This window comes from Triturus cristatus, chromosome 6, assembly GCF_964204655.1.
Source record: "Triturus cristatus chromosome 6, aTriCri1.1, whole genome shotgun sequence".
NCBI lineage: Eukaryota > Metazoa > Chordata > Amphibia > Caudata > Salamandridae > Triturus > Triturus cristatus.
In genome coordinates, this window is record NC_140589.1 from 1028865667 (window position 1) to 1029009845 (window position 144179).

Genomic DNA, 144179 nt, shown 5'->3' on the forward strand with positions numbered 1-144179 from the left:
CCTAAAATACTGTTGAACAATGGTCTTAAGTAGGGTTGCCTGTTAGCTTCCTTATAATTTCCCCCAAATATCAATGGGCCCGATTCCCAGAACTAACTTAAGACAAAATCCTAAATGTACTACTTTTGGTATTCACAGAAGGCATTTAGTAGTAGTAAAGTTAGGATTTTGTCTTAAGTCTGTCTTAAGTCTGTCTTAAGTCTGTCCTAAGTTTGTCTTAAGTAAGCCTTAAGTCTGTCTTAAGTCTGTCCTACTACTTTTGGTATTCACAGAAGGCATTAAGTAGTAGTAAAGTTAGGATTTTGTCTTCAGTTTGACTTAAGACAGACTTAAGACAGACTTAAGACAGTCTCAAGACAAACTTAGGACAGACTTAAGACAGACTTAAGACAGATTTAAGACAAACTTAGGACAGACTTAAGAAGACAAAATCCAAACTTTACTACTACTAAATGCCTTCTGTGAATACTAAAAGTAGTAAGTTTAGGATTTTGTCTTAAGTTAGTTCTGTGAATCGGGCCCTATGATTTGCCAATGGCATTGTCTGAATTCAGAGGGGATGCCATGTAGTTAGGTCACCACAATATGGCTTTATTGCTTTATGCGGATGATATCGTGATCTTGGACCTAGCTCCTAAAAGGCTACAGAAATGTTTGGATTCTCTGCAAAGGTTCGCTGATAGTCATTGTTTAAAGATTAATATCAATAAGAGTAATGTGATGATCTTTAACGGAAAGGGCTATAGAAACCAAGAAATTTGAATTGGTTCTTGGGAAGATAGGAGTTGGAATGTGTTAATACATATCCTTATTTGGACAAAATATTCTCTGCCAACCTTTCTGTAAAAGAACACATTTCGCATTTATCAGGTAAAGGGATGGCACATGCCATTGCACTCTTATCACGGCATAGGGCTGTAGGCCACAGACACTTTACCTATTTACTGTCTGTGCATAATGTAAATATCCCCTCAACTTTACTTCTAGTCATACATATGAAATATTGGAATTCTTTTACATAAAATGAAGGGTAACATCTTTAGTAAAAGTTTCAAAGTAAATACTCTTGCTCTGGTTGAAGCCTCACACCTAGAAATGAGACTCCCGAATATTTATGTTAAGGGGCTGGCCGGAGCACTTCGATAGAGCCATAGGCTTTTGCTCAGCAAAAAGTATTCACTAGGAAGCCTACTCTGTTTAGAACTATTTGGCCAATGCTGGTCTGCTAATACCATGTATAAGAATTTTAACAAAGCACCCCAACACTTTAGTCTGAGCAGAGCTGGACTGCTTTGCACTTAAGCATTCCTTTAAGTATAGTACCAGGATTCCCTCAAGGGAACTCATGCAGGCAAAAAAGTAAGATGTTGGTAATAGTTTCCACATGTTCTGTGGCTTACCCTCAACCATATTTAAAGTGGAATTTCGAACATGGTATTCACCGTTTTTTTACTGTTTCAAATGAATATTTTAAGAAATAAAAATAATTACAGGAGCATGGTTGAGCGTGGCTCTGGAGTATAGATTCTGTCATCTCTATAGGGACTCTATACAAACCTTGGAGCATGTTGTTTTTGCGTGCCCCATATTACATATTAATCGCCTTCGCCAGTTGAAACATGGAGTTTGAGCAACAAAAGAAGCCCTGCAACTTTTATTTAACATAGGAAATGAAATTATGTGTTTTAAAATGTTTACATTTTTAATATGTTTTTTAGATATGTATTGATTATGTTAATTGTTTTCTATGTAAAGGGGATCTCACTGTAGATCTGTATCATAAATTGAATTGGTGAGGCTGTTCTTGGAAGTCCTAATAAATGTTAAAATGCAGGATTATTGTCCTTGATTAACTAAAACATTTGCCAGCCACTGGGCGTTTGCCTTTGCTTAGCTCGTAAACAATGCATGATACTTTTACCTGTCATTGTAAGGATAAATGTGTAAAGATGTTGGGGCAGATTTATGAGGCCCTTGCGCCTCATTTACGCCGCCGTTGCGTCACTTTTGTGACGCAGCAGCGGCGCAAATCCTGCCCCATGCTGCGGGGTATTTACAACATGACGCATCTGGGAGATGCGTCACGTTGTAAAGCCCTGCGCCAGCAGTAGGCGTACCTGTGCAGGGGGGGGCGTTCCGTCGCAGGAACGCCTCCTAAAAGTGGCTGAGTGAAATCTACATGATTTCACTCAGTCACTTTTGAGCCCATGCTGCATCAAAACCCTGCGCCTGCTTGAAGGAGGCGTAAGGATTGACGCAGCATTGTGAAGATAGGTCCCCCCAAAGCATTGCTGGAGCTGCGTCGCGCTTGCGACGCAACTCCAGCAATGCGCCACTTTTATGGCACAGATGCGTCACGCATCTGTGCCATTTTTGCCCCATGGTGCGCCGCATTGTAAATGCGGCGCATCCATGGTGGCGGAGCTGTGGCGCACAATTACTGGTGCATCCCTGCAGATATGCAGGGATGCGCCAGTTATTATAAATCTGCCCCGTTGAGTTTTCTCTCCCACTTCCTTCAAGTCTTGCCATTGAACTGTCGTCTATAAACCTGCAAACTGCAGAGCACTGTCGGAAGTGATTATAAACCACTTCAAGCACCCTTTATTGGCATGTCTCTTGGAATTTGAAAGATAGTATTTATTTTTCTAATCTGCATTTAATAGAGGTAAGTAAGCACGTCAGCATATCTTGCCAAAGTCTGATAAAAATATCGAAACATTTGAGTGAAACTAAACCACATATGTTTAAAATAACATCTTTTCAAACAGCATACTGTTTGTGCCCATTATTACGGAATTTGATTTAGGATAGCTATCAAAAAGAGATAAATTGAACTGTATCCTTGTAAGAACAAAAAATTCGCAAACATGTTTGAAAACTGTAAAAAACAACTACCGAATGCTTGCCAAAAACATTCTATTTTTTCACCTTTTTACCCTTTTGTACCCTTTATCCATTACATTTTCATTTTAAGATTGCTTTGGAAAGTTACCAAAAATGCTGAGAATTACAGCCAGGTGCCGGGTATGAAAGGTTTAATATTGAGAATGGATTGTCTTCAAGTGCAAGGATTATAGCTGGAATATATTTTAGGCCTTAGACACCTCTTTAATTTTCAACCTTTTTAATTTACAGCACTACAATATTACAAGCTCGATCTCCTTAGAATAAACATTTTGAATGCTTCTTGGACCTGTACTCGATGGTGCCTGCGTGAAACTCACTGCCTAATTGGAGCTGGTTGTTGCTTGTGGGGCTTTTTGAGGGGCCCGGCCCTTATATTTCCTCACCAGACATTTCCCAAGTACAAGAGAAGGAAAACTCCCAAACAGGAAAGAATGACAGAGAAAGACGGAAAAAAGGTACCAATGGAGAAAACAGTTACCTGCAAGGGAGAAAATGGGCAGGCAGTGTCTGGCAGTGGATTAAAGAGGCCTGAGGGAGATTCATGACTATGCAATCTTAGTGTTTGACGCGCTCACTTTTAATAATGCTGGCCGTGGGCTTCTGAGCAGCACTTTGGGCACAGGCACTCATTAATATGCAAATTAAACACTGATGAAAGTGTATATATTTTTTCAAAATTAAAACAAAAATACATTGGTAAAGTATTGCTACAGTTTTCAAACTGAAATTACAGCAGCTTTGAAATGAAAAGCTATGATGTGGAGGATAAACCAAACAGAATCTCCTTATAGCATATATACATATATATATACTAATATTGAATTTATCAATATTGACATTTATAGCCCTTTATTATAAACTTCTTTTGCGAACAAATGACAGAGCGGCCCTATATAAATTCCTTTTGCATGAGTTTTTATCCACTATGTTTAGATGGATATATGAGTTTTCAGTTCGATATATAGAAATAGATAAACACTTGACATATTTTGTCTTATGCACTGAGCACTTTAGGTTGATTTTGTACACTAGCACCTTATATGTGGAAGTTTAAATGTGTTCAACAAAACTATATGCAGATATAGAAGAAGTAATAATGCAGCATTTTTCTAGAGCAGTTATGCAGTGAGAAAATTATAAATAGGAGGAGTGGGACAATCGTAAGAAAAATGAACCAAATAATTGATGTTTTCATAAATATATTTTGACTCTATTATCAATGGGTGACACTGGATTATAAGCACTTAGCAGATAGCAATTAGGAGTCCCCATGTTTTTTAGTTACAGTATTCGTCTTAATATGTGGAACGTAAGGTTTTGCACATATATAAATGGGTATATTTTTTTTATATATTTATAAACATGTGATATATTATGGTTCTCAATACATAAATTGAACATTGTAGTCTATCCTGATGCATATTTGGGCATAATCATTGACGTCTGAAAAGGCATATTATATGTCCTTTTGTTCAATGTGGTTCACGTCGTTTGAACTGTAACAAACATTTTTTTCACTCGAGAAGCGATAATCATCATGAAATGTTTTTCTCTGCAAAATGTTTGAATATTGAACAACATATAGTCCCTTATTTTCACACCAGTAACACTGGATGAAATAAGTTAAAGAAAAGTGTATGCCTAGTCTGTTTTCCATACAGACTGTTACCTTGAACCATGTGATCGGATGTAATATGGTTTTAAACTCAGCATTGATGACACTACCTCTTGTGATCAAGGTTACGGAGCCCGAACCACGTCAGGACAAGCTAGAGCGGTTTTTAAAATCAACAGAAGTTTGGCACTTAAGTGGAGTCCGTAATCTTTCTTTCCATCGGAGTATGGATGATTTGGGAACGTGGTTACTGGAGAAATATATATATATATATCTCTATATCTATATCTATCTATCTATCTATCTATCTATCTATCTATCTATCTATCTATCTATCTATCTATCTATCTATCTATCTATCTATCTATCTATCTATCTATCTATCTATCTATCTATCTATCTATCTATCTATCTATCTATCTATCTATCTATCTATCTATCTATCTATCTATCTATCTATCTATCTATCTATCTATCTATCTATCTATCTATATATTCACTTAAAAAAACCATAGGTTTCACACATGTTATAGCTGGCTGGACATTTCCCTCGTAAAAAAACAATGAAATTCCCCGTTATAGTTAGTGCAGGCAACTATAACTTACGCGACCGCAATCCTCTGCTGATGACGTCAGATATTACATCACTGATTACATATGTGTCTTTCTGAAAAATAAATATTTGTAATATATGTATAGCTAAAGATTAATGGAAGAAAACATGGGTAAATAGGTGTCTAAATACAGTGATGTAATATCTGACGTCATCAGCAGAGGATTGGGGTCGCGTAAGGTATAGTTGCTTGCACTAACTATAATGGGGGAATTTCATTGGTTTTTTACGAGGGAAATGTCCAGCTAACTATAACATGTGTGAAACCTATGGTTTTTTAAGTGAATTTGCAAGGTTTTTTAAATGCTAATTCCTAACTATAATGTGTGTGAAACCTATGGTTTTTTAAGTGAATTTGTACGGTTTTTTAAATGCTAAGTTATGTATTTATTAATATTTATTTTTTCAGGTTTTTCACTGTGCGCGCTTATAGATATATATGTACTTTTAACTGAAATTTTCTCTGGAACTACTGAACAGATTGACTCCAGATATTCAAAAGGCACATCCCTGACCTGAGGACTACCTCTCTGCCAAATTTCAAGTAATTCCGTTCAGCCGTTCGGGCTGTACCTTGGACTAATGGTCCCTATGGAAAAATGCATGGGGAAAACGCGTTTTGGGACCCCCTTTTTTGTCACCCCCGCTTGACTAATCACCCTGAGACTTTCAGGGTAGGAGCGGAGCGGAGCGCCCCACCTATTTTGAAAAATTTGCGAGGATTCGTCAACCGGCGCCAAAGTTATTCAAAATAGAATTTTCAGATTTCCTATGGAAACATGGTCCTAACTATAACTATCTACTGGCGACTGCCAGTAGATAATATATATATATATATATATATATATATATATATATATATATATATATATATATATATATATACATATAGTCACTGAACAAACCATAGGTTTCAGAGACGTTATAGTTAGAAATTAGCATTTAAAAAACCTTAGAAATTCACAGAAAAAACCATAGGTTTCATGGGTGTTATAGTTAGCTGGCCATTTCACTCGTTCAAAACCATAGAAATTCCTCTGTTATAGTTAGTTCTGCTAACTATAACTCGCGCGCCCGCAGTGCACTGCTGATGATGTCACATATTGCATCATTCATGACATGGTCAGTGACATCACTGATGACATCACTGATGACATCTCAAATGATATCACTGATGACATCACTGATGACATCATCCAGTGAATGTGGTTTAGTTTGAAATTTAAATATGTATTATATATATACCAATCTGTATTGAAGATTGAGTGGATATATAACTGTCTGGATGGAGGATTTAGTAGCTGTCTGACTGTCTGTTTAAGTGAGTAATTAAAAGTGTCTCACTTAATACATGGATTAGTAACTCAACTAAGTGAATGTGTGCATCACTGTCTCTGTTGTTGTATAACATGCTGCATCAGTTGGTCACTAACTACATGAGTCTGTATATTAGTTATTAATTAGTTGGGTGAGTATTTGTATGGGACACTGAGTTTGTGTGTGGTTGGATGGGGTGTGTGCAACTCTATGCATAGATGTGTAAATTGTTTATTGACTATGTGTATAGGTATAAGAGTCCATGTGGAAACAGTTATTTGGGTGACTGAGTGCATTTATTTGTGTGTTGGTGAGCGAATATATGTTTTAGTTGCACATCTTCAACAAATTAAAAAAATAAAAGGCATTGTATGTGAGATTTGGTGTATATAAATAAGTATGTGTAAGAGTCAGTGATTGTGAGAGTAACTATATGAATGAGTGTATAATTGTAATGGTGATTTTTTAACATATTAACTATGAGTTACTATGTGTTTGAATAAATGAGGTGTTGGATAATTGTGTAAGTGAGTAAATGTAAGTGTGATTAATTTTTTCATGAGTGAGTAGGATGACTGCATAACCGACTAAGATGACTGCTGATGTGTCAATGTCTATATATGTGTATAGTGCATTTGATAGTGTTCTATTTATTAGTGACTGCATGTATAAATTATTCTGTTGTTGAATGGGGAGTTGTGTGTGTAGACTTAGGAATCAGTGAGTGGGTATGTAGTAACTGGTATTGGTGTGTCAATGGTTTCAAATATGGTACTCTGTATTTTACAGTGAGTGATGAAAGGTTATAGTAGTGTAAGATGAGGTGTATCAGATTGTCACGTGGACGAGGTCATCAGTGATGTCATCAGTGATGTCTCTGACCATGTCATGAATGATGCAATATGTGGCATCATCAGCAGTGCATTGCGGGCGCGCGAGTTATAGTTAGCAGAACTAACTATAACGACGGCATTTCTATGGTTTTGTACGAGTGAAATGGCCAGCTAACTATAACACCCCTAATACCTATGGTCTTTTCTGTGAATTTCTAAGGTTTTTTAAATGCTAAGTTCTAACTATAACGTCTCTGAAACCTATGGTTTTTTCAGAGAATTTCAAAGCTTTTTTAAATGCTAATTTCTAACTATAACGTCTCTGAAACCTAAGGATTTTTTCAGTGAATTTCAAAGGTTTTTTAAATGCTCATTTTTAAGTGTGATAGTTATACCTATTTTTTTGTACTGATTTTCTACAGTTTTTTAACAGTTTATTTATAAATATTGTATTCATTAAATAACATTATACATTTTTCTGAAAATTGCAACAAAAAAAATTGAAAAAACATTCAAACTGAAATATTGATGAATTTTTGGGTTTTCATTTTTTATTTTATTATATTTATATTATTTTCTTTAAAAAAAAATCCTATTTTTTTTCGGAGTCGCGCACTCAAAGCGTACACATCACGGTGGGTGCGCGGATTCTAGCAACCATTTTAGAAAAGTTGTGAATGATCTGCGTACGGTGTGTGATGGCTGCCTTTTTTTCAGTTACATCATAGCCATTTAATATTACGTGATGTGCGCGATTGGTATACGACCAGTCCATGACTCTTGCTTCTGCGCATTCGCGACACATGCGCATTACGGTACGAGATGCTTGCGTGATGGCGGGTCCCATGTGATGTCATAAAGATGCTGGGGCACGCTAGGTGTGCAAAAGCCGCAAAAAAATGTTATGTTCCAAAATGATATGTATGTGTCTTTAATATACATATTAGGGCAAGAGATTATCTAGGATATTCATGAAAATAATATATTTGTACTTATAATAAACTTATATTATTTTCAAATATATTTTCGCGAAGTCGGGTGCGTGCATCGTGAGCGCAGAGACCCAGGTCAGCAGAGCTGCTCTAGAGCCAGAGACCCAGGTCAGCAGAGCTGCTCTAGAGGCCGAGAACCAGGTCAGCAGAGCTGCTGCAGAGCCAGAGAAACCAGGTCAGTAGAGCTGCTTTAGAGGGAGAGAACCAGGTCAACAGAACTGCTTTAGAGCCAGAGAACCAGGTCAGCAGAGCTGCTCTAGAGCCAGAGAACCAGGTCAGAAGAGTAGCTTTAGAACCATAGAACCAGGTCAGCAGAGCTGCTCTAGAGGCAGAGAACCAGGTCAGCAGAATTGCTTTAGTGCCAGAGAACCAGGTCAGCAGAGCTCTTAAGAGGGAGAGAACCAGGTCAGCAGATCTGCTTTAGAGCCAGAGACCCAGGTCAGCAGAGCTGCTCTAGAGGCCGAGAACCAGGTCAGCAGAGCTGCTGCAGAGCCAGAGAAACCAGGTCAGTAGAGCTGCTTTAGAGGGAGAGAACCAGGTCAACAGAACTGCTTTAGAGCCAGAGAACCAGGTCAGCAGAGCTGCTCTAGAGCCAGAGAACCAGGTCAGAAGAGTAGCTTTAGAACCATAGAACCAGGTCAGCAGAGCTGCTCTAGAGGCAGAGAACCAGGTCAGCAGAATTGCTTTAGTGCCAGAGAACCAGGTCAGCAGAGCTCTTAAGAGGGAGAGAACCAGGTAAGCAGATCTGCTTTAGAGCCAGAGAACCAGGTCAGAAGAACTGTTCTAGAGCCAGAGAACCAGGTCAACAGAGCTGCTTTAGAGCCCTAGAACCAGATCAGCAGAGCTGCTTTAGAGCCAGAGAACCAGGTCAGCAGAGCTGCTTTAGAGCCAGAGAACCAGGTCAGCAGAGCTGCTCTAGACTCAGAGAACCAGGTCAGCAGAGCTGCTTTAGAGCCATAGAACCAGGTCAGCAGAGCTGCTCTAGAGGCAGAGAACCAGGTCAGCAGAGTTGATTTAGAGGGAGAGAACCAGGTCAGCTGAGCTGCTTTAGAGCCAGAGAGCCAGGTCAGCAGAGTTGCTCTAGAGCCAGAGATCCAGGCCAGCAGAGCTGCTTTAGAGCCAGCGAACCAGGTCAGCAGAGCTGCTCTAGAGCCTAAGTACCAGGTCATCAGAGCTGCTGTAGAGCCAGAGAACCAGGTCAGCAGAGCTGCTGTAGAGCCAGAGAAACCAGGTCAGTAGAGCTGCTTTAGAGCGAGAGAACCAGGTCAGCAGAGCTGCTTTAGAGGTAGAGAACCAGGTCAGTAGAGCTGCTTTAGAGCCAAGGGACCAGGTCAGCAGAGCTGCTCTAGAGCCAGAGAACCAGGTCAGCAGAACTGTTTTAGAGCCATAGAACCGGGTCTGCAGAGCTGCTTTAGAGCCAGAGAACCAGGTCAGAAGAGCTGTTGTAGAGCCAGAGAACCAGGTCAGCAGAGCTGCTCTAGAGCCAGAGAACCAAGTCAGCAAAGCTTTTAACTGACACTCACTGACTGACTGACTGACACTGACTGACACTGACTGACTGACTGACTGACACTGACTGATTGACACTGACACTGACTGATTGACACTGACACTGACTGACTGACACTGACTGACTGACTGACACTGTCTGACTGACACTTACTGACACTGATTGACTGACACTGACTGACTGACAGTGACTGACTGACACTGACACTGACTGACTGACACTGACTGATTGACTCTGACACTGACTGACTGACACTGACGGACTGACACTGACTGACTGACTGGCACTGACTGACACTGACTGACTGACACTCACTCTCTTCTACTCTCGACTACTCACTCTCTACTACTCTCTACTATTCACTCTCTACTACACACTCTCTACTACTCTCTACTACTCTCTCTCTACAACTCACTCTCTACTACTCACTCTCTACTACTCTCTACTATTCTCTACTACTCTCTACTACTCACTCTCTACTACTCTCTACTACTCACTCTACTACTCTCTACTACTCTCTACCACTCACTCTCTACTACTCTACTTCTCACTCTCTACTACTCTCTACTACTCTCTCTCTACTACTCACTCTCTACTACTCACTCTCTACTACTCTACTACTCTCTACTCTCTACTCTATATTACTCATCCTCTACTCTCTACCTCTCTCTACCTCTCTCTCTACTACTCTCTACCTCTCTAGCTCCCTACCTCTACCTCTCTACCTCTCTACCTCTACACCTCTACCTCTACACCTCTAAACCTCTACCTCTCTCTTCCTCTCTCTACATGAACACATATGCACACATATATATGCATATATATATGCATATGCATTTATATATATGTATGTGTATATATATACATACATATATACACATATATATAATCTGCATATCTTTATAAATACAAATATAAATGCATGCATACATAAACATATACATATATGCATGTTATGTACATGAAAGTTTGAAAAACACTAATAAAAGCAAAGCTAAAAAGCCACCTAATTACAAACAGAATTGCTTTAACTTAAACGAGGGTGAGACCTATTGCATTTTCAATGCTTGTTCACTTTGGTTCCATCAAGAAGGCATTCACACATTTGCCATCAATTCTGAATGTTAGCACTCTAGTTGCACATTAGATAACTGTAGTAAAGCTACTGCTCACCAGGGAAGTCTGCTGCTGGTATTCAAAGTGCATGTTTCAGTATGCATGTCTGAATTTTTTAATGAAATAGAAGACGATTTGAGAAGTCAAAAAGAGCCCTAATTTTTCTTTCTGCAGCACTAATCATAATTTCTATGGCAAAATGAACCCCCTCATTTTGCTCCTTTGCAAATTAAATGTTTTAAGTGTTACCACTTTATTCCAATCAAGATGGCTTCAGGTGTGCCATACTTTTGTCATAAGTAAGACTGTTAGCGCTCTAGTTTTTCTTTAGAACACTCTGGGACATTCTGTCATTGGGCTATACTTGGGCTACATCTGGGTGATATTAGTGCTACATTTGGCTCTGGTGGCCATCTTGGGAGACTTATTTGTTATGAAGTTTCCTAATCTCCTCATTTACTACAGTCTCCTCAGTTGGAAATACTTTCAGTTTTTTACTTTGATTCCATCAAGAAAGCATTCAGATGTGTCACACATTTGCCATAAATTCAGAATGTTAGCACGCTAGTTGCTCATTAGATCACAGTAGTAAAGCTACTGCTCACTAGGGAAGTCTGCTGCTGGTATTAAAAGTGCATGTTTCAGTCTGCATGTCAGAATTTTTTAATGAAATAGAAGAGGATTTGAGAAGTCACTCAAAATGTGCCCTAATTTTTCTTTCTGCAGAACTGATCATACTTTCTATGGCAAAATGAACCCCCTCATTTTGTTACTTTTTAAATTAAATGTTTTAAGAGTTACCACTTTATTCCAATCAAGATGGCTTCAGGTGTGCAATACGTTTGTCATAAGTAGGACTGTTAGCGCTCCAGTTGTTCTTTCGAATACTCTGGGAAGCTGCAGTAGAACACAAAGGAATCAACTGACAGTCTCTGCCCTTGTTGGATGTACATGTTTTACTGAGAATTTCAGACTTCTTTCTCACATGACTAAGAAAGATAATGTGAATTTACAGAAAATATGCTCTCTGTTTAGCTTATAGATCACCTTCCAAACCTCTGTGGGATAAGCATGAGAAAATAGTTTTCTCTCAAACATGATTCATGATATCACAGCAGAAGGCTTTTTCACATGGTAAAATCACCTTGGAACACACCACAATTCCTAAAATGAGTATGGTACCATCAACAAATGATTTATAATGTAACTAAAGTCTTAAAACCTTCTATTAACTGCTATGCTTTTTAATGAGGTGCTATCATGTATATTGGTCCCAAGATGGCTGCCAACACTTCTTGGATGAAGTACTGACAGCCAATCTGATCTCACGATGAGATGTGTGGTTAGGCTCCGCCCAGATATATCTATCTTTTTAACTCTAATTTTCTCAGAAACTACTGAATGGATTTACACCATTTAAGCAAAAGGCACGAGACTGAACTGAGGATTACCTCTTTGTCAAATTTGGTGTAATTCCGTTCAGCAGTTCGGGCTGTAGCTGCGTCAACAGGTCCTATGGGAAAATGCACGGGGAAAACGTGTTTTGGGACCCCCATTTTTTCTCAGCCTCTGCTTGATGAATCACCGTGAAATTTTCAGGATAGGAGTGGACCGGAGCTGGCCAACAGTTTGGAAAATTTTGCGAAGATTCGTCAATCGGCGCCAACGTTATTTCAAATAGAATGTTGCGGATTCCCTATGGAAAATAGGTCCTAACTATAACTACCTACTGGCGACTGCCAGTAGGTTTTATATATATATATATATATATATATATATATATATATATATATATATATATATATATATATATATATATATATATATATATATTACCTACTGGCGGTCGCCAGTAGGTAGTTATAGTTAGGACCACGTTTCCATAGGAAATCCGCAACATTCTATTTTGAATAACTTTGGCGCCGGTCGACGAATCCTCGCGAATTTTTCAAAATAGGTGGGGCGCTACGCTCCGCTCCTACCCTGAAAGTCTCGGGGGGATTCGTCAAACGGGGGCTGAGATAAAAGGGGGGTCCCAAAACGCGTTTTTCCCATGCATTTTTCCATAGGACCTTTATACAGGGCTACAGCCCGAACGGCTGAACAGAATTACTAGAAATTTGGCAGAGAGTTAGTCCTCAGGTCAAGGAAGTGCCTTTTGTAGGTTTGGTGTAAATCTGTTCAGTAGATTCTGAGAAAATAGCCTTTAAATCAATATATATATCTGAGCCAGCTTACGGTGCGCTTACGGTACGCTTACCGTACGCGTACGGTGGCGTGCGCGAGCGCGATTCTGATTGGCTCTTAGATCTTAGTAAACATTTGAATCGGCCGAAACCAGGAAGCGGCGGCCGCCATTTTCTCTCTCGCACTGAGAGTGATGTTCAAAATAGAAAGCACAAAAACATGTAAAGGGGCTGTTTAGACAGCTCCCACACACATAGCCATGTTGAGGGAGTCCCCAAAGATCCCCCAAGGGCCAAAACGGAATTTTTATTTTTTCGCTAATTTCGCCGATTACGCTTACCGTACGCGTACGGTAAAAAATTCTAAAAAAAAAAAAAATTATCCACACTCTCCCCACCCCGTGTGTAATCGGTGCCCGAAGGGCACCAATTGTGCATGGCTTATCAGACCTAAGAAAAACTAAAATATTAAAAAAAAAAAATCTTTAAAAAAAAAATTATCCACACTCTCTCCACCCCGTGTGTAAATGGTGTCCGAAGGGCACCATTTGTGCATGGCTTATAACTCGTAAGAAAAATTAAAATATTACCTTTCAAAACGAAGTGCATCATATGTCCTCCATGTGCGCACGGTGCGCGAAGCGCATCGTGCGTACATGGCCCATCTAGCGTAACGTGGGCACGCGGTGCGCATAGCGCACCGCGTGCCCACCGTGCGTGCACGGCACTAACTGCGTAAAGTGGGCGCACGGAACGAACTGCGTTAAGTGGGCGCGCACGCCACGAATGGCGTAAAGTAACTTAGCATTTAAAAAACCGTACAAATTCACTGAAAAAACCATAGGTTTCACACACGTTATAGTTAGGAATTAGCATTTAAAAAACCTTGCAAATTCACTGAAAAAACCATAGGTTTCACACGTTATAGTTAGCGGAAATTTTACTGATAAAAAACCAATGAAATTCCCCGTTATAGTTAGTGCAGGCAACTATAACTCGCGCGACCGCAATCTTCTGCTGATGACATATGTGTGTTTATGAAAAAAAAATATTTGTAATATATGTATAGCTAAAAATGTATGGAAGAAGACATGGGCAAATAAGTGTCTAAATACAGTATTAGCATCAGCAGAGGATTGCGGTCGCGTGAGTTATAGTTGCCTGCACTAACTATAACGGGGAATTTCATTGGTTTTTTATCAGTAAAATTTCCGCTTACTATAACATGTGTGAAACCTATGGTTTTTTCAGTGAATATATATATATATATATATATATATATATATATATATATATATATATATATATATATATATATATATATATATATATATATATATACACATATAAATGTGTGTGTGTGTGTATATATATATATATATATATACGCTGATGTTTATATCAGTTTATATTCGTGTTAATAGACAAATGCCTTGTTTTTTTTTTTTGTTCAAAACTCTATTAAAATTGAACCAAGAAAAGATGGTTTTATGACCAGCCTTGTTTACCAAGTGTTGCAAATAGGCTGGGCCACCAGAATAAAAGTGGCCCCATCAGTGAATTAGAAAGCCAACAATGTGGCCATATTTACAAATTGGGGTAGTTTTGAACTTGTAAAGACACACTTTTAAAGGATTTTGGAAGGTATGGAAGTCTGCATCGAGCTGAGCTTTCTGCAGGCAATGTGTGTTTTAAAATCAGGACAATCAACAGTAAAAACTGATCCACAGACCATAAAAAGGCCCACAAATAGCAAACAAAAAACAGCCCAAAAACTGGCCTTTCAGAGCTGCCTTTCGGGCACTGCCTGATTGCCCTATAGGCCAGTCCAAACCTGATTGAAAAGCTAATAGATCTCAACTTTCCAATAAGAATGGCAAGTTATCAGCTGTGCCAATGCCTGTTTGTAACACGTTAGTCAAAAAATAAAAATAAACATTTCAAAATTCAAACATATATATTAGAGTATCTCAAAACTGTAAATTAAATATAATATGCTCAATCTCTATTAATGAATGGTTTATTCTTCGAATCATTTTCACTAAGAAAACTGAACAGAAGTTAAAAAAAAGAATAAAAGATAAGGACATAAAAAGAAATAGTTTTCAAGGCCTAATTTACTTTCAACAGGAACCAGAATTGAAACATACTTCAGCCATTTAGACTGTTGCAATTACAGAGGGGGTAGATTTATGGGCCTCCAGGTGAAGGGGCATCTCCTTTTCAGTCATGCTAATTACAACTTCTGCTTCAAACGCCCACTGAGTGCTTAGCCAGCCCCTCCTCAAGTACGATAAAAGCCTTTGTGTGCCAAGACCCGAGCTCCTGTGCAATATGTGTAATGCAGAGGATAAAAGAAATGCAACCCTCAGTCATAGCCTGGAAAATATATCTGTTGCTGTGGTTTTAGAGGCAAGCTGAGAAGGGTGATAAACACCACAAAGCTCAGGGGGCGAATTTTGAAGGGGAGAAACATCACATGAGAGATTAAGCAAGAAACACCTGCACTTACATGCAGTGCTGAATGAAAACAAGATTTTGCAATGCAATTGGTATCGCCATTTGGACCTTAAATGTATTTAGCTATGCAGAACATTAGCCTGGTTGCTGCAACATCAACTGTTCTTTAACATGGAGGCAAAGTAAGCACCAAACTGGGGGACACGCCAGGTATGGGAACACATGGAGAGAAATATTGCCTTTCAGCGGGAAATGGTATAGTCCAAAGCTCTGTTTTTAATATAAAATTAGGGCCTTTGTGGTCATATCACAGAAAATACAAGATTTGAAAAAAATATTATTGTTTGCGGGTGCTCATGGAAGACAATTTCTATAAACTGGAATCTAGAGAATTCTAAAGTGATTCTGGCATTTTACTGTCCTCTGCGTGTCGTTTTCTATCAAGACAGTTAAATAGAAGCCGTTGCCAGTAAAATTTAAAAAAGAAAGTCTATGTAGAAAGCAATTCTGGTATTTTACTGACCTCTGCTGGTCGTTTTCTATCAAGATAGTTAAATAGAGGGAGTTGAACAGAAAAAAAGTCCCTAAGCAGAAGCAGACAAGTCCTAGGGATGATCTCCAGAGCCCACAAAGTACATATACATTTAAGTATATAATAAGTATATACCAAAGTATATACGAGAGGTCTTGAATGCTCGACCTAAAAAAGAGCAGTGGTAGCATACAAGTCAGATAAACAAAAGGATGATAAAGAAGCTATGTTCCAGGACAGGGACACAAGAGAAACAAAAGCCTTCAAATAAAAAGCAAGTAAATGCGAGTGGCTACAATGCCTAGAAATGGTTACAAATCAGTGAACTCTAAGCCTACTGTAAGTTTTTTTTATGGTCCACAAAAGCCTTTAGCTTACAGACAATTAAAAGATTTTCTGTTAGGCAAGACCTGAAAAGCACAGCGCTTACATTATATGTAAAATAAGAGGGTTGAAAGTGAACATTTTGGAAACATTTAGAAACGGATTAAAAAAATAAATTGTCAGGTTTGCATCACTTTTTGATGCAGACCTGAAGCAAAATCCATTTTGGTATTTATAAAGCAATGCAAATGTCTATTTACATTGCTTTGTGAAAAAATGAAAAGTAATGCAATTCAGCACACTTTGCTGCCGTGCTGTACTTTGTATTTGGGAGGCATACCATAGGTTGCGCATTGGAGTTCCCATGCATCCGCCAATGGATTTTAATGCAAACCCATATATACAAACACTTATAGACATAGGTTTGCGCCAAATGATGCACTTGCCTGAAGCTAGAGTAACAAGGAGAAATATCATTATTTCTCAACATTAGTTTTTCTTTGCATGTGTAGTGCATTCTGGAGCACACATACTAAGAGGAAATAACCTAAAAAAATAGTTGTTTGTGCAGAAAGGTACCTCACCCTGCATATACAGTATCATAACCTTACTGCAGACACACTTGCGCTATAGCACAATTGTGCATGCATTGGTACTAGGCAGCTACAAATGCTCCAGCGGATGGTGTGAGCGGAACTGAGCCATTTCTTAAAAAATATGGCATAGTACTGTTCTCTCTTATCCGTGAACTGCAGCACCGCAACTTCACTTCCTGCTCTGCGTTACATGAACTCTTTGAAAATACAGCTTGTGGTGTTATACAAAATTTAACCCTGGAAAATTTCAGGTTGAAACCAATGTGCTGTAATTCTTTTAAAAGGTTAAAGTTGTTTAACCTTTTAAGTTTGCTTTACTGAGCAAGCAATTTCATATATTGAACATTTAAGTCACTCAGAGCATCATTGTTTGTTACAGTATGTTAACTTCAGTTTTGTAATGTTATATTATCACAAGTGAAGAGGATCACGCACTCCCAGTATTCCAAACTTATTTCACTCGTACTCAGTTTGTAGTGTGCAGAAAGGTTTCACTCTCAAAACTATGAGTGTTAGAAAACAATATTTAGAAGTAACGTTCCCGAATTGGGGTTCTTCCCCTTGTGCACTGCCTTGTGTCCCTATGAAGAGGGATTGCATATAGTTCGTAAATCACAAATGTTCGATCAAAGTTAAATCAATGTGTTTATTTTTAATGGTGGTATTGGGTACTCTTCATCAAAACCAATATCTGATCATAATTCTTTGTATCACAATTTTCAAAAAAAGAAGCATTTATTTCTCATCGCATCCTAATGCATTTCGGGCTGGTTTAGCTCTTTGTCAAGGGACAAGCAATCTGTAAAGACCTTTATAAATGAGGATCATAACGAATACCAGCCAATTGGCTGAGCTTAGAACAATATTTATGTATCAATCAATAATTTCCAGCATGTGCCACATCAGACCAATGTTTACAACCTTATTCCTGGCAGTACCAATTATGCATGTGCCACGTGTTGCCAAAGGTAAACCAGTTAAATCACAAGTAAAACACACCTGGAAAAACGTGAAGCCTCGGTTTTGATAAAAGTCTGATTCCCACAACCAGACTCTGTGAAACCGGTCCCAGGATGCTTGTTTCCGTTCCAGGGAGGACCTGGCCTGGCAGTTCAGTCTGGACTGTTCCCACGGGGCACAGGGTCAAGACTGATTTGCATATGGCTGGGTCCAAACTGGGGTGGCATAGTGGGCAAAAGAACGATGGATTTAACCCAGATCTTTTGACTGGGGGAGAATGTTTGCATTGTCAGCATTCCGTCCATCATTTGTTTGCTGTAACGCTTTTCGCCCTAAGTGGGATGGGTATGCCCAGACATGGGTCCCTTGCTCACTGAGCCACTGGATTCAAGCTTCCCTGGCTGAAGAAGGGTGACATACCCTGAAACGGGTCCCAGGATGCTTGTTTCCGGTCCAGGGAGGACCTGGCCTGGCAGTTCGGTCTGGACTGTTCCCATGGAGCACAGGGTCAAGACTGATTTGCATATGGCTGGGTCCAAACTGGGCTGGCGTAGTGGACAAAAGAACAATGGATTTAACCCAGATCTTTTGACTGGGGGAGAATGTTTGCATTGTCAGCATTCCGTCCATCATTTGTTTGCTGTAACACTTTTCACCCTAAGTGGGCTGGGTGTGCCCAGACGTGGGTCCCTTGCTCACTGTGCCACTAAATTCAAGCTAGCCTGGCTGAAGAAGGGTGACATACCCTGAAACCAGTGCCAGGATTCTTGTTTCCGGCCCAGGGAGGACCTGGCCTGGCAGTTCGGTCTGCATTGTTCCCATGGGGCACAGGGTCAAGACTGCTTTGCATATGGCTGGGTCCAAACTGGGGTGGCGTAGTCGGCAAAAGAACAATGGATTTAACCCAGATCTTTTAACTGGGGGAGAATGTTTGCATTATCAGCATTCCGTCCATGATTTGTTTGCTGTAACACCCATTGTATGTAGCCACTTAAATTTGGAGGTACAAAAGGAGGGGATTCCTCATGTACAGTGCACACCCACGTTAGAGATCCGTAGACACTTCATGCTGATGTTGGAAGTGGTGAGTGTCGTCAGATATTAATCTCTCTTTCTTATTGTTTACACGCTCGACGGAGGTTGACATCATCCCATCCCTCTGGCAAACAGTTGCTTTCCTAAGTCAATGACTCAAGTGGTGAACAGGTGTCACATTGTGATGACCGTTAGGTCACCACAGCGACCGCTGCCAGTAGCCTATTACTCGCTGCTCAGGCTCACAGCCAGCAAAAATGCGTAAAAGTACCCACTGTGTACCAGAGTCAGTTTGACACAACAATCCTGGACTTAGTTGTGTAACCAGGGTACCTCCTTGAATCTTCTTCAGTTTCTGAGTGTGGCCACACTCCTTCTTTCTGCTACATCGAGTGTCTGTGGAGGTGTACCTGGACATATCCCGTCCCAGTCGCCAGTGCCAAATGCAAGATAAATGGATTACACCATAAGCTGCACAGTGTGAAGACAAGCATCAGGTTTATTCCATACACCTCAGTCACAGCATACCTACTGCCAGTTCAGGAGCACGCAGGCTCCTTACTCTGTAGAACTTTGTGATCATTAGGTTCCACTGTTTCAATCTCTCTTCTACAATGTTCTGGTATCTTCTACAGTGCAAGTGACATAGGTGACAGATACCACAGTATAGTCCAATACTTGTACTTTGTTTTTGGCCTGTTAGCAACCAGGTCTCAATGCTTGCATTTTTTCTTAACAGGGACTCTTGCGCTTAAGCAGAGCATGGTGCTAGAAGCCCTTCACCACTGTGCATCCTGAAATTTGTAGCTTCTCTAAAAGTGCTGAATCATGTGATTGAGGCATTGCGCTTTCTTGAATGGCTACTGGAAAAGTTAGCTATAGAACCTCAGTGTAATCTATGCTTAATATGCAGTGCTGCGCAGAGCAAGACAACTTTCCTGTTCTTTTCAGAACTTGCTGTATTTGAGACTTGCTAATTCTTGCAAAGTCCATACATGGAACATGCTTCACTATATTTTTTACTGGAGGAGAGAGACTATTTTTGGCTTGTGCCACATTGTTTGTGAAATGTAAAACCAAACCAAAGCATCTGCTCTTTTTCCCAGCCTAATGTTGCTGCACACAGACAAATGTCTCACCCATAGTGCTTTATTCCCAGAGGTTACATGAGGTCTCAGTTACTACTATATGGATAGACAAATGGCTAACAAATACAGTGCTGTAATGGCTTCACGCTCAGGTTATGGGTGGCATTTTTGCTACTGCAGTGTGGACAAATGGATAAGCCAGGCAGAGCGAGAGTGATTGGTAATCATTTGTTATGTATGCAAAAGGCTACAGTGTCAGACGTACAATATACACAGAGATGACAAGCACAAGCTTATGAAAAATTGTGTGTTGCCTTTAGCCCAAGTGTTTCAATAATTATTTAGTGTACAATGAACCAAATATTGAGCTAATATTACTATTGTTATTTTTCCATGTTTTGCTCTGACAAATAATAGTACACACCAGTCATCTTGAAAAGATTCAGGCCCAGCCCAGAGCCGACTAAGGAAGCATCCTTACTATTTCTTTCTCTAATATAGTGAGCATAATTAAGCATTGTTTAAGCACGAGGAAATGAGTAAGAAACCCACCATGAGGGTGCCTGGTGCTTCCAAAGGAGTCTGCCACAGGAATGGCTTCACCCATGTTCTCATGATTTGGCTGGATTTCAGCCAGACCATAAATGTATGAAAACCTTTTAGGAGCATGCATGGCATTATCACTTTGACCTCCTTTCCTCCTAGCATTTCTGAAACTTCATGTGATGGTTCTCATTCCATAAATGAAACTTTGAGGCTGTCAGAGTATATAGAAATTGGACCTGAATGTGCATACTCTCTTTTTTTTATCAATACTGTTAAAAGCAAATCACCAATTACAAACATATGTTTATCCAGCAGGGAAGTTTTTTAAATGAGACATTTCTGGTTGAATCACATAAACCCACTACTGAAATGTGTGTAAAATGTGCTTTGCCCTTCATTGCTTCTGAGTAGACATCATTTGACTGAGGTGTTTGTGAAATTTCCTTGATTTGTTCCCCCATCAGTGCTTCTAACTGGACCCCATAGACCACTGACTCAGGAGTCTGCGAACTTTCTTTGGTTTACCCCCACCCTTCAGGATGGACCACATACACTTTCTATTAAGGTACCTGTGAAATTGTGTTATTTCGTCCCTCACTCATTGTGGGAGAACTCTATAAAATATCGACTTAGGTGTATGAACATTTTCTTGTTTAACACTCACTAATTCTCTGAGGACCACATATAGAGTCTGTACTGAGGTGTGTGTGCAATTTTCTTGGTTTTTCTCTCACCGATTCTCAGTGGAATAGATCATCTCTCTGATGAGGTACCTGTAAAATGTTCCTAATGTCTCCTTCCCGGCATCCAGGCAGATCATTTACTTCCTCTACTGGTATCTCTGTGTGGGTGAAACACTGTAGATTCTTGATTTCTCTGAGAGCCTATTAGCACATCACAGATTAATCCACAAAAATCTCTGTAACTCTGCCTCACACATATACATCGGGCATAACAGATGTCAATGTCAGTGAATCGAAATTTGTAGAGGCAACCAGCCACATGAAGTGTATTGATCATAATCCACTATATAGCAGTTCATGTTGCTTTTCAATCTGAGGATGCCATAAATGGCTAACATTTCTTTCATGAAGGTTATGATATATTTATTTCAAATTGGCACTGGCCTCCCACTGCATAGATATGACAATGAGTTGACAGGATATTGCAATTTGTATTGTTTAATAATTTTATGCATGGACTTCTTAATAGAAGTGGAGGTTTTCAATATTTTTGTGAACTCCAACCAATTCTTTTACATTAGATGAAAACCGTATTTAGATATTGTGGCTAGAGACAGGAGACCAGCACTGCAGCGATCTTCTCTGCCAGCTAACAGTACTCCACGGCTGTCACGCCGGGGTATTGCGCCAAGCTGATTTAGATCTTAGTGGTATTTCCATTGTCCCGCTACTGCCCCAAGTACTCCATTGAGCTGACAGCAGTCCACCCACTGGATTTAGATATTGTGGCTAGAGACAGGAGACCACCACGGCAGCGGTCTTCTCTACCAGCTTACAGCACCCCGCCGCAGTCAGCGCGGCGGGATTGCTCTGAGTCCATTTAGATGTTCCCGATGTGCTGGCCATATCCTGGTGATGGAGTCCTGATTAGGTGAGGCCAAGGTGGGATGGAGACAGCTAAGTATGACTTATTATATACATATATGCTGTGAATCTGTCAATATGTATATGTATGCAATGTGTACTTAATATTTTTTATATATCGCATTGCACACCAATATCACACACACAACATTGAAAGTACACCCACACCCACCACAAAAGTCAACCTCGGATCGCAGCGGCAACGGGGTGGCTGAGAATTGTGATCAAGTAGCAGCAGCACAGGATGGACCTGGACAATGGTGTTCAAGACAGAATCGGTGGTAGCACCCCAAAAGAAGGTGAGTTTTCACCTCTTTTTTTTTCTATTCTGGCACCTCTAAGTAGGAGGGACTCCCGCCACAGTTGCCACAGTGGAAAGACACATCGTAATCTGGACGGCGAGAATGTGGGCTGGAGTTCGCTGAGTTCGCTGACAGCTGATTCTGCCTATCCTGCTGTTGATGAAGTTGAGAATTTCTGGTGGAGTCAGTGGGACCGCGGCTGTCTTTTGTAAGCAAGGGTGGAGTCTGCGGAGTTGCGCTACAAGGAACTTTGTCAAGTCTCAAAATCGCCACTGTACTATGCAGAGCTGTGCAAGCGGTGGAGTGCATTAGAAAAATGCTGTTTGCTGGAATTATCAGTGCCAGGTGTTTGTCTACGCTGTGAAATTATTGTGAACAGCACCATGCACAACGCAAGTGGGCACTGCTTCCTTTCTGCTGCTCGAGTAGATTTTCTACTTGAGCGGCACTTTCTCAACCCAAACGGATGGTTTCTCAACTTGAGCGGTCGCGAGCATACGCATCCACCCGCATTGAGAAATCTGACTGACCATGTTGAGAACTCACATCGGGAGGTTGATTTCCGTCGCTCATGCTCACCAACTTGACATTGACGAGCGCAAATGAGGAATAATCTCGTCTTGAGATAAATTTTCCTTGCTTTGGCTCACCAATTTGATGTTGAGAAGCACGAGCAAGGATAAAAAACTCTGCTATGCGGATCAGAGGTTTCAACGATCTCCGCGTAAGACGGAATATGGAAAACTCCGCAAACTCCGGGAGCAGAGTTCACCACAGAGACTATGGGGTCTATTGCGATGGCAGGCGGACTTCCGCAACGGCTAAAGGGACCGCCCGCCATAGGTGCGACAGTCCCGCCATACGCATTAGGATGCCCCCGCCAAACTGGCGGGCGCATCCCGCATTCCTAACATTGAGGTGGGCGGTCTCTAGGAGAATCAGGTTTGTAATATAACACAATCAGCTGCACAGGTGTAGATAAAGCAAATGAAGGATGGCTGAAATCACAGGAGCACATTCTAGTTCAGTCTGCCAATGAGAACGATGATGAGAACCAGTGAGAATATCAGCAGAGAAGTTTCCGCTGTGGAACAACCCACAGAGTGCTGAGCGAGAGAGAGGAAATGATCAGACTGTGGGCTGTGAACTGCCATGATAGAGTGGTAGACTTTCTTTACTTTGGAGCAGAGCCATGTGCCACTTTTTTTTTTTAAACTGGCGGAGATTGGACATGATATTTTGCATACAATATTGACAATGTGCGGGAAAGACATAGTTATAAAAAGTGACATTTCCTTTGACCTCCCCCATCTTCCTTTAAAGGCACACACCTCATAGTGTTCAAAAACATGAGAGCCAAACAAAGCCAAAAAGAGGCATTATCTGCTAAGACACCATTTTCATAGTGCCAAATGTTTGCGCAATAGACTATGGGGCGCAGTATAGGCAATAGGTAGGACAGTCAATGCTTCATCAGACCTGGCTTGCTTACCTGCAGTGCTGACCTGAATTATTCGACTCTCACCCTCTTAATATGTGCTGATCACCTGAAAACCACACTACGTACAAGTTTAGCAACCTGCTCCTGTAGCCATGCTACCACGTCCCAATACAGTCATCCAATGCCTCCTGAGGGCTACCACTACTATAATCACATGCAGCACCACTGGACTACATGCCAAAACCAGCAAGAAAACTTATATTCACTGAGGTAGTGACTGGCAGAAACACTAAGCCCAGAGCAATGTCAGACACAATAGCAAAAGACTCTTGAAAATATATTGGCAGAACTCTCTGTACTTGAGTTGTCAATGATGGCCACAGAGTACAGCATTCGAGAGCTTCCCCTGACTGAGCCTCCTTGCCTGTTGAAATAGCAACATTTAACATGCATCTACTTGCAACAGAGGAACAACTAAGAAAAGTTGAACATAAGTCTATTGCTAACAACAGTAGACTGGGACAATACCATTGGCAAATGCAGACAAAGATAAAAGAACTGAAAGATAGGAACAGGAGAAATAATATATGATTCTCTGAAATACAGGAACAGATAAAAAATGGAAACATGTTGGTATTCCTCAAATACATTGTACTGAAACAAACAGGCCTGACATTCCATCTACAATTAGAATATCAATGAGAACATAGAGTCAGGGCTTGACAAACTGGTTCTCAGTCTACCCCAAGGCAAGTTATAGCCTGGTACCTCCATTGTCAACAGGGTAGATGGATAATACATGAAGCAAAATACAAGGAGATATTTATTAGGCCCGGGTGAAGTATGATTATGCTTGTGGAGTTGGTGGAAATCTGGATCCCCACCTGTGCATGTAATGCGGAAATGTGGAATTACAATCCCATTGGTGCATGCTAGGCAAGTGAAAACGCGCACCTGTGAGTGCAAACGAGATTTGCTGCCTGCTAGGGAGTGCGAGCGAGTTTATCCGGCCGCTTGTGAGTGCGAGCAGGATTTGCCGGCTGCTAGTGTGACATCCGGTCACCACATAGACTTCCTACACCATTTGTGTGAGGCCAGCAAGCGTGAGCAGCTGCTTCTTGAGCAGATTCTCTACACGAGAAACAGCTAAATCAACTTGAGAACACCTTTTCGAGTGAATGCTCTACTCAATCATTCATTAACGACTTTATTCGGCAAGTATAATCTGACATAAACGTACATACAATTACAAAACAATTTAAGCAATATAATTCATAAAACAATAAAATCCATTTAGATATCATCACATAACATATACAATGATTTGACCTGAACTGAATCTTGTACTATACATCTACTTAAGTAAATAACTTTTAAAATAAAAAGGGCAACACTAAAACAAACAAATTGGTCGCTTAGTGCAAGCAGAAATGTCAGTGCATCTTTATAGTTTCTTATATTCTGCAGAATAAAAAGGGGTTTTGAATAATAATATCGCAACTCTGTATAAAACTTAAGGAATAAAATAAAATGCTGTGTGCTGCTTACTCATTCGATCCCAGGGACAAGGGGTTTTGTCGGAGGTATAAAAATTAATCTTCGGAAATGCAGCCAGATGATGCACCATACCACATCTAAGTCTAGTTAGAACATACTGATGTTGGATATTTTTTAACTCACTTTAAATACTCCTGACACCTCTCCCTTTCCTCCAAGGACATATACATAGCAACTGTCATTTTCTTTGTCTCTACACGAAGTCTAGCTTCAAACATATGCAAAGTTAAACATAGATTTTAACATGGAAACTATGGGCCCGATTCACAGAACTAACTTAAGACAAAATCCTAAACTTACTACCATTTTTGTATTCACAGAAGGCACTTACTCATTTTGGTATTCACAGAAGACACTTACTCACTTCGGTATTCACAGAAGTTAGGAGTCCTAACTTTAAGACTCCTAAATGCCTTCTGTGAATACCGAAATTCTTAAAATTACGATTTTTCTCAGTTTAGGAGTCCTAAAGTTAGGACTCCTAATTTTAAGACTTTCGGTATTCACAGAAGGCATTTAGGAGTCCTAAAGTTAGGAGTTCTAACTATACTACTACTAAACTGAGAAAAATCCTAATTTTAAGGCCTTCGGTATTCACAGAAGGCATTTAGGAGTCCTAAAGTTAGGAGTCCTAACTTCTGTGAATACCGAAATGAGTAAGTGCCTTCTGTGAATACCAAAATGAGTAAGTGCCTTCTGTGGATACCAAAATGGTAGTAAGTTTAGGATTTTGTCTTAAGTTAGTTCTGTGAATCGGGCCCTATATAGGCAGCCATGGAATGCAAAAAGCATATACCACTTTCAAACAATCAAGTATAATCTTTTGGGTAAAGCTAGTTTCTTCTTTCATCCAGATGGAGAGACAAAGCAACAACAATGGGTAAGGACATAGCCTTACAGCTAGAGCGGTCAACCTCCAAACTGGGAAACCAGGTTCAAGCCTGGGCAGGGACGCTCAACATCAAGTGATTCTAGGCAAATCACTTAATATTCATGTGCATAAAAAAAATGAATGTGCCCATTTCTAACGAAACCGATGCTCATGTAAAGCGCTCTTATATCTTCAGGCTGAGTTTGTGCTATGTAAAACTCAAAAAAAACTAAAAAACTATGGTTTCGTCAAAAGGAAATCCTCCAGCCCCACCTCTTCATGCACAATCAGGGATGGGTCAAACAGAGCAGCCATTTTAAAAATATATTTTTTTCAACTTAAAGCGATTTCCTAGGAGTGTACCCGCAAAGTCCGTCCCCAAATGAGGCAGCAGGTATAACTTTAACCTTGTAAATCTCAATAAATTCTTTAACAGGGCGCTAACCCAGTTTGGATGAAAAATTGAAAATCCCCTCACAATTCCTGCTCATTTTAAGTTTATCATTTGCAATCTGTTTCGCCCATATGCCATTAGTTGTAAACTGAACCCCCAGAGAGCAAAAAGTGTTCACACTATTGATTAGGGAACCTCCGGTATAAAAGGCCCTACATTTATTAGGTTGTTTCCTGCATATCATTGTGAAAGTCTTTGATTTATTGATTAGCATATTTTTGGATGCCATGAACTCCCCAAAGGTTTCCATCAATTTCTTCAATCCATTGGGGGCCCTAGATATTATTATAGCATTATCTGCATATAGTAACAACAAGAAAGAGGGAAAGGAGGGTCCAAGGGACAAAGGTTTAGAGACCTGCGAGGAACATATCCCCTATTTGTAAATATTTATAACACATCAAATCCTCGGGTCTGTGATAATAGTGTGTGATCCTTGTAGCGATCTATGTTCTGACACCAATTCTCCCAAGGGGAGAGATACCTTTAAGGATGAATGCCTTAACTCACCATAGGTGACATGCTTCATCATATGTGGTTTTCCTCACTGTGAGGAAGGAGCTCAGGGATGTTTTTATGTAGAAGATGCTACACTCTCGGGGATCCTACAGTCCCTTGGTGAATTGGATTGAGTGAAAAATTGCAGCGCAAAACGAGGAAAAAGTTAATTAAAACTACCTAGTGGAAGCAAAACAATCAATCTTTATTCACTTCCTCACACTGGTAGAGTTAAAAAGCAGTGCAAACAGCAGTATGGAATTAGACTGCTGGATTGTGGGAGAATCGATTATCTGCATATAACAACACCAGAATAGTGCACCCAAAAAAGAGTGGTATATCTGATTGGTGAGCATTCACCACGTGGACCATATGGCGAATCAAGAAGCAAATAATCACCATGGGAGCACCTATTTTAGGCAGGGTTGACTAAAGGATAGAATGATTAACTAGGTAGAATGCACTGCTAGGATCTACAAAGCAGAGATACAAAGAACCCCTGCCAGTATAATTTGTACCCCCTTTGGTCTGGCTGGAATGATGTTGGTAGATGTTAATGGATCTACTCCTCTGTGGCCCCAAATGAAAAGGTATTACGATTGGGCTATGGTTGTTAAGTATAGATGGAATAATACAGGGGGTACCAAATTTATTACTAGCGGCCATAGACACCAACACAAGGTCAATTACACTGCAAGCAGTTCTACCAGTAAAAGAGGGGATTCGTACGACCTTCCAACCACTTTTGCTGTCTATCATAAGGAGATCATATTTAAAAATAGGTGAATTCAACGTATCGTCATAATCAGGTAAAGGGCAAGACTGAATATTAAAATCCCCTGCACAAATTGATGGAGAGGTTGTAGCCTAATGGTTAGAGCTGTTGACCTCCAATCTGGGGAACTGGGTTTGAGTCTCGGCAAGGGACACTCAAAATCCTGTGATTCTGGACAAATCACTTAATCTCCCCGTGCCCGTCTGTAATGCAACTGGTGCTCATGTAAAGAGCTCTGATACTTTTGGGTCAAGTTCACCCTATATAATACAAATGAAAAATGTTTTACCATGAAATGGACATATAAAAGCTTCCAGAGCAGCATCTAAGATATAAATCACAGTGGTACCGGTAGAATTGAATACATTGTTCTAAAAATTGACCAGTACCACATCAGGTCCCCTCTTATTAGTTAGCCACATCATCTGGGTATGCAGTCCAGCTGATGAGGATCATTTAACAATGACAGGGAGGTTATTAGAAATTAGGAGTTGTAAGCCACCTTTTGCCCTTCCCTTAGAGGATGGAATGGTACCCAATAAATGGGAAGAGTATACCTCGACATGAAATGGAGTCACAAACCAATTTTCTGTGAGGCATATAATATTCAGCCCAGTAGTAACAGTAGACCATTCAGTCTTACCCACCTTGTTCTGTAGTCCAAATATGTTCCATGTAGCAAATAGATAGCAATCCTCAGATCCATTATTAGTGCTAACCGTTTGACATTTGGCACAGGATGGAACATTAGAACTACAGGGCTCGACGTCAATGGCTCGACTAGGCCATAGATTATTTTCCCCAGTAATATCCTCCAAGTCATGTATACAGTTTGTATTAAGTTCTAACATCATTACCACAGGGTAGATTATGTTAGGCTCAACTCCAACTCTTATGTCATACCTATACCCCATACATTGTTCGAGTCAGTCATTGTCATGTAATGAAACCAATGCTTGGAACCTGTTTGATGTTGCTAGTGGGGGACACATCTGGTAAACCTCTCTGTCCACCTGGTGGCTATTTATTTTATCATTGGACCCTATTGCAACATGGCGTAAGTGGCAATAGAAGAAATTGAATAGGAGTAGTCCAATATTCCTAGAAAAGGAGGAAATAGGCATGGACATTGCTATGATTTCACCTGCAGGTCTAGATTTGTAAACTAATAATAATACAATCTTCTTTAAAGTTCTTCCTTAAAGACCTTACCCAAAATATTTGGTGAGATCTATTAGATGGAAGAAAATGATTATTCTTTAAGGATTCAGATGATTCATTCTGCCCTGGGTTCAACAGTGGCACATTAACCATTACTGCTAATGTGGGTTAGCAGGCTGCGGGTAGATTAATTGTGTGAATGTTCAACTCAAATGGACTGTTCTGGTTGTTTTTTAGTGTGAAAAGCATTTTTTATTTATTTATTATTTTCAACAAGAAGGAAGTGAGCTAGAGACTCCAACTTCTGCTTCCTGTCCAGAAGGTTCCTCACAGTGCTTTGTTCATCTTCTGGTCACTTTTCATTTGGATTTCAAGGTGAAGGGATCACTCTCTTTGTCTGCAATTCCTGCTGCGTACATATACTATTGGATTTCAAGGAATTTACTTTTGTGATCTCACAAGTAAGGTAAAAAGCGTTTGTGTAAGGGTGTTGTTTGTTTGATAGAGGAGATGCACCAGTATTTATTGTTAGGGAAAAAGATTGTACAGTTTAGTACATTTTCTTCATGTTTGTTAAATATGTGCTATTTATTTATTTTACCATGTGACCTAGTGTGTCCCAGGGCCATTGAAACATTACTAGTCATTGGGTATATGAAACAACTGTTTCTGTGTTATATGTTGTTTTAAAACCTCATTTAAGCCAGGGATGGCAGTGTATTAAATGAAAAATGTTGTATTTTTGTATTTTATGTTTTTTTTGTCTGCAAATGTATATTTTGGTCTGGTAATATGTGACGCCTTGTGTTGTACAATTGTATAACTCACTTAATTTTCATTGTTGCCATTGCTCAATTAATGGTAGTTTTCCTACATTGTTTACCATGGCCTGTTTGTCTGGCCAGTGTGTTTGCGTGTTTGCCATAGGCCACCATTTTGTCTCTGTTCTCCATTCCATGTGGCCGGAAGCTATTTTGTGTAGTTAGTGTCCACAGGCTGTATGTGTTTTTTGTTGTGTCCATGTCTCCTTCCTTGTTGTTGTTTGACCATGTGGTTAGTGGCCATTTTGTGTATCCAGCCAGTGTGGTTTTGCCATAGGCCAGCATGTGTTCTTTGTTGTGTTCATTCCTCCTTGCTTGTTTATTTATTTATTTATTTAACTTATATGGCGCAACAGCTACCCAACAAGGGTTTCCCGGCGCCTGGACCGAACTACTGAAGAGGAGAGAGCCTATTGATTGAAAAGCCAAGTCTTAAGAGCACAATGGAAATAGGAATAAGACGGCTCTCTGCGTAGGGCAAGAGGAATGAGGTTCCAGAGAGAGGGGCCCAGGACAGAAAAGGATCTACCTCCCATTCTTGAAAGCTTAAACCTGGGAACGTGGAACTTTTCAAGTGAGGCGGAGCGAAGGGGACCGGTTGGAACATATTGACAGACAAGGTTCTGCAAATAGTCAGGTGCTAGGCCCCATTTGATTTTGTGCATGAAAGAAAGAGCTTTAAACTCGACCCGCTTGTCAATACGGAGCCAATGTAGATCTCGTAGATGGGGGGTGATAGATAAGCATCGAGGAACTCCGCATAGGAGTCGAGCAGCGGAGTTTTGCACAAGTTGCAGCCGACGGGATACTGCCTTGTTAGCACCCAAAAACAAAACGTTACCGTAGTCCAAACGTGAAGTAATAAGAGCATGGACTATGGTTTTTTGGGTGTCTTTATGCAGCATCCAAATGATCTTACGAAGCCACTTCAAGAAGGTAAAACAGGTGCCTGAAACTTTGATAGCTTGATGGTGCATTTTCAAAGAATCATCAATGAGAAATCCCAGGTTTCGGACATGGTCAACAGGACGGGGAAGAGTACCCAACTCATTCGGCCAGTGACGAGAACCCCAAAGATCCCTCTGTTTTCCCAGAATAAGGACCTCCCTTTTATTTGCGTTTAGTTTGAGATAGTTGTTATTCATCCAAACTGCAATTTGACGTAGGCCCGACTGGAGAACAGAAACAGAAGATGAGGGATCAGATTTGGAGAGTGAGAAAATGATTTGAGAATCATCGGCGTAGGTGAACAGGGATAGTCCTGCATTAACAGCAATGTCCGCAAGAGGCCTAACATACAGATTAAAAAGTAAAGGACTCAGAATGGAGCCCTGAGGGACTCCAAAAGGGGAGGGAAAGATGTTAGAACTATCCGATGCAGAAAACACTTGGAAAGTGCGGTCAGTGAGAAAAGAAGATAGCCAGTCCAAAGCTGAACCGCAGATACCAAAGGATTCAAGAGTGTTAATAAGAATGGGGTGAGAGATGGTATCAAAAGCCGCGCTCAGGTCTAACAATATGAGCGTGACTGTCTCACCAGAATCCAAAAGGAGGCGTAGTCTTTCAGTCACACCTAGCAGTGTGGTTTCCGTCGAGAAACCGGCACGAAAACCAGACTGAGAAGGATGAAGAAGATTATTGGTATACACAAATTTAACAAGGTGGGTGTGAATATGTTTTTCTAAAAGCTTAGAGAAAATGGGAATAAGAGATATAGGGCGAAAGTTAGACAAGACTTTAGAGTCAGCAGCTGGCTTTTTCAGCAGGGGGACTACCATAGAGTGCTTCCAGATTTGAGGAACAATAGAAGATAAAAGGGAGGAGTTAAGAACTTCCATGATAACCTGGAGGTGGACAGGGTCAAGTTGTTACAAAATGGAGGCAGGAAGAGGGTCATTAGGAGAACCGGATTTAATGGAACCGAGGATGGAAATAAAAGTTTCCAATTTGAAAGAGGGCCAGCAAGACAGTTTAGGAAGGACACTAGAGTGTTCTTCATAAGAGGCGTCGGCCAGAGTGGAAGGGGACCCAGGACAGTTAAGTGGTGAGTTTGCTATTTCTAAATGGATGAGTTCTATTTTTTCTGAGAAGAATTTAGCAAGATCATCACAGGATTGTTTGTTAAGAGGCAAAGGTTTAGCTATAGTCTGAGCACCAGCCACATTTTTCACTAAGCTAAACAATGTCTTAGGGCGGTTAGTAGCAGTGTTGATGGTATCACAGGTATAGGCAGCACGCGAGGATTTGCATAGATCATGGTATATTTTTAAGGAGTTTTTGTATACTATTTTTAAATCTGGAGCATAGCTTCGCTGCCATTTTCTTTCTAATGCTTTGCATTTAGATTTTTCAACCCTAAGGCTGTCAGTAAACCAAGGTGCAGGAGGGTGATGGTAGGATGATTTTTTCTTAACAGGGGGAAGGCAAACATCAACAGCACGGGACAGCCAGTCTTGGAGGCTTTTGGCAGAGACAGGTGCCTGCATAGAAATGGAGGGTGGATTTTCCTTAAGCAAATTGTTCAAAGCGTTAGTATCAACTTTTTTCCAATCCCTAGTAAAGAACATGTACTGTGGGAAAACAGAGAAGGAACTATCAGGGGCCTGAATTTGAAATTTCAGTAAAAATTGGTCTGACCAAGAAATGGGTAACGCAGGTTCACACACTATGGATGTAACATTGGAAAAAATGGGATCCAAAAGATGACCAGCTTTATGAGTAGGACCAGAGTTACAAAGAATTAAATTCATAGCTAGGAGGTCGGAAATAAGATTGGAGCATGTAGCATTAGCAGCGTCTTCCAGATGGAGATTCAAGTCACCAAGTAGTGTGAAGTTAGAGGAAGACAGAAGGAGGGAAGAGATCAAACCAGGCAGCGAGGCCGACCACAAGGAGGAAGAACCAGGGGGTCGATAAAGCAAAAGCCCTGAAAAAGAAAAGTTAGGAGTAAGTCTAAGTTGAAATAATGCGGCTTCACAATTGGGAAGATTAACAGATTCTAAGTTGCATTGAAAAGAGTGTTTGTAGATAACAGCAATTCCCCCGCCCAACCCAGTGGTTCGATCCAGTCTGGCGATGGCATAGTTAGACAGGAGGGCAACAGCTATATCAGGCCCAGAACTGTTGTGGAGCCAGGTCTTGGTCAAAAAGAAGGCATCAGGTGAGTCTTCCAGAAGGAGGTCAAAGATGAAGCTTTTGTGCTGAGGAAGGGAGCGGCAGTTTAGGCTTAGAAAACAGAATTTAGGGACAGTGCTATCAGATAACAAGGCCATACCGTCATTGACCTTCAAGGAGTGGATCAGGGAGAAGGAGCAATGAGCCCCAGAGCAAGTAAAAGTACAAGCATCAGCAACAGTAAAAGAAGCACAGTCAGTAAAGCCCATCGGTCGTAATGCAAGGAGTTGAGACGAGGAATACACTAGACGTGGGACTGCTAACGATGACAGAGGGACAGGGGTTCTGGCCCCTGGCCCCGGACTGCCGCAGACGGGCGCAGACGGGCTTGCCTTTGGCGCCCCGCCGGCGTGCCCGCTGCGCGCGTCCGCTGCGCGCGTCCGCTGCGCGGGTCAACAGGCATTCCTAATAAGGCCTGGGAAGGATCACGTGCCAGGAAGGAGCGAAGAAACCCCGCCTCCCAGCAACGGACCAAACAGTAATCTACCGCTATCTCCCTCCACAACAAACGGGAAAACCCGTGGTGGAACGGGGAGTAGGCGGATGAAGAGACGATAAGCAAAGTGCAAACAGACTAATAAGCAATGTGCAAACAGGCAATGAGGCAGAGAAAACGAAACAAGCTAAAAACACAATCAGTACATTTCTTTTAAAAACGCTGCAGAGTACAATAAAATGAGGACTATGAATGAATAGGACACTAACTTTCCAGCGCGCGTCCGCTGCGTGGGTCAACAGGCATTCCTAATAAGGCCTGGGAAGAATCACGTGCCCGGAAGGAGCGAAGAAACCCCGCCTCCCAGCAACGGACCAAACAGTAATCTACCGCTATCTCCCTCCACAACAAACGGGAAAACCCGTGGTGGAACGTGGAGTAGGCGGATGAAGAGACGATAAGCAAAGTGCAAACAGACTAATAAGCAATGTGCAAACAGGCAATGAGGCAGAGAAAACGAAACAAGCTAAAAACAAAATCAGTACATTTCTTTTCAAAACGCTGCAGAGTACAATAAAATGAGGACTATGAATGAATAGGACACTAACTTTCCAGCGCGCGTTGTTGTTGTTCTTTGACCATGTGACTGGTGGCCATTTTGTTTAGCTAGTCAGCCAGTGTGCTTTTTTCATAGACCGGCATGTGTTCTTTGTTGTGTCGGTGCCTCCTTGCTTGTTGTTGTTTGACTGTGTGGCCTGTTGCTATTGTGTAGTTAAACAGACATTGTGCTTTTACAATAGGCCTTAATATGTTCTTTGTTGTGTCCATGCTTCCTTGAATCTTGTTGCTGTTTGGCCATGTGGCCTGTGGCCATTTTCTGTAGCTAGCCAGCCAGTGTGCTTTTGCCATAGGCCTGCCTGTGTTCTTTGTTGTGTCCATGTTTCCTAGCTTGTTGTAGTTTTTTTAACCATGTGGCCAAGGGCAATTTTGTGTATCCAACCAGTGCTCTTTTTCAAATAGGCCTGCATGTGTTTTTGTTGTATGCATGCCTGTTGTTGTTTACCATGTGGTGATTTTGTGTATCAAACCAATTTTTTTTGCCATAGGCCTGTATCTGTTTTTTGTTGTGTCCAGGTCTCCTTGCTTGTTGTTCTTGTTAGACCATGTGGCCGGACGGCCATTTTTTGTATACAGCCAGCCAGTCTGCTTTTGCCATAGGGCTGCATGTGTTCTTTCTTGTGTCCATGCCTCCTTGCTTTGACCATGTGACTGGTTGCCATCTAGTGTAATCTGCCAGTATGCGTTTGCCATTGGCCTGAATGTGTTCTTTGCTGTATCAATGCCTCATAGCTTTTTGTGTTTGACCATGCGCAGAGTGGCCATTTTCTGTACTCAGCCAGTGTGATTTTGCCATAGGCCTGCATGTGTTCTTCGCTTGTGACCATGCCTCCAAGATTCTTGTTGATGTTTGACAACGTGGCCAGTGACCATCTTGTGTTTACAGCCATGGTGATTTTACCATAAACCTGCATGTGTTCTTTGTTGTGTCAATGCCTCATTGCGTGTTGTTGATGTTTGACCATGTGGCCAGTGGCCATTTTGTGTAGCCAGTTAGTGTGCATTTGCCATAGGCCTGCATGTGTTCTTTGTTGTGTCCATGCATCCATGCTTGTTGTTGTTGTTTAACCATGTGGCCGGTGGCCATATTGTGCAGCTAGTCAGTGTGCTTTTGTCATAAGCCTGCATGTGTTGTTTATTGTGTCTATGTTTCCATGCTTGTTGTTGTTGTTTGACCATGTGGCCAGTGGCCATTTTGTTTAGCCAGCTAGTGTGCTTTTGACATAGGCCAGGATGTGTTCTTTGTTGTGTCAATACATCCTTGATTGTTATTGTTGTTCGACCATGTGGCCAGTGGACATTTCTTAAGCCTGTCGTACTTTGAAATTTGGGACCGCGTAGGAGGCATGGCCCTACCCCTGTCTATCCCGGTATTAGCGAACCGCGAATGGTCAATGTGGTATGTACAAGTGCTTTGTATAACGTTCTAGCTATGAATGCACTGAGTATACGTTATTATACATTGACTTCGTGGGTTCCATCTTAGAGCGGTGGCCATCTTATGGTTGCCCTCACATAGGCTACATATTATGAAGCAAATACGGGCCTTTAGAGCACATGTGCTTTCCTTTGACTTCTCTGTGACCTGGGTAGCTTGGCTCCGCTGCCCCAGGTCAGTCCGGTCTCACGAGCTCCCCGTCCCCTGGCCACCTGTGATTAGCATCAGGGCTTGACACACCATAAAGCCTTTTCATCCCACACGAGCCTCCAGCTAATCTCTTTCACATCTGACTGTTCCTGCTTCATGGCTTGTTTTCCAAACAGGAGATGCCCGTGTTTATTGGGGCCTGTTGATATCTGATGTGGGATCTGAGCCAGAGGTTCGTGAGGAGCTTCGTGTGGAAATTCTGGAGGAAGGCCGCCACTTCATCGACCCCTGCATGTCGACGTGGTCCGAAAGTCTTTTCTGCGAGGTTCTCCGCGTCCCAACGGCTACGAAGGACTGCTGCCCTGATTAATTGCCCTGTTTTGGACCCTTGACGATTTTGGTAGAGCGAAACAATCGAGAGAGTCTTCTGGTGACGCCATTGATCATCGCTATTCAGTTAAGTATAAGTGGAGCGTCTCCCAGTTTGAATTTGGTATCCTTCGCGATTATTTTGATTTGGAGTTTGCAAACGCCAAAGCCAGAGGAATCGTGTATTCACGAAACTATCGTAACCGATAATCCTTTGAAGTTTGGAACTAGACTAGTGAGCGAAGATGCCTGGTGCTAGTGTATTTGGTAATTGGTTTTGTTTGAGTTGTAGAAGGGATTTCCAGTTAGAGGATTCATGTTCGGTTCCTCCAATTGGAACTCCAACTTATGAGCTTTATGTAAAACATGGCGTGGGCCCCATTGCATATAATGAAGTATGGATCCGATACACCAGAAAGGACGGTGTTTTAAAATGGCCCCAAAATGGTAGTTTCGATACAGATATCTTAGATAATTTGGAAGTGAAATTGTTTAAAAAGAAAGCCCGGCCGGCGATGTTTGATTCTTTCCGCCTATGGCGAAAGGAAGCCAAACAGAAGGAAATTAAGCTAGCGAAAAGAAATAAGAGAGAAAGAGGTATGTCAGTGATGCAAGCAGCTGTGCAATTTAAAGATAATGAGGAGGAGCAAATGAATGAGCAATTGCACAGACAGCGCAAACTAGGGATTGATAAATGTTACCCTGTTTTGTCACCCCTTGTGCAAGATGAGACAAAAGAGAAAGAGAAAGATTCCCTAATGTCCCATTTGCTAAGCTCGCCACCCCCGTATGCGCAAAATGCCACAGCACCTCCACAGCTTGTAAATGTGTAGCCTCCAGTAAATATGCCGCAAGCCTTCCCGCAGCTGCCAGCTCCTCTTCAGCTGGCTCCTATCCCTGCAGTGCAGCCCTCTCAAGGGCCGCCAGTTTTGTTACCTGTTACCCCCGCGCTTCCTGCGACTTTGCCTAGCACGCCAGCGGCTTCCCCTGGTGCTCCTTCTTACACTACCCAGGTACCTGTATCTGAATACGTTTTTCTTCCCTCTGTCTATCCCCCCGTTTTCGCCTCCACTTCTCCTTCAGCACGACAACGACTAGCTAATGTAGTTACTAGTTTAATGTCGCCTCTCTTTGGGTCATCTAGTGCGGCTCCTGGCTTACAGCGTAAGCAATTGCGCAGTCAGCTGCCTGGTCCCGACGAGAAAGAGGTGTTAGATCATCTGGCGCGTAGGTGGATTGGTTTCCCTTCACTCTATGATGTGGAATCAGTTGTTAACGTTTTTCACCAATGGGATGCCCCAAAACAGAGGTATTTCTTTGATAAGATGTGTGAATTCCTCTGTGAGGAATTGGAGGATAATGGTGTAAACCCAAACCCACAGGAATTGTGTCGAGTGCGATTTGATTTTGAAACAGGTATAATTGTGGGTCCCAATGTAGATAAGGCAGTTGCGACTTTACTGTCCCTCAGAAATGGTGATTGTCAGCAATCATTGTTCGAACAGGAACTCCCTGTGGGGAAAAAGGTAAAAGCGCGCCAATATCCGATGCGTGAGGTTCCCCCAGTTTGGAGACCTGCTGATCCAAATGCTGTTCCACCTGTCTTAGCACATTTTCAGCGTGTTTGGGTGCATGTCCCTTGGAAACGATCTGAAGTAATAGCGCTAAAGCAGACATTGCCTGACCCCCGTAAAAACCCTACCGGATATTATAAGGAGTTATCGCAAACTGCAGAATCGTGTGTAATGAATCTGGCTGACATAGATATGTTGTTTGGGAATGTGGTTCCACAGCCTTTATGGGGATCCATCTGTAATACGGATCATGCGGCAGAACTAGGGGTACATGGGCAAATATCGTTGCTGCAGACGCTAGACAAGTTGGTGGCGTAAAGCCTGACCCTTTAGTAGCAGAACTCCCTGGTAGAATTATTACCTACATGAAAACGATAATGCCTGCGATGCGCGTAAATTGGGATAAACTATCCGCATGTAAGCAGAAGAAAGATGAGACAGTGTCCGATTTCTTTACCAGGTTTGAAGAAACGTTTATCGACCACAGTGGTCAAGACATGAGTACTGAAGGTGGCCAACGGTTATTTGTTGATAAATTTGTACAGAATCTACTTCCCGAGTTGTGTAAGAAATTAAAAGATTCCGAAAGTTCTTGGGCTGTTTCCTCTTCAGCGCAAATACTGGCTACTGCACAGTATTATGAGAATAGAGATAAAGATGAGAAGGATAGAACAGATAAGAAAACGAAAGAACTGAAAACAAAGGTCCTCTTGCAGCAGGCTTATCCACCACGTGGAGGACAGAATAACTATAGGCAAACCCAAGGTATCTATCAGCAACCCCAACAGTTTCAGAATAATCAACAAATGAATGGGTATTATCAACCACGTATCCCTGTAGGTCCCAACCAATGTTCATATTGCAAAGAGGAAGGTCATTTTAAATATAGTTGCCCTAAATTAATGCAGCGTAACAGTAATGCGTATGGCGCAAGAGGTAGAGGTGGTCAGCAAGCTCCTAGAGGCAGAGGGCGTGGAAATGTTCCCCAGAACGCGCGTCCTCTTCCGCCTCAAAATACCATAAACAGCTTTGATCAGCAAGCCAACGTGACTGGTAATACAGCTCAGTACTACAATAATGATTATTATGCAGAAGACGACAATGTAGAAGATAATGATTACTAGGACAGCCGTAGACAGAGAGAGGGAGTTGTTTCAGTGCCAGTGGATCAGAGCGGACCTTATGTTAAAGGAACTACAGCAAATGTAACGGAGCCTTTTCTGCTGGATACTGGTGCTGCAAAGAGTTCAATTATGCATTCAAAACTCCCTGGCGCGCCTTTGTCTGGCGAAATTAATGTTTCAGTAGGTTTTTCTGGCGCCCCAGTTAAGAACCCGATTTCTAGTCCTATGTCACTTTCCGTTGGACCTTGTGAGCTAAAAGCACCCCTCATCCTAACGACAGGTTGTGGTGAAAATTTGCTAGGATTAGATTTGCTAAAAAGATTGCATGCCACACTATATTGTTCTCCCTCAGGAGTACAACTTACATTAGGTAAGAAAGTGATTTCCCCAATGTATTTGTCTAAAAATGCAATGCCACCTGAATTGTCATCCCTTCCGGATGGCCTTTGGGCTACTGGTCCCAATGATGTGGGTCATCTGGAAATACTGCCATATGTGGTCACTGTAAAAGCCAATGTCAGATTGCCACGCATTCCCCAGTACAAGATCTCCAATGAAGGTCAGAAAGCATTGTTAGCAATTGTCAGTGATTTGATTAAAAAGGGTGTGATTGAAGAGACAAGAGGCAACGTTTGCAATAGTCCTGTTTTACCTGTCTTAAAACGAACGGACCCTTTACAGCCACCTGTTTACAGATTTGTGATTGATCTTAGAGAGGTTAATAAGATTGTTGTGCCACAGTTTCCAGTTGTCCCTGATATAACTGCCTTGTTAACCATGATTCCAGCCTCCGCTGCATGGTTCTCAGTGATCGATTTAAAGAATGCTTTCTTTAGCATCCCAATTGAAGAGGAAAGCAGAGACATTTTTGGCTTTAGTTTAGGAGGTTGAAGCTTTCGCTTTAAACGCGCTCCCCAGGGCTACTGTGAAAACCCATCAATATACAGTCAGGCTTTAAAAGCGAAGCTTGATGAACTGGTTTTACCCAGTGGCGCTATTCTTATTCAGTACGTTGACGATTTACTAATCGCCGCGGATACTGAAAAGATTTGCAAAAACGCTACCTTGTCATTGTTGTGTCATTTGTCTGCCTTCCATCACAAAGTGTCTCTCTCAAAGCTGCAATATTGTCGACAAGAAGTGACCTACTTAGGTTATCTCTTATCGAAGGAGGGAAGGAAACTGACCCCAGAAAGAATTCAAGCCATTGCACAGTTGAGTGTGCCAAGAACACAGAGAGAAGTACGTGCTTTCTTGGGCATTACTTCATACTGTAGGCATTGGATTCCCAATTTTTCCTTGTTGGCAAAACCTTTGTTAGCATTAACATGCAAAGACACACCGAATCCTATTCCATGGTCTGAAGAGTGTCAGAAAAGTTTTTGGGAATTGCGCAATGCATTGTGTTCAGCTCCTGTGTTGGGTACCCCTGACTACAGCAAGCCTTTTACATTGTATGTTCATGAGAAAGATGGTTGCGCATTATCAGTGTTAACACAGCCTTTTGGCGACAGACCGCGTCCATGCGCATATTTTTCGTCAACCTTGGACCCGGTAGCGAGGGCATTGCCAAGTTGTCTGAGAGCTACAGCCGCCGCAGCTATGTCTATTCGACAGTCTGCTGGCCTAGTAATGGATAATACATTGATTGTTATGGTTCCACATGCTGTGGACACATTGTTAAACAGGACCAAGACACAGCACTTAACTAGTGCGCGATTATCCGGATATGAGCTGACACTGTTAGCAAATCATATACACATAAAGAGATGCAACACGTTGAATCCAGCTACATTATTACCAATCCCAGCAGACTTAGATGAGATTGAGCAACATGATTGTCTGTTCAGAACAGAGGAAGAGACGAAAGGGAGAGTAGATCTTAAAGATACTCCCCTGACTGAGTGTGATGGTACCTTATGGGTGGATGGTTTGTGTTTCAAGCTTCCGAATGGTGATACGACTGCTGCATATGCTATCACTACTTTGCACACGATTGTGGAAACTGCACGTGTGCCACAAAATTCGGCTCAAGCAGCAGAATTGATTGCCCTTACAAGAGCATGCATGTTGTCTGAAGGAATGAAAGTGAACATATATACGGATAGCCAGTACGCCTTTGGCGTGGCTCATAGTTTTGGGCGATTGTGGAAAGAACGTGGGTTCCTGACTTCGCATGGAGCTAAGATTCAAAATGGCAAGTTGGTGAATGATCTCCTTGAGTCACTGACCCTACCGTTGCAAGTTGCGATTATGAAATGCAGTGCGCACAAGAAAATCACTGATGATGTTGGTCGTGGTAATGCGTTTGCTGATGAAGTCGCGAAAGAAACAGCAAAAGATGTGAAGACTCGAATGTATGTTGCAGGCCCTGCAAGATGGGTTGGTGATGTTGGAATGTGTGAAAACACGATAGAGAGTGTAAAGTTCCTTCAAGCTGAAGCCACAGAGAAAGAGTTGAGCAAGTGGAGAGAAAGTACGGGTAAGTTGGATGAGAATGGTTGTTGGGTCGATTTGTCAGAACATCGGTGATGGTTGTTACCTGATGCATATGTGCTTCCAGTGGTTACTATGGCACATGGGATGGCACATATTAGTATGAAAGGAATCTGTAAGTTGTTGGCTCCAGTATGGCAGAATGCTGGAATTCCCAAGTGTGCAGAGAATGTGGTCAAGAATTGTATGGTATGCTTGAAATACAACCCTGGTAGGGGAACCCCAACTCCAGCTGGTCATTTTGCGCCTCCATCATATCCATTTGAAGTTTGGCAGCTAGATTTTATCCACATGGAAAGGTGCAACAACCTGAAATATGTGTCGGTGGTTGTCTGCGCTTTATCAAAATGGATAGAGGCGTATCCCCTAAAAGACAACACTGCTCTATCCACAGCCAAAGCCCTCGTGAAGGAATTTTTCCCTAGGTTTGGAATGCCAAGAATGGTGTGGAGTGATAATGGGAGTGAATTTGTGGGTCAAGTGATGAAGAATGTGTGTGAGGGATTAGGGATCAAGCAGAAGTTCCACGCTGCAAATCACCCCCAATCAGCTGGATTAGTAGAGCGCTACAATGGCGCTCTAAAACTTAAGCTGGCCACAATCCAGGCGATCTCGGTCTTAAATGGCCTGACGCTCTGCCTCTAGCACTCCTGTCCACCAGAATGACTGTACACTCGCAAGTGGGACTTAGCCCATATGAAACAATTTTTGGCCGCCCGGCCAATGTATGGGGTGTGCCAAGACCGACGAAATTCAGCGAAATCGAACATCCAGTACTGCTTGATTACTTGTATGAATTGACGGCTAAATTGCGTGTTTTACACCAACAGGTGCATGATACTCTCCCCCAGGCCTCTGAGGCTCCAGGACACCCTATCGACCCTGGCACGTGGGTTCTGGTGAAGAATTTCCAGCGCAAAAGCAACGATGAGCCCCGTTGGATTGGCCCTCATCTCGTACTTCTGTCTACAAGATCAGCTGTTCGAGTAAAGGGGAAAAAGAACTGGATCCACGGCGCCCACGTCAAAAGGATCCCTTTGCCTCTGCCGTATGACCAGTGGGTCCAGGAGGGTATCGCAGACTCTGAAACAGACACTGTACCTCATTTTGTGCCTTTCAGTGATGCACGCGTGAGAGGCACAACTTCATCACAACAGAGTGAAGATATTTTACAAGAAGCTGTGCTACCGTCAATTCGATTGGACACTACAGAGCCTGAACTCTTGTTTCAAGATCAGACAGTACCTGGCCGTTTCCACTACAATCTAAGACCAAGGCCTATGGACAAATAAATATTCTTTTTCCTTACCTTTTTGTTTTTGCTACCATAGCTCTCCCATCTGAAGGACTTTCTTGATTTTTGTTTTTCGAACCACCATCCGGGTTCAGCCGCAGGGTCGCGGTGCCAAGACTTTGCCGTACAGGCCGAAGACGTTAGGTCAACGATTCGGGTTGGTCTAGGGCGTTCCCTGGACTGACAGGCATACTCCTTAGCAGAAGATACTCACCCGCCGCGAGCGGCACGATTAGAGGATGGAGTTTTTCAAGATGGAGAGACTCGCTGAGGAAATGAACTTTAAAGCAAGAATGTGTAAAATAATGAAGAGCAAACGTTTTGTATTATTATGTCTGTTTATATTATGTAGTATGATAGTGTTTACTGTAGGATTTGTATTCTTCTCCTCTCAAGAGCCTATTACACCCACTGTACAGCCTATACCTCCTCCTATTGTCTCCTCACACTCTTTTCACCCTCTGCCTGAACACGAACAAGCTAGACGATCAGAGTTTGTAAACAACTCGTTTATTCAGCTCCTGCACCAGCACCAACTAGTCATGAATACAACCAATTGTTGGGTGTGTGGTTTAATGCCACATACCATTAATAAGGGTATTCCTTATCTAGTGCTGCCGTTTAGCTATAATGGATCGTCATGGGCATTCCAGACCATGTTTCTCTTTGCACTAGATGCCTACTCCCCGCGACAACCGCGTTCCATCAGACCTAGCACCAATAATAAAGCTTTAATGAAAGGAGTTGCCGATATGAGCAGAGATATCGACGCATACTCATCTATACCCAAGGAGGAATTGAGAGCTTATGTAGGGTGGAACGCGACGGGGTATAGTATTAGTCTGGGTGAAAGACAGCGAAAAATTTCATCCCCAATTTGGGTCGTACCCCACATAGGTCGGTTCTGTTTACAAGGTAATGGTCAGAATCCTAGAGCTCAACTGGGGAGAAGTGACTGTACTGAAACGTACACCTTTCCGTCACAGTTTTCCCCTGCGTTTTTGGCTGCCAAGGGTACATATTTTATCTGCAATGACCGAGCATATACATGGTTGCCCCCTGATTTCTCGGGCACATGTTATATTGCAAATCTGCTACCGCCAACATTTACTGCCGCCTCTGACTATCACAAGACCAGAGTTGTGAGAGGCGTGATTAGTAAGGAGGATACTGCCGGTCAGGAAGCGGGAGATTTCTTTTTGGGTTTCCTGCCGTTTTGGGGACCTATGGTTAATAGTAGGAACCTGAGACAACTGACTCGTGTGGTTGAATCCACTGTTAATGTTACGGCTGGTGCCCTTGGTAATTTGACAGCTGAGCTCCAAGCGGATCGCCTCATGACTTTGCAGAACCGCATGGTTCTAGACGTCATACTTGCAGACCGCGGTGGGGTATGTAAGGTTATCCAATCTAGTTGTTGCATTTTCATACCAGATAACGCTCCAACAGTTTATCAAGCCATCTCCAAACTACATAAAATATCTGAATCCATACACGTGGATAAAGGAGATTGGTCACTGGTGGGGTGGTTCTGGGAACTGATATCTGCCTGGGGTTGGAAGATTCTGATGGTCATTGGAATGGTCTTAGCCATCCTTTTCCTGTTCTGTCTGTGCATCCAGTGTGCTCCTGCGATATGTGGCCTTGTGCTACATTATGTGTAAGGAAACCTGTATCGAGGGACGAGCTAAGTAATAGGATGATGCTACAGCAACATCTCCATGACTTCGTGAATATTGACCTAGACTCGGATTGATGTGAGTATAGTTATTGCCTATGTAAGGGCAAAAGGAGGGTCTGTCGTACTTTGAAATTTGGGACCGCGTAGGAGGCAGGGCCCTACCCCTGCCTACTCGGGTATTAGCGAACCGCGAATGGTCAAAGCGGTATGTACAAGTGCTTTGTATAACGTTCTAGCTATGAATGCACTGAGTATACGTTATTATACATTGACTTCGTGGGTTCCATCTTAGAGCGGTGGCCATCTTATGGTTGCCCTCACATAGGTTACATATTATGAAGCAAATACGGGCCTTTAGAGCACATGTGCCTTCCTTTGACTTCTCTGTGACCTGGGCAGCTTGGCTCCGCTGCCCCAGGTCAGTCCGGTCTCACGAGCTCCCCGTCCCCTGGACACCTGTGATTAGCATCAGGGCTTGACACACCATAAAGCCTTTTCATCCCACACGAGCCTCCAGCTAATCTCTTTCACATCTGACTGTTCCTGCTTTATGGCTTGTTTTCCAAACAGGAGATGCCCGTGTTTATTGGGGCCTGTTGATATCTGATGTGGGATCTGAGCCTCGCTGGGTAAATAATTGTGGGCTGGTTTAACTGGAATGTGGGATGGTCATCATGACCTTTTTGTTTGTAATGTATACCTGTAAATGACCATACCGTAAAACAAGGAATGTGTGCCTGAAGCATGATATTTTGTATTTAAGGAGAAGCTCGTTTCTGTAATTTTAAGCAGTCTCCTGAGAACATACACGCTGTTGTACTTCTAGGATACCTGTAATTGGTCTGCAGCCAATAAACTGATCTTTGACTTCACCCAGAAGACTCTGTGTTTCTGTAGGTCTGAAACAGGAATAACCCGAAGTCATAGGGTGTGTTCCCCTGCACCGCTGGGCTTAAAATTCCCAGTACTTCAAGCCATCCAGTCAGTGTGCCTTTGCCCCAGGTCTGCATGTGTTCTTTGTTGTGTTCATGCCTCCTTTCTTCTTCTTGTTGTTTGCCCATGTGGCCAGTGGCCATTTTGTGTAACCAGTCAGTGTGCTTTGCCAGAGGCCTGCATGTGTTCTCTGCTGTGCCCATGGCTCATTGCTTCTTCTTCTTGTTTGACCATGTGGCCAGTGGCCATTTTGTGCAACCAGCTAGTATTCTTTTGCCAAAGGCCTGCATGTGTTCTTTGTTGTGTCCATGCCTCCTTGTGTGTTGTTGTTTTTTGACCATGTGGCTGGTGGCCATTTTGTGGAGTCAGCCAGTATGGTTTTACATAGCCCAGCATTTGTTCTTTGTCGTATCCATGCCTACTTGATTGTTGTTGTTTGACCGTGTGGCCATTTTGTGTAACCAACCAGTGTGCTTTTGCCATAGACCTGCATGTGCTCTTTGTTGTATCCATTCCTTCTTGCTTGTTGTTTGACCGTGTGCCAGGTATCCATTTTGTGTATCTAGTCAGTATGCTTTTATCATACGCCTGCATGTTTTCTTTTTGTGTCAATGTCACCCTGCTTGTTGTTGCTGTTTGACCATGTGGCATTTGGCCATTTTGTAGAACCAGCCAATGTGCTTTTGCCAGAGGCCTGCATGTGTTCTTTGTTGTGTTCATGCTACCTTCTTTGTTTTTGTCATTTGACCATGTGGCCGGTGGCCATTTTTTGTAGTCAGCCAGTGTGCTTTTGCCATAGTCTGCATGTATTCTTTATTGTCTCCTTATCCCCCTGCTTCTTGTTGTTTAACCATGTGGCCGGTGGCCATTTTGTCTATCCAGTCTGAGTACTTTTGCCATAGGCCTACATGTGTTCTTTGTTGTGCCCATGCCTCCTTGCTTGTTGTTTGACTATGTGGCCGGTGGCAATTTTGTACATCCAGCCAATGAGCTTTTGCCAAAGGCCTGTCTGTGTTCTTTGTTGTGTCCATGCCTCCTAGCTTGTTGTTTTTTGACCATGTGAACTCTGGGGATTTTGTGTATCCAGCTAGTGTGCATTTGCCATAGACCTGAAAGTGTTCTTTGTTGTGTCCTTGCCTCCTTGTTGTTGTTGTTCTTTAACTATGTGGCCGGGGACCATTTTGTGTATGCAGCCAGTGTGCATTTGCTATAGACCTGCAAGTGTTCTTTCTTGTGTCCATACCTCCTTGCTTCTTGTTATTATTTGACCATGTGGCTGGTGACCATGTTGTGTACCCATCTACTGTGCTTTTAATATAGGCCTGCATGTGTTCTTTTTTGTGCCCATTCCTCCTTGCTTCTTGTTGTTTTTGTCCAAGCAGCTGGTGGTCATTTTGTGTATCCAGCAAGTGTACTTTTGCCATAGGCCTACATGTGTTCGTTGTTGTGCTGATGGCTCCTTGCTTCTTGGTTGACCATTTGGCTGGTGATCATTTTGTGTATCCAGCCTGTGTGCTTTTGCCATAGGCCTGTCTGTGTTCTTTGCTGTGCCAATGCCTCCTAGCTTCTTTTTTTTTTACCATGTGGCCAGTGGCCATTTTGTGTAGGCATCCGATGAGCTTTCACCATAGGCCTGCATGTTTTCTATGTTGTGTCCATGCCTCCTTGCTTGCTGTTGTTGTTTGACCATGTGGCCAGTGATCATTTTGTGTAACCAGACAGTATGGTTTTGCCATGGATTTGCATGCATTCTTTGTTGTGTCCATGCCTCCTTCATTTTTATTGTTGTTTGACCATGTGGCCTGTATCCATTTTGTGTAGCCTGCCATTGTGCTTTTGCCATAGGCCTGCATGTGTTTTTTCTTGTCAATGTGTCCTTGAATGTAGGAGTGTATTAAATAAATCCTTTTTCCCAGTTGTCAAATCCATTTTCTAGGGACATTGAATAGAGCTATGCCTTTCTGTTTTTAGTTGTTTTTCATACTTTTTTCCTGATATCAGTTTAATGTGCTTGAGGAACATTGTAATATGTATGTGCAGTGCTTATGCATTTGATTTTTTCTGTTTACCCATTCACATTCTTGCCTGCCAAAGGATTTCTCATAATCCCTAGTGAAACATCAATATTTATATTATACTATTTTTCCTGGCCTTCCCCCCCCCTCCCGCCTGCCATGTGTCTCTTAGAAAATAGGTGAGCACCAGCATGCACCTTTGTAAGGATTAGTCCATTTTTCCCTGCACCCGCCTGCCTGCCACAGGTGTCTCACCTTAGGGGCACATAAATCTATTGTTTTATTCTGGATGTTGTTATCCTGATTTAAATATTATGTTATGGTTTGGATTGGAATTGTCAATGAATACACTATTGTTTTGAATTATTTGGGAAATTATATTGCATATATGAATTATTCAAGCTGCAAAAATGTCACATTTCACAGAAGGTTTTCCCTGTTTGTTTTGTTTTAGGTGTACAAGAGACAGAACACACAGTACTGCCGGATACAAGGCCAGCACAAAGTGACACCACACCACATAACCTCAGTCCTCCTGTACCTCTTTCAACTTGTGCAGCTTATTGACAACTGAAAGAGCTTGTAGATGGCTCAGAAGAAATGTATTCCTGCCAAGGAAGGGGCCAGTGAACAAAAGAAGTAGGTTGCCATCCCTGGAGTGCTGCCCTCCACCTTTTTTTGGATACATGGTATGCCTGATGCACTACCCTCTGGGAGCAACCTGGGAGTTGCACTCCCGCATCAACTTCACCACGCCAACCTAAGCCCAAGACAATGTCTCCCAGCGAGGCAGCCACTGCAATCATGGCAACAAGCAGGGAGTAAGAAATAGATTTGTCTCAGTCACAAAGTACCCAACAGTTGCAGATACATGAGCAAAGTGGAGAACGGGAGCTGCAGCCACCAACAGTTCTTCCTGAAGTAGTAGGAGAACAGGAGGCAGAGTTTCCCTCTGGTAGAGCTTCCTGCTGAGAAAGATGTAGCTCGTGGTGGACCATTGGCTTCCTGATCTCCAGAAAGAAAAAGAAAGGGTGCTGCACCATCTTCTCCAAGTCTCCCTTCTGATCATCTGGACATGGACTGGACCCTGCCAGAGACTGAGCACCACTCCGAGAGACAAGGGAAAAGGAATGTTCTTGAAAGCCAAACAGTTATGGTAAGGCACAGTGATGTGGACATGCCAGTGATTGTCAGCATGGCAGCTGGCTCAGAGGACACCAATATTATACCTCCTATTCAACTTGCTCAGAGGGATATGGCACTGGTTCCACCACCACCAGCCTCTATATGTGTAAGGCCTCCACTGAGTCCTGCATACACCAGTACCTCTGTCGAAGTGTGCACTGCAGAGAGACAATCAACACACCCACCTACTTCCAGTTCTTCTTCATGCTTTGAAAGTGCCACACTAAAAAAGGTCTCCTCTTCTGTTTGAAATTTCTTTACAATTAGCAAGCAGGAGAATACAATTGCAATATACTCCATTTGCCGTGTTAGTGTTCGCCGTGGTATGCCTGGCTCACACTATGGTACTAGAGGCCAAATGACCCATATGAAGAAACATCACACAATCCAGATGGAGGAGCACCTTAAAAAAATTGCTGGTGGTGGTGGTGATGAGAGGGAAAGCAGCTCCAAACACGGTGATAGGGGATGATGAGGAAGAGGTGGATAACAGCTTTACACAGTACACAAAACTACTGACCACTTTCATTCCTTTCTTTAGAAGGAGATGTTTCATTCTACAAGATGTGGAGTATTGAGCAAGTGGGAGATCTGGAAGAACGGCTGGATGTTAGAGTACATGGCAGACATTCTGGTGTGCATCCTTCAACTTCCAGACCACTGCAGGAAACACCATCAACAACAACACCGGCTATATCAACACCAGTAACAGAAGAATCAGACCCAACCTGTGCAATGGCTTGGTTTCAAGTGGCAGAGTTTAAGTCGAGTGCAGAGGCAAAGGCACCAGAAGTGAAGGAAGTGGCAGTACCAATGACCATTCAGACAATAATCTAAAACTATCTGAATGACCCAAAATAGAATTACATGGATCAAAACGCTTAAGTCTATTGGTATGGGACAATGAGCCAATGGACAGAGCTCAGCAAGCTCGCAACAAAGTGTCTGTCTAATCCAGTAGCCAATGTGTCTTCTGAGTGTGTGTTCAGTGCAGCTGGCATAGCTGTCACAATCAGAAGGAACAGTCTATCACCTCAAAACTTGGAGAGATTGACCATGATTAAAACGGCCCGATTGAAGTTGGGCCAGTGTGCAATGAATATGCCTCCCCATTTCCTTCAGGACATTGAAGAAAATGTCTGCCTCCTTCCCATGCCTATCCTTTTTTCTTTCCAAAGCAGGGCTGCCCCTGTAAAGATTACTAATTTACAAGACTGTCAATGAGTTGCTTCCATGGGAAAAGACGAGATACAGTGCTACAACTGTGTACCACCGTGCTTGGACGGGAACAGGTACCTATTACACCAATGTGTAATATGTTATTGAATGAGTGTGAGTGATGGTAATTTATGTGGTGGCAGATAGTGAGGGTGTTCAACTAATTTGTAAACTTGATTTTATTTTTTTGCTATGTTGAGGGCTGATGAGTGATTTTGCCTGAAGGTGATTGGCACTTTCATACTTAGCTATATTTAATTGCAAGGTCCACTTCTTGCTGTACCTTTATTCTGGTTCTTCAGAGACCAGACCAGTTAGTTTAGTTAACAAATGCAAATCTACATAAAGTGCTAAAATGCTTTTGCTTTTCTTGTTCACCAACAGTGCACAACAGGCATATCTCTATCAATCTCACTTGGGTTGGGAGTCAGACTGATTCCTTACTTGGAGTCAGGACTCAGGATGGAACTATCCCAGTAGCCAGAAGAAGGAAGTTATCTACTTCAAAGGGAAACCAACGTGGACTGTAAACCCTGTGGACTGTAGAGAGGTCTTTTGATTTGGCAAAAGCTGAGTAGCGGCTGGCGTAAATGTCAAATTCCTCTATTAAGTGGTTCTTGTTGGGAGGGGCTGAAACTGGAGAAAGACATGATGTCACTTCATCACATGATTGACACACTCAGCTAAATGTTCTGACTGTTGTGAGATCGATAAGTCAGGTACATGCAATTCTCAGTTAATCTCACATGAATCCTCATGAATTATTGAAGAATTCTAAGCTCTTGGTCCACTCCTCAGAAAGCTTAACATCTCTGTCCTTCTCCTTGACTCTACAATATCATTACTGTTTTACAATCAACAGGCCTTCTCTTCTCCTACAACAAAGCCAAAAGCTCCATAACACTCCTGCTTACCTTACAAGTCTGGTTCCGCGAGGCACCCAAGATGGACATTGTGAGAACAATGAAAATGCCCCTCCCAATTTGGCATTTATGTACAGTATCAAGATTCTGTGAACAATCATCATTTTCAGAACTCTGTGTGGTCATGCCTCTATAAATTTGTGTTTTTCAAACCTAGATGACCGAACATTTAGATAAATAAGAACTTATTGAACTGTCATTCCTTCATTTCCTTCCACAAAAGGTATGATGATGAGATGTCCTTCTCATCTGCCTGATGAATATTGTTGCTGTGTAGTGTTTTTCTTTGTCACAACTTTCCTCACCTACCCATTCCCAAACATTCATCAAACCCCTAACCCTCTTCCCCCAGGTTGGGTGATATATTGAGGTGTAACTTATGAATATACACCGTAAATGGATCACACACTTGGTGAGGTGGATGTGGTGAAAGCAACACCACGTTTACTGCGGGATCTTCTCTTACCTGAGCAATAGCCCACACCAGCCTCACTTACCCAGCCATGCATAAAAGGGATACATAATTTACATATATAAAATAATTAGTCAACATCATCATTCAGGTCTTAAGTTGCATAAAAGCTTAACCTTCTCCTGGGTTCACTCAAAGATTGTGTAAGTTTTATTTTAATTGTTTTAATAAATTAATTAAATACAAGTTCCCCTGTGCTCAGAAGACATTACTACGGCTAGTTTTTGTTATAATATCAGGTCTTTGTGTCATGTTGGTAGTCTGGTCTCAGCCTTTGATAATTTATGATATAAATAACCCATTAACTCCGTTTTCTTTTATTCTAGTTGCCTATGATAGATAATCGATCTGATTAATCCTACAGTTGGGTTTCACCTAGGTGCGATTTTTTCCCTGTTAGCGTGCTAGCCTGCTACTACTACCACCACCATTAAGAAGGCACCTTGAGAAACCCTTCAATAAGTTTATGGAACAGTATATATTGTTTGTATATATTGTATAGTGGCACTTAAATCTTTGCCTTTTCTTTGACTTTTTCTCAATCACTTCATCCAATCACTTTCTTTTTTCATTCACTAATTGAGCAACCTCATTGTAGATAAAATGAATGCATTAATCATCTAAGTCATGATATAAACAAAAACAAACCTTTTTGCAATTTACAGTGTGGTTGTCTACATTCAATGTAGGCATGGTTCACTTCCCCTGAATTATTTTTCAAAGTCATGGTTGAGCAAGGCAGCTCAGAACAAGGCTTGTCCCTGCTGCTCTGCTCCCACTGTATCAATTGGTCATGTCTTCTTTGGCTGTAAAGGATATTCTGACCCTAGAAGAATGTGGCTAACCCCTATTTGTAATCAGTTGGGAACCAGAGAACACGGTGTAGCCTTACGCATTTTAAAATGTTATGCAAGACCCCCATTTGCCTGTGCACTTGCAACATTTCTGGGCCAAATGTGAAGATTAAGAATGAGGGCCCAAAGTTAATTTCACATTTCACCCAATAGGCCCAATAGTATAAACCTTACTGGGCTTACTTAGCAGGGAACCAAAATGTGTATATGCGAGGAGTAGACAACGAGTGGACCCTATTGCCCTGGATGTTAGGTTCCCAGACAGTGATGATATTTTTATATAATTAACTAAATGCGAAGTTTTAAACTTGTATAGTTTTATCTGGTTCATATTTTTATGTAATAAGTTTTACAAATCAATCAAAAACTACATTTTAAAGGAAAATAATGTATTTTTTTCAACATGTAAATTCGCAAAAAATGTATACATGCACTTTGCACTTTTATGGTCTGATGATCAAAATAAAGTTTATTGATTGGCTATAAAATAGTCAGTTGTTACTGATCACCATGTTCTAACCCTTTGCTGAGTCACACACTGTAGTTGACAAATGACGAAAGGGAAACATTTAAACAGGTATAAATCCATTGTGGAAGCCATGAAATACATATACATAAATTACTTGGTCAGAAAAATGTGGCACATGCCAAGAATGGATTTTTCATTTTTTGGTAGGCTGGGACAGAACGGAAATAATGGGAAAAAATAATAGAGAGAAGTATAAACGTAAGATCTCTGCACTGGCTCTCAGTGAAAAATAGGGTTAATTTTAAGGCCTTTGTGTTGGCCTTTAAGGCGCCCCATAATAGAGGGGCTCAGTACATTAGAAATAAAATTATACCCTACACTCCAGCCGGGACTTTGAGGTCATCGACTCAACATTTGTTGTCGGTGCCTAAGTTCTTTCGGACTAGGAAGGGAGGACGCTGTTCCAGGTGGTAGCTGGAAAACTATGGAATAGTCTGCCTCTCTCTCTCTCTCAGACAAGAAGAAGACCTCCTTAGTTTTAGGCACCAAATTAAGACCTGGCTGTTCCATCAGTAAATGGGGACTTTGTAGGATGAGGTCGTACACTGTTTTCTGTCAAGGGTAACTTCTCAGCTACGGGACATTCCATGGAGTAGCCGTGCGCTTTATAAATACCCCATAACATTAAGATTAACACTAACTTGAAGTGATTGAGTGGGCACTGGGAAACAAACCTTGTTTTCGTTTGTAATGTATTGAAAACTTTGTAATGCAACATTAAATTAAGCAGATGGACATTGCACAGCCAACACTGCAGTGTCAAATTGCACCATGCTGGAGTTAGGTCACATGTGCCAAAATGCCATGGGCAGGGGGGTGGTGATGATGGATAGGATATCTGACTAGCTTAACAAATACTGTATAGTTAATTTGTCAATAAGCAATCAGTGTGACTTACCACCACTTGTCCCTGCCACCACTAGGATTCCTTCCCCTCCAACCTCCTCCTGGACCTCCTCAGTTGCACTGGCACTGCCGGTACTGGTGGTGCTTTGCGCAGCTAGAAAATAAATTAACATTTTTATATACCAGATTTATCAGTGAAGTAATTATTATTATTTTTAGCAAAATACAACAGCAATACCTCACTACAGTTTGGTTAGCAGTATCTTCTACCTAAAGTATCATTTTGGGGGGTTTGCTGGTTGACATGTCAGAAAAGCCAGGTAGTCAAGCCACCAAAAACGTTTTTCTAATAATGGAGGGGCACTGCTATGATGAGTCATTGAAGTGGAATGAAGGGGTGGAATGGTCTTTGTTAGCAAATGCAAAGGGATCCTGTCCTTTCCTGCCATGCTGCACTATCAATGAAACTGCTAATATACTGTATAAATGAATGATAACAAGAAATTGGAGTGGTCCAACGGTCACGGCCATTCTCTCTTTTTGACTGAGCATGAACAAGAAAGCCTTCTCAGCAAATATGTGTGATTAATAATAGCTTACGTGAGCCTGCAATCTTCACAGTGTCAAAAATCTGTTCTCTTAGTCGAACAGTTCCACAACAATCAATCAACACATATAAGGGAAGGGGGAAAGCTTACAAAAATGCAGAAAAAAGCTACAGATAGGAGGAAGTCATCTACAGAAGCATGAAATATTTTTAACAAAAAGGATAATACAGGGATAACAAGAATTTAACAAGCATTAGATAGAGGGGTTGAAAAAAAAGATACAGCATAAAAAAATAAACAAGACAAAATTATTCTACCGGAGGGGAGAGGTAAACGTTAGGGACATAAGAATAACAAGACTTATTGGGGCCAGAATAAGCATCTGCAGTGGCCACGGTGCTGGTGGTGATTGTACTAACTGGAGCGCTGATAATTGTAGCCCCTCCGCTCTGCTCTGATGATGCCCTCTTGCCCTTGGATGCTGATAAAAGAAATAAAGAAGATTGAAAAACAAAGGGTTAGTAGTACATGTAATCTCTAAAAAATATTTTGACATGCAGACACAGTAACATTGTACTCAATTTTCCAAGTCAGATTGCCCAATTTCTAAACCTAAGCCCTATTCCTAATTTCCTTAACCAAAACTCAATTTTGAACTACTAATGCATGCAAGAAATGATCTTTATTTCTCCACCCCCTTTGATGGGCCAACTCAGTCTCCCTTTTCGATGCATCACTTTTAATTAGCCGAAGCCAGTGCTGAGTAGGTAGCGCCGAGCACCTGGATAGCTCAAACTGTACTATTTGTAACGCAAACTTAACTTACCTCTGAGTGTGAGTAGCATGCTATTTGAAAACAAATAGTATTCTTAGAAAACGAAAATAATTACTCCACGAGAATCTGACTGCCATTGTTTAGGGCAGGTGGCCGACCGACTATATGTCAATGGTTCCACCTGCCCAATTACAATGCGACCACCTTATAGGCAGTCATAAAAATGCCTCTTAACATTGCGGCATGAGCTGGCAGCCCTAGAAAAGGGCTGCTGCACAGGCTGCAGTTGTTAAAGGCATTTTGCAAACATCCGAGCACCATGTGCCAGGCACCATGTGGTGCTTGACACATTGTGCATGGATGTTTGGGGGCACCACATGTGCCCCCCTGGGCCCATAGCAGAGGCCCTCCTGGGACGGGGGCCTGCTAAGGGCCCCCAAAGTCTCTTTTGGCTGACTTTTCATTAGGCCTGAGCGGCAAATTCCGTTCCGCTTGCGGAATTTGCGGAATTTGGGTAATTTCGCGTTCCGCGGAGAACGCGAAATTGCCCAAAATTCTGCTTTCCGCGAAATCGCGAAAGTTTTTGCTTGTTCGCGTTCTCAAAATGCGTTTTTGCCAGATATTTCTCCCCGAGCACACAAACAGTGATTGTGAACAGGAAAAAAGCATCGCAAACAAGCAATTCCGCGTGTTTGCGGAATTTCTGCGTGTTCGCGGAGATTTTTTACCGTTTCGCGGAGATTTGCGTAACGCGATTACGCAAATTCCGCCCACTCCTACTTTTCATGGCATTCAGACCGCCATTAAGAGGCAGTCTGAAAAGTTTGGATCGACACTCCGACAGGTGCCTTGACCCTCTCTGAGGTGTCGGTTGGTCCTTCCCCCTGCTGTGGTCTGACCGACCACCAACATCATAATCCGGCCCTAAATTATTGTTAATGCAAATTAAAAAAATTAATTCATGTAAGAGAATTATTTCAAATACACCTGTCTTTTATACACATTAAATATAAATATAATACATCACCAAAATATTTACCATTTACCCCAATAAATGATATAATGTAAAATCAGAACAACTCAATGCAAGAACAAAAGCATTAACTACAAACATTTATTTAACAACCAAATTAGTATAAATATATATATATAAATATATATATATATATATATATATATATATGTGTATATATATATATGTATATATAGTTCCAAAACGAAGTCCCACTCGCGCACTCGGAGTCTACTGACACAATCATCCAGGCTTAGTTCAATTCCAAAAGGGGGTTTATTTCAGTCATAAATCTGCAACATTCTATTCCCAATAAGGCTGGCACCGGTTGACGAATCCTCGCAAAATTTTCCAAACTTTTGGCCATCTCCGCTCCGCTCCTACCCTGAAAGTTTTGTGGTGATTCGTCAAGCGGGGGCCGAGAAAAAAGGGGGGTCCCAAAACGCGTTTTCCCCATGAAATTTCCCATAGGATCTGTTGTCACAGCTACAGCCCGAACCGCTGAACGGAATGACACCAAATTTGGCAAAGAGGTAGTCCTCAGTTCAGACTCGTGCTTTTTGCATAAATGGTGTGAATCCGTTCAGTAGTTCCTGAGAAAATTAGAATTGAAAGTACATAAATATCTATGGCCCGGGGAGGATCCGCGGACCCTACCCGAACCGAGCGAGTACCCTCCCGATCGCCCGCTGAATGCTAATTGGCTGTCGAGTGTCTGTCTACATTCGAAACCAATAACTGTTGGCGGCCATTTTCTGCCTCGGTAGAAGCGAGGCTGAAGAAGCAAGGGGAATAAGAGTGTAAAACATATAAAGGGGGCACAGTGGAAATACTCTGACCCTCTAGAGGTACTTAGGGGGTCCTAGAAGGACCCCCTGGGGTCCCATTTTTTTCTTTTTTTTTTAAACGGCGGAATGCGCGCACGGTGCGCGCATCCTATCGCATTGGGTGCACGGATTCTCTCACGGAATTTTTTTCTGAAAAAAGACAAGAAATCATTGGTTGTATGACTACTTTCTACACTAAAAGGTAGGGTGTATATTTCTGTATTTTAAAGGTATGATTCTTATTGGTTGACAAAAACAGATTGTAAGGAACATTATATATGATAAACTGATATGTTGAAAAGTCAAGCACACTTCCTGTCTTGTTTAGCAACATTGTGTGCTGAACTTGTGACCTGTGTGCTCAGTGCAGTGTTCCATGAGCTGTTTCTATGATAACAGGTAGAAGGCAGATTGGGGGAATGGTTGAAATGTATTTCAGTTGGAAAGGGTTGAAATGTTTAACCAATAGAAATGTGTTTTTACTTTTGAGTTTATGTGTGAAGGATTGTGATTTGATGTTTACATGTATATGTGTGGAAAATGAAAAGGAAACTTTTCCATTCTTTGTTTTTGCTGAGAGGTGCACAGTGCAGAGATTCTGTAAAAGAAAATATGGTGAGTGACTGATATACTTTTTAATCTACAAAACAACTTGAAAGGTGAGTTATTTAATTGTAAGGGGATGTATGTAGACTATTTTCATTTTAATCAGACTAATGTATTTCTCCTGTTAAAGTGTAGGGAGTACTTTTTTTCTCTACAATTTTATTGACAGTGTGTGTGCATGTAGAAACCATTCTGTGATAAGCATTTGTGTTTTTCATGTGTTTGTAGACAGATAACTGTGCTGTTTTTATATTTTGGTAGAATTAGAAACCAGTCATTGTTTATGAATTTGTGCAATGAGTTATGTTATGTATCTATACTAAAATGTAGTACTTCTTCTAGATGAAGAAATGTGTTTTGGTATAGCACAAGGGATAGTGTTGTTTGTCTAGAATCACACAGTGCGTATGTGTGCATTTGGGAACCACTGTGAGAGAAGCATTTGGTAACATCGTGTATTTGCTGACAGATAACTGTTTTAAAACCTGTCATGTTGTCAAGTTTTAGTAGCATTAGAAGCCAGTGTTTGCTTATGCATTGATAAAATAAGTCATGCTTTGAGACTAATGTGCTGTACTTTAATATGTAGATTGTGTGTAGTCTCCTTACCCCTTGCACAGTAGTGAATGAGTTTTGGTAAACTGCTAGGGATAGTGTCGCTTGTCTAGAATCACACTGTGAGTCTGTGTGCATTTGGGAATCACTGTGAGAGAAGTATGTGGTAATATTGTGTATTTGCTGACAGATAACTGTTTAAAAACCTGTCTTGTTGTCATGTTTTAGTAGCATTAGAAGGCAGTTTTTGTTTATGCTTTGATTCAATGAGTCAGGCTTTGACACAAAAGTGCCGTCCTGAAATATGTAGATTGTGTGCAGTTCCCTTACCACTTGCACTGTAGTGAATGAGTTTTGGTAAACTCCTAGGGATAGTGGTGCTTGTCTAGAATCACACTGTGAGTTAGTGTGTATTTGGGAACCACTGTGAGAGAAGCATTTGGTAACATCATGTATTTTCTGACAGATAACTTTTTAAAAACCTGTCATGTTGTCAAGTGTTAGTAGAATTAGAAGCCAGTTTTTGATTATGCTTTTATTAAATGAGTCAGGCTTTGACAGAAAGGTGCAGTCCTGAAATATGTAGACTGTGTGCAGTTCCCTTATCAGTTCCACAGTAGTGAATGATTTTTGGTAAAGTGCTAGGTATAGTGGTTGTTGTCTAGAATCACACAGTGAGTCTGTGTGCATTTGGGAACCACTGTGAGAGAAGCATTTGTTAACATTGTGTATTTTTTAGCAGATAACTCTTTTAAAACCTGTCATGTTGTCAAGTTTTAGTAGCATTAGAAGCCAGTCTTTGCTTATGCGTTGATTAAATGAGTCATGCTTTGACAGTAATGTGCTGTACTTAAATATGTAGATTGTGTGCAGTACCATTACCTCTTCTAGACTAGTGAATGAGTTTTGGTAAACTGCTAGGGATAGTGTTGCTTGTCTAAAATCACACTGTGAGTCTGTGTACATTTGGGTAAGGATTGTGAGAGAAGCATTTGGTAACATAGTGTATTTGATGACAGATAACTGTTTTAAAATCGGTCATGTTGTCAAGTTTTAGTAGGTTTAGAAGCTATTCTTTGCTTAAGCATTGATAAAATGAGTCAGGGTTTGACACTAAAGTGCAGTACCATGTACTATTCTCTTCACTGTGCCAGAACTGAAAATTTAAAAGTTTTACCCAGGCACTGTCCTAGAAGTAGTCTGATGATTTAGTCAGTTTCTAATTACTTATGTTGTGAACCATTCATTATCAAATAGACTGCTTCAAATGTCTATGCAGTATGCATGTAGTTCTCTAACCACCTACACAGTTGTTTTTCACACCTTCAATTCCCTAGTCAGTATCCATACACTTACAGGAAACACCCTGTCACTCCCTTTGCAGTCTTCTAGTGATCCATTCAGCACCATGTAGTAATCCATTCACTGTGCCAAACCCCAAACACTTATACATTCACCAAGACACTCTCTTGCCAGTACTCTAATGATCCAGTCACTGTCTAAGTAGTCATGCACTGAGCCAGGCCTTAGCACATGGACTGCTTCAAACCCCTATGCACTATGCATGCAGTCTTCTAACCACCTAGACACTTGTCTTTCACACTTTCAATCCCCTAGTCAGTATCCATACAGTCCAGCAAACATCCTGTCACTCCCTTTGCACTCCTCTAGTGACCCATTCAGTACGAAGTACTAATCCATTCACTGTGCGAAAAGCCTACCACTTATAAATTCACCTAGGCATTCTCCTTGCTGTACTCTAATCATTCAGTCAGTACCCAAGTAGTCATGCAGTGAGCCAGACCTTAGCACATGGACTGCTTTAAATGCCTATACAGTATGGATGCAGTCCTCTAATCACCTACACAGTTGTCTTTCACACCTTCAATTCCCTAGTTAGTATTCATACACTTCTAGCAAACACCCTGTCACTCACCCAGTGTGTCTCCTTATAGTACTGTAATCATTTAGTCAGTTAGCATGTAGTCTTTTAGCGAGGTAGGCTTTAGGGCATGAACTGCTTCAAAGTAGTATGCACTATGCATGTAGTGTTTTAACCATCGTCACACTTGTGGTTCAGGGCTATAGTTTCTTAGTCAGTTTTTATATAAAATGTGTTTGTACAGTAATGGAATAGTATAAATTTGAAAGTTATTAATATACATTTATTTGTTATTCTTTTTTACAGATACAGAACAGGAGTGTTTCTCATCTGTTTGCACTCTTCTCGTGCAAGATTGTTTGGATGAAGGGTCCTTAGGTGTTTCATCATACTTGCTGTGCCGCACAAATATTTTTTGTTAGGATCCCCTCGTAACAGAACTCTTTTGCAAATCTTGCGCGTGACAAAAGTGGCATTGGTCTTTGTTTGCCCCTCGAGAAAAGTAGAACATTTCCACATCACTGAAAGAAAACATTGTGGGCGTGGTGCATCCTCCAAAAATTCATCCTTAGATTCGATGAATATTTTAAAGTGACAACATTTACAGTTTTTGTAAGTTAAACTTATAAAATTGTGTTAGCTGTATGCATTTTATATATCTGTGATTTGTATCTTGTTTTTTTTTTGAGAATAGTATGTTGGGTTTTTTTTAACAATCTTTGAGATTGTTTTTTTTTGCCCGCTGTTAAGTGATGAGTACGATTGAAATCACTATTTTTAGTGAAATTTAATGTATTCTGAGAACAGCAAAAAAGGCAAACAAATTACTTAGTGGAAATTATACTGTGTTGTAAAAAATGTATTATTACATGATATAATTTTTTTTCCCTTTTCTTTCACAGATCCAAATTTTAAAATAAGCAATTTTTATGAATTTAGATTGGAATGAAACTGTGAAAAAAATGTGTACCATTTTTTATTCCTATTACTGTGAAGGTAAGTTTAACTAAGTCTCAATATGCAGAATGAGGAGGACTGCAAGAAGCTACAAAGTTGAAACATGTTTCTAAAAACACTCTGTTTATACCTTTGTAGTTTTGAAATCTGACCATAATCAGATATCATGTGACCTGCTAATAAAGAAATTTGCGGGGTTCATAATATTTCCTATTTTAGCTATTGAAGGACCGCAATTATTTCAATCATTCTTCTTTGAACATCTTTGCAGACAAAACTCTGTGCTTACCATTTATCATTCGCAAGGAATTTTAAAACTGGAAATATGTCACTTTTTGTAACATAGTTATTGTTTAAGATACTCTTTCATATTTACAAAGAGAGGAAAAGGCACTCTGTGCACTTTTTATACTCCATGTAAATACAACCTCATCATGCAGACCACTTTGTGTTGAAAGGGTGTTCTATAAGTGTTGTTGTGCATGATTGCACTTAATACACATAGAACAAGACACATGTCTAGATTTATCAGAAATCATACATCTCGATATGTGTGTGAATGGTGCACCATTCTAAAATTGGTGTAGGGAAGCAAAACAAGGAGAATTGTTTTAATTTCTCTACATTTTTATATCTTCAATGCATGCTGAAATGTTCAGCATACATTGAAGGAGAAAAATGCTTTTTCTCATTGTTTTTGTGCAGGAAGCTGTGTCTTCCTGTAGAAAAACAAACAGCACATGACACAGATATCCTTGCACTATGGTGCAAGGGTGCCTGTGTCACCACATGGCTGCAGTTTAAGTAGCCATGCAGACAGAAGCATAGATTTGCAACATATTTATGTACATATGTTGCATCCCTGTGCTTCGGAAGTTCTACAGCACACTGCAGTTAAAGAGGTTACTGTGTGATGCTGCAGCACTTCCTCATAGTTCTGCACTTATACATTCACCATACGCCACTAATGCATTCATTCAGTCAATTACGTACTACACATACATTCATCTAAACTAACACTCACAAAAGAAATTTAGCTCTTTTTTTAAACCAGGAAAGTTAGTTCTTACAAGAACTTTTTTTTTCTTCTTTCTTCTTTTATAATTTTTTTTGAGTTTTCTGATCAATTTAAAAACAAAATTGGTTTTTCTGCAAAAAAACCCAAAAAAACAAAACAGGAGAAACCAAACAATGAACTTGAGGGAACAATAAATAAAAACAACAAAAAAAAACTAGCAAATGTGACTTTCTTGCCGGCGGCAGATCAGATCGATCGACTGCTCACCATAGCACAAAGTCGCATTGCACGTAGTGCAGAGCACTTTTAAAAATTGAAATTGAGGATGGATGCCCAAGGTTTGGGCTGATGGATGCACTCTTGAGGTGCTCGGCTGCGATGAGGCGGATGGAGCAGGAGCAGGAGTGTTTCTCATCCGTCGGCACTCTTCTCATGCAAGATTGTTTGGATGAAGGGTCCTCATGTGCTTCATCATACTTGCCTTGCCACACGAGTATTTCTTGTTAGGATCCCCTCACGACAGGACTCTTTTGCAAATCTTGCACGTGACCAAGGTGGCATTGGTCTTATTCTGTCCCTCGGGAAAAGTAAAAAATGTCCACACCACTGAAGAAAAACGTTCTTTGGGTGGTGCCTCCGCCAAAAATTCATCCTCAGAAGTATGAGGTGATGCCTGCTGCCCTGAAGACATTTTTGGTTGAAAAAAGTTAGAGCTAAGTGTAAACTTACTCTAAAAAATCTTCTTCTCTCCAAAGAGATGGTGCTCTAAAGAAGGTCAAAGAAGAATGATTGAAATGGGTGAGGTATTTCAATAGTTAGAAGAGGAAGTGTAATGAACCAATCAAATCTCTTTTTTTGCAGGTCACATGGGATCCGCGCACCCTTCGCTTACGAAGCACGCACTCAGCGCGCATCCGCAAAATTGAATTAAAAAAAAATATAGGATTAGATGTGAAAATATATGAGTTTTAAGACTAGTTTAGAGTTTGTCTTCAATTAATATTCACATGAAATACAAATATATATGTTTTTTTAAATGTTAAATATTTTGTGGGATCCGCGCAGCTACCGCGACATAGACGCAGATGACGCATCGCGGAAGCGCGTAAACGTCGCGTTACGTACATCGAACGTGTCGCGTATAGGCTGGGAGTCGCATACCGGTCGCATAGCAATCGCGCACTAAACACGTACCCAACGCTTACCATGCGCGGATGCTATCGCATAGGGATCGAGAACAGTGCGTTTAGGGTGCGCGGATCCAAAAACATTGAAAAAATATATATAAAATAAAGTTTTGAACATATAGTTAAAAAAATATGTTTGAAAAACCCATTAGGTTCAAATATTATTTTTTAATTTTTAAAAGAATTAATTGAAAAAATAAGTTTAAAAAATGGTGATAAAAAAGTATTTTTAAAAAAAATGAATTAATGAAATTGACACACTGAATTTGAAAAATATACAAATCCAATAAAAATCATTAAACATGATATCTTCAGAGATAAGTTGTAGATAGTAATTAGCATTTAAAAAACCTTTGAAATTCACTGAAAAAACCATAGGTTTCATACACGTTATAGTTAGAAATTGGCATTTAAAAAACCTTTGAAATTCACTGAAAAAACCAAAGGTTTCAGGAGCGTTATAGTTAGGAATAGGCATTTAAAAAAACTTAGAAATTCACTTAAAAAACGATAGGTTTCAGGGGTGTTATAATTAGCTGGACATTTCCCTCATGCAAAACCCTAGAAATTCCCCTATTATAGTTAGTTCAGCTAACTATAACTCGCGCCCCCGCAATGCACTGCTGATGACGTCACATATTACATCACTCATGACATGGTCAGTGACATCACGCATGACATCACTGATGACATCTCAAATGACATCACTCATGACATCATCCATGTGATAAATTACTGCATCTTCTCACACCCTAATTTAACCTTTGATACTCCAACTCAAAATTTCAGACGTCCATTCTCAAAACCATAGATACTCCAATACCAATAGCTACATACCCACTCATTAACTCTTAGGTCTACATACACCTCCACTCACTCACCTGTACAGTCAGTCGTGCAAGTAATTGAACACAGTCCAATTTACTCACCTATACAGTTGAACACACTCAAGTTCACTTACTTATAAAAATAGTCCACATTCTTACGCTCTTATACAATCATTGATACAAGCACACACTCATCCATACAGCCCCTCTCACAATTACACACTCTCACATATACCCACTTATATACTCTTACACGCATATATATACTGCCTTTCACATATGTAGTTAGTCACACATGTACCACTGAGATATACATTCAATCCCTAACACACCCATACATAGACTCACCCAACCATACAGTTGATCACAGATGCACTCTTAAAACCATGCACCCATAGAATCACCCACTCACACATCTATGCATAGAGTCACACACACCCTACCCACACAAACACTCAGGCACCCATACAGATACTCAGACAACCAATCAATAACCCATATAGACACTCATATAGCTAGTCACAAAGCCACGCAGCCACTTATACACCTACACACAGACACATACAGACATTCACACAGTTTAGTCACTAGGACGCAGTAAGATACATTTAATGACTCACTTATAGAGTCAGTTACGCACCTAGAAAATCATCCTTTCACACACTTGTACACCCACTCATTCTTCCTCCGGCCTTTCACTATAAATATATAAAATATATTTCAACTTTACAGAAACACACAGTCACTGGATGACATCATCAGTGATGCCATCAGTGATGTGATTTGAGATGTCATCAGTGATGGCATGAGTGATGTCCCTGACCATGTCATGAGTGATGTAATATGTGACGTCATCAGCAGTGCATTGCGGGGGCGCGAGTTATAGTCAGCTGAACTAACTATAACAGGGGAATTTCTAGGGTTTTGTACGAGGGAAATGTCCAGCTAACTATAACATCCCTGAAACCTATGGTTTTTTCAGTGAATTTCTACGGTTTTTTAAATGCCAATTCCTAACTATAACGCCCCTGAAACCTTTATTTTTCTCAGTGAATATATATATATATATATATATATATATATATATATATATATATATATATATTACTTACTGGTGGTCAAAGTAGAAGAGAGTAGTAGAGTGAGTAGTAGAGAGTGAGTAGTAGAGAGAAAGTAGTAGAGAGTGAGTAGTAGAGTAGTAGAGAGTGAGTGGTAGAGAGTAGTAGAGTGAGTAGTAGAGAATAGTAGAGAGTGAGTAGTAGAGAGAGTAGTAGAGTAGTAGAGAGTGAGTAGTAGAGAGTGAGTAGTAGAGAGAGTAGTAGGGAGTAGCAGAGTAGTAGAGAGTGAGTAGTAGAGAGCTAGTAGTGGAGAGTGAGTAGTGGAGAGTGAGTAGTGGAGAGTGAGTAGTAGACAGTAATAGAGAGTGAGTAGTGGAGAGTGAGTAGTAGAGAGTGAGTAGTAGAGTGTGAGTAGTAGAGAGAGAGTAGTGGAGAGTGAGTAGTAGAGAGTAGTAGGGTGAGTAGTAGAGAGAGAGTAGTAGAGAGTAAGTAGTAAAGTAGTAGAGAGTGAGTGGTAGAGAGTAGTAGAGAGTAGTAACGAGTGAGTAATAGTGAGTTAATAGTAGAGAGTAGTAGTAGAGAGTAGAGAGAGAATGAGCAGAGAGTAGTAGAGAGTGAGTAGTAGAGAGTAGTAGCGAGTGAATAATAGTGAGTGAGTAGTAGAGCGTAGTAGAGAGTGAGTAGTAGAAGGTGAGTAGTAGAAAGTAGTAGAGTAGTAGAGAGTGAGTAGTAGAGAGAGAGTAGTAGAGAGTAGTAGAGTGATTAGTAGAGAGTAGTAGAGAGTGAGTAGTAGAGACTGAACAACAGACTCCACTTCTACACCCCCACCCACCAGCTCCGCTCAGCAAACCTCCCCCATGCTGCTATCCCCCGCATCCAACGAAAGACCATCGGCGGCAAATCTTTCTCTTACCTCGCCGACAAGACCTGGAACATCCTCCCTACCCACCTACGGCAGACCCAGGACCTGCTCACCTTCAGAAGACTCCGTAGGACCTGGCTCTTCGAGCAGTAGCAGCCCCCCCTCAGCGCCTTGAGACCCTCAAGGGTAAGTAGTGCGCTTTACACATTTCTTGATTGATTGATTGATTGATAGTAGAGAGTAGTAGAGAGTGAGTAGTAGAGAGTAGTAGAGAGTGAGTAGTTGAGAGTGAGTAGTAGAGAGTGAGTAATAGAGAGTGAGTAGTAGAGAGTGAGTAGTAGAGAGTGAGTAATAGAGATTCATAGAGAGTGAGTAGTAGAGAGTGAATAGTAGAGAGTGAGTAGTAGAGAGTAAGTAGTAGAGAGTAGTAGAGCATGAGCAGTAGAGAGAGAGTAGTAGATAGTGAGTAGTAGAGTAGTAGAGAGTGAGTGGTAGAGAGTAGGAGAGAGTAGAAGAGAGTGAGTAGTAGAGAGTGAATAGTAGAGAGTAGTAGTAGAGAGTAGTAGAAAGAGGGAGTAGCAGAGAGTAGTAGAGAGTGAGTAGTAGAGAGCGAGTAGTAGAGAGTAGTAGTGAGTGAGTAGTAGAGAGTGAGTAGTAGAGAGTGAGTAGTAGAGAGTAAGTAGTAGAAAGTGAGTAGTAGAGAATAGTAGAGTAGTAGAGAGTGAGTGGTAGAGAGTAGTAGAGAGTAGTAGAGTGATTAGTAGAGAGTAGTAGAGAGTGAGTAGTAGAGAGTGAGTAGTAGAGAGTGAATAGTAGAGAGTAGTAGAGAGTGAGTAGTAGAGAGAGAGTAGTAGAGAGTGAGTAGTAGAGAGTAGTAGAGAGTGAGTAGTTGAGAGGGAGTAGTTGAGAGTGAGTAGTAGAGAGTAGTAGAGTGAGTAGTAGAGAGAGAGTAGTAGAGAGTGAGTAGTAAAGTAGTAGAGAGTGAGTGGTAGAGAGTAGTAGAGAGTAGTAGCGAGTGAGTAATAGTGAGTGAATAGTAGAGAGTAGTAGTAGAGAGTAGTAGAGAGAGAGCAGAGAGTAGTAGAGAGTGAGTAGTAGAGAGTAGTAGCGAGTGAATAATAGTGAGTGAGTAGTAGAGAGTAGTAGAGAGTGAGTAGTAGAAAGTGAGTAGTAGAAAGTAGTAGAGTAGTAGAGAGTGAGTAGTAGAGAGAGAGTAGTAGAGAGTAGTAGAGTGATTAGTAGAGAGTAGTAGAGAGCGAGTAGTAGAGACTGAACAACAGACTCCACTTCTACACCCCCACCCACCAGCTCCGCTCAGCAAACCTCCCCCATGCTGCTATCCCCCGCATCCAACGAAAGACCATCGGCGGCAAATCTTTCTCTTACCTCGCCGACAAGACCTGGAACATCCTCCCTACCCACCTACGGCAGACCCAGGACCTGCTCACCTTCAGAAGACTCCGTAGGACCTGGCTCTTCGAGCAGTAGCAGCCCCCCCTCAGCGCCTTGAGACCCTCAAGGGTAAGTAGTGCGCTTTACACATTTCTTGATTGATTGATTGATTGATAGTAGAGAGTAGTAGAGAGTGAGTAGTAGAGAGTAGTAGAGAGTGAGTAGTTGAGAGTGAGTAGTAGAGAGTGAGTAATAGAGAGTGAGTAGTAGAGAGTGAGTAGTAGAGAGTGAGTAATAGAGATTCGTAGAGAGTGAGTAGTAGAGAGTGAATAGTAGAGAGTGAGTAGTAGAGAGTGAGTAGTAGAGAGAAGTAGAGCATGAGCAGTAGAGAGAGAGTAGTAGATAGTGAGTAGTAGAGTAGTAGAGAGTGAGTGGTAGAGAGTAGGAGGGAGTAGAAGAGAGTGAGTAGTAGAGAGTGAATAGTAGAGAGTAGTAGTAGAGAGTAGTAGAAAGAGGGAGTAGCAGAGAGTAGTAGAGAGTGAGTAGTAGAGAGCGAGTAGTAGAGAGTAGTAGTGAGTGAGTAGTAGAGAGTGAGTAGTAGAGAGTGAGTAGTAGAGAGTAAGTAGTAGAAAGTGAGTAGTAGAGAATAGTAGAGTAGTAGAGAGTGAGTGGTAGAGAGTAGTAGAGAGTAGTAGAGTGATTAGTAGAGAGTAGTAGAGAGTGAGTAGTAGAGAGTGAGTAGTAGAGAGTGAACAGTAGAGAGTAGTAGAGAGTGAGTAGTAGAGAGAGAGTAGTAGAGAGTGAGTAGTAGAGAGTAGTAGAGAGTGAGTAGTTGAGAGGTAGTAGTTGAGAGTGAGTAGTTGAGAGTGAGTAGTAGAGAGTGAGTAATAGAGAGTGAGTAGTAGAGAGTGCATAATAGAGAGTAGTAGAGAGTGAGTAGTAGAGAGTAGTAAAGAGTGAGTAGTAGAGAGAGAGTAGTAGAGAGTGAGTAGCAGAGTAGTCAGTCAGTGTCAGTCAGTCAGTGTGAGTCAGTCATTGTCAGTGTCAGTCAGTCAGTGTCAGTCAATTAGTGTCAGTCAGTGTCAGTCAATCAGTGTCAGTCAGTGTCAGTCAGTCAGTCAGTGTCAGTCAGTCAGTGTCAGTCATTGTCAGTCAGTCAGTTTCAGTCAATCAGTGTCAGTGTCAGTCAGTGTCAGTGTCAGTGTCAGTCAATCAGTGTCAATCAGTGTCAGTCAGTCAGTCAGCTAGATCAGCTCTGCTGAGCTGGTTCTCTGGCTCTAAAGCAGCTCTGCTGAGCTGGTTCTCTCCCTCTAAAGCAGCTCTGCTGACCTGGTTCTCTGGCCCTAGAGCAGCTCTGCTCACCTAGTTCTTAGGCTACAGAGCCGCTCTGCTGACCTGGTTCTCTGGCTCTAAAGCATCTCTGCTGACCCGGTTCTATGACTCTAAAGCACTTCTGCTGCATAGAGGTACACACACCCCATCCAACCACACACAAACTCAGTGTCCCATGGCTCTAGAGCTGCTCTGCTGACCTGGTTCTCTCCCTCTAGAGCAGCTCTGCTGACCTGGTTCTCTCCTTCTAAAGCAGCTCTACTGACCTGGTTTCTCTGCCTCTACAGCAGGTCTGCTGACCTGATTCTTAGGCTCTAGAGCAGCTCTGCTGCTCTGGTTCTCTGGCTCTAAAGCAGCTCTGCTGACCTGGTTCTCTGGCTCTTAATCAGCTCTGCTGACCTGGTTCTCTGGCTCTAAAGCAGCTCTGCTGGCCTGGTTCTCTGGCTCTAAAGCAGCTTTGCTGACCTGGTTCTCTGGCTCTAAAGCAGCTCTGCTGGCCTGGTTCTCTGGCTCTAAAGCAGCTCTGCTGACCTGGTTCTCTGGCTCTAAAGCAGTTCTGCTGACCTGGTTCTCTACCTCTAAAGCAGCTCTGCTGACCTGGTTTCTCTGGCTCTACAGCAGCTCTGCTGACCTGGTTTCTCTGGCTCTAAAGCAGCTCTGCTGACCTAGTTCTTAGGCTCTAGAGCAGCTCTGCTGACCTGGTTCTTAGGCTCTAAAGCAGCTCTGCTGACCTGGTTTCTCTGGCTCTACAGAAGCTCTGCTGACCTGGTTCTATGACATTAGAGCAGCTCTGCTGACCTAGTTCTTAGGCTCTAGAGCAGCTCTGCTGACCTGGTTCTCTGGCTCTACAATAGCTCTGCTGACCTGGTTCTCTGGCTCTAAAGCAGCTCTGCTGACCCGGTTCTATGGCTCTAAAGCAGTTCTGCTGACCTGGTTCTCTGGCTCTAGAACAGCTCTGCTGACATGGTCCCTTGGCTCTAAAGCAGCTCTGCTGACCTGGTTCTCTCCCTCTAAAGCAGCTCTGCTGACCTGGTTCTCTCGCTCTAAAGCATCTCTACTGACCTGGTTTCTCTGGCTCTACAGCAGCTCTGCTGACCTGGTTCTCTGGCTCTAGAGCAGCTCTGTTGACCCGGATCTTAGGCTCTAGAGCAGCTCTGCTGACCTGGTTCTCTGGCTCTAATGCCGCTCTGCTGACCTGGTTATATGGCTCTAAAGCAGCTCTGCTGCCCTGGTTCTCTCCCTCTAAATCAGCTCTACTGCCTGGTTCTCTGCCTCTAGAGCAGCTCTACTGACCGGGTTCTATGGCTCTAAAGCATCTCTGCTAACCTGGTTCTCTGGCTCTAGAGCAGCTCTGCTGACCTGGTTCTCTTGCTCTAAAGCAGCTTTGCTGACCTGGTTCTCTCCCTCTAAAGCATCTCTGCTGACCTGGTTTCTCTGGCTCTAGAGCAGCTCTGCTGACCTGGTTCTCTGGCTATAAAGCAGCTCTGCTGACCTGGATCTCTCCCTCTAAAACAGCTCTGCTGACCTGTTTCTCTGCCTCTAGAGCAGCTCTGCTGACCTGGTTCTCTGGCTCTAAAGCAACTTTGCTGACCTGGTTCTATGGCTCTAAAGCAGCTCTGCTGCCCTGGTTCTTAGGCTCTAGAGCAGCTCTGCTGACCTGGTTCTTAGGCTCTAAAGCAGCTCTGCTGACCTGGTTTCTCTGGCTCTGCAGAAGCTCTGCTGACCTGGTTCTCTGACATTAGAGCAGCTCTGCTGACCTAGTTCTTAGTCTCTAGAGCAGCTCTGCTGACCTGGTTCTCTGGCTCTACAATAGCTCTGCTGACCTGGTTCTCTGGCTCTAAAGCAGCTCTGCTGACCCGGTTCTATGGCTCTAAAGCAGTTCTGCTGACCTGGTTCTCTTGCTCTAGAGCAGCTCTGCTGACCTGGTCCCTTGGCTCTAAAGCAGCTCTGCTGACCTGGTTCTCTCCCTCTAAAGCAGCTCTGCTGACCTGGTTCTCTCGCTCTAAAGCATCTCTACTGACCTGGTTTCTCTGGCTCTACAGCAGCTCTGCTGACCTGGTTCTCTGGCTCTAGAGCAGCTCTGTTGACCCGGTTCTTAGGCTCTAGAGCAGCTCTGCTGACCTGGTTCTCTGGCTCTAAAGCCGCTCTGCTGACCTGGTTATATGGCTCTAAAGCAGCTTTGCTGCCCTGGTTCTCTCCCTCTAAATCAGCTCTACTGCCTGGTTCTCTGCCTCTAGAGCAGCTCTGCTGACCTGGTTCTATGGCTCTAAAGCATCTCTGCTAACCTGATTCTCTGGCTCTAGAGCAGCTCTGCTGACCTGGTTCTCTTGCTCTAAAGCAGCTCTGCTGACCTGGTTCTCTCCCTCTAAAGCATCTCTGCTGACCTGATTTCTCTGGCTCTAGAGCAGCTCTGCTGACCTGGTTCTCTGGCTATAAATCAGCTCTGCTGACCTGGGTCTCTCCCTCTAAAACAGCTCTGCTGACCTGTTTCTCTACCTCTAGAGCAGCTCTGCTGACCTGGTTCTCTGGCTCTAAAGCAACTTTGCTGACCTGGTTCTATGGCTCTAAAGCAGCTCTGCTGACCTGGTTCTCTGGCTCTAAAGCAGTTCTGCTGACTTGGTTCTCTGCCTCTAGAGCAGCTCTGCTGACCTGGTTCTATGGCTCTAAAGTAGCTCTGCTGACCTAGTTCTCTGGCTCTAGAGCAGCTCTGCTGACCTGGTTCTCTGGCTCTGAAGCAGTTCTGCTGACCTGGTTCTCTACCTCTAAAGCAGCTCTGCTGACCTGGTTTCTCTGGCTCTACAGCAGCTCTGCTGACCTGGTTCTCTGGCTCTAAAGCAGCTCTGCTGACCAGGGTCTCTGGTTCTAGAGCAGCTATGCTGACCAGGTTCTCTGGCTCTACAACGGCTCTGCTGACCTGGTTCTCTGCACTCACGATGCACGCACCCGACTTTGCGAAAATATATTTAAAAATAATATACATTTATTATAAGTACAAATATATTATTGTTATGAATATCTTAGATAATCTCTTGCCCTAATTTGTATATTATAGACACATACATATCATTTTGGAACATCCATTTTTTTTGCGGGAGTCGCACACCCAGCGCGCCCCAGCACGTATATGACGTCACGCGGGACCCGCAACCGCGCAAGCATCTCGTCCCGTAATGTGCATGTGTCGTGAATGTGTGGGAGCAGGAGTCGCAGACTGGTCGCATACCAATCGCGCACATCACGTAATATTAAACTAAACTGAAAAACACGCAGCCGTCGCACACCGTACGCGGATCCTTCACGACTTTTCTAAAATGGCGGCTAAAATGTGCGCACCCACAGTGATGAGTACACTTTGAATGCGCGACTCCGAAAAAAAATAGATTTAAAAAAAAAAGAAAATAATATAAATATATTAAAATAAAAAATTAAAACAAGAAAAATAATCAATATTTCAGTTTGAATTTAAAATTTATATTTTTTTCTCCAATTTTCAGAAAAATATATAGTGTTATTTAATGAATAAAATATTTATAAATAAACAGTTAAAAACTGTAGAAACTCAGTACAAAAAATAGGTATAATTACTATCACACTTAAAAATTAGCATTTAAAAAACCTTTGAAATTCACTGAAAAAAAACATAGGTTTCAGAGACGTTATACTTAGAAATTAGCATTAAAAATCCTTTGAAATTCACTGAAAAAAACATAGGTTTCAGAGACGTTATAGTTAGAAATTGGTATTTAAAAAAGCTTTGAAATTCCCTGAAAAAACCATAGGTTTCAGAGATGTTATAGTTAGAAATTAGCATTTAAAAAACCTTAGAAATTTACAGAAAAAAACATAGGTTTCAGGGGTGGTATAGTTAGCTGGCCATTTCACCCGTAAAAAACCATAGAAATTCCTCCGTTATAGTTAGTTCTGCTAACTATAACTCGCGCACCCGCAATGCACTGCTGATGATGTCACATATTGCATCATTCATGACATGGTCAGTGACATCACTGATGACATTACTGATGACATCTCAAATGACATCTCTGATGGCATCATCCACGTGACAATCTGATACACCTCATCATATACTAGTATAACCTTCCATCACTCACTGTAAAATACAGAGTACCATATTTGAAACCATTGACACACCAATGCCATTTACTGCATACCCACTCACTGATTCCTAAGTCTACACACACAACTACTTATTCAACAACAGAATCATTTATACATGCAGTCACTAATTAATAGAACACTATCAAATGCACTTATACACATATATAGACATTGACACATCAGCAGTCATCTTAGTCAGTTATGCAGTCATCCTATTCACTCATGAAAAGAATTAATCACACTTACATGTATTCACTTACACAATTATCCAACAACACCTCATTTATTCAAACACATAGTAACTCATAGTTAATATGTTAAAAAATCACAATTACAAATATACACTCATTCATATAGTTACTCTCACAATCACTGACTCTTACACATACATATTTATATACACCAACTCTCGCATACAACGACTTTTATTTTTTTACTTTGTTGAAGATGTACAAATAAAACATATATTTGCTCACCAACACACAAATAAATACACTCAGTCACCCAAACAACTGTTTCCACATGCACTCTTAAACCTTTACACCTAGTCAATCAACCATTCACACATCTATGCATAGAGTTACACACACCCCATCCAACCACACACAAACTCAGTGTCCCATACAAATACTCACCCAACTAATCAATAACTAATATACACACTCATGTAGTTAGTGACCAACTGATGCAGCATGTTATACAACAACAGAGACAGTGCTGCACACATTAACATAGTTTAGTTACTAATCCATGTATTAAGAGAGACACTTTTCATTACTCACTTAAACAGACAGTCAGACAGCTACTAAATCCTCCATCCAGTTGTATATCCACTCAATCTCCAATACAGATTGGTATATATATATAATACATATTTAAATTTCAAACTAAACCACATTCACTGGATGATGTCATCAGTGATGTCATCAGTGAGGTCATTTGTGATGTCATCAGTGATGTCATCAGTGATGTCACTGACCATGTCATGAATGATGCAATTTGTGACATTATCAGCAGTGTATTGCGGGCGCGCAAGTTATAGTTAGCAGAACTAACTATAACGGAGGAATTTTTTATGGTTTTGTACGAGTGAAATGGCCAGCTAACTATAACACCCCTGAAACCTTTGGTTTTTTCTGTGAATATATATATTTATATATATATATATTTACTAACTGAAAAAAACATAGGTTTCAGGAACGTTAGAGTTAGTTGTACATTTCATACATACAAAACCATTGAAATTCGGGCTTTATAGTTAGTTCAGCTAGCTATAACTCGTGCTCCCGTAATTCACTGCTGAGGACGTCACACATTACATCATTCATGACATGGTCAGTGACATCACTGATTCCTGAAATAAAGGGTTTTGGAAACTCATCTCGCTGTGGAGTAAGTCCTTGAGTTAGAGGCAGTTTTGGGACAATGTTAAACGCGGCGGCCTCAGCCGTGGAGGATGACTCACCTGTTTGAAATGTGGTGACAGGACTGCAGTCTGGTATTGTACGAGCTTATAAGCAGCACAAGGAGACTAAAAGCGGAAACTGCACACAGCGCCTGGGGCCCACTGGAGGGCCATAAAAATGAACATTAATGCTTGATTTACTGTGGGCAAAATGGACGGACTCCACCGAAGGAGAAGAATCGGACCACAGGTCCCAACATGCCTCACTGGTGAGTGCATGGTCTATATGGATAAATACACCTGTGGTCAAACCGCCCATTGCCTAAACACTACCCCATGAAGAAGGAGCCTGCGGTTTCGAAACGCGTCGGGGACTGAATTGCAGCCGCTTTGTGCAGTTTCCTGAAATAAAGGGTTTTGGAAACTCATCTCGCTGTGGAGTACGTCCTTGAGTTATAAGCAGTTTCGGGACAATGTTAAACGCGGCGGCCTCAGCCACGGAGGATGACTCACCTGTTTGAAATGTGGTGACAGAACTGCAGGCTGGTATTGTACGAGCTAATAAGCAGCACAAGGAGACTAAAAGCGGAAACTGCACACAGCGCCTGGGGCCCACTGGAGGGCCATAGAAATGAACATTAAAGCTTGATTTACTGTGAGCAAAATGGACGGACTCCACCAAAGGAGAAGAATCGGACCACAGGTCCCAACATGCCTCACTGGTGAGTGCATGCGCTATATAGATAAATACACCTGTGGTCAAACCGCCCGTTGCCTAAGCACTACCCCATGAAGAAGGAACCTGCGGCTTCGAAACGCGTCGGGGACTGAATTGCAGCCGCTTTGTGCAGTTTCCTGAAATAAAGGGTTTTGGAAACTCATCTCGCTGTGGAGTACGTCCTTGAGTTGGAGGTAGTTTTTGGACAATGTTAAACGCGGCAGCCTCAGCCGCGGAGGATGACTCACCTGTTTGGAATGTGGTGACAGGACTGCAGGCTGGTATTGTACGAGCTTATAAGCAGCACAAGGAGACTAAAAGCGGAAACTGCACACAGCGCCTGGGGCCCACTAGAGGGTCATAGAAATGAACATTAATGCTTGATTTACTGTGGGCAAAATGGACAGACTCCACCGAAGGAGAAGAATTGGACCACACGTCCCAACATGCCTCACTGGTGAGTGCATGCGCTATATGGATAAATACACCTGTGGTCAAACCGCCCATTGCCTAAGCACTACCCCATGTAGAAGGAGCCTGCGGCTTCGAAACGCGTTGGGGACTGAATTGCAGCCGCTTTGTGCAGTCTCCTGAAATAAAGGGTTTTGGAAACTCATCTCGCTGTGGAGTACGTCCTTGAGTTAGAGGCAGTTTTGGGACAATGTTAAACGTGGCGGCCTCAGCCGCGGAGGATGACTCACCTGTTTGAAATGTGGTGACAGGACTGCAGGCTGGTATTGTACAAGCTTATAAGCAGCACAAAGAGACTAAAAGCAGAAACTGCACACAGCGCCTGGGGCCCACTGGAGGGCCAGGGAAATGAACATTAATGCTTGATTTACTGTGGGCAAAATGGACGGACTCCACCGAAGGAGAAGAATCGGACCACAGGTCCCAACATGCCTGACTGGTGAATGCATGCGCTATATGGATAAATACACCTGTGGTCAAACCGCCCATTGCCTAAACACTACCCCATGAAGAAGGACCCTGCGGCTTCGAAACGCGTCGGGGACTGAATTGCAGCCGCTTTGTGCAGTTTCCTGAAATAAAGGGTTTTGGAAACTCATCTCGCTGTAGAGTACGTCCTTGAGTTAGAGGCAGTTTTGGGACAATGTTAAACGCGGCGGCCTCAGCCACTGAGGATGACTCACCTGTTTGAAATGTGGTGACAGGACTGCAGGCTGGTATTGTACGAGCTTATAAGCAGCACAAGGAGACTAAAAGCGGAAACTGCACACAGCGCCTGGGGCCCACTGGAGGGCCATAGAAATGAACATTAATGCTTGATTTACTGTGAGCAAAATGGACGGACTCCACCAAAGGAGAAGAATCGGACCACAGGTCCCAACATGCCTCACTGGTGAGTGCATGCGCTATATGGATAAATACACCTGTGGTCAAAACGCCCATTGCCTAAGCACTACCCCATGAAGAAGGAGCCTACGGCTTCGAAGCGCGTCGGGGACTGAATTGCAGCCGATTTGTGCAGTTTCCTGAAATAAAGGGTTTTGGAAACTCATCTCGCTTTGGAGTACATCCTTGAGTTAGAGGCAGTTTTGGGACAAAATATATATATATATATATATATATATATTACCTACTGGCGGTCGCCAGTAGGTAGTTATAGTTAGGACCCCTTTTCCATAGGAAAACCTCAACATTCTATTTTGAATAACTTTGGCGCCGGTCGACGAATCCTCGCGAATTTTTCAAAATAGGTGGGGCGCTAAGCTCCGCTCCTACCCTGAAAGTCTCGGGGGATTCGTCAAGCGGGGGCTGAGATAAAAGGGGGGTCCCAAAACGCGTTTTTCCCATGCATTTTTCCATAGGACCTTTAGACAGGGCTACAGCCCGAACGGCTGAACAGAATTACTTGAAATTTGGCAGAGAGGTAGTCCCTAGGTCAAGGAAGTGCCTTTTGTAGGTTTGGTGTAAATCTGTTCAGTAGAATCAGAGAAAATAGCCTTTAAATCAATATATATATCTGTGGCAGCTTACCGTGCGCTTACGGTGCGCTTACCGTGCGCGTACGGTGGCGTGCGCGAGCGCGATTCTGATTGGCTGTTAGATCTTAGTAAACATTCGAATCGGTCGAAACCAGGAAGCGGCGGCCGCCATTTCATGTGTTTCACTCAGAAAAAAAAGAGTGATATCTTGAAAAGGGGGCAAGGAGGAGAGTTACAGACCCCCTAACATTTGTAAGGGGGTCAAAGAAGGACAGAAAAGTTCAAAGAAAACATTTATTATTGTTAAAAAAAAATCACGGGGTACGCGTACGGTAAGCTTACGGTAAGCTTACCGTACGCACACGGTAGAAAAAAAAATAAAAAAAGAAATAAAATTCAGATTTAAGAGTTTAGATATTAGGGGGCTCTAAAAAGAGCCGTTGTGTTTATGAAGTGATTTTTTAGTGGTACCTACAAGTAAGTACCGATGCAGAGTCTAAGGTTCAAGAGGAAGACTCTGTTCCCTTCATCATTGAAGTGCACACCATCTCCTCTATAAATGTCTTGCATGTCGTAACGCAAGTTGTTGTGGTAAATGGAACCCATACCATAGTCACGGAGGAAAGCAGAAACAGATTTGTTGACGTGCTTTCTTGCTTTGTCAATCTGCGGACAGAAATGATTGGACCAGTTCCATTTTTGCCTTTGGCATATGTTAGAAAACACAAAGGCAGTTTTAGGGAAAAGTGAAAACAGTTGTGCAAAGGTGTCCTTCATAAGCATTTCCAGACCTACCCCAGTCAAAGTGCCTAGGTCATTGCCACCACAGTGCACTATTATGAGGTCAGGGTGTTGGATTTGCATGAAGGATTTCACCAATGGCATCAATTGGTGCCACTTTAACCCTCTCTGACCAATCCATTTAATGTCTACATTTGGCAAAGCAAGGTCTCTCACCATACCTGTTTTCTCTGCAAACGTTTCACTCCAGAAGACATAGCTGTGCCCTACAATCCACACTGTGAACATCTTCCAAGGAGAACTGGATGCACTCAGGAGGTGTAATTCAGTAGAATGGTAAAAAGAAATGAAAGACAGTTTGGAAATGGAGGCATACATATTTTTTTCATAAAAAAAAGAACTGATTGGCTGTTTCATACCATTCTAGAATAAAAACTAGGCTGCATGTGTAAATTAATAGAAGCATGTTTTGTATTGGTACAGAAAAATGTGTTCCAAAGAACAGTACTATGTATTTGCTGTTAGGTTTGAAAAGTCAAGCACTCTTGCTCTGTGGAATTGAAACATTGTTTGGTGAACTTCTGACCTAACTCCACACAGCAGTGTTCCATGAGCTGTTGCTATGGTAGCAGGCAGAAGTCAAGTTGGGGGAAGGGTACTTTTGGAAAAGGGTTGGTTTTCAACCAATAGAAATGTGTGATTACATTTGAAAAAAAGGGGGAAGCACTGAGATTTGAAATTAACATGTATATGTGTGGAAAAAGAGAGGGAAAGTTTGCCATTATCTGGTTCTGCTGAGAGGAGAGAGGTGTAAAGAACAGAGATCCTGGCTCTGATAATCTGCTGTTTGAGTGCCACATTTCTTTCACAGCTAACTAATTTTAAAGGTGAGTTTAGAGTTTGAGAGGGGATGTATATGATAAATTAAGAAATGAATAATAGAAATGGAATTCCTTTTGTTGAAGTTGTGTTTATTATTTTCTGTTTTGGGAGAAAGTTAAATGTGAGGAACATGTAAAATAATATGGACTATGTTTTCAAGATAAATTAAGGTGTACTGGTAAAAATAAAGAATACTTTAAGGGTTTGAGGTTGGAGTCAGTAATGCAAATACATACAGCATCACTAAGGCTGGTTGCCCTTGCTGGAGTGTAGGCAGTCACCCAGGTTACAAATGGTGCTGGTCTGAAAAAGCAGTTTGGACATGTGCTTTTTTAAGAATCTGAAAAGTGGATTCAAAATGTGTCAGTCTGTAAAAGTGTTTATCACTTGCCAAAAAAAAGAGTAGTAAGTGTGCTTTCAAAATGGCAAAGAAATTTCGTTTTGTGACTAATGTGAAAACATGAGAAATTAGAAGGTCTCTTTCTTCCACTTTATCTCAAAAAGATTTTTAAAAATTAGTTATTAATTTCTCAAGGATCTTGAGATGTGGTAATTGATTTTTAGTGTTTTTTTTACAAAAAAAAAAATACGCTTACCGTGTGCGTACAGTAAAAAAAAAAAAAAAAAAAAGCTTCAAAGAAAAAATAAAAAAAAAGTTGAGAGGTAAGGTTGGCTCTTATAAGAGCCGTTGGGTTCATACAGGGATGGAGGAAAGAAAGAATGGGAGTATTATGAGCGTCTACAAACATGCTGGTCTATCTTATTGTTAATAAGGGGAAGACTGATCTCCCCAAAAACAATAAGACCACCACATCTTGTACACCTCATTTCAACCCTCCCAAATCGAGGGTTGATGTCCACAGGAAAAGAAGAAGGTGATGCTCCAACAACAGAGGAAGGGCTCAGCTGAGCTGCCGATGATGTACTCGGCTGAGCATCTGAGGCTGGGCTCTGGTGACTTACTGAAGAGTTTTCTCCAGTATGTCGAGCAAAGGTCCTTGGGTGTCTGTCCTGGAGGTGTCTCTTCATAGAGTGATTTCCAAAGGAATATTTCTTCCTTGGATTTCCTCTTGATAAAACACGACCACAAAGTATGCAAGTGACCAATTGAGCATTCACCTTTTTCTCCCCCTCTGGAAAAGTGAAATACTCCCATACAAAAGAAGTCTTTTGTTTCCTCCTTCTCTGGATCATGGTGGTGCTGCTAGCCTCACTCTCAGAAGAGGTGTGCTGTTCTGCCATTGTATCCCAATGTCAATCCAGCTCCTGCTCCTAGAGAATCACAAGCAGAAATGAGGGGAATGGGTGTGGTGTGGGAAGTTTCTGGAAGTGAAAGTAATTTCAACCAATAAAAAGTGTTCTTTGTAAGTCACATGACCTACCGTGCGCGCACGTGACGCTTACGGTGCGCTTACGAAGCGCGTACGTCACACTCGCGCATGCGCATTACACGCCCCTGCGTAACCGCGACGTTGCTTCCGGGTGTACGCGTACGCCACGCACGTATCACGTAGGCGCGCTGTACTAATGACGTCCAGAGCGCGTAGCGTCAGCTTACCGTACGCGTATCCTACGAAGCGCGTACCGTCAGCTTACCGTACGCGCACGGAAAAAAATGCATAAAAAAAAAAAAACCTTTCCATAATGCAGGATATAGTGCATATATTTTTTTATACAAAGGCTTACAAAAAATGACAAAAAAAAATTTGCATTTAAAAAAGCGTACAAAATCCTAGAAAAAACCATGGGTTTCACACACGTTATAGTTAGAAATTAGCATTTTAAAAACCTTGCAAATTCACAGAAAAAACCATAGGTTTCAAACATGTTATAGTTAGGGATTAGCATTTTAAAAACCTTGCAAATTCACTGAAAAAACCATAGGTTTCACACACGTTATAGTTAGGAATTGGCATTTAAAAAACCTTAGAAATTCAATGAAAAAACCAAAGGTTTCACACATGTTATAGTTAGCTGGACATTTCACTCGTAAAAAACCAATGAAATTTCCCCGTTATAGTTAGTTCAGCTAACTATAACTCGGGCGCCCGCAATGCAGTACTGATGACGTCACATATTACATCACTCATGACATGGTCACTGACATCACTCATGACATCACTGATGACATCTCAAATGACATCACTGATGACATCACTGATGACATCATCCTTGTGAAAGAGTAGCAGACCTCTTCTTCCCCTAATATAACCTTTGATACACACATTCAAAAATAGAAACTAAATGTTCAAAACAATGGACATATCAATATCAGTTACAACAACCTATTCAGTAATTCTAAGAACCACATACACATCCACTCATTCACCAACAGTCCTCTACAGTCACTCATACATGTACTCACTCATCATATGTATTCATACACCTATACATCCTGTTACACAACGCCACTCATCCATAGAGTTACTCAAACACATAGTCACTCATGCTAATAAAGAATCAAACATCCATTTACTTGCATATACAGTTATACACACACCACCACACCTACTTCTACAGAAACTTACACATACTTAGTCTTTTAAACAATCACTTATAGAAACACATACTTATTCATAGAGGAACTCTTTCAATCTCTCACTCTCACATATACTCACTTATATACACCAATAGTCACATATACTAGTATAAAACATATGTAGTTAATCATAGAGACACTATTGAGACAGTCATTCACTCACTAACACACCCATGCACACACTCATCCACCCATACAGTCCTGCACACATGCTGTCTTCAACACATACAAACAGTGAGTCACTCATTCATGCACCTATGCACTACGTAATACCCCCCACCGAACCATACAGACACTCAGACACTCATACTGACAAAAAACCAACTAATAACCTATATAGACACTCATGTAGCTACTCACCAACCCATGCAGCCACTTATACACAAAGTAAGAAACTGATACAGATATTTTCATATTTAAAGATTACTCAGTAAGCCATGTATTCACTATGATACACTTAATCAGTCAGTTACACTAAAATTTTTTCAAAAAAAAGCATCCATTTAGACACTTATATACCAATTTATTCTTCCATTGACCTTGAGATATACATAAATATAAAAAATATTTAATTTTCAGAAAAACACACAATCACAAGGATGATGTCATCAGTGATGTCATCAGTGATGTCATTTGAGATGTCATCAGTGATGTCATGAGTGATGTCAGTGACCATGTCATGAGTGATGTAATATGTGACGTCATCAGTACTGCATTGCGGGCGCGCGAGTTATAGTTAGCTGAACTAACTATAACGGGGAAATTTCATTGGTTTTTTACGAGTGAAATGTCCAGCTAACTATAACATGTGTGAAACCTTTGGTTTTTTCATTGAATATATATATATATATTTTCCAAAAAGATGCGGGTCCTTCCGGGATCAGTCCCGTTGCCAGGTGGTGCGTCTGCCGGCAGAGACCCAAGCCGGTACATAAACAATCCCAAATTTGTCAAAGTACAGATGCACACTCAGGAGTCAGTAAGCCACCACAGGGGTTTATTTCCGTAAATCGCTACGCGTTTCGACACTCAAAGTGTCTTGATAACACGATTTTCACAGTGTACCATGACGTGCATATAATAACAACAGACATAGAAAAGGCACTTCATTTGAAAGACCCACATCCTCCCTGGTTTTGGCATCCATCTTGTAGTGGTAAACAGTACATGTGAAAATTACATTGACATGTTAGATACCGTCTCAAAATTAATGAGATACACAATACCTCAAGCCAATTATCCAAATAAATAAATGAATGTTGGCAGCATGTCGTAAAGCATAACACAACTTATTATTCTACAAATTGTAGTTATTTTAAAACCGAAATGAAAAAGCTGGTCGCTTAAATTTTAGTTGCGTGCTCCCATTGTCGAAAAAAACTTTACAACTAAATGTACATTTTTCATGCAAAGCACCTCCCAAACAGAGAAATGGATTACCAGGTACTGCATTGATTGCGAGCTAGTGTCAAAACTAAAGGAATCCACAAGGTATACTAGGCAAGTGCCCCTTGGTACTCAGCTTGTCTAAAGTTGTACTGGAAGTGGGACTATGTCTATACAAATGCCAAGTGGCTCTAATCAGAGGCCTTATTCTAATTCATATGTGTTGTAGAAACTCAATAAAGGTGTCAACACAAAAAACCCTCATTATAAAGGAATATATATAAAAAACTATAGTGAAGAAATACTTGTTATCATCTCTTGTCTTCATGAAAAGTGCCAAGGTGATCCTCGTGAAGAAAAGGGTAGGGCACCCGTGAAGTTTTAACCACAAGTGCAAGCGAAGGGTCCCTTTCTTGCCTTCTGGGAAATACAACAAGACAAAGGACACAATTAAAATCACATTACATGAAATACAATTCTTAAATTTTCTACAGAAATACTGTACAATCAGTCTTGATTCAACACAGTTTAAAAACTAAGAGACCTTCTAATCTTCATACAGATGGCTGGCTAGTTCCTCATCGAGGTTATGTCCTCCGGGGAATCTAGTTTCGAGTTCTATAATCCATTTGGATTCTTTTTTCCTTAGGGCTAGTTCTCTATTGCCGCCCCTTTTACCTATGTTAACCTGTTCAATAGCAAAAAATCTGAGAAGAGAGTTATTGGATTGATGTTTTTCTTGGAAATGGCGGGCAATGGGGTAATGTAGATCTTTGTTGGTAATGGCCCGTAAGTGTTCTTGAACCCGTTTCTTGACCATACACGTGGTACTACCAACATACCTCAATTTACAAGGGCATTCCAAGACATATATTGTGAAACTGGTACTGCATGTCAGGAATTGTCTAATCATTCTGTTATGTCTAGTGCCTGGGACCTCAAAGTCTTTAACCATGTGGCTGGATCTGCAGGCCCTGCAATGACCACATGGATAAAAGCCTTTGAGATTATGTATGCTACTCATAGGGTTCTCTGAAATATCTCCTTTAACCAAAATATCTCTCAGACTCCTACCCCTACGATACGTAACCCGGGGTCTATCACCTATGCTGGATCCTATCACATTGTCAGATTTAAGGATTTTCCAGTTATCGGCAAGTATTTTTTTAACTTGTTCTGAGTCATGGTTAAATGTAGTGATCACTCTGGTTTCAGCTTCACCCTCAGTTGTTTCTTGTTTAGTTTCCAGGGTACTTGATCTAGTAGTTACCTTGATCCTGTTCAGAGCTCTAGTAAGAGCCCATTCTGGATAGCCCCGTTCTTTGAATCTCATGAGCATTTTCTCTTGTTCACACATGTACATTTCATCTGTACTGCAGTTTCTTCTTGCCCTCAATAACTCACCAAAAGGAATGCTCCACTTGAGAGCTTCTGGATGAGCATTGAGGGAATGAAGGAGACTATTCCCTGGGGGCGTGGCCAAGCCGCGGGCTAAAATGGCCGCACGGCGTTGAAGCTCCGCCATCGACCCGGCGCAAACCCTGCTTTCCTCGCCCTCCTGATGCGGGCGCGGGACGCCAGACGCTGCCGCTGACCCTACTAAGACCCCGGAGTGCGCTGGGATGCAGAGCGGACCTCCCGGGCCACGGGGGCGCCCGGAGATGAGCACACCATCCTGAGGCCCAAGATGGCGGGCTGATCCGGGAGCGGGGGACTCGAGTGCGAGGAGGGCGGCCGGCCGAGAGACAGGTACCCGGGGGGCTCGGAGGGGGGGGCATTGAGCACCGGGGTGCTGGCTGGCGGGGGCCCGGCTTCTTTCTCCCTACGCCGTTGCGGACCGGAGGACGACCGGGCGCACGGCTCTGGCCCTGCGCTCCGGCCGCGGCCTCGCTCGTTGTCTCCTCCCTGGGGCCCCGGACTAATCCGGTCGGGGAGCCTGGGAGGGGTGGTGGGACGGCCTGCTGGCGGTGGGGGGGGGGCGGTTGGGGCCCTGCGCTGCACCCGGGTTGTCTCTGCCTCGTCACTTGGGCCCTCTCGGGTTTTGCCATGTGCTCCGCGGCTGGTTGTTGCGTTCCTCCCTTGCCCCTCCCGGCGGCGCCGAATCGTGGCTGCTGAACACATCGCGATGGCGCACTTGATGTTCCATTGGGGCCCTGCTGGCTACACGGAGTCGTGGCTCTTGCCTGCTGTGCAGTGAGGACGTGATCTGTCCGGTGCCCGGTGGGCCCACCATCATCAGTGCTCCTGACCAGATTGGCTAAGGATTAGCCGGACGCTCCATCGCACCATCGCCTCCCTTGCGCTCCACACGTCTGGCGGTTGTGAGAAGGGGTCGCAAGGACCCCAAACAGAAAACGCTGCAATTCGAGAAACTGTCTGAGCAGCCCACGGATAACCCCCCTGACATGCCGGACTCGGCTGGTGGGGCGACCGGCGGCTCGACGACCCAGGCTCCGGCCCCGGACTGGCTACAGGAGATGCGTGCCGGCTTCAGGGCCCTGGATGGTCGCTTTGACGCCCTCAATAAGACGCTGGAAACTATGGGGGCCAAAATCCAGGCCCATGACAAGCGTTTGGGAGAGGCTGAGGCCCGGATCTCGGCAGTGGAGGATAAATCGGTACAGGAGATCAAAAGGGTGGACAGATTGGAGCGCATTCTGAAGGAAGTGGCCAGCAAAAACGAAGATTTGGAATCGCGCAGTCGGCGAAACAATGTACGGATTATTGGGGTTCCGGAGTCCACGGCCACGGGCCGGCTGGATGTTTTCGTGGAACAACTGTTGGCTGATATCTTTGGGAGAGACTCCTTCACTCCTGGCTTCGTGGTGGAGCGTGCCCACCGCTCCCTGGGGCCGAGGCCTAACCCGGGGCTCCGGCCTCTCCCCCTGATTGCCCGCATTATGAACTTCCGAGACCGTGACACGGCCTTGCGGCTTGCCAGAGAGAAGGGCGAGATTACTTGGCAAGGTGCAAGACTCTCCTTCTACCCAGACTTCACTGCCATGGTCCAGGAGGCCAGGCGTAAGTATGCGGGGGTGAAGGCGGCGCTCCGGAACCTGGGCCTTAAATATGGCATGCTCTATCCGGCCCGGCTCCGGGTCGAGGTTGATGGCCGAGCTCGGCTATTTGACAATCCCGCTGCAGTGCAGGAGTTTTGCCGTACCTACAAGCCGCGCAGGGGCCCGCCGGGGGGAGATGAGGGTGGACGGTCTCCCCCTGGTAGTGGGTCTGCGGGCAGCCGGGACCTGTTCTCATCCTCCGGTGTCGGCTGAGACTGCGCCCGTTACTGAACTTTGCACTGTTTTGACTTTGGTTATTTGAGGACGTATTAACATTTGGAGTATATAGGTGCTGCAGCGCTGGGTTGATTGCGGATCGTTGTCACCCCCCTTTGGTTGAAACCGCTGGGATCGTTTTCTGTTACGATGCTCTACTTTTTGTTGTTTGGTTACACTGGGTATTCCTGCCTAGAGCTATGTTCTTCTTTTTTTCCAGAATTGGGATTGCCTCACGTTTGCGTGGTTTGGCTGGGCGGGGGGAGGGGGGTTGGGGTAAGCAATTTTGATTCTACTACTACGGCTATGTGTGAACGAACTTTATTGATACACAGTGACATTCCGATTTTGCTGCTCCCATCACTTGCTGACTGGCATCAATGGCCCACATAGGTTTGAATGAAGCTCCTCTCAATCTATCGTTAATGACTTGGAATGTCCGGGGCCTGAACAACCGGAGTAAATGCAAACAAGTACTGCATTACTTAAATCGGCATCAGGTGGACATTGCTTTTCTCCAAGAGACTCATCTGCATGGCCCCATGCCCTCCCGCTTTGCGACTTCCTGGGGCGCTCACCGATACTTCGCTAATTATAGTACTTACGCCAGAGGCACTGCGGTGCTGATCCATAAGAGAGTCCCGTTTCAATGCCAAACGTTTCTAGGGGACAGGGAGGGGCGCTACTGTATTGTACAGGGGGTCTTGATGGGCCATGTTGTTACTCTTGTCTGTGTGTATGCCCCCAACACTGATTCCCCGGATTTTTTCAATGCGCTTGCGGCCCAACTGGTAACCCTGGCACCGGCTGGCGTTTTGCTGGGCGGCGACCTAAACATGCTGCTGGATGTGGGGCTGGATAGCACCTCTGGGGCCACAGACTCTAAGCCTAGGGCAAGGCGCGCATTCCAGGACCTTTGCCGTCGATTCTTGTTGACGGATATATGGCGCAGGCGACACCCAAACACTACTGACTACACACACTTTTCAGGGCAGCACAACACTTGGACCAGAATTGACTACTGGCTCCTCTCCCCGGGCCTGTCCCCTTGGGTCCGCGCGTTGAGGACGTTCCCGAGAACGTACTCGGACCACTCTCCAGTCCTGCTTGGCTTAGACGTTCCTCGACCTGAGGGGTTTGAGCGGCAGTGGCGCTTCCCTGGGAGGGCGCTGCTGGATGACCTTTTTGTGCACGAGGTTTCCGAGGCGATAGAGGACTACTTCACCATAAATACTGGCTCGGTGGACTCGTGGGCAGTGCTCTGGGATGGGTTCAAGGCATACATCCGAGGGGTCTGCATTGCCAAGCACGCGGGGGTCCTGAAAGTATTGCGCGCCACAATAACACAACTGGAGACACAGCTAGACGCGCTAGACACTGAGGCGCAGCAGGCACCCGCTGACGAGGTATTTCCCAGGCGCTTACGACTGTTATCTGACTTCCGGGAGGCCGCGGACAGGGAGATCCTGTATCTGGGGAAATACCAGGTTGCGCGTAGGTATGGAGAGGGGGACAGACCAGGGCGCACGCTAGCGCAGGCCTTGCGACCACCATACAGCAAGTCCCTGATCGCCGAGGTGCGGGGCACGGACGGGGAGCTCCGCACAACGCCCGCTGAGATCCGGGACGAGTTCCTGGCCTACTACACAGATCTATACACCACCAAGTTGGGTGACTCCGTGGCCGCGCGTGCGGCCTATTTATCGGAAATCGCTCTTGTGTTCCTGGATAAGGGCATGCAGGAGTTCATGGCGGAACCTATAACGGTTGCGGAGGTGCGGGGGGCGATCAAAGTGCTCCGGGGCTCTTCTGCCCCGGGCCTTGATGGCTTCTCCGCTGACTTCTACAAGGCCTTTTCGGATCTGCTGGCGCCCAAGCTAATAGAGGTGTATGCGGAGGCCTTGGAACGTGGCTCCCTCCCGTCAACTCTTAGTGAGGCGGTCATTGTGCTGCTCCCGAAGCCGAAGAAGGACCCTACATTGTGTGGGTCGTACAGGCCCCTCTCCCTCTTAAACACTGACTATAAGATCTTGGCCAAAATAGTGGCCAACAGGCTTTCCCAGCTGATGGAATTCATTATATCGCCCGCACAGTCCGGCTTTGTCCCCCGCCGCTCTACGTCGCTTAATTTGCGAACGCTCTTCACGGTTCTGCACAGAATTAACCCGACCACTCCGGCTGCAGCGATCCTCCTAGACACCGAAAAAGCGTTCGATTCTTTGGAGTGGCCTTTCTTTCTTTCCGTCATGGAGCGCATGGGCATGCCCATGAACTTCCTGGCGACCGTCAGACTCCTTTATAGTCGCCCTACGGCCCGTTTGCGTCTTAACGGCACGCTATCTCGCCCATTCTCACTCACGCGCGGTACGCGGCAGGGTTGCCCGCTTTCACCGCTCTTGTTCATTTTGGCTATGGACCCCCTGATTCGGCATTTCCAAGAGCGGCACCTCCACAGGGGTCTCCAGTTTCGGACGGGCCCATTGCTGGCCTCTCTTTATGCCGATGACACAATCCTGTATGTCAGGGAGCCGCAGGCCAACCTGGCCCCCTTGATACATGAGATCCTTCGTTTCGGTAGCCATTCGGGCCTGGGCATAAACTGGCATAAGTCCATCATCTTCCCACTGACTATCGGCACCTCCCCATGGCAATGTGAGTTCCCTCTTGAGTGGTGCTCAGACTCGGTGCGATACTTGGGCATACAAATACATTTGAACACGGACGAAATCATCCGCCTCAACTATGGCCGCGCGATTGCGCGGCTGGAGACTCAGGTGGATGGGTGGTTGCGGCTCCCGCTCTCTATGTCCGCCAGGATAGCTATTCTTAAAATGATAGTGCTCCCCAAATTCTTGTATCTTTTCAATAACATCCCTATCCCTCTGACCCGGGCCTTCTTCTCCACACTGCGGTCCCTCATGATTAGGCTGGTCTGGGGCGGGAAGCACCCCCGGATCCGCTGGGCGACCCTCACACTCCCACAAGATCGTGGCGGCCTTGGAGTGCCGGATTTATATTTATACTATCTAGTCGCTCAGTGTGCAAATGCCTATGCCTGGTATCACCCTGATGCTCGGATCCCATTCCTTCGCCCAGAGGCGGACTTTGTCCTCCCGGGTCGCCTGTCGACGGTGTTGCCCAAAGGTGTCCCCAGGGACCCAAAGGACATTCAAACCGTGTCTACCACCAGCTGGGCATGGAACAGGCTCTCGCGCTATTTGGCTCAGCCTCTGCTGTATTCGTCTTCCCTCCCGATACCCAACCCTGGTCTGTTACCTGGCACGGATGAAGCACTAGTGCGACGAACGTTGACGAAATTTGACCTCACCAGGATCGGGGACTTGTACCCGGGTGGGCACATTTTCTCGGCGTCAGAGGACGCGCGATTAAGTGACGCTACATTCATGGACCGGTTCGTTCTTCGCCGGCTCTATTGCGCCGCCCGGGCGGAGATTCAGGGATTCCCCCTCGAGCCGGCCTCCCTTGAACCTCTCACCATCCTGATTGACGCCGATACGGGGGCACATATTGTTTCCAAGCTGTACAGGGCATGCGCGGCGCGGGTCCCCTGTGCGGATGATCGTGCGCGGGAGGAGTGGGGGACAGACCTTGGTAGGCCTATCACGGACGAACAATGGACGGCATGTTGCAAGGTCACCGACACAGTGTCACTGAATAGCCGTCACAAACTCCTACATTATAAATTCCTACGCCGTTGGTATATGACCCCGGTTAGACTCCACGCCATTGATCCCGCGCGGCCGCACGCCTGCTGGAAATGCGCTGCACCACATGCCGATTTTGCACACATGGCCTGGACGTGTCCGAGACTGCAGACATTCTGGGCTCAGGTTCACAAGATCCTAGAAGAGATGCTAGGGCTTACACTCATTCCCACTCCTGAGGTCGCACTGTTGGGTTATACGGTCAATTTCCCAAAGAATGTCCGTAAACTGGCCTCTCTAGGGCTTCTTCTGGCCAAGCGGGAGATAGCAAAGCACTGGGGGAGGAAGACAGCTCCCACGTCCAAGACATGGCTTACAGCCATGGCTTTCTGCAGCACGAATAGCGAGCTCTACTCTAGTCTCCTCCCAACGATAGCGCGTCCTAGGGACATCTGGGGCCCTTATAAAACATACATTGCAGGCTTGCCTGGCTCATCCCCGCCATCCCCGAATCCCGGAATAGCTCCCACTGGAGTGGGGTAGGTCGTACCAACCCACTATTACGAAGATGTAGGGGTCCTGCTGGGGTGTCGACGCGGGGATATTAAGCTCCTGGGGTCAGGTACTGTACACCGAGTGGCGTTTTCCCATGTTAGAAATGAGGGCAGGGGAGGGGGACGTCTTTAGTACCCTGGAGACAGCTCACAGGTCAGGGATCCCCCTGGTTCAGGTTCGGGCAGGTGTTGATGATGGATTGGTAGATGGGGTCTTGTTGTTGGTTGCATTCATGATGTGGTATTGTTTATTTCAGGACCGGAAATGTCACAATGTTGCTACTGATTGGTCATTTGTGTATCGCACAGCCGCAAAATCTGTATTATTTGATTTGTCTAATTTCAATAAAAATGTTCTTCTTGTACTATGACTAGAGTGTCCAGAAATTCCAGTTTTTCTTTACTCATGTTGGAAGTAAGTACAATATTATATGGATTGGAATTGAGCTTCCGAATAAAATTCTGTGCTTCAAACTCAGTACCGCTCCAAACAATAAAAAGATCATCAATGTACCTGATCCAGACTTCCACAAGGTTGAAGTCTGGTTCAAGATTTTCGTCCTTTCGAATTTCCTCCTCCCATTTGCCCAGGAACAGATTTGCAAAACTTGGTGCAAAGCATGAACCCATCGCAGTGCCACGCACCTGCCTGTAGAGATCACCATCAAACATGTAGATATTGTTGGTAAGACACATCCTCAGCATCTCTACAAGCATGTGCGTGTGCTCAAGGTAGCCTATGTCACGTTCTTTCAGAAAATGAAAACAAGCTTCAATGCCCTGGTCATGATCAATAATGGTGTATAGTGAACTTACGTCCAGGGTAATCAGTAAGTAGTCCTTAACCCATTTCACCTTCTCGATTTTATTAAGGAATTCCTTGGTATGTTTCGTATAGGAAGGGAGAAGTGTCACATACTCTCTCAAAAAGTGATCTATATACTTAGATAAGTTTTCATTGACACTCCTTATTGATGAAACAATTGGTCTACCCGGTGGTTTGGTTGCATTTTTGTGAATTTTGGGCAGCAAATATATTATAGGTAATTTGGGGTAGTCTTTTTTGAGGAAACAGTATTCAGGCCATGTGAGCAAACCTGTCTCTTGTCAAAGAGCAAGTTTCTCCCATGTGTCTGTAATACTCAAATTGTACTCTGTAGTATTGCTGTTGTCATAGTAGTTTGCATCATTAAGTTGTTTGCGCACTTCTTCGATGTAAAGTTGCCTCCCCTAGAGTACAATATTACCTCCTTTGTCCGATGGCCTGATGACAACATTTTTATCTTTAGCCAGAGAGGTAATAAAATCCATTTGTTGCTTAGATAAATTAAAACTCACTTTGTTGTATCTTACTGTTTTGTACTTGTGTTTGTTGAGTTCTTTAGTGACCACTTCATGAAACGTATCCAGCGAATCATGGGGAAGAACTGGACAAAAGATAGATTTGGGTTTGATATATATATATATTCAGTGAAAAAAACATAGGTTTCACACACGTTATAGTTAGGATTTAGCATTTAAAAAACCTTGCAAATTCAGTGAAAAAACCATAGGTTTCACACACGTTATAGTTAGCGGACATTTTACTCATAAAAAACCATTGAAATTCCCCTGTTATAGTTAGTTAAGCTAACTATAACTCGCGCACCCGCAATCCACTGCTGATGACGTAACATATTACATCACTCATGACATGGTCAGTGACATCACTCATGACATCACTGATGACATCTCAAATGACATCACTGATGACATCATCCAGTGAATATGTGTTTTTCGGAAAATAAAATATTATTAATATATGTATATCTCAAGGTGGATGGAAGAATAAATGGGTATATAAGTGTCTAAAAGGATGATTTGTTTTTGAAAAATTGATTGTGTAACTGACTGATTAAGTGTAACTTAGTGAATACATGGCTTAGTGAGTAATGTTTAAATATGTAATTATCTGTATCAGTCTCTCACTTTGTGTATAAGTGTCTGCATGGGTTGGTGAGTAGCTACATGGGTGTTTATATTGGATTTTAGGTTGTTTATTGAGTATCAGTCTGAGTATCTGCATGGTTCGGTGGGGGGTATTACGTAGTGCATAGGTGCATGAATGATTGACTCACTGTTTGTATGTGTTGAAGACAGCATGTGTGCATGACTGTATGGTTGGATGAGTGTGTGTATGGGTGTGTTAGTGAGTGAATGACTGTCTCAATAGTGTCTTTATGAGTTACTAAATATGTTTTAAAGAAGTATATGTGACTATTGGTGTATATAAGTGAGTATGTGTGAGAGTGAGAGATTGAAACAGTTCCTGTATGAATAAGTATGTGTTTCTATAAGTGATTTTTTAAAGGAGTAAGTATGTGTAAGTTTCTGTAGAAGTACGTGTTGAGGTGTGTGTATAACTGAATATGCAAGTAAATGGATGTTTGATTCTTTATTAGCATGAGTGACTATGTGTGTGAGTAACTCTATGGATGAGTCGCAATGTGTAACAGGATGTATAGGTGTATGAGTACATATGATGAGTGAGTACATGTATGAGTGACTGTACAGGACTGTTGGTGAATGAGTGGATGTGTATGTGGATCTAAGAATTACTGAAGAGGTTGTTGTAACTGGTATTGGTATGTCCATTTTTTGAAAATTTCATTCTCTATTTTTGAATGTGTGTATCAAAGGTTACATTAGGGTGAGAGGAGGTCTACCACTCTGTCACAAGGATGATGTCATCAGTGATGTCATTTGAGATGTCATCAGTGATGTCATGAGTGATGTCACTGACCATGTCATGAGTGATGTAATATGTTACGTCATCAGCAGTGGATTGCGGGTGCGCGAGTTATAGTTAGCTTAACTAACTATAACGGGGGAATTTCAATGGTTTTTTATGAGTAAAATGTCCGCTAACTATAATGTGTGTGAAACCTATGGTTTTTTCACTGAATTTGCAAGGTTTTTTAAATGCTAAATCCTAACTATAACGTGTGTGAAACCCATGGTTTTTTCAGTGAATTTGCAAGGTTTTTTAAATGCTAATTCCTAACTATAACATGTGTGATTCCCATGGTATTTTCATTGATTTTGTATGGTTATTTTAATACAAATTCTTATATTAAACGTGTTTTTTTTTTTTATTTGCAAGCTTTTATTTATTTTTTTTTTTTACTTTATATTCTCTTAAAACACTATGCTTAATTTTAAAAAATTCTGCAATATATTCTTTTTTCTCATTTTTTTTTTTTACCAAGCAGGTAAGATATGTTAGTATAACATAGTGATTCTTTTTTTTCTTTTCTTTTTTTTTTTTTTTTAAGTGCGCGTACGGTAAGCTTACGGTAAGCGTATGGTTTGCGTAATGTTCGTAATATTTCTACGCTTTTTGCGTATGGTTACGCAATTTACGTAGCCGTGCGTACTGCGTACGGGGCGCGTTAGCGTGTACGCTACACGCGCACGTTACGCGGAAGTGTTGGGGCGTGCCTGTTATGCGCATGCGTACTTTTACCGTAAGCGCTCCGTAAGCGCACCGTAAGCGTAACGTACGCGCACGGTGGGTCATGTGATCATGAAACAAAACTTTTGATTGGTTCAAAGTAGTTTCAGTTCTAGAACTCTCCTACACCACACCCATTCCCCTCATTTCTGCTTGTGATCCCTTAGGAGAAGGAGCTGAGTTGTCTTTGGGATACGATGGCAGACCAGCACTCTTCTGCTGAGAGTGAGGCTAGCAGCACCACCATCAGGCAGAGAAAGAGGAAACAGAAGAGCTCTTTTATATGGGAGTATTTTACTTTTCCTGAGGGTGAGAAAAAAGTCAATGCTGCTTTGGTGACTTGTAAGCTGTGCCAGCGTGTACTTTCAAGAGGTAATCCTAACAAGAAGTATTACTTCGGGAATCACACTATGTTACGACACCTTGAGGATGTACACCCTAGGACACATGCACGACATACTAGGGGTAACCCTTCAGTAAGTCGAGCAAGCACATCCACAGCAGCTCAGCCGAGTCCATCTTCGGAAGCTCAGCTGAGCCCTTCATCTGTGGGGGCAGATTTACCTTTTTCTGATCCTGTGGAAACTAACCATCGGTTTGCGAGGGTTACAATGCGGTGTTCATTTTGCCATGGTCTAATTGTTCATATGGAGACCAGTCTTCCCCTCATTAACAACAAAATAGACCAGCACATTTGTCCTACCAGCTAATGTTCCCATTCTTCCTTTCCTCTGTCCCTGCATGAACACAACGGCTCTTTTAAGAGCCAACCTTACCTCTCAACTTTATTTATTTTTTTATTTTATTTTTTTTTATTTTTTTACCATACGCGTAAGCTTTTTTTTTTTTTTTTTTTTTTAAAAAAACACTAAAAATCAATTACCACATTACAAGGTCCTTGAGGGATTAATAACTAAATACTGAAAATCCTTTTGAGGAGAAGTGGAAGAAAGGGACCATCTAATTTCAGACTTACCTGACCCACCCAACAATTAAATTTTTAATTTAAATTGAATTGAAGTTACTTGTAAAAATGGTTGGTTTTTTTCGAAAATTTTCTTTCACAATCTGAAAAAAAAGAAAAAAGTATTAATATTTAATAAATCATTATATAATACAGTACACGTATTTACATATTTTCCAAAAACAATTTTTTGCCTTTTTTTTGCTGTTTTCAGAATATATTGCATCTCACTATAAATCGTGAAAGCAATTGCATTCATCACTTAACAGCGGGCAAAAAAAAAATAACAATCTCAAAGATTGTTTTAAAAAAGCCCAGAATCTCTTTTTACTTAAACATAACATTATAGAAATGCATAATATTCTAAAAAAATATCATCTAATAACAATAACTATTTCTTTAAAATACCGTCTGACAATTTTGTTACAGAAGCATAATCACAAAAATAATATATCTCAAATAACTCCACAATACATCTGGTTACATTTCCTTTAGGCCAAATGGTAATTTTAAATTTCTTTTTTGATTAAATTTCCAATGGTAATCTAATAAAATTCCAAAATTTAAATTGTACAGATGTTACTGTTTCTCTCTAAAATTTTGGTTTCCAAAAGATTAATTAATAATTAAATAGGTCCACAATATAATTGGTTACCTTTCCTTATGGCCAAATGGTAATTTTAAAAATCTTTTTTGAATAAATTTCCAATGGTAATCCAATAAAACTCCAAAATTTAAATTGTACGAATGTTACCGATTCTCTCCAAATTTTTGTTTTCTGAAAGATTTATTAGGAATTAAATAAGTCCACAATAAAATTGGTTACCTTTCCTTTAGGCCAAATGGTAATTTGATAAATCTTTTTATTTGAAAATTCCAATGGTAATCCAATAAAATGGTAAAATTGTTTTTTACAGATCTTGCCAAGTCTCTCTAAAATTTAGGTTTCAGGAAGATTAGATAGGAATTTGCTAAATCAAAAGGCAAACGTTGCTTGAAAATCAATTTGGAATCATTACACAGTGTCCAGCCTTTTCCACATTTAAGATAAACTGTGTAATGTCCAGAAGTTACAGTAGGTCCTTCATGGAAAATTATTGCAACTGTTACAAAAGTTTTTCCTGAAATTGATAATTGCTGTCCTATAAACTTCTTTATTAAAGTATCCAATTTTGAACCATCAGCTCTACATCGTTGCATCATTAAAATTACATACTGTCCGTATTCCTTTAAAATTAATGTTGAAAACATGTCAGATTTACACTCACCGCATTCCATGCTATGATTAGCATCTTTAAATAATTTAGCAAAAGTGACTGTTTTACTGTCTGGCAATGTTAAATAAATAAACCTTTCTGAATCAACATTAGACCCACATGTATTGAAACAGTTTTCACAACTATGTTCCCATTTATAAGAGACACCAAGCATATTTTCAATTAGTACCCCTTCTTCTTCCAGTACCTGAAGAAAATACATCAAGAATTCCTGTGCGTCTTGCTGTACATTTTGAGAAAACTGTGTTCGTCCTGAACATACATCTAAAAGTTTTCTAATTTCAGTAGCACTTTCTATTTGAGTTTTATCATTACTCAGTTTTTGAAAAAGGAGACTCAACTCAGAACAGAATCTTTTTCTCTGATTTACTATTATCTGCTCTTGCAAACTTTCCAGATAAAATGCAACATTCAGCACTACATTAGCGTAGCAGTTGACACCAGAGCTATTTTCAAAATGACAACCTACAACCTCTTCAACATTTTCATTTTTCTTTTTGCTTGCAATTACATCACTCCTCTTTTTTTTCTCCTCTCTACATCCTCAATACAGATATTCTCAATTCTCCTTTTTCGAGAAACTACACGTTTCTCCAACACAGGATACTGACCTAAATGAGGAGCATAGGTTCTTCTTAATCTATTATACTCCTTTACACAGTTTGTATCAGCACTAACTTTTGAATCATCAAAGTCTATCATGAATAAACCAGATAATGTTTTCACTCGTGACAAAGCTACATAAGCCATACCTTCTTTGAACACAGTTGAACCAATGTTTACAAATGCACAATCTACAGTCAATCCTTGAGACTTGTGAATAGTTACAGCATATGCTAGAGAAAACGGAAACTGTTTCCTTTGTACATATAAGTCTTTCACAAGCATGAAACGAACTGTACAACGACAAATGTCTATAACTTCTTCTATCTGATCAAATTTAATTTTTAAACATTCAATTCCATCTTTTTTCTGATAATTAATAAAACCCACAACTTTACCCATAGCTCCATTTACTAAACCTTTTTCAACATCCAAATTTCTCCTTAAAAATACTCTACAGTTCATGCAAACATATAGATTTTTTTCTAATCCAGCAGTTTTGGAAATGTTCTTCTCTAGTGAATCCAATTTATTTTTCAGTTTGCCTGTTAATGTGATAGTAATTCTTCCATCCTGAATTTTATCCACTGCTTCCAATTTCCTAATCTCTTCCTTTTCCAATTTCAAAAGCTCCTCATTGAATATTGAGCATTCACGTAGAGTTGGCATTAAGCAGATGACACTTTTCTTTTCTGCAATGTTCTTGTATATCTTCTCTGCAACTATTTCTTCCTTTGGAAATAAATTATGTAGCAACCGACTCTGTAATGCTTTCGTGCCAGCTTCAGTGAGTAGTCCAATTCTGATATCTTTCAGAATACTTCCATATTCTTCATCGTTTGCTTGCCTCATATTAGTAGTAAGTTCCTTGTACTCAAAGAAGGACCAAATATTTGCATTACCAATGCTTCCCAATGACTTCTTTGTGTCTTCATGTGTCACAGTATTAAACACTGGTTGTCCTTTAACTGGAGTAAGCTGTAGAAGATCCCCAAAAACTATGACATGTTTTCCACCAAATAACATGTCATAGTCTGTCCTTAGAATTTGCTGCATTCTTAAATGCACAAAGGCAAGCATTAAGTTTGATACCATGCTCACCTCATCAATAATGAGAACTTTCATCTTCTTCCATACTCTTGAAACTTCCAAGCATGCTTCTCCAGTTAGCTTGTGGTATTGTATTTTGTTCTCATGCTCCACTGGTAACATTAGCAAACGATGTAAGGTGATTCCTTTTTTATGTTATATGCTGCTAACCCAGTTGGAGCAGTAACCACACAAGACAAAGTTGAATCCGTTTTTTGCTGTAGGAAGCTTCTGATGACTTTTATTAAGAAACTTTTTCCAGTTCCAGCTTGTCCGCTTACATACATCCTGATTGGATGAAATGATGTGCATGAGCACTCTTTTTTTTCATGTAGTAATCCGTGATCAATTTTGTTTCTGATCTCTTCATAAATTTGTTGCTGCTCTTCATTCAGTTGTCTTTCCAAATTTGGTAAGTCTATAAATTCTTCTTGAGCTTGATTCATAGCCGTTTCCACTTCAGTCATAGCTATTGCAGCTTCATTTTCAACGATTGGTTGTCCTAGGGGATCTTGACTGAGTGTTCCTGAACTTTGGCTGTCTTGAGAACTGTCTCTAGCTACTTCAGCTGCAATTGTAGTTTCCTGTTCAATTTCTTCATTTAACATTTGCACATAATTTGTGAAAGTACTGCATTCTATGCTGTCTTTGCAAGCATTAAAGGAATCTTCATAGCTTTGAAATTCTCCCAGTAGTTCGTCCTCTGTACGCCATGGTTTAAACAGCTGTAAAAGAGCCAAGTAGTAAAATTCCTTTTTGTCAGTAGTGTCGCAACTCAGCTTCCTGTGATTTATCAAACTTCCTTTTGTTTGCTTCACCAAACAACCTTCCTCACCAATGACTTTATATTTTCCATTTTTGATGTCTTCTGCGGCTTTCCGTGAATAAATGTAGTTCTGCAGCACTTCATAGAGACACATGTTCTCTTGATGAAGACTTCTCTTGGGATAATATGTGTCCAACATGTTTGATTTCAAAATATCTGTACTTTCTGGGTCATTCTCGGCCAAATATTCAATTTCTCCAACAGATTTCAGTACCCGATTTCTCATTGCTGCAAGGCCTAAACTTGCCCAAATTATTCTTCTTGATTTCGAGTAGAGACTTGCAGAAGATAACCTATCTGAACATTCGTAGGATCCAATTTCTCGATGCGATAACATCTTTAAACTGAAACTGTACAGCTTCTTTACTGACAGTCTTCTCGTGAGAAATCTCTTCCCACATTTCTTTCAATTCAGTTTTTTCTGATTTAGTAATGTAAGACGTTACATATCGAGCAACAGCAATGGAATTGTCAGCTACATACTGTATATCCATGTTAGCATTCCACATGGATAAAATGACTGGGTTGTAGTCATTTATATTTTTTGATTCTTCTTTTCTTTTAAGGTTGTAGGTATTCTTAGGTGATTTTCTTGTAATAGTATGTCTCACAGATGACATAAAACTGTTTACTCTTCCATTTGAAAGAACAGGTCTAGGAAATCCAAATCGACATTTAGTGTAGTATTTATCTTTGCTCTTGTATTTCCGTCGACAGTATTTTCCACACCGATGACTTTGGAAACGTAAAACTTGCTCCTTTAACTTTTTCTCTTCTGTGCTTTTTGGTATAGCACATGTTGCATATTCTTCAATGAAAGATAACACTGCTTCATCAGTATCTGTTCCAAACTTTGGGGCATCCTTGATCCACAACAGCATATGAATATGAGGAGCACCTCTTGCCTGGTACTCTTTTCTCCAAAAGAAATCCACAACTTCTCCAAGAGGTGGATTTTTTTTATTGCAGATGAAGGACATCATAGCCTCAAATCTATGATTGAAATATCTGCAAACATTAACCGGATCCAATGAGCACAGTTCTCCTGCTGTCTTGTATTCGATGTTTTTAATGTTTGAATTTGCCTCTCGTAGAAAATCCAGTAAATCATCCCAAGCGTACTCAGCACAGCTTAGGGTAAGGAACCATGTTGGTGTTCCTAAATTCCGTAACATGCATTTTAATTCACCATGGCGTCGGTACCAATATTCATTTGTCCCACGCTGACAAGCCATCAGATTGATCAGTTGTGTTTCCAAATGATCATCTCGGTGCTGCACTTTCTCCATAAAATCCTTAGCAGATACATTTTGTAAATGTACTCCACTTTTTAAAATGTGATTTACTGCATATGATAATGCAGACAAGTCGCTTTCAAATAAAAGATGGAACAAATAAGGAATACTTTGTCTAAATCTTGGATCTTCTGCATATAGTCTTGTAGTCCGATACTCAGAAGCTGGAATCTGTTCTGGACGTTCATCGTATCGTCATCCTTTTCCTGTAGGAAACAGCTGGGGAAAACATCGAGCTTCCAAGCTCTCCTCCCATACACTCACAGGAGTTCCTTTTGCTTTCTTCATCTGAAACAGATCAATATTGTCTCCCATAACTTCTTTTGAATGAAGAGGATGTATGCTAAAATGTTCATAAATTTCTTCTTCCTTTGACTTGTCCACTTTTTCAATTTGTCCAGTTGGTGTTTCTGTGTCTTCTTGTAAATCTTCTTCTTCTTCTTCTATATAAATTGATTCATACCATTTGTTATTCCTTTTCAAATACACATTTGCTCTTTGTACTTTCCGTACATCTACCAGCTCCTGCCAAATCTTCTTATTCTTTGTAGGTACACCATTAACCAGAATAACTAATGGTTCAGTTTCCAAAGTATCTGCATCAATAGTTTCCATATTTTTTTTCAAATCCAAGGGCAAATACACCACTCTACCTTTTAAACCTCTCAGTAAATCTGAAGGAGGTAATTTACCAGTTTTGGGCTTCATACGTACTATGGTCTGGAACGGATGAACACATTGAATAAGTATAGACTCATATGTTTTTAATTCAGAAAGTTCGGCAGGAATAGCATCCAATTCTAAATTATTATGTACAGCTCTGGTCGGCATTCTATTTTCTTCTAACTTGTTGTAACAGTATTTACAAATACGCTGATCTTCACCCAATTCAAAACAATTTTCAAGAAATATATATGTGGCAAAATCCTTCCACTTATAATTATCTTCATTTTCACTTTTTCTGTAGAGATCAACATTCCTGGTTTGTTTTCTATAATGAGTTCTGCGGCAACAAATACAAGTAATATTTGGTCTTTCATTAGAGATTATTGCAAATTTTGTTATGTGGTCATTAAATGTCTTACTTACAGAGGGTTCTACATTCTCTTCCACTTCTTCCTCATTTACTGTGTCCTTTTCTGCACTTTCTTGTTCTGGACCAAAGTAACAAAACTGAATTTCATCAGTAACCTTCTCTACATCTGATACCGATCCACGGAACAGAGCCCTATTCAATTCATCTAACTTTATTGCTGGACTTTTAGCAAAATACAATCGTCTCACAAACTTTCTCATTTCAGTATGATGAACAGCCAGCATCCTAAAATGATGAAAAACACTTTTACACACTTTTCTAGATAGACAAGCCAGAGAATGTCCCTGCAAACCAGGATTCTCTCTCACTCTGCATGGATCTAGACTTTGAAGCACCTTAATCTTCTGTTTAACACTTTTTTTTACTATATTCTCTTAGAAACTCACAAAATTTATCAATAGATTCCTGACGCACAGTGCAAATACTACTACAATTCCAAGTGTACACTGGGGCTTTAGGACGTCTCCCCATAGCCTCATCCGCCATCACTTGTACCTCATCTCTTGGAACCATTTTCTCCTTCTCCATTATACAACCATTTTTCACTTCATAAGCACGACCTCTGGTGTCAACTGCATGCAGCAAACTATTACTTTGAAAATAACTCTCTTCATTAAAAAAAGGTTCACTACTTGAACTATGCATCCATTCTCCTAAAAACACTTTACAAAAGTTTGTTCTTTTCACTAGTCTTTTCCTTTTGCTTTGTGATTTCAGTACATTGACCATTTTATCTAATGTACGCATCCTGTTCAAAATTAAAATGAATAGTTTTCTTTTTAATTCTAAAGCCTTTGCTGCAATGGCTTCAATTTCTTTTTTTCTCTTATAAAATTTAGCTTTTTTCTTATATTTCTTCACATCCTTTATCAAATTGGACATAACTCTTCTCTGAAACATTTTTCTACGAATCTCTTTAAATGCTGTTTTTCTTTTTCAGTTAATCTTTATTGTTTCTGAAGGTATATTTGCATTAACTAAATTCTCAATTTTTTCCTGTTGTTTTCTATTTAAAACATTCTTTCCAGTACAGACATTTTGTACATTTTTCCTTTTTTTGAAGATATTGTTTAAAAAATCTTTTGTCTGCTTACCAGAAGACTTTCTCTTTTTCCCAACATGAGCATCTCCAACTAACTTAGGTCCTCCAGTTGTCTTCAAATATAGATTTTTTTTGTGGTTTTTCCTTAGTCTGGATTTTGTAGGCATCTTAAATTTTGTTCACTGCTCTTCAGCAATACCTGAAAAAAACTAAAAAAAAAATCCTTTATTTTATTTAAATATATTACTACATTTTTTATGTTCTTTTCAAATCTTAAAATACTATGTACCCCTTTCCTACAAGTGAAAATCACAATAACACCATCACAAATTAAATATCTAAAAACAATTCCTGTGTGCACACAGAGTCATGGTTTGAAATTAGTCAGAAAACGAAATTTCTTTACCAATTTGAAAGCAAACTTACTACTCTTTTTTTGGCAAGTGATAAGTACTTTTACAGTCTGACACATTTTGAATGCACTTTTCAGATTCTGACAACAGCACATGTCCAAACAGCTTTTTGAGACCAGCAACATGTGTAACCTGGGTGACTGACTACACTCCAGCAAGGGCAACCAGCCTTAGTGATGCTAAATGTATTTGCATTACTGACTGCAACCTCAAACCCCACTCGGTTGTGAATACTATGCATGATTCTACAGGATAAGCAGCTAGGTGTGTGCTAAGAGTCTGCTTCTGCAGAAAAAAATGGCTGCCCCTTTCCTACTAATGCAACTGTAAAATTACCAGAGTAATGCGCAATAAATCTCTGTCTATAATTCCTCTTTGCACACAGAGTCATGGTTTGAAATTAGGCAGAAAACGAAATTTCTTTAACAATTTGAAAGCAAACTTACTACTCTTTTTTTGGCAAGTGATAAGTACTTTTACAGTCTGACACATTTTGAATGCACTTTTCAGATTCTGACAACAGCACATGTCCAAACAGCTTTTTGAGACCAGCAAAATGTGTAACCTGGGTGACTGACTACACTCCAGCAAGGGCAACCAGCCTTAGTGATGCTGAATGTATTTGCATTACTGACTGCAACCTCAAACCCCACTCGGTTGTGAATACTATGCATGATTCTACAGGATAAGCAGCTGGGTGTGTGCTAAGAGTCAGATTCTGCAGAAAAAATAGCTCCCCCTTTCCAACTAATGCAAATGTAAAATTACCTGAGTAATACGCAATAAATCTCTGTCTATAATTCCTCTTTGCACACAGAGTCATGGTTTGAAATTAGGCAGAAAACGAAATTTCTTTAGCAATTTGAAAGCAAACTTACTACTCTTTTTTTGGCAAGTGATAAGTACTTTTACAGTCTGACACATTTTGAATGCACTTTTCAGATTCTGACAACAGCACATGTCCAAACAGCTTTTTGAGACCAGTAAAATGTGTAACCTGGGTGACTGACTACACTCCAGCAAGGGCAACCAGCCTTAGTGATGCTGAATGTATTTGCATTACTGACTGCAACCTCAAACCCCACTCGGTTGTGAATACTATGCATGATTCTACAGGATAAGCAGCTGGGTGTGTGCTAAGAGTCAGATTCTGCAGAAAAAATAGCTCCCCCTTTCCAACTAATGCAAATGTAAAATTACCTGAGTAATACGCAATAAATCTCTGTCTATATTTCCTCTTTGCACACAGAGTCATGGTTTGAAATTAGGCAGAAAACGAAATTTCTTTACCAATTTGAAAGCAAACTTACTACTCTTTTTTTGGCAAGTGATAAGTACTTTTACAGTCTGACACATTTTGAATGCACTTTTCAGATTCTGACAACAGCACATGTCCAAACAGCTTTTTGAGACCAGCAACATGTGTAACCTGGGTGACTGACTACACTCCAGCAAGGGCAACCAGCCTTAGTGATGCTAAATGTATTTGCATTACTGACTGCAACCTCAAACCCCACTCGGTTGTGAATACTATGCATGATTCTACAGGATAAGCAGCTAGGTGTGTGCTAAGAGTCTGCTTCTGCAGAAAAAAAATTGCTCCCCCTTTCCTACTAATGCAACTGTAAAATTACCAGAGTAATACGCAATAAATCTCTGTCTATATTTCCTCTTTGCACACAGAGTCATGGTTTGAAATTAGGCAGAAAACGAAATTTATTTACCATTTTGAAAGCAAACTTACTACTCTTTTTTTGGCAAGTGATCAGTACTTTTACAGTCTGACACATTTTGAATGCACTTTTCAGATTCTGACAACAGCACATGTCCACACAGCTTTTTGAGACCAGCAACATGTGTAACCTGGGTGACTGACTACACTCCAGCAAGGGCAACCAGCCTTAGTGATGCTGAATGTATTTGCATTACTGACTGCAACCTCAAACCCCACTCGGTTGTAAATACTATGCATGATTCTACAGGATAAGCAGCAAGGTGTGTGCTAAGAGTCTGCTTCTGCAGAAAAAAATAGCTCCCCCTTTCCTACTAATGCAACTGTAAAATTACCAGAGTAATACGCAATAAATCTCTGTCTATAATTCCTCTTTGCACACAGAGTCATGGTTTGAAATTAGGCAGAAAACGAAATTTCTTTACCAATTTGAAAGCAAACTTACTACTCTTTTTTTGGCAAGTGATAAGTACTTTTACAGTCTGACACATTTTGAATGCACTTTTCAGATTCTGACAACAGCACATGTCCAAACAGCTTTTTGAGACCAGCAACATGTGTAACCTGGGTGACTGACTACACTCCAGCAAGGGCAACCAGCCTTAGTGATGCTGAATGTATTTGCATTACTGACTGCAACCTCAAACCCCACTCGGTTGTAAATACTATGCATAATTCTACAGGATAAGCAGCAAGGTGTGTGCTAAGAGTCTGCTTCTGCAGAAAAAAATAGCTCCCCCTTTCCTACTAATGCAACTGTAAAATTACCAGAGTAATACGCAATAAATCTCTGTCTATAATTCCTCTTTGCACACAGAGTCATGGTTTGAAATTAGGCAGAAAACAAAATTTCTTTACCAATTTGAAAGCAAACTTACTACTCTTTTTTTGGCAAGTGATAAGTACTTTTACAGTCTGACACATTTTGAAAGCACTTTTCAGATTCTGACAACAGCACATGTCCAAACAGCTTTTTGAGACCAGCAACATGTGTAACCTGGGTGACTGACTACACTCCAGCAAGGGCAACCAGCCTTAGTGATGCTAAATGTATTTGCATTACTGACTGCAACCTCAAACCCCACTCGGTTGTGAATACTATGCATGATTCTACAGGATAAGCAGCTAGGTGTGTGCTAAGAGTCTGCTTCTCCAGAAAAAAATGGCTGCCCCTTTCCTACTAATGCAACTGTAAAATTACCAGAGTAATGCGCAATAAATCTCTGTCTATAATTCCTCTTTGCACACAGAGTCATGGTTTGAAATTAGGCAGAAAACGAAATTTCTTTAACAATTTGAAAGCAAACTTACTACTCTTTTTTTGGCAAGTGATAAGTACTTTTACAGTCTGACACATTTTGAATGCACTTTTCAGATTCTGACAACAGCACATGTCCAAACAGCTTTTTGAGACCAGCAAAATGTGTAACCTGGGTGACTGACTACACTCCAGCAAGGGCAACCAGCCTTAGTGATGCTGAATGTATTTGCATTACTGACTGCAACCTCAAACCCCACTCGGTTGTGAATACTATGCATGATTCTACAGGATAAGCAGCTGGGTGTGTGCTAAGAGTCAGATTCTGCAGAAAAAATAGCTCCCCCTTTCCAACTAATGCAAATGTAAAATTACCTGAGTAATACGCAATAAATCTCTGTCTATAATTCCTTTTTGCACACAGAGTCATGGTTTGAAATTAGGCAGAAAACGAAATTTCTTTAGCAATTTGAAAGCAAACTTACTACTCTTTTTTTGGCAAGTGATAAGTACTTTTACAGTCTGACACATTTTGAATGCACTTTTCAGATTCTGACAACAGCACATGTCCAAACAGCTTTTTGAGACCAGTAAAATGTGTAACCTGGGTGACTGACTACACTCCAGCAAGGGCAACCAGCCTTAGTGATGCTGAATGTATTTGCATTACTGACTGCAACCTCAAACCCCACTCGGTTGTGAATACTATGCATGATTCTACAGGATAAGCAGCTGGGTGTGTGCTAAGAGTCAGATTCTGCAGAAAAAATAGCTCCCCCTTTCCAACTAATGCAAATGTAAAATTACCTGAGTAATACGCAATAAATCTCTGTCTATATTTCCTCTTTGCACACAGAGTCATGGTTTGAAATTAGGCAGAAAACGAAATTTCTTTACCAATTTGAAAGCAAACTTACTACTCTTTTTTTGGCAAGTGATAAGTACTTTTACAGTCTGACACATTTTGAATGCACTTTTCAGATTCTGACAACAGCACATGTCCAAACAGCTTTTTGAGACCAGCAACATGTGTAACCTGGGTGACTGACTACACTCCAGCAAGGGCAACCAGCCTTAGTGATGCTAAATGTATTTGCATTACTGACTGCAACCTCAAACCCCACTCGGTTGTGAATACTATGCATGATTCTACAGGATAAGCAGCTAGGTGTGTGCTAAGAGTCTGCTTCTGCAGAAAAAAAAAAAATTGCTCCCCCTTTCCTACTAATGCAACTGTAAAATTACCAGAGTAATACGCAATAAATCTCTGTCTATATTTCCTCTTTGCACACAGAGTCATGGTTTGAAATTAGGCAGAAAACGAAATTTATTTACCATTTTGAAAGCAAACTTACTACTCTTTTTTTGGCAAGTGATCAGTACTTTTACAGTCTGACACATTTTGAATGCACTTTTCAGATTCTGACAACAGCACATGTCCACACAGCTTTTTGAGACCAGCAACATGTGTAACCTGGGTGACTGACTACACTCCAGCAAGGGCAACCAGCCTTAGTGATGCTGAATGTATTTGCATTACTGACTGCAACCTCAAACCCCACTCGGTTGTAAATACTATGCATGATTCTACAGGATAAGCAGCAAGGTGTGTGCTAAGAGTCTGCTTCTGCAGAAAAAAATAGCTCCCCCTTTCCTACTAATGCAACTGTAAAATTACCAGAGTAATACGCAATAAATCTCTGTCTATAATTCCTCTTTGCACACAGAGTCATGGTTTGAAATTAGGCAGAAAACGAAATTTCTTTACCAATTTGAAAGCAAACTTACTACTCTTTTTTTGGCAAGTGATAAGTACTTTTACAGTCTGACACATTTTGAATGCACTTTTCAGATTCTGACAACAGCACATGTCCAAACAGCTTTTTGAGACCAGCAACATGTGTAACCTGGGTGACTCACTACACTCCAGCAAGGGCAACCAGCCTTAGTGATGCTGAATGTATTTGCATTACTGACTGCAACCTCAAACCCCACTCGGTTGTAAATACTATGCATAATTCTACAGGATAAGCAGCAAGGTGTGTGCTAAGAGTCTGCTTCTGCAGAAAAAAATAGCTCCCCCTTTCCTACTAATGCAACTGTAAAATTACCAGAGTAATACGCAATAAATCTCTGTCTATAATTCCTCTTTGCACACAGAGTCATGGTTTGAAATTAGGCAGAAAACGAAATTTCTTTACCAATTTGAAAGCAAACTTACTACTCTTTTTTTGGCAAGTGATAAGTACTTTTACAGTCTGACACATTTTGAATGCACTTTTCAGATTCTGACAACAGCACATGTCCAAACAGCTTTTTGAGACCAGCAACATGTGTAACCTGGGTGACTGACTACACTCCAGCAAGGGCAACCAGCCTTAGTGATGCTGAATGTATTTGCATTACTGACTGCAACCTCAAACCCCACTCGGTTGTGAATACTATGCATGATTCTACAGGATAAGCAGCTAGGTGTGTGCTAAGAGTCTGCTTCTGCAGAAAAAAATAGCTCCCCCTTTCCAACTAATGCAAATGTAAAATTACCTGAGTAATACGCAATAAATCTCTGTCTATATTTCCTCTTTGCACACAGAGTCATGGTTTGAAATTAGGCAGAAAACGAAATTTCTTTACCAATTTGAAAGCAAACTTACTACTCTTTTTTTGGCAAGTGATAAGTACTTTTACAGTCTGACACATTTTGAATGCACTTTTCAGATTCTGAGAACAGCACATGTCCAAACAGCTTGTTGAGACCAGCAAAATGTGTAACCTGGGTGACTGACTACTCTCCAGCAAGGGCAACCAGCCTTAGTGATGCTGAATGTATTTGCATTACTGACTGCAACCTCAAACCCCACTCGGTTGTGAATACTATGCATGATTCTACAGGATAAGCAGCTGGGTGTGTGCTAAGAGTCAGATTCTGCAGAAAAAATAGCTCCCCCTTTCCAACTAATGCAAATGTAAAATTACCTGAGTAATACGCAATAAATCTCTGTCTATATTTCCTCTTTGCACACAGAGTCATGGTTTGAAATTAGGCAGAAAACGAAATTTCTTTACCAATTTGAAAGCAAACTTACTACTCTTTTTTTGGCAAGTGATAAGTACTTTTACAGTCTGACACATTTTGAATGCACTTTTCAGATTCTGACAACAGCACATGTCCAAACAGCTTTTTGAGACCAGCAAAATGTGTAACCTGGGTGACTGACTACACTCCAGCAAGGGCAACCAGCCTTAGTGATGCTGAATGTATTTGCATTACTGACTGCAACCTCAAACCCCACTCGGTTGTGAATACTATGCATGATTCTACAGGATAAGCAGCTGGGTGTGTGCTAAGAGTCAGATTCTGCAGAAAAAATAGCTCCCCCTTTCCAACTAATGCAAATGTAAAATTACCTGAGTAATACGCAATAAATCTCTGTCTATAATTCCTCTTTGCACACAGAGTCATGGTTTGAAATTAGGCAGAAAACGAAATTTCTTTAGCAATTTGAAAGCAAACTTACTACTCTTTTTTTGGCAAGTGATAAGTACTTTTACAGTCTGACACATTTTGAATGCACTTTTCAGATTCTGACAACAGCACATGTCCAAACAGCTTTTTGAGACCAGTAAAATGTGTAACCTGGGTGACTGACTACACTCCAGCAAGGGCAACCAGCCTTAGTGATGCTGAATGTATTTGCATTACTGACTGCAACCTCAAACCCCACTCGGTTGTGAATACTATGCATGATTCTACAGGATAAGCAGCTGGGTGTGTGCTAAGAGTCAGATTCTGCAGAAAAAATAGCTCCCCCTTTCCAACTAATGCAAATGTAAAATTACCTGAGTAATACGCAATAAATCTCTGTCTATATTTCCTCTTTGCACACAGAGTCATGGTTTGAAATTAGGCAGAAAACGAAATTTCTTTACCAATTTGAAAGCAAACTTACTACTCTTTTTTTGGCAAGTGATAAGTACTTTTACAGTCTGACACATTTTGAATGCACTTTTCAGATTCTGACAACAGCACATGTCCAAACAGCTTTTTGAGACCAGCAATATGTGTAACCTGGGTGACTGACTACACTCCAGCAAGGGCAACCAGCCTTAGTGATGCTAAATGTATTTGCATTACTGACTGCAACCTCAAACCCCACTCGGTTGTGAATACTATGCATGATTCTACAGGATAAGCAGCTAGGTGTGTGCTAAGAGTCTGCTTCTGCAGAAAAAAAATTGCTCCCCCTTTCCTACTAATGCAACTGTAAAATTACCAGAGTAATACGCAATAAATCTCTGTCTATATTTCCTCTTTGCACACAGAGTCATGGTTTGAAATTAGGCAGAAAACGAAATTTATTTACCATTTTGAAAGCAAACTTACTACTCTTTTTTTGGCAAGTGATCAGTACTTTTACAGTCTGACACATTTTGAATGCACTTTTCAGATTCTGACAACAGCACATGTCCACACAGCTTTTTGAGACCAGCAACATGTGTAACCTGGGTGACTGACTACACTCCAGCAAGGGCAACCAGCCTTAGTGATGCTGAATGTATTTGCATTACTGACTGCAACCTCAAACCCCACTCGGTTGTAAATACTATGCATGATTCTACAGGATAAGCAGCAAGGTGTGTGCTAAGAGTCTGCTTCTGCAGAAAAAAATAGCTCCCCCTTTCCTACTAATGCAACTGTAAAATTACCAGAGTAATACGCAATAAATCTCTGTCTATAATTCCTCTTTGCACACAGAGTCATGGTTTGAAATTAGGCAGAAAACGAAATTTCTTTACCAATTTGAAAGCAAACTTACTACTCTTTTTTTGGCAAGTGATAAGTACTTTTACAGTCTGACACATTTTGAATGCACTTTTCAGATTCTGACAACAGCACATGTCCAAACAGCTTTTTGAGACCAGCAACATGTGTAACCTGGGTGACTCACTACACTCCAGCAAGGGCAACCAGCCTTAGTGATGCTGAATGTATTTGCATTACTGACTGCAACCTCAAACCCCACTCGGTTGTAAATACTATGCATAATTCTACAGGATAAGCAGCAAGGTGTGTGCTAAGAGTCTGCTTCTGCAGAAAAAAATAGCTCCCCCTTTCCTACTAATGCAACTGTAAAATTACCAGAGTAATACGCAATAAATCTCTCTCTATAATTCCTCTTTGCACACAGAGTCATGGTTTGAAATTAGGCAGAAAACGAAATTTCTTTACCAATTTGAAAGCAAACTTACTACTCTTTTTTTGGCAAGTGATAAGTACTTTTACAGTCTGACACATTTTGAATGCACTTTTCAGATTCTGACAACAGCACATGTCCAAACAGCTTTTTGAGACCAGCAAAATGTGTAACCTGGGTGACTGACTACACTCCAGCAAGGGCAACCAGCCTTAGTGATGCTGAATGTATTTGCATTACTGACTGCAACCTCAAACCCCACTCGGTTGTGAATACTATGCATGATTCTACAGGATAAGCAGCTGGGTGTGTGCTAAGAGTCAGATTCTGCAGAAAAAATAGCTCCCCCTTTCCAACTAATGCAAATGTAAAATTACCTGAGTAATACGCAATAAATCTCTGTCTATAATTCCTCTTTGCACACAGAGTCATGGTTTGAAATTAGGCAGAAAACGAAATTTCTTTAGCAATTTGAAAGCAAACTTACTACTCTTTTTTTGGCAAGTGATAAGTACTTTTACAGTCTGACACATTTTGAATGCACTTTTCAGATTCTGACAACAGCACATGTCCAAACAGCTTTTTGAGACCAGTAAAATGTGTAACCTGGGTGACTGACTACACTCCAGCAAGGGCAACCAGCCTTAGTGATGCTGAATGTATTTGCATTACTGACTGCAACCTCAAACCCCACTCGGTTGTGAATACTATGCATGATTCTACAGGATAAGCAGCTGGGTGTGTGCTAAGAGTCAGATTCTGCAGAAAAAATAGCTCCCCCTTTCCAACTAATGCAAATGTAAAATTACCTGAGTAATATGCAATAAATCTCTGTCTATATTTCCTCTTTGCACACAGAGTCATGGTTTGAAATTAGGCAGAAAACGAAATTTCTTTACCAATTTGAAAGCAAACTTACTACTCTTTTTTTGGCAAGTGATAAGTACTTTTACAGTCTGACACATTTTGAATGCACTTTTCAGATTCTGACAACAGCACATGTCCAAACAGCTTTTTGAGACCAGCAATATGTGTAACCTGGGTGACTGACTACACTCCAGCAAGGGCAACCAGCCTTAGTGATGCTAAATGTATTTGCATTACTGACTGCAACCTCAAACCCCACTCGGTTGTGAATACTATGCATGATTCTACAGGATAAGCAGCTAGGTGTGTGCTAAGAGTCTGCTTCTGCAGAAAAAAAATTGCTCCCCCTTTCCTACTAATGCAACTGTAAAATTACCAGAGTAATACGCAATAAATCTCTGTCTATATTTCCTCTTTGCACACAGAGTCATGGTTTGAAATTAGGCAGAAAACGAAATTTATTTACCATTTTGAAAGCAAACTTACTACTCTTTTTTTGGCAAGTGATCAGTACTTTTACAGTCTGACACATTTTGAATGCACTTTTCAGATTCTGACAACAGCACATGTCCACACAGCTTTTTGAGACCAGCAACATGTGTAACCTGGGTGACTGACTACACTCCAGCAAGGGCAACCAGCCTTAGTGATGCTGAATGTATTTGCATTACTGACTGCAACCTCAAACCCCACTCGGTTGTAAATACTATGCATGATTCTACAGGATAAGCAGCAAGGTGTGTGCTAAGAGTCTGCTTCTGCAGAAAAAAATAGCTCCCCCTTTCCTACTAATGCAACTGTAAAATTACCAGAGTAATACGCAATAAATCTCTGTCTATAATTCCTCTTTGCACACAGAGTCATGGTTTGAAATTAGGCAGAAAACGAAATTTCTTTACCAATTTGAAAGCAAACTTACTACTCTTTTTTTGGCAAGTGATAAGTACTTTTACAGTCTGACACATTTTGAATGCACTTTTCAGATTCTGACAACAGCACATGTCCAAACAGCTTTTTGAGACCAGCAACATGTGTAACCTGGGTGACTCACTACACTCCAGCAAGGGCAACCAGCCTTAGTGATGCTGAATGTATTTGCATTACTGACTGCAACCTCAAACCCCACTCGGTTGTAAATACTATGCATAATTCTACAGGATAAGCAGCAAGGTGTGTGCTAAGAGTCTGCTTCTGCAGAAAAAAATAGCTCCCCCTTTCCTACTAATGCAACTGTAAAATTACCAGAGTAATACGCAATAAATCTCTCTCTATAATTCCTCTTTGCACACAGAGTCATGGTTTGAAATTAGGCAGAAAACGAAATTTCTTTACCAATTTGAAAGCAAACTTACTACTCTTTTTTTGGCAAGTGATAAGTACTTTTACAGTCTGACACATTTTGAATGCACTTTTCAGATTCTGACAACAGCACATGTCCAAACAGCTTTTTGAGACCAGCAACATGTGTAACCTGGGTGACTGACTACACTCCAGCAAGGGCAACCAGCCTTAGTGATGCTGAATGTATTTGCATTACTGACTGCAACCTCAAACCCCACTCGGTTGTGAATACTATGCATGATTCTACAGGATAAGCAGCTAGGTGTGTGCTAAGAGTCTGCTTCTGCAGAAAAAAATAGCTCCCCCTTTCCAACTAATGCAAATGTAAAATTACCTGAGTAATACGCAATAAATCTCTGTCTATATTTCCTCTTTGCACACAGAGTCATGGTTTGAAATTAGGCAGAAAACGAAATTTCTTTACCAATTTGAAAGCAAACTTACTACTCTTTTTTTGGCAAGTGATAAGTACTTTTACAGTCTGACACATTTTGAATGCACTTTTCAGATTCTGAGAACAGCACATGTCCAAACAGCTTGTTGAGACCAGCAAAATGTGTAACCTGGGTGACTGACTACTCTCCAGCAAGGGCAACCAGCCTTAGTGATGCTGAATGTATTTGCATTACTGACTGCAACCTCAAACCCACTCGGTTGTGAATACTATGCATGATTCTACAGGATAAGCAGCTGGGTGTGTGCTAAGAGTCAGATTCTGCAGAAAAAATAGCTCCCCCTTTCCAACTAATGCAAATGTAAAATTACCTGAGTAATACGCAATAAATCTCTGTCTATATTTCCTCTTTGCACACAGAGTCATGGTTTGAAATTAGGCAGAAAACGAAATTTCTTTACCAATTTGAAAGCAAACTTACTACTCTTTTTTTGGCAAGTGATAAGTACTTTTACAGTCTGACACATTTTGAATGCACTTTTCAGATTCTGACAACAGCACATGTCCAAACAGCTTTTTGAGACCAGCAACATGTGTAACCTGGGTGACTGACTACACTCCAGCAAGGGCAACCAGCCTTAGTGATGCTAAATGTATTTGCATTACTGACTGCAACCTCAAACCCCACTCGGTTGTGAATACTATGCATGATTCTACAGGATAAGCAGCTAGGTGTGTGCTAAGAGTCTGCTTCTGCAGAAAAAAATTTGCTCCCCCTTTCCTACTAATGCAACTGTAAAATTACCAGAGTAATACGCAATAAATCTCTGTCTATATTTCCTCTTTGCACACAGAGTCATGGTTTGAAATTAGGCATAAAACGAAATTTATTTACCATTTTGAAAGCAAACTTACTACTCTTTTTTTGGCAAGTGATAAGTACTTTTACAGTCTGACACATTTTGAATGCACTTTTCAGATTCTGACAACAGCACATGTCCAAACAGCTTTTTGAGACCAGCAACATGTGTAACCTGGGTGACTGACTACACTCCAGCAAGGGCAACCAGCCTTAGTGATGCTGAATGTATTTGCATTACTGACTGCAACCTCAAACCCCACTCGGTTGTAAATACTATGCATGATTCTACAGGATAAGCAGCAAGGTGTGTGCTAAGAGTCTGCTTCTGCAGAAAAAAATAGCTCCCCCTTTCCTACTAATGCAACTGTAAAATTACCAGAGTAATACGCAATAAATCTCTGTCTATAATTCCTCTTTGCACACAGAGTCATGGTTTGAAATTAGGCAGAAAACGAAATTTCTTTACCAATTTGAAAGCAAACTTACTACTCTTTTTTTGGCAAGTGATAAGTACTTTTACAGTCTGACACATTTTGAATGCACTTTTCAGATTCTGACAACAGCACATGTCCAAACAGCTTTTTGAGACCAGCAACATGTGTAACCTGGGTGACTGACTACACTCCAGCAAGGGCAACCAGCCTTAGTGATGCTGAATGTATTTGCATTACTGACTGCAACCTCAAACCCCACTCGGTTGTGAATACTATGCATAATTCTACAGGATAAGCAGCTAGGTGTGTGCTAAGAGTCTGCTTCTGCAGAAAAAAATAGCTCCCCCTTTCCTACTAATGCAACTGTAAAATTACCAGAGTAATACGCAATAAATCTCTGTCTATATTTCCTCTTTGCACACAGAGTCATGGTTTGAAATTAGGCAGAAAACGAAATTTCTTTACCAATTTGAAAGCAAACTTACTACTCTTTTTTTGGCAAGTGATAAGTACTTTTACAGTCTGACACATTTTGAATGCACTTTTCAGATTCTGACAACACCACATGTCCAAACAGCTTTTTGAGACCAGCAACATGTGTAACCTGGGTGACTGACTACACTCCAGCAAGGGCAACCAGCCTTAGTGATGCTAAATGTATTTGCATTACTGACTGCAACCTCAAACCCCACTCGGTTGTGAACACTATGCATGATTCTACAGGATAAGCAGCTAGGTGTGTGCTAAGAGTCTGCTTCTGCAGAAAAAAATAGCTCCCCCTTTCCTACTAATGCAACTGTAAAATTACCAGAGTAATATGCAATAAATCTCTGTCTATATTTCCTCTTTGCACACAGAGTCATGGTTTGAAATTAGGCAGAAAACAAAATTTCTTTACCAATTTGAAAGCAAACTCACTACTCTTTTTTTGGCAAGTGATAAGTACTTTTACAGTCTGACACATTTTGAATGCACTTTTCAGATTCTGACAACAGCACATGTCCAAACAGCTTTTTGAGACCAGCAACATGTGTAACCGGGGTGACTGACTACACTCCAGCAAGGGCAACCAGCCTTAGTGATGCTGAATGTATTTGCATTACTGACTGCAACCTCAAACCCCACTCGGTTGTGAATACTATGCATGATTCTACAGGATAAGCAGCTAGGTGTGTGCTAAGAGTCTGCTTCCGCAGAAAAAAATAGCTCCCCCTTTCCTACTAATGCAACTGTAAAATTACCAGAGTAATACGCAATAAATCTCTGTCTATATTTCCTCTTTGCACACAGAGTCATGGTTTGAAATTAGGCAGAAAACGAAATTTCTTTACCAATTTGAAAGCAAACTCTTTTTTTGGCAAGTGATAAGTACTTTTACAGTCTGACACATTTTGAATGCACTTTTCAGATTCTGACAACAGCAAGGGCAACCAGCCTTAGTGATGTTGAATGTATTTACATTACTGACTGCAACCTCAAACCCTAAAAGTATTCCTCATTTATACCAGTACACCTTAATTTATGGTGAAAACATAGTCCATAATATTTTACTTGTTCCTTACATTTAAATTTCTCCCAAAACACAAAATGATAAACACAACTTCAACAAAAGGAATTCCAAATCTATTATTCATTTCTTAATTTACCATATACATCCCCTCTCAAACTCATAACTCACCTTTAAAATTAGTTAGTTGTGAAAGAAATGTGGCACTCAAACAGCAGATTATCAGAGCCAGGATCTCTGTTCTGTACACCTCTCTCCTCTCAGCAGAACCAGATAATGGCAATGTTTCCCTCTCTTTTTCCACACATATACATGTAAATTTCAAATCTCGGTGCTTCCCCCTTTTTTTCAAATGTAATCACACCTTTCTATTGGTTGAAAACCAACCCTTTTCCAAAAGTACCCTTCCCCCAACTTGACTTCAGCCTAGTACCCTTCCCCCAACTTGACTTCTGCCTGCTACCATAGCAACAGCTCATGGAACACTGCTGTGTAGAGTTAGGTCAGATGTTCACCACACAATGTTTCATTTCCAAAGAGCAAGAGTGCTTGACTTTTCAAACCTAACAGCAAATCCATAGTACTGTTCTTTGGTAACACATTTTTCTGTACCAATACAAAACATGCTTCTATAAATTGACACATACAGCCTAGTTTTTAGTGTAGAATGGTATGAAACAGCCAATGAGATCTTTTTATTTTAAAAAAATATGTATGCCTCCATTTCCAAACTGTATTTCATTTCTTTTTCCCATTCTACTGAAATACACCTCCTGAGTGCATCCAGATCTCCTTGGAAGATGTTCACAGTGTGGATTGTAGGGCACAGCTATGTCTTCTGGAGTGAAAAGTATAAAAGTATGCAGAAAAAACAGGTATGGTGAGAGACCTTGCTTTGCCAAATGTAGACATTAAATGGATTGGTCAGAGAGGGTTAAAGTGGCACCAATTGATGCCATTGGTGAAATCCTTCATGCAAATCCAACACCCGGACCTCATAATAGTGCACTGTGGTGGCAATGACCTAGGCACTTTGACTGGGGTAGGTCTGGAAATGCTTATGAAGGAGACCTTTGCACAACTGTTTTCATTTTTCCCTAAAACTGCCTTTGCGTATTCTAACAGATGCCAAAGGCAAAAATGGAACTGGTCCAATCATTTTTGTCCGCAGATTGACAAAGCAAGAAAGCACGTCAACAAATCTGTTTCTGCTTTCCTCAGAGACTATGGTATGGGTTCCATTTACCACAACAACTTGCGTTACGACATGCAAGACATTTATAGAGGAGATGGAGTACACTTCACTGATGAAGGGAACAGAGTCTTCCTCTTGAACCTTAGACTCCGCATCGGTACTTACTTGTAGGCACCACTAAAAAATCACTTCATAAACACAACGGCTCTTTTTAGAGCCCCCTAATATCTAAACACTTATATCTGAATTTTATTTATTTATTTATTTTTTTCTACCGTACGCGTACGGTAAGCTTACCGTACGCGTACCCGCGATTTTTTTTTAAAAATAATAAATGTTTTTTTTGTACTTTTCTGTCCTTCTTTGACCCCCTTTCAAATGTTAGGGGGTCTGTAACTCTCTTCCTTGCCCCCTTTTCAAGTTATCTCCCTTTTTTTTAATGTGTGAAACACACAAAATGGCGGCCGACACTTCCTGATTTCGTCCGATTCGAATGTTTACAGTCATGTGACAACCAATCAGATTTGAGCTCGCGCACGGCACCGTACGCGTACGGTAAGCTTATCGTACGCGTACCCGCGATTTTAAAAAAAAAATAATAAATGTTTTTTTTGTACTTTTCTGTCCTTCTTTGACCCCCTTTCAAATGTTAGGGGGTCTGTAACTCTCTTCCTTGCCCTCTTTTCAAGTTATCTCCCTTTTTTTTTCTGTGTGAAACACACGAAATGGCGGCCGACACTTCCTGATTTCGTCCGATTCGAATGTTTACAGTCATGTGACAACCAATCAGATTTGAGCTCGCGCACGGCACCGTACGCGTACGGTAAGCTTACCGTAAGCGCACGGTAAGCGCACCGTAAGCTGCCACAGATATATATATTGATTTAAATGCTATTTTCTCAGGAACTACTGAACAGATTTACACCAGACCTACAAAAGGCACTTCCTTGACCTGTACACTACCTCTCTGCCAAATTTCAAGTAACTCTGTTCAGCCGTTCGGGCTGTAGCTGTGTCTAAAGGTCCTATGGAAAAATGCATGGGGAAAACGCGTTTTGGGACCCCCCTTTTTTCTCAGCCCCCGCTTGACGAATCCCCCCGAGACTTTCAGGGTAGGAGCGGAGCGTAGCGCCCCATTAGTTTTGAAAATTTCGCGAAGATTCGTCGACCGGCGCCAAAGTTATTCAAAATAGAATGTTGCGGTTTTCCTATGGAAACAGGGTCCTAACTATAACTACCTACTGGCGACCGCCAGTAGGTAATATATATATTCACTGAAAAAACCATAGGTTTCACACATGTTATAGTTAGCTGGACATTTCACTCGTACAAAACCATTGAAATTCCCCCGTTATAGTTAGTTCAGCTAACTATAACTCGCGCGCCCGCAATCCACTGCTGATGACGTCACATATTACATCACTCATGACATGGTCAGTGACATCACTCATGACATCACTGATGACATCTCAAATGTTTTTCACGGTGCGGCATGCGCGCGTGCTCCGTGTGCGCATGCGTGCGTGCTCCGTGCGTGCTCCGTGTGTGCATGCGTGCGTGCTCCGTGCGTGCTCCGTGCACGCACGGTGTGTGCACGGTGCGCGCACAGTGCGCACACGGCAAGTCATGTGATTACGAAACAACACTTTTCATTGGTTCATAGTAGTTTCACTTCCAGAATCTTCAAACACCACACCCACTCCCCTCATTATTTCTTCCTATTTCCTGGGAGACGGAGCTGAACAGCTTTTCCAGTACGTGAAAATGGCAGAACAGCAGTCTTGTTCAGGGAGTGAAAAGGAGACCTTTGTGCCACCAAGGCAGAGCAAACAGAATGACTCATTCATATGGAAGTTCTTTACTTTTCCAGAGGGCCAGAAGTAGGTGAATGCCCCAAAAGTCACATGCACTGTTTGTGGAGTTGTCTTATCTAGAGGAGATCAAAAATAAAAATACTCCTTTAGTATTTATTCTATGTTAAGGCACTTCCAAAAAGTGCATCCTGTGGCTTATGCTCGTGAGTCTACAAGAGCCACAAGAGACAACCCTCCAGGAGCTCAGCTGAGCACATCATCTGCGGCCGCAGATTCACCTGCTTCAAGACCTCTGGATATCCACCCTCTGTTCGAGAAGGTTCATATACGGTGCAATGTGTGCAATGTTGTTCTCTGTTATGGTAAGAGCAGCATTAACTTAATAGAGAACCAAATACAGCAGCACTCATGCTCCACCCCATAATTTTTTTTATTTTTTGTTTTTGTTCCTGTTGAACAGTTTTTCAATCCCTGTTTTTTTTGCTGCTCTAAAAATTGTTAAAAAACTAAAAAAAAATACAAAACAAAAAAGACAACAAAAACAGTTCTTTTAAGAACTCACTTCACTTCTCCAAGAAGAGCTATATTCCTAATATACTGTGTTGTAATTTTATTGAATGAATGTGTAGTGTATACATGAATGATTGAAATGATTGAAATGACTGAGTGAAGAGGAGGAAAGGACTGACAGAATGAGTGAGAAAAGGAAAGTATAATCAGTCATGAAAGGGAAGTGAAAGACTGACTGCAACAAAGGGACTAAGGGTAGAGGATAAAGGTAAGAAGAGTGAATGAGTAAGGGAATGGCAGTGAGTAATGGAGAGTGAGGGAGGGGGGAGTGAGAAAAGGGGAGTAAGGGACGGAGATAGGAAAAGGGAGTAACAGACGAAGCGGATGAAGTACAGCAGGGTAAAGGGATTGAAAGTAAGAGAAGTAGAGTGATGGTGAGATAACAGGTATGAGGATTAAAAACGGGGGTAAGAGAAAGTGAGAGATGGGGAGTGAGGGGATGGAGGGATTTAGGAAACTGGAGTGAGAGAAAGGGAGTCAGGATTTCAATGAGCAAAGCAGAGTGAGTGACAGTGAAGGAAAGAATGCAAAAAGGTGAAGGGGTGTGAGATACAGACAGGAAGAAGTGAAGTAGGAGAATAGGAGTGACTATGAGTAAAGGATAGTGACAGTTAGGGAAGGGGAGGGAAGGAGAATGCCGGAGAAGGTTAAAAAATTAACATAGATGGAAAATGAGTGATGGAGAGAGGAGGAGTGGTAGAAACAGAGGGGCAGATTTATAACAAACTAACGCAGCACGGTGCAGCAAGTAATTTTGCTGCGCCGTGCTGCGTTAGTTTCGAAGCACAGAGATGCAACATATTTACAAGAATATGTTGCATCTCTATGCTTCCCCTGCGCTGGCGCACAAACTGCAGCCATGCGCCGGCGCAGGCTCCCTTGCACCATGCTGCAAGGATGCCTGCGTGGTGGGCAGATTGTTCTTCTGCAGGAAGGGACACCTTCCTGCACAAAAACAATCACAAGAGGCTTTTTCCTCTTTCAATGCGTGCAGCACGCACTGAAAGAGGAAAAAACGAGGAGAAATGAAAACATTTCTCCTCGTTGTGCCTCGCTACGCCACCTCTAGGGTGGCATAGCATTCACACGCATCTCCAGAGTTACGATTTCTCGTAAATCTGGAGATGCGTCTAGTTCTATGGGTGTTGCGTGGGAACACCCACAACAACACCCATGGAACGCCCCTTCAATGCACAGTGCTGCATGTGAAGTGGCTGTATTTACGAGGAGAGGAAAAGTCACGCAGGGTGGCTTTTCCTCTCCTTGTATATATGGAGAAGCCCCCTCCGCCACCAGTACGTCATGAAAAGTGACGTAGTGGTGGTGCAGGGGGCTTGTAAATCTGCCCCAGAGATGTTAAGGAAATTAAGGGTAAGACAGACAAAGGGAGAGAGACAGAAACAGAGACAGAGAGCAAGGAACTGAGAAGGAGTAAGGCAGTTAGAATGACTGAGACATATGGAGACAGGGAGAGAAACATGGTTGAAAAAATAGTGATGGAGGCAGTAAACCTAGGGGAGTAGTAGAGAAGGAGTGAGGGAGTTACGAAAGAGCAGTAAAGGAATAAGAGAGAGAGAAGGGGAATGAGGAAAGCAGAGTGAGGAGAAGTGAAGAAAAGGGAGCATGAAAGTGAAGGGGTGAGAAATACAGATATTTCAAACTTACCTGAGCAACAAAATAACTAAATTAGAAACAAATGGTTGTTTTTAATTGCAAGAAAAAAGGATTCAATTTACAAAATTTTCTTTATAGATCTGAAAAAAAAGAAAAAAAATAGTAATATTTAACAATACATTTTAGAAAACAGTACACATATTTTCATATTTAACAAAGTAATTTTTTGCCCTTTTTTTGCTGTTTTCAGAATATATTGAATTTCACTGAAAATAGTGATATCAATTGTATTCATCACTTAACTGCGGGCAAAAAAATAAACAATCTGAAATATTGTTTAAAAAAGCCCTGAATCTATCCTCAGTAAAACATACCTTGATAGAAATGTAACATATATATTAAAAATATCTTCTAAGAACAATAAATATTTGCAATAAATAACGTCTGTAAATCTTGTTGCTTAAGCACACACACCAAAATAATATCTGTCAAAGGAGGCCACAATAGAAACATTTACCTTCCCATGAGGCCAAATGGTAATTTTTAAAACCTTTTTAGGTGAAATATCCAATGGTAATCCTATAAAATCGAAATAATGGTTTCTTCAGATGCTGCAATTTGTATCTAAAATTTTGGTTTTAGAAAAATTAAGTAGGAATTTGGTAATTCTGCAGGCAAACGTTGCTTGAAAATCCATTGAGAATCATTATACAGTGTCCAGCCTTTTTCACATTTTAGATAAACTGTGTAATGACCAGAAGTTATAGAAGGTCCATCATGGAAAATTATTGCAACTGCAACAAAAGTCTTTCCTGATATTGGTAATTGATTTCCTACAAACTTCTTGATTAAAGTGTCCAATTTTGTTCCATCAGCTCTACAACGTTGCATCATTAAAATTATATACTGTCCATATTTCTTTAAAAATAACGTTGATAACATTTCTGATTTACATTGAGAACATTCCATGTTGTGATTTGCATCTTTAACTAATTTACTAAAAGTCACAGATTTACTCTCTGGTAATGTTAAATGTATGAACCTTTCAGAATCAACATTAGTGCTGCATGTGTTCATACAGTTTTCACAACAATGTTCCCATTTATAAGAGAGACCAAACATATTTTCTATTTCTACCCCTTCATCTTCCAGTACCATAAGCATATACATATAGGGGCCGATTACGATCCTGGAAAAACCCGGTACAAACCGTGGGTCGGAGCTTTTTCTCCGTCCGACTCGTACCGGGTTGTAAAACTTTACAAACATGCAATTACGATTCGTACGGAAACACCATTCCCGTACGATTCGGAAAAAAGACCAACCGACAGAAAAATACATACAAATGTGATCCGGGACACCGCGGACGTGACGTCCGGACGGAGTTAGGCATGTTTTTACGTACCAGCAATTACGACTGCAGTCCGTATGGGAAAATTTTCACGGCACCTAAAAAGTGCCGGAAAAGCTAAGTACGCAGCGATGCGAGCCGATTAGGGGGCCCGGTACGCGCCGTACCCCCCCGCCCCCCGTATGTACGGAGCGTACCCCCGTACCCCCAGCCCCCCGTATGTACGGAGCATACCCCCCCAGCCCCCCGTATGTACGGAGCATACCCCCGTACCCCCCAGCCCCCCGTATGTACGGAGCGTACCCCCGTACCCCCCAGCCCCCCGTATGTACGGAGCGTACCCCCGTACCCCCAGCCCCCCGTATGTACGGAGCGTACCCCCACCCCCGTATGTACGGAGCGTACCCCCCAGCCCCCCGTATGTACGGAGCGTACCCCCGTACCCCCAGCCCCCCGTATGTACGGAGCATACCCCCACCCCCGTATGTACGCGCTGGGGGTCCGCACCGTACATATGGGGGTGGGGGTACGCTCCGTACATACTGGGGGCTGGGGGTTATGCTCCGTACATACGGGGGGCTGGGGGGTACGCTCTGTACATACAGGGGACTGGGGGTACGGCGAGCCCATCCGCGGGGGGGCTGGGGGTACGGCGCGAACATGGGGGGGGGTACGGCGCGTACCAGGCACTTGTTTGGACATCTCCATGGTTGCTATGGGAGTTCGCTCCGGACGGTCTTTTTTCCATACAGTTGTACAATCGGACGGATGGGACGGATCGTAATTGCACATTGGGACTTCAGTTTTCCCATTTGTACGTAAAAATGTCCGGGGACGTGTCGGAGACTTTTCCCGACCCGAGGACGTGTGGGGGAATTTTCCCAATGCGATTTGTATGGACTTTTTCCCATACGAATCGTACTTGGCAGTTTGTACGGCGCTTTTACCATTTGTACGGAAAAAAGTCCAGATTCAATTCGGTTGGGGAAATTTTTTCCAGGATCCTAATCGGCACCTAAGAATTCCTGTGCATCTTGCTGGACATTTTGAGTAAACTGTGTACATCCAGAACATACATCTAAAAGATTTCTAACATCAGAAGCACTTTCTATTTTAGTTTTATCATTACTCAGCTTCTCATAAAGGAAACTCAGCACAAAATATTTTTCATGATTTAGTATTATCTGCTCTTGCAAACTTTCAAGATAAAATACAACATTCAGCACTACATTAGCGTAGCAGTTGACACCAGAGCTATTTTCAAAATGCCAACCAACAACCTCTTCAACATAGTCCTTTTTCTTTTTGCTTGCAATCACATCACTCTCTTTTTGTTTTCTCTTCTGTACACCCTCATTACAGATATTCTCAATTCTCCTTTTCCGACAAACAACACGTTTTTCAAACACAGGATACTGACCTAAATGAGGAGCATAGCTTCTTCTTAATCTATTATACTCCTTTACACAATTTGCATCAGCACTAACTTTTGAGTCATCAAAGTCTATCATGAAGAAATCAGATAATTTTTTCACTCGTGACAAAGCAACATATGCCATACCTTCTTTAAACACACTAGATCCAATGTTTACAAAAGCACTATCTACAGTTAATCCTTGAGATTTGTGAATAGTTACAGCATATGCTAGAGAAAACGGAAACTGCTTCCTACGTACATATAAGTCTTTCACAAGCAAAAAACGAACTAAACAACAACTAATTTCTTTAACCTCTTCAATCTGATCAAATTTTATTTTTAAAAATTCAATTCCATCTTTTTTCTGGTAATTAACAAAACCCACAACTTTACCCATAGCTCCATTCACTAAACCTTTTTCTACATTCAAATTACGTCTTAAAATTACTCGACAGTTCATACACATATAAAGATTCTTTTCTAAACCAGCTGTTTTCCATATGTTTTTCTCTAGAGAATCCAGTTTAGTTTTCAATTTGCCTCTCAATATAATAGTTATTCCTTCATGCTGTATTTTATCCACGGCTTCCATTTTTATAATCTCTTCATTTTCCAATTTCAAAAGTTCTTCGTTGAATATAGAGCATTCATGTAGTGTTGGCATTAAGCAGATTACAGTATTTTTTCTGCAATTTTCTTGTATATTTTCTCTGGAACTATTTGTTCTGTTGGAAACAAATTACATAGCAATCGACTCTGTAAAGCTTTTCTGCCATGTTCTGTGAGTAGTCCAATTCTGATATCTTTGAGAATACTTGCATAATCATCATCACTTGCTTGCCGCATATTGGTAATGAGTTCTTTGTACTCAAAGTATGACCAAATATTCTCATTACCTATACTTCCTAACGACTTTTTCGTGTCTTCATGTGTAAGAGTATTAAATACTGGTTGTCCTTTAACTGGAGTGAGCTGCAGTAGATCCCCAAAAACTATAACATGTTTTCCTCCAAATAACACATCATAGTCTGTCTTTAGAATTTGCTGCATTCTTAAATGCACAAAGGCAAGCATTAAGTTTGATACCATGCTTACCTCATCAATAATGAGAACTTTCATTTTCTTCAACACTCTTGAAACTTCAAAACATGCTTCTCCTGTTAGCTTGTGGTATTCTATTTTGTTCTCATGCTTTACTGGTAACATTAGCAAACGATGTAAGGTAATTCATTTTATGTTATATGCTGCTAACCCAGTTGGAGCAGTAACAACACAAGACAAAGTTGAATCAGTTTTTTTCTGTAGGTAGCTTCTAATTACTTTAATTAAGAAACTTTTTCCAGTTCCAGCTTGTCCACTCACATACATTCTGATTGGTTCAAATTATGTGCATGAGCACTCTTTATTTTCATGTAGTAATCCATGATCAATTTGTTTTGTGACTTCTTCATAAATTTGTTGTTGTTCATCATTCAGTTGTTGTTCCAAATTTGGTAAGTTTATTAAATCTTCCTGAGCATGATTCATAGCTGTTTCCACTTCAGTCATGGCTATTGAAGCTTCCTTTTCTACGATTGGTTGTCCTAGGGGATCTTGACTGAGCGTACCAGAACTTTGACTGTCTTGAGAACTGTCTCTAGCTACTTCAGCTGCAATTGTAGCTTCTTGTTCAATTTCTTCATTTAACATTTGTACATAATTTGAGAAAGTACTGCATTCTATGTTATCTTTGCATGCATTAAAGGAATCTTCATAGATCTGAAAATCTGCAAGTAATTCATCCTCTGAACGCCATGGTTTAAACAGCTGTAAAAGTGCTAAGTAGTAAAATTCCTTTTTGTCAGTAGTGTCGCAACTCAGCTTCCTGTGATTAATCAAACTCCCTTTTGTTTGTTTCACCAAACATCCTTCCTCACCAATGACTTTATATTTTCCATTGTTGATGTCTTCTGTGGCATTCCGTTTAAAAATGTAGTTCTGCAGCACTTCATAGAGACAGATGTTCTCAAGATGATGACTTCTGTTTGGGTAATATGTGTCCAACATGTTTGTTTTCAAAATGTCTGTACTTTCTGGTTTGTTCTCTGCTAAACATTCAATTTCTTGAATAGATTTCAGTACCCGATTTCGCATTCCTGCAAGGCCTAAACTTACCCAAATTATTTTTCTGGATTTGAAGTACAGACTTGCAGATGATAACCTATCTGAGCATTCGTATGACTCAATTTCTCGATGCGATACCATCATTAAACTGAAACTGTATAGCTTTTTACTGACAGTCTTCTCGTGAGAAATCTCTTCCCACATTTCTTTCAATTCTGTTTTCTCAGATTTAGTGATGTAAGATGTGACATACCGAGTAACAGCAATAGAATTGTCAGCTACATACTGAATATCCATGTTAGCATTCCACATGGATAAAATGACTGGGTTGTAGTCACTTATATATTTTGACTCTTCTTTTCTTCTTAGGTTGTAGGTATTTTTCAGAGATTTTCTTGTAATGGTATGTCGCACAGCTGACATAAAACTGTTTACTCTTCCTTTTGAAAGAACAGGTCGTGGAAATCCAAATCAACATTTTGTGTAGAATTTATCTTTACTCTTGTACTTTCGTCGACAGTATTTTCCACACCGATGACTTTGGAAACGTAAAATTGGCTCTTTTAAGTTTTTTTCTTCTGTGCTTTTAGGTATAGCACATGTTGCATATTCTTCAATGAAAGATAAAACTGCATCATCAGAATCTGGTCCAAATTTTGGGGCATCCTTGATCCACAACAGCATATGAATATGAGGAGCACCTCTTGCTTGGTACTCTTTTCTCCAAAAGAAATCCACAACTTCTCCAAGAGGTGGATTTTTTTTATTGCAGATGAAGGACATCATAGCCTCAAATCTATGATTGAAATATCTGCAAACATTAACTGGATCCAATGAGCACAATTCCCCTGCTGTCTTGTATTGGATGTTTTCAATATTTAAATTTGCCTCTCGAAGAAAATCCAGTAAATCATCCCAAGCATACTCAGCACAGCTTAGGGTAAGGAACCATGTAGGAGTTCCTAAATTCCGTAACATACATTTCAATTCTCCATGGCGTCGGTACCAATATTCATTACTCCCACGCTGACAAGCTATCAGATTAATCAATTGAGATTCCAAATGATCATCTCGCTGTTGCACTTTGTTCATAAAATCCTTTACAGACACATTATGTAGATGTACTTTACTGCATAAGATAGTGCAGACAAGTCACTTTCAAATAAAAGATGGAACAAATAAGGAATAGTTTGACGAAATCTTGGATCTTCTGCATATAATCTTGTAGTCCGATACTCAGAAGCAGGAATCTGTACTGGACGTTCATCATATCGTCCACCTTTTCCTGTAGGAAACAGCTGGGGAAAACAACGAGCTTCCAAGCTCTCCTCCCATACACTCACGGGAGTTCCTTTTGCTTTTTTCATCTGAAACAGATCAATATTGTTTCCCATAACTTCTTTAGAATGAAGAGGATGTATGCTGAAATGTTCATAAATTTCTTCTTCTTTTGACTTATCCACTCTTTCAATTTGCCCAGTTGGTATTCCTGTGTCTGCTAGTAAAACTTCTTCATCTTCATCCATATAAAGTGGTTCATACCATTTATTATTTCTTTTCAAATATAAATTTGCTCTTTGTACTTTTCGTACATCTACTAGCTCCTGCCAAATCTTCTTTTTCTTTGTAGGTACACCATTAACCAGAATAACTAATGTTTCAGTTTCCAAACTATCTGCATCAATTGCTTCAATATTTTTTTTCAAATCTAATGACAAATAGACAACTCTTCCTTTTAAATCTCTTTGTAAATCTGAAGGAGGTAATTTACCTGTTTTGGGCTCCATACGAACTATAGTCTGAAACGGATGGACACATTGAATGAGTATAGACTCACACCTATTTAAATTACAAAGTACTGGAGGAATATCAACCAATTCTAAATTATTATGTACAGCTCTAGCTGGCATTTTATTTTCTTCTAACTTGTTATAACAGTATTTACAAATACGCTGATCTTCACCCAAATCAAAACAATTTTCCAGAAATAAATATGTAGCAAAATCCTTCTACTCATAATTATTTTCTTTTTCACTTTTTTTATAGTGATCAACATTCCTTGTTTGAGTTTTATAATGGCTTCTCCGGCAACAAATACAAGTAATATTTGGTCTTTCATTAGAGATGATAGTAAATTTTGTCATTTGATCTTCAAAATTTTTACTAACAGTGAGTTCTACATTCTCTTCCACATTTTCCTCAATAACTGTGTCAATTCCTGCACTTTCATGCTCTGGATCAAAGTAACAAAACTGAATATCATCAGTAACCTTTTCTACATCTGATACAGATCCACGGAACAGAGCACTATTCAACTCATTTAACTTTAGTGCTGGACTTTTTAGCAAAATACAATCTTCTCACAAACTTTCTCATTTCAGTATGATGTACTGCCAGCATCATAAAATGGTGAAAAACACTTTGACAAACTTTCCTAGAAAGACAAGCCAGAGAATGTCCTTGCAAACCAGTATCCTTTCTCACTCTGCATGGATCTAGTCTTTGAAGCACCTTAATCTTCTGTTTAACACTTTTTTTACTATATTCTCTTAGAAAGTAACATAATTTATCAATAGATTCTTGTTGTACAGTACAAATACTACTACAATTCCAAGTGTACACTGGGGCTTTAGGACGTTTCCCCATAACCTCATCAGCTAACACTTCTTCCTCATTTCTTGGAACAATTTTCTCCTTTTCCATTACACAACCATCTTTAACTTCATAAGCTCGACCACTGGTGTCAACTGCATGCAGCAAACTTTTACTTTGAAGATAACTCTCTTCATTAAAAAATGGTTCAGTACTTGAACTATGCTTCCATTCTCCTAAGAACACTTTACAAAAGTAATTTTTTTCACTACTCTTTTCCTTTTGCTTTTTGACTTCATTACATTGACTATTTTATCTAATGTACGGATCCTGTTCAAAATTAAAATGAATAGTTTTCTTTTTAATTCCAAAGCAATTGATTTAATATGTTTCTTTTTCTTATAAAATTTTGCTTTCTTCCTATATTTTTTCACATCCTTTAGCAAATTGAACATCACTCTTCTCTGAAACATTTTTCTACGAATGTTTTGAAATTCTGTTTTTCTTTTTAAGTCATTCTTTCTTGCTTCTGATTGTACATTAGCATTTAGTATTTTCTTTCTATTGTCTTGTTGTTTTCTACTTGAAACACTATTTGCAGTGGATATATTTTTTACATTTTTTCTATGTTTGAGGATATTTTAAAAAAAATCCTTAGTCTGCTTACCAGAAGACTTTTTCTTTTTTCCAACATGAGGTTCTTCAACTAATTTGTGTTGTCCAGTTGTCTTCAAATACAGATGTTTTTGCTGATCTTTTCTCTTTCTTGATTTTATAGGCATGTTTAATTTATTTCAGTGTTGTTCAGCAATACCTAAAAGAAACTAAAAAAAAATACCTTTATGTAATTTAAATATATTTCTATATTTTTTTTGAGCTTTTCAAATCCTATCATATGAGCTGCCCCTTTCCTTCGAGTGCAAGTCTTACACAATAGGAGCAACACAAATTAAATCTCTGACAACAATTCCTGTGTGCACAAAGACTCATGGTGTGATTCTAGGCAGAAAACGATATTTGATTGGCAAATTCAAAGCACATTTACTACTGTGGTAGAGCAAGTGATAATTACTGTAACAGCCTGACACATTTTCCTTATAGTTTAGAGAGGCAGAAAAGAGCACATGTCCTAAGAGCTACTTGAGACCATGAGCATGTGAAACCTGGGTGAGTTATTAGACTAGAGCAAAGGAAATGAGCCTTGGTGACATTGAATGTGTTAGCGTTACACACTGCTATCTGAAATACCACACAGTGCTGAATAGTAAGCATGGGAGTGCAGGAGAAGCAGCTGCCTGTGTGCTAAGAGTGTGTTTCTGGAGACTGTGTATTGTCAGGTGCAAGAGAGATCTGCATGGACGCTTGCACAACTGCATGAAGACTGCAGAGATGTATATAAGAGTACATGTGTGGTAAGGGTTAATTTAAGTTTTGAACATGTAGGAACTACCTCACCCATTGAAGGAGTGGAAGGAAAATCTACCATGTTGATTTCAAATGTGTTAGCATTTGCCTCTCATTTGTGAGATATTGATTTGTGCTGAATGCTAACCATCACAGTTCAAGAAAACAAGCTGCCCCTTTCCCGCGAGTGCAAGTCTTACAGAACAAGAGCAACACAAATTAAATCTCTGACAACAATTCCTGTGTGCAAACAGACTCATGGTGTGATTCTAGGCAGTAAAACGATATTTGATTGGCAATTTCGAAGCACATTTACTTCTGTGGTAGAGCAAGTGACAATTACTGTAACAGCCTGACACATTTTCCTTATAGTTTAGAGATGCAGAAAAGAGCACATGTCCTAACAGCTACTTGAGACCATGAGCATGTGGAACCTGGGTGAGCGATTAGACTAGAGCAAAGGAAATGAGCCTTGGTGACATTTAATGTGTTAGCGTTACACACTGCTATCTGAAATACCACACAGTTCTGAATAGTAAGCATGGGAGTGCAGGAGAAGCAGCTGCCTGTGTGCTAAGAGTGTGTTTCTGGAGACTGTGTATTGTCAGGTGCAAGAGAGATCTGCATGGATGCTTGCACAACTGCATGAAGACTGCAGAGATGTATGTAAGAGTACATGTGTGGTAAGGGTTAATTGGAGTTTTGAACATGTAGGAACTACCTCACCCATTGCAGGAGTGGAAGGAAAATCTACCATGTTGATTTCAAATGTGTTAGCATTTGCCTCTCATTTGTGAGATAGTGATTTGTGCTGAATGCTAACCATCACAGTTGAAAAAAACAAGCTGCCCCTTTCCTACGAGTGCGAGTCTTACAGAACAAGAGCAACACAAATTAAATCTCTGACAACAATTCCTGTGTGCGGACAGACTCTTGGTGTGATTCTAGGCAGAAAACGATATTTGATTGGCAATTTAAAGCACATTTACTACTGTGGTAGAGCAAGTGATAATTACTGTAACAGCCTGACACATTTTCCTTATAGTTTAGAGAGTCAGAAAAGAGCACATGTCCTAACAGCTACTTGAGACCATGAGCATGTGGAACCTGGGTGAGTGATTAGACTAGAGCAAAGGAAATGAGCCTTGGTGACGTTGAATGTGTTAGCGTTACACACTGCTATCTGAAATACCACACAGTGCTGAATAGTAAGCATGGGAGTGCAGGTCAAGCAGCTGCCTGTGTGCTAAGAGTGTGTTTCTGGAGACTGTGTAGTGTCAGGTGCAAGAGAGATCTGCATGGACGCTTGCACAACTGCATGAAGACTGCAGAGATGTATGTAAGAGTACATGTGTGGTAAGGGTTAATTGGAGTTTTGAACATGTAGGAACTACCTCACCCATTGCAGGAGTGGAAGGAAAATCTACCCTGTTGATTTCAAATGTGTTAGCATTTGCCTCTCATCTGTGAGATATTGATTTGTGCTGAATGCTAACCATTACAGTTCTAGAAAACAAGCTGCCCCTTTCCTGCGAGTGCAAGTCTTACAGAACAAGAGCAACACAAATTAAATCTCTGACAACAATTCCTGTGTGCAGACAGACTCATGGTGTGATTCTAGGCACAAAACAGTATTCCTGGGTGATACCAGTACACCTAAACTTATGGTGAAGACATACTCCATAATATCTTACAAGTTCAAGGCAGTTATATATCTTCCAAAACATAAAATGTAAAACACAACTTTAAAAGAAGAAACACATTTCTATTATTTATATCAAAATGCCCTCTCAAATTCATAACTCACCTTTAAAAGTAGTTAGTTGTGGCACTCACACAGCAGATTATCAGAGCCATAATCTCTGAGCTGTACACCTCTCACCAGAACCATTAAATGGCAAACTTTCCGCCTCTTTTTTCACACATATACATGTTAACTTCAAATCACATTGCTTCCCACATTTTTTCAAATGGAAACACACATTTCTATTGGTTGCAAATTTCAACCCTTTCCAAATGATTCCTACCCCCAACATGACTTCTGCCTGCTAGCATAAGAACAGATCATGGAACACTGGTGTGAGCAGAGAGGTCAGAAGTTCAGCACACAATGTTTCTAACCCAAAGAGCAAGATTGCTTGACTTTTCAAACCTAACAGCAAATCCAAAGTAATGTTCTGTGGTAACACATTTTTCTGAACCAATACAAAACATGCTTTTAAAAATGCAAACATACAGCCTAGTTGTTAGTGTTGAATGGTCTGAAACAGCCAATGAGTTCTTTTTATTAAAAAAAAAGTATGTAAGCCTCCATTTTACAACTATCTTTCTTTTCATATTGCCATTCTACTGAAAGACACCTTCTGAGTGCATCCAGGTCTCCCCCTCACTCCCTGAAGTAGACTGCTGTTCTGCCATTTTCAAGTAAAATTGATAGCTGTTCAGCTCCTTGTCCCAGGAAATAAGAAGAAATAGTGAGGGGAGTGGGTGTGGTGTTTGAAGATTCAGGAACAGAAACTACTATGAACCAATGCTTCTGAGTGCATCCAGATCTCCTCCTCACTCCCTGAAGTAGACTGCTGTTCTGCCATTTTCAAGTAAAATTGATACCTGTTCAGCTCCTTTTCCCAGGAAATATGAAGAAATAGTGAGAGGAGTGGCAAGGCATTTATAGAGGAGACGGTGCACATTTCACAGATGAAGGGAACCGAGTCGTCCTCTTGAACTAAAGACTCTGCATCGGTACTTACTTATAGGTACCAAAAAACACTCAATGAACACAACGGCTCTTTTTAGAGCCAACCAACATCTAAACACTTACACATGATTTTTAATTGTATTTTTTTTACGAATTTTTTGCCGCCGTGCGCGCACCCCGCAATTTTATGAAAAAAAATAAAATGTTTTTTTTCACCCTTCGGGATCCTTCAGGGACCCCCTGACAAAGGCTAGGGGATCAGGAACTCTCTACCCTGCCCCCTTTTCACGTTTTCCACCTTTCTTTTTCACTACCACACACAAAATGGCGTCCGACACTTCCTGATTTCGACCGATTCGAATGTTGACTGACATCTAACCACCAATCAGAATTACGCTCGCGCACGGCACGGTGCACGCATATAGATATTTATGTACTTTTAACTGCAATTTTCTCAGGAACTACTGAACAGATTGACACCATATATGCAAAAGGCCCATGCCTGACCTGAGGACTACCTCTTTGCCAAATTTCAAGTAATTCTGTTCAGCCGTTCGGGTTGTACCTTCGACTAAAGGTCCCATGGGAAAATGCATGGGGAAAATGCGTTTTGGGACCCCCCTTTTTTCTCAGCCCCCGCTTGACGAATCACCTCGAGACTTTCAGGGTAGGAGCTGAGCGGAGCGCCCCATTAGTTTTTAAAATTTCACAAAAATAAGTCAACCGGCGCTAAAGTTATTCAAAATGGAATTTTCAGATTTCCTATGGGAACTCGGTCCTAACTATAACTATCTACTGGCGACCGCCAGTAGATAATATATATATTTTTTATTTATTTTTTTCACTGAAAAAGCCATAGGTTTCAGGCACATTATAGTTAGGAATTAGCATTTAAAAAACCTTAGAAATTCACTGAAAAAACCATAGGTTTCAGGGGCGTTATAGTTAGCTGGACTTTTCCCTCGTACAAAACCATTGAAATTCCCCCGTTATAGTTAGCTCAGCTGACTATAACTGGCCCGCCCGCAATGCACTGCTGATGACGTCACATATTACATCACTCATGACATGGTCAGTGACATCACTGATGACATCACTGATTACATCTCAAATGACATCACTGATGACATCACTGATGAAATCATCCATTGAATGAGTGTTTTTCTGAAAATTAAATATGTTTTATATATGTATATCTAAAGGTCGATGGAAGAATAAATGGGTATATAAGCGTCTAAATGGATGATTTGTTTTTGAAAATTTGATTGTATAACTGACTGATTAAGTGTATCTTAGTGAATACATGGCTTAGTGAGTAATGTTTCAATATGTAAATATCTGTATCAGTCTCTCACTTTGTGTATAAGTGGCTGCATGGGTTGGTGAGTAGCTACATGAGTGTCTATAAAGGTTATTAGTTGTTTTTTTGTAGTATCAGTATGAGTGTCTGAGTGTCTGTATGGTTCGGTGCGGGGTATTACATAGTGCATAGGTGCATGAATGAGTGACTCACTGTTTGTATGTGTTGAAGACAGCATGTGTGCAGGACTGTATGGGTGGATGAGTGTGTGCATGGGTGTGTTAGTGAGTGCATGGCTGTCTCAATAGTGTCTTTATGAGTAACTACATATGTTTTAAACTAGTATATGTGACTATTGGTGTATATAAGTGAGTATATGTGAGAGTGAGAGATTGGAAGAGTTCCTGTATGAATAAGTATGTGTTTCTATAAGTGATTTTTAAAAGACTGTGGGGCAGATTTACTATAACTGGCGCATCCCTGCATATCAGCAGGGATGTGCCAGTTATTGTGCGCCACAGCTCCGCCACCATGGATGCGCCGCATTTACAATGCGACGCACCATGGGGCAAAAACGGCACAGATGTGTGACGCATCTGCGTTGTAAAAGTGGCGCATTGCTGGAGTTGCGTTGCAAGCGCAACGCAGCTCCAGCAATGCTCTGGGGGGCCCTATTTTGTCAATGCTGCGTCAATCCTTAGGCCTGCTTCAGGCAGGCGCAGGGTTTTGACGCAGCATGGGCCTAAAAGTGACTGAGTGAAATCTTGTAGATTTCACTCAGCCACTTTTAGGAGGCGTTCCTGCACCGGAACAGCCACCCCTGCGCAGGAACGCGTACATGTGGCACAGGGCTTTACAACGTGACGCATCTCACAGATGAGTCACGTTGTAAGTACCTGCACCATGGCGCAGGATTTGCGCCGCCGCTGGGTCACAAAAGTGACGCAAGGGTGGCGTAATTGAGGCGCAAGGGGCTTGTAAATCTGCCCCTAAGTATGTGTAAGTTTCTGTAGAAGTAAGTGTGGTGGTGTGTGTATAACTGTAAATGCAAGTAAATGGAAGTTTGATTCATTATTAGCATGAGTGACTATGTGTGTGAGTAACTCTATGGATGAATGGTGTTGTGTAACAGAATGTATAGGTGTATGAGTACATATGATGAGTGAGTACATGTATGAGTGACTGTATAGGACTGTTGGTGAATGAGTGGATGTGTATGTGGATCTTAGAATTACTGAATAGGTTGTTGTAACTGGTATTGTATGTCCATTGTTTTGCAAATATTAGTTTCTATTTTTGAATGTGTGTGTCAAAGGTTATATTAGGGTGAGAGGAGGTCTGCCACTCTATCACAAGGATGATGTCATTTGAGATGTCATCAGTGATGTCATGAGTGATGTCACTGACCATGTCATGAGTGATGTAATATGTGACGTCATCAGCAGTGTATTGCGGGAGCGCGAGTTATAGTTAGCTGAACTAACTATAACGGGGAAATTTCAATGGTTTTGTATGAGTGAAAAGTCCAGCTAACTATAACGCCCTGAAACCTATGGTTTTTTCAGTGAATTTCTAAGGCTTTTTAAATGCTAATTCTTAACTATAACATGTCGGAAACCTATGGTTTTTTCAGTGAATTTCAAAGTTTTTTTAAATGCTAATTTCTAACTATGTCTACAGAGATAGGACATGTGAAGAAAGAAGGAAAATCGCCCAGAAAGAAAAAAAGAAATGCAGAAAGAAGCAACAGAAGTCCTCAAAGACGAAGAAAAGTGCAGGAAGAATGATAACGTGCAGAAAGAACAAACAGAAGAGCAGAAAGAAGCCTTGTTGCAAAATCACCCTGAACCCTCAACTTTTTCAGACGGGTACTTGTGGTAACTGAGTCGGACTAACCAGTCCTCGAGCCAGTGCTATGTTAAAAGACACTCAGAATACAGTGAAAACACCTACATACCCTAGGGAACGCCATGCGTTAGGGTCCCCCTGTGATTAGCATGACCTCCTCTGTAAGCCCCTAGTATATAATAGGCCAGGGGGATTAAAACTACCTCTAAAAATGCGCCACAGGGCGTGTTTGCACACGTCACCTCAGGCTCCGTCCCCTCCTTTCCCTACTGTGTAAACACGCCCTGTGGTCGTTTTAAGTTGGGAGATTAAGTCCCATTGAATCCTGAGGGTCCCTAGCGTCCAACTAGACCACTAGGTACCTCCAGTATGCGCCACAGAGCTGCGCTGCAGAGATATGTAAAAAGGGGCATGGCCTAGACCCCCTCTCTGCAACGCAGCACAGTGGCGTTTACTGGAAACACCTGGTGGGCTAGTTGGCCCCCAGGGTCCCTCAGGATTGAAAGTAAATTATTTCCCCAACTTAAAACGTGTCACAGGGCGTGTTTGCACACGTTAACTCAGGCCCCATCCCCTCCCTTCACCACTGTGTAAACACGCCCTGTGGCCATTTTTAGTTGGGACATTAAGTTCATTTGAATCCTGAGGGTCCCTAGGGTCCAACTAGCCCACTAGGTATCTCCAGTAAGTGCCACAGACCTGCGTTGCAGAGAGGTGTAAAAAGTGGCACGGCCTGGACCACCTCTCTGCAACGCAGCTCAGTGGTGCTTACTGGAAGCACCTAGTGGACTAGTTAGCCCCCAGGGGCCCTAAGGATTGAAGGGGAATTATTTCCCCAACTTAAAACGTGCCACAGGGCGTGTTTGCACACGTCACCTCAGGCCCCGTCCCTTCCCTCCACCACTGTGTAAACACGCCCTGTGGCCGTTTTAAGTTGGTAGATTACGTCCCCTTGAATCCTGAGGGTCCCTAGGGGGTCCCTAGGAACAAAATAGCCCACTAGGTACGTCCAGTAAGCACCATTGCAGAGAAGTGTGAAAAGGGGCACGGCGTGCACCACCTCTCTGCAACGCAGAGTAGTGGCGCTTACTGGAAGCACCTGGTGGGCTAGTTGGCCCCCAGGGTTCCTCAGGATTGAAAGGGAATTATGTCCCCAATTTAAAACGCGCCACAGGGTGTGTTTACACACGTCACCTCAGGCCCCGTCCCCTCCCTTCACCACTGTGTAAACGTGCCCTGTGGCCTTTTTAAGTTGAGAGATTAAGTCCCCTTGGTTCCTAAGGGTCCCTAGGGTCAAACTAGCCCACTAGGTACCTCCAGTAAGCGCCACAGAGCTGCGTTGCAGAGAAGTGTAAAAAGTGGCGTGGCCTCAGAACACCTGTCTGCAATGCAGCTCCCTGGCGCATGCTGGAGATACCTGTTGGGCTAGTTGGCCCTCAGGGACCCTCAGTATTGAAGGGGAATTAATTCCCCAACTTACAACTGGCCAGGGGGTGCATTTGCAGAGTGCTGCAAGTGGGGGTGTGGCCTCCGGTGCAATGGTCTTTTATTTATTTTATTTTTTGAAGAAGGAGGGCTGTGTGGCCCCCCTTCTTTTTCTAATTTATTGGCCCTGGAGACCACTTCTCCCAGGGCCTACCCCCTAATATTTTTTTTGAAAAAAAAAATTTGGAAGGGGGCCGCGTGGCCCCCCCTCCCAAGGCCTTAATCGGCCCCAGGGACCCCAACCCCCGGGGCATGGCCTTTTTAAAAAAAAAATATATCTTTAGGAGGGGGCTGTGTTGCCCCCCTCCTCAGGACACTCATGGCCCCGGGGACCCCATTCCCCGGGGCCAGCCTTTGTTTTTTATTATTTTTGTTTTAAATATATTTATAGAAACACCTAGGACATGCTGGACAAACCGTATGTACCTATCACAATGACGATTTGCGTGATATTCATTAAAATGCAACTATGCATACAATGAATCCACATGGAATGTATTTACACCACTAGTGAAGCTCTGATGTGTCTGACGCCCTACCGTGCCTAATCCCAGCGCCCCCACCGGTGGGTACTCTCCAAGTAGACACCCTTGTCGTTTATTTATACAAACATGGGTAGCTATTGACGGGCACATTTAATACACACGTACATCAAGCCATTCAAAGGGGTTTCGACAAAATTTAGAACAAAACTATGCAAGAAATCTCCCTCACGGTTAATAAAACACACATCCACCACCGGATGTGTAATACATTTTATTTTATTCTCTGGAAAGGAGACGAACCTCACTTGAGAGTCACAGCGCGCTCCTGGCTGAGCCCAATGCTGTTTTACACCCACCAGTGCCCGCCGAGTGCCACACACCTCTGTGTTGTATTCCACCAGCTAGTTCGTATGCTATGACACTCGCTAGCCCATGTGCACTGTAACACCACACCCTGAATATGTCATGCCACACTTGCCTTCGCACGGGTTATATTGCCCCATCTAACGTGCCTTCCTCGATGCCTATGTTATAATAACGCACAGTGCTATGCCATACATATTACAATCTGGGATCCATATCTTTGTCACAGTGCATATGCAACGTTACAGTCCCCAGCACATATTTTATATTTCAACTTTAGAGACTAGTTAGGTTACACAACACTGCCCTGTGCATATTACACTCCAAGGCGCATATCGCATAGCACCCGCTAGTGCCTGTGCTATCTTGCGCTCTCCAATGAATCTGTCATTGCGCACAATGTATTGCATATTATATTTCATCCTATATCACACTTTTTGGTGCATAGTTTATACCATACACTATATCTAGTTTTCATTTTCAATCGTGATCTCAGGACTATGTTCTATATAACACTGCGTTCTCCTACCCTTTTCACAGGCATTTCATTTTGCGATGGGGGTGGAGGGTCAGGGGGGGTTTCTGCCAAGTGAGCCTGGAGTCACAGTCACAAACATCCTCTTCTTCCTGAATAAAAGTGAGATTATGCTGCATACTTGTTCATATTTTAAGTAGTTCACACAGACACACATTTTAAAAACAATAAAGTTACCCGATCCACCTCCTCCCTATCCTCTGTTGTCTGAATCCATGGACTAGCCTCCTCCCTCCTGCCATGCATGGTCTGATGTGCTGCCACTGCCCTCCATTTAGCATGATGTACCAGTCCACTCCTCCTGCCCTCCATTGCCCAATTATATGCCCCATCATTGACCTCCTGCTTAGCCTCTGTGCTTAGCTTGCTGTCCCTATTCTCCTTCCCCCTGCCCTCCAAAGTCTTTGTGCATGCCCCTGCTCCATCCTTTTTGCCCACCATGTTCCATGGACCTGCCACTCCTATCTACTCTGAGTGTTCTGTTGAGCTGGCACTCCCCTCCCACCTGCCTAGCATTGTCAGATGACTGTAACCTGTCTCTGTCACCTCCACCCTGCCTGTCCACATGCCATGCCCCTGTCCCCTTCCTCCTGTCCTCCATGGTCCATTTTACTGCCACACCCTTCTGCCCTCCCTGGTCTGTTGTGCTGCAACTGATCCTCCTGCCTGCCCCGCATGGTCTGTTGTGAGGCCCCTTCCCCTGAACTCTCTTGTCTGTGCCCGGGTCCTGACCCTCCCTTCTATCCTCCATGGTCCTTTGTGCATGCCCCTGCACCCTCCTTCTTGCCCATCATAGCCATTGTGCTGCCACTAACCCTCCCGCTTGCCATGCATGGTCTTCTGTGCTGCCACGGCCCCTCCCACCTTCCCTGTGTGGTCAGCTAGCTGCCCCTGATCCCCTCCCACCTTCCCTCCATGGTCTGTGTGTATGCCATCATAGTCTCACTGTTGCTCTCCATGGTGTTTCTTGTTTCTAGTGCCCATCCTGCCTGACCTCCATGGTCATCTTGCTGCTCCTGACCTGCCCCCTTGCCCCCACCCCTCTGTTTCCATGTGCAGAGCCCTATTCCCTCCCTCCTGGCTTGTCTGCTCCATTGTAATGCCCCTGATCCGTCCCTCCTGCCTTTTATGGTCTGTTATGCTGCAGCTTTCTCTCCTGTCTGTCCATTATGGTCAGCTAGCTACCATTGCCTCTTTCCCCTCTGTTCTCTGTTGTCCATGTGCATGGTCCTGTCCCCTCCCTATTGCTTTCTATGGATTGTTGTGCTGCACTCCCATGCCCCATATCCTGTGTGGTGTTTTGTGCTGCTGCAAACCCTGATGACTGCCCTGTAGGGTCAGTTTGGTGCACCTCGCCATGTCCCTCCTGTCCTCTGTTATCCAAGTCCATGTCCCTACCCCAATTCGTCCTGCCTTCCATGATCCAATGTACCATACTTGCAAACATTTTGAACTTGGTAAGAGGGAGATTTTGAAAAAAAACTGGGGTATTGATTTTCCCCTTTGAGTTACATTGAAAAAGAGGAGATTGTAGACAGGAGACAGATCAAATAAAGCCCATTTGAGCTTAAAAACATTGGACATTTCCGGGCTGAATCGGGTCTGTTGGCATGTATGGTTGTACTACCACTGCCTCTCCCATCTGCCCACAATGGTCTATTACATTGCCACAGCCTCTCTTGCCAGTCATGTTTTGTTGGTTTGTTGGCCCCTCCCCCTTTCCACTGCACTCCATAGTCTGTTGTGCTGCCACTGCCCTTCCCACCTGCCCAGTGTGGTCAAATTGTTGCCTCTGCACCCTCCTATCTGCCTTCAATTTTCAGAGTCCGTGCCCCTGGCCTCTGCCTCTCAACAGTATCCTAATGACCAACTAGATTGCTAACATTCTATATTTATTACAAAAGTGTGGAACGCCTAACGTCATCTTGATGTAATCAAAACTGTAATACCTAGAGCACTTCCTTTAGAAATTACATATATGAGAGGGTCTTATTTGCATCAAAATTATGGTTAGTGCTCTAAAAAAGTAAAATGAGGACATATTTTCTGAGTTTTCAAATAGCGACTAAGCACTTTTAAATTATTTGTTATCTTTATGTTTTTTTATCCAGTTGACCACTTAATGAAATGTTGCACTTAGGGGAGAGGATGTGGTGTTATTTCCAGAGCTGCAGACTTTGCAACTGGGGAACCAGTTTGGAGTTTCTGCTTCCGCTCAACATTCTGTGATTCTGGTCAAATCACTTAATCTGCCCATGTCTACAACCAAAAGGAATTTGAGCTTGTGTGATGTAACCAATGCTCATGTAAAGCACTCCAATACCTGACAAGTCCGCACTAAATATAACTGAAAAAAACCACAAAAAATAAGTGTTTTGCACACCTCTGTCATTGAGCTACATTTGGGCTACATCTGGGTGATATTTGTGCTGCATTTGGGCTCTTTTGTCTCTGGTGGCCAACTTCGGAGATTTATTTGTTATGAAGTTTCATAATTTCCTCATTTACTGCAGTCTCCTCAGTAGGAAATGCTTTCAGTTTTTTACTTTGATTCCATCAAGAAGGTATTCAATTATGTCACATATTTGCCATAAATTCTGAATGTTAGCACTCTATTTGCTCATTAGATCACTGTAGTAATGCTACTGCTCACCAGGGAAGTCTGCTGCTGGTATTGAAAGTGCATGTTTCAGTCTGCATGTCAGAATGTTTTAATGAAATAGAAGAGGATTTGAGAAGTCACTCAAAATGTGCCCTAATTTTTCTTTCTGCAGCACTAATCCTACTTTCTATGGCAAAATGAACCCCCTCATTTTGTTCCTTTTTAAATTAAATGTTTTTAGAGTTACCACTTTATTCCAATCAAGATGGCTTCAGGTGTGCAATACGTTTGTCATAAGTAGGACTGTTAGCGCTCTAGTTGTTCTTTAGAACACTCTGGGAAGCTGCAGTAGAACACAAAGGAATCAACTGACAGTCTCTTCCCTTGTTGGATGTACATGTTTTACTGAGAATGTCAGACTTCATTCTCACATGACTGAGAATGAAAATGTGAATTTACAGAAAATATGCTCTCAGTTTAGCTTATAGATCACCTTCCAAACCTCTGTGGGAAAAGTATGAGAAAATAGTTTTCTCTCAAACATGATTCATGATATCACAACAGAAGGATTTTTCACATGGTAAAATCACTTTAGAACACACCACAATTCCTAAAATGAGTATGGTACCATCAACAAATGATGTATACTGTAAACAAAGTCTTAAAACCTTCTATTAACTGCAATGCTTTTTAATGAGGTGCTATCATGTATACTGGTCCCAAGATGGCTGCCAACACTCCTTGGATGAAGTACTGACAGCCAATCAGATCTCACGATGAAATGTGTGGTTAGGCTCCGCCCAGATATATATGTGATTTTAATTTTGATTTTCTCAGGAACTACTGAACAGATTTACACCATTTAAGCAAAAGGCACGACTCTGAACAAAGGTCTACCTTTCTGCCAACTTTGGTGTAATTCCATTCAGCAGTTCGGGCTGTAGCTGCGGCTAAAGGTCCTATGGGAAATTGCATGGGGAAAACACGTTTTGGGACCCCCCTTTTTTCTAAGCCCCCGCTACATAAATCATCCCAAGACTTTCAGGATAGGAGAGAACCGGAGCTGGCCAAAAGTTTTGAAAATTTCGCGAAGATTTGTAAATGGGCGCCAAAGTTATTCCAAATAGAATGTTGTGGATTTCCTAAGGAAAATAGGTCCTAACTATAACTACCTACTGGCGACCGCCAGTAGGTAATATATATAGATATATATATATATATTTTTTTTTGTATATTATGTATACATGTGAAAATGTGTCGGTCCACCTGTTTAACTCGGTGGCACAGAAAAAATGGGTGGAACTGACGTCAGCACGCCGACGAGGTCCTCTTATGGCTCTTATGATGTCATACGGTGTTGCGAGCGGAGCCGTGCTATTATGACATCGTCGTCGACATGGGAGACCTAGGAAAGAGTTTCCACGGAATGCTGGCGCTGGGGATATTCACCTAAGTGTTCAGGCTAGGTCTTTGGGAGCAACTGTTTATGTTACCACTCCAGAAACCGAAACCAATGATCCGAGGGCAGAGGCCCTGCAGGTTGCACACAAGGTGGGGAGCCCAGTCGTGTGCACCAACGGGGCAGTGAAGTGACAAGCACCACTACCCATAGAAAAGGTAACAAGGGCACTGAATAACACAGGATCTTCTCTTTGTATCTGGCAGGAACAACAAGGTTAAAATGCCCTAGTTCCAAAATGTAGAATTAGTGCTACAACGGTCTAAAAGAGGACCTGCGATGGATGCCGCTTCTGCCTTCTGTACACTGGAGGCGGCATAGGGGTCACGTGGTACGATCATACTAAGGAGGGACGCACACTCAATGACCTCTCATGGCACTGCTCCACATTTCGGGGACAACGCTTTCCATTAGCTGTGTTTTCTGATTACTTGTCACGCCAGGCCCGTCCAATAGCAGAACCCCTTTAGATTCAAACAGACTCTTCCACTCTCTCACCGGAAGTGAAACCAGGCCACGTGGACACTTTCACAATACAACAGCCAGGAATGCACTTTTCGGTAAAAAAAACATATTCCTTCCTCCTAATTTATCCCAAAAAATTACTCACTGAAGAACAGGGGCCAGCTTTGATCAGAAAACAGCTGTTACAACAAATTTTTTACTTCGCGATACCATTACAATGAATGCATTACCACGCAGGCGTTGTACATCGCAAAGTCATTGCTACGCATTTTTTTAGAATGCATGGTCATTTACCATGCATGCCTTTACAAAAAATTTTATTGTAAAGGTATGTATGGTAAATGACCATGAGTTCTAAAAAAATGTAGACGATCCACGTCATGGTAAGGAAACAGAGGCTGTTCTGTTTCCTCACAATGACGTGCACCGCCCCTCAGAGATGACATGAAGCAGGAACCATGAGGAGAGAGGAACCACGAGGAGTGAGAGGTAAGGGCGATTGGGTATGGGGTGGTGGTTACTTTTCTAGGGTTTAGGGTAGTGCAGTGGTGTTTGAGTAGTGTAGTGGGTCGTGCTGAGGGTAGTGTATTAGGGTTTAGGGTAGTGCAGTGGTGTTTGTGTAGTGTAGGGGGTCATGCTGGGGGTAGTGTTTTAGGGTTTAGGGTAGTGCAGTGGTGTTTGTGTAGTGTAGGTGGTCGTGCTGGTGGTAGTGTTTTAGGGTTTAGGGTACTGCAGTGATGCTTGTGTACTGTAGGGGGTCGTGCTTGGGGTAGTGTTTTAGGGTTTAGGGTAGTACAGTGTTGTTTGGGTAGTGTAGGTGGTCATGCTGGGGTAGTGTTTTAGGGTTTAGGGTAGTGCAGTGGTGTTGGTGTAGTGTAGGGGGTCGTGCTGGGGTAGTGTTTTAGGATTTAGGGTAGTGCAGTGGTGTTGGTGTAGTGTAGGGGGTCGTGCTAGGGGTAGTGTTTTAGGGTTTAGGGTAGTGCAGTGGCGTTTGGGTAGTGTGGGGGTCGTGCTGAGGATAGATTTAGGTGCAGTGGTGTTTGAGTAGTGTAGGGGGTCGTGCTGGGTGTAGATTTAGGGTTTAGGGTAGAGCAGTGGTCTTTGGGTAGTGTAGGGGTCCATTCTGGGGGTGGTGTTTTAGGGTTTAGGGCAGTGCAGTGGTGTTTGGGTAGTGTAGGGGGTCATGCTGGGGGTGGTGTTTCAGGGTTTAGGGCAGTGCCGTGGTGTTTGGGTAGTGTAGTGGGTCGTGCTGGGGGTGGTGTTCCAGGGTTTAGGGCAGTGCAGTGGTGTTAGGGTAGTGTAGGGGGTCGTGCTGGGGCTGGTGTTTCAGGGTTTAGGGCAGTGCAGTGGTGTTCGGGTAGTGTAGGGGGTCGTGCTGGGGCTGGTGTTTCAGGGTTTAGGGCAGTGCAGTGTTGTTCGGGCAGTGTAGGGGGTCGTGCTGGGGGTGGTGTTTCAGGGTTTAGGGCTGTGCAGTGGTGTTCGGGCAGTGTAGGTGGTCGTGCTGGGGCTGGTGTTTCAGGGTTTATGGCAGAGTAGTGGTGTTCGGGCAGTGTAGGGGGTTGTGCTGGTGCTGGTGTTTCAGGGTTTAGGGCAGAGCGGTGGTGTTCGGGCAGTGTAGGGAGTTGTGCTGGTACTGATGTTTCAGGGTTTAGGGCCGAGCAGTGGTGTTCGGGT